Source organism: Ornithorhynchus anatinus, chromosome 5 (genome assembly GCF_004115215.2).
Source record: "Ornithorhynchus anatinus isolate Pmale09 chromosome 5, mOrnAna1.pri.v4, whole genome shotgun sequence".
NCBI lineage: Eukaryota > Metazoa > Chordata > Mammalia > Monotremata > Ornithorhynchidae > Ornithorhynchus > Ornithorhynchus anatinus.
Window position 1 is genome coordinate 44,734,599 of NC_041732.1, and position 142,423 is coordinate 44,877,021.

Below are 142,423 nucleotides of genomic sequence, written 5' to 3' on the forward strand. Positions count from 1 at the left end.
TTTTCCCCACCCCTCCCCCCATCCTCACTCAATTCTGCAAATGTTTTGAAAGGGTAGGAGTTTTCAGAGAGGCTTGGAGGGACCCTCCCACTCTCCAGCTCCCAAAGAGCAGGGTTGGAATGATCTTGGAATTCCTTGGGGCTAAATCTGCCAAATTCATTTCATTCCATTTATGCATAAGAAAAATCCCAATTCACCTGTCAAATAATTAAAGTGGCTCTGAGCTGCTTCATTCATTGTCTGTTCCATTAGGAAAACTTTATAGTTTCTATATTTGTCACCCGTGGTATAATTTTCTCTCTCACACGACTTCTTTCTAAAAGGAAAGCTATTTTCCTCTCTCTTGAAAGCCATTTTCTTGTCTTCCCTGAAGTCGACATTTGACACGTTAAGAGAGATCGCAGAGGGGAGATGATGGCTTTAAATCCTAGAAATTAGTGCTGGTAAAGTCCTAACAAGCCATCTCATGGGTCTCCAGGGGCTCAGCATGGAGCGCTCAACCCCTTCACTACCCTCTGCAGCCTTGTCAAGAGCTGCTGGCCTTCAGTCTCCTCATCCCCCCTCAGTGTGGTTGGAAAATTGGTCCCCTAGATTGGTCTGTCAGGTTGATGTTCCAGCTGTTGAGGGGACAGGGAGTGAACAAGCTCTGTGGGGCCTCTGTGATTTCTTCCTTCCCTATATGCCTTTATTGAAGGTGGGATGAAGGGGGAGGTGTGTGGACAATCTGTAGATCAATCAATCATATTTATTGAGCAGTTACTATGTGCAGAGCATGGTACTAAGCACTTGGGAGAGTACAGTATAACAGACACATTCCCTGCCTACAGTGAACTTACAGTTTAGAGGGGAAGACAAACATTAAATTGTGGATATGTGCATAAGTGCCGTGGGCCTGAGAGGGAGGTGAATAAAAGGAGCAAATCAGGCAACGCAAATGAAAGTGGGAGAAAAAGAAATGAAGCTTAGACAAGGAAGGTCTCTTGGCGATGTGCCTTCAATAAGGTTTCCAAGGTGGGGCAAAGAAGTGTCTGTAGGATATGAATAGGGAGGGCATTCCAGGCCAGAGGCAGGACATGGTTGAAAGGTCACCAGCAAGGTAGATGAGACTGAGGCACAGTGAGTAACGGTTATGGTATTTAAGTGCTTACTATATGCCACGCACTGTACTAAGCACAGAAGTAGGCTGGTGTTATAGGAGCGAAGTGTGCAGTCAGCACTATAGTAGAGTAGCAAGGTGAGGTAGGAGGGAGCAAGGTGATTAAGTGTTTTAAATCCAATAATAAGGAGTTTCGGTTTGATGTGGAGGTGGACTGTAGATTGTTAGCTCATTGTGGACAGGGATTGTGTCTACCAATTACACTGTACTGTACTTTCCCAAGTGCTTAGTACAATGCTCTGCACACAGTCAATGCTCAATTGATTGAATGACTGATTGAAAATCCCACAAAAATGTGTGTTCAAGTCCCCACTGCAAGACCTCAGCTAATAAGATGGCCCTCATCACTTCTCTTGTCAGGGGTTGAGACAGGGATACCCATTCTCCAAAGTATCCCTGGCAACTCTAGAAAGCCAGGCCAGCTGAGCTATTTGACTCACTGGTCCGGGAGACTCTCAAGCTATTCTCACACCAGCACCCCACTCCCCACTAGTGTTCTGTAGTGTCAGTTGTCTTAGGGCTACACTTTCAAGGCAAGGTGTGGGTGCGGGGTAAGCTGGGGCCTACAGTGGTGGGGTACTGACTGCAGCCTGGGGGCTCAGGGCCCCTCCCAACCCTGATCCATTCCTGCCTTCAGTACCCGCAAAGCTGAAAGGGCAGAGCTAGAAGCCTCTGGAAGGGCCATTAGCCTAAGTAGAAAAACTTCGAATCTTGGAGTCAAAAGATTCCCTGACACCCTCTTCATCTTATTCTACTAATTCAGGCTGGGAGTCGGAGTCCTCTAAGCAGGCTGTCCTGCCCTGTTCTTTATCTCTCCAGTTTCAGAGATTCCATCTGGCCTCATCCCAGGATCTATTGGGAAGAGGCTCCTACATCGTGCAGCCTGGGCTCTTCTCATCCAGGATGACCAATAAATATGTCAGGGTCTCTGCCCCAAATGACAGCAGTTTAGGCCTGGACAAATTGATGGCAGCACACTCCAGCAAGCAGCACTTATTCACCCCGCTAGCACCCAGATCCCGGGCTGGGTGGGTTCACCTGGGGAAGTTGGTTTTTCAGCCTCATTGGGCTTCATGATGAATTGATCCATCCCTCTCTCTCTCTCTCTGCCCCCATTTCTCTCTTTCTCTTACACACACACACACACACACACACACACACACACGCTCTTTCTCTTTCTCTCTCTCTCTCTCCACCTTCTCCCCATTCAGTGCTTGACAAGCCACCTGCCAGGCGAGGGCCTGGGCTGGTTCCAGCTCCCACTGTCGCCGCCTTCATTAGGCTGCGAGAACAAGGTCGCTTACAAATGATAGACACAGAATCTACAGGGAAACCTGTCACCAACCACACAGCACAGGGAGCTGAAACAGGAAGATCCCATCCATCAACCACTAATAGAGAATCTGCTCTCGGCTGCCAGGATCCCCGGGACAGACCATGGACTGGGCCACCCTCCATAGCCAGTTTCAAGCTGAGTCAATGGTCAATCATCAATCAAGCAATCATATATATTGAGCACTTACTATGTGCAGAGCACTGAACAAAGCACTTGGGAGAGTACAGTATAACAGAGCTGATAGATATGTTTCCTGCCCACCATGAGCTTAGCTTGGTTCCCTAGTCTCAAGCACTTAGTATAATGCTCTGCACATTATCGAATGCTCAATAAAGAGGATTGACTGACTGATCTTTATACTCTGCTGCTTCCCTTAGTTTAGTGTCTGTCTCCCACAGTAGACTGTAAACTTCTTAAGGGAAAGGATCATACCTATTTACTCCATTGTCCTCTCCCAGCTCTTAATATAGAGCTCTGCACACTATAAGTGCTTAATAAATACCACTGGTGATTATGATGACAATAATGTCAGCTCATCTTTCATTTGTCCTAAAAATCTGGGCTTTGAGCTGTGCCCAGGAAGGGACTGATACAATCCTTCAGGACATCTTTTCACCCTTATCCTCTTTGCACAAAGGGAACCAGCCCTCACCCCTTAGGAAGGGACATGGCCTACTGGAAAGAGCATGGGTGTAGGAGTCAGAAGACCTGCATTCTAATCCCAGCTCTGACACTTGTCTGTTGTATGACCTTGGATACAACAGACAGAACTTGTCTGTTGTATGACCTTGGACTTGACTTCTCTGTGCCTCAGTTACCTCATCTGTAAAATGGCCAATCTAGACTAGGAGCCCCTGTGAGACAGGGACTGTATATCTATCCCAATGCTTAGTACAGTGCTTGGTACATAGGTGATGAACAAGTACCATAAAAAGGTGTAAGTGTTGGAGGGGGTGATTGAGGCGGAAGCCTCAATTTCCTTTAAATCAGTAGTCCCAGCTGGTCATGGTCTGTTGTGCCCCCACCCCCTCCTCCTTCATCCCCCAAAGTTGGATTAGAAACGAATCCAGGTTGGGGCAGGATCCACCTCCAAGGCACAAGATATCTGAACTGAATGGCCTCATATCCCTTGAGCATCCACTCCCAGGATTTCAAATTAATACAAAATCTTGGCAACGATATTGAAATCTGTTCCCTGTAAGCAGGAAGGAAGGAGGTTGAATAACTAGCAGTGTCTTCTTACCCATAGGGGGAGATCTGATAACGTCATCAAGATCCACTGGAAGCAGAGGAGCTGTTTTCCTGGGCAGAGCTCTCTGGGGAAAGTTTTTTTGCTAAGAATTCCACGACACCTTGTGATGAGCAAAGCCCTAACTCAGCTGCTTGGGTGTCTGTGCAAATGTCTCGAGTCATCCTTCCCCATTTATCTGCTCCCCCCATGAACATCCCACTTCTCACTAATGAGAAACAAGCCTCTGCCATGAGCCCAGGGCAGCTGGAAGGTCTATAGAGATGTCTCCTGGCAGCTGAGACCCCAGAGAGAGAGATGGCTCATCTACTGGAGGAAGCAGACAGCCGGGGAGGAAGAGATGCCTAGAGTCACGGATCGGGCATGTTAATCAAAAGTCAGGATGATGGGAAATCGTTCTCCAGCCTGACACTGCTCTAGCTGCTCATAGCCGCCCATAAATCCATTGACCCGGCCACCTCTTGTTTGACCCTCCCATGTGTCGTTCAGACATTAGTTGATTGCTGGCTGAACCACTCCCCCAAACCATCCATCAATCTTTCTTGGGGACTGCTCCTCTGAGTTTCTTCCACCCAAGCTTTACTCCAGACATTTGGAGCACTCAAGAGAGGACAGTAGAATTAATAGATGTGATCCCTGCCCTCCAGGAGTTTACAATCTATTGATTGTTCCAGATTCCCTTGAACCCTCAACAGTATTTATTGAACACCTATTGTGGTATATTTAAAATGCTTTCCATGTGACAAGCACTGTACTGGACACTAGGGTAGATACAAGATAATCAGGTCAGACATAGTCTACGTCCCACATGGGTCTCAGAGAGTAGGGGAGAGAGGACAGGTGTTTAATCCCTATTTTTCAGATGAGGTAACTGAGGCATGTTCAGGGGAGTGAAGTGTCTTGCCTAAGGTCATGTAGCAGGCAAGAGGCACAGCTGGGATTAGAACCCAGGTCCTCTGCCTCTCAGGCCTAGCCTTTTACCACTGGGCCAAGCTGTTACCCCACCATACTTGTTTCTGAGAGCTAAAATCGATGTTAAAGAAATTGTCTCTGCCCTTGAGTTCTGAGAAGGGAAGGGGGATGGGCTGAAAGTTAGCCAACCTCTGAGATAACCAGGCCCAAGCACTTTAAGGATCCTGGCCAGATAGGAAAGGAAGCCAAGCCTCATCTCTCCTCTGCTTCTTTCCTTTGTTACACAGCCCTGCTCTCAGTCCTTCAGTTTGGGTTTCCCAGCTCCTCCATTACCACGTCTCCCTCATCTCACTGCTGTTCCTGCCTTAAGGGTCTAAGGAACAGTGCAGGCTGTATGGGGACTTGAAGGCCAAAATCTTTCATTCCACCTGTGAAATGGAAATCATAGTTTGAACTCAGCCTCCATGGTGTCAGAGGCAAAGAGGCTGATGATGTGGGAACCCAAAGCTCATCACAAGCAGGGAATGTATCTATTATTTAATGTACTCTCTCAAGCTCTTATTACAGTGCTCTGCACACAGTAAGCACTCAATAGATATGATTGACTGACTAGAGGAAGTCCTTAACTTTCTGTAACCAAACAGAATTCCTGTGCCGGGTCTCTACTACTGCCCCTTCCCCACCCCTGCCTTCAAACCAGGAATGAATAGGATCCGGGGAAGCAGCATAGCTCAGTGGAAAGAGCCCAGGCTTGGGAGTCAGAAGTCATGGGTTCAAATCCCAGCTCCACCACTTGTCAGCTGTGTGACTGGGCAAGTCACTTAACTTCTCTGTGCCTCAGTTCCCTCATCTGTAAAATGGGGATTAAGACTGTGAGCCCCATGTGGGACAACCTGATCACCTTGTATCCCCCCAGCTCTTAGAACAGTGCTTTGCACATAGTAAGCGCTTAGCAAATGCCATAATTATTAATATTATTATTATTATCCGCTAAGCCTGACCAGCCTAGATTACAGTCCTGGGAGTCCTCTGGAGTTGAACTTGTCTCTGGAGCTGGAGCAAATGGGGCAAGGGGGTGGAAATTGGGGCCCAGGGGGCATGGCATAATATCTTCATGGCTGGCGGTGAGGTCAGCTGGTACAAGGTCCCTGACCTTCATACTGCTTCTCAATTTGCCCAAGTACTCTGATCACTTTAAAGGGCAGGAAGAGAGGCAGAAAGGGGCTCAAGGGACAAAAAGATGGGAGAAAACACATAACTTGATCTACTAAATCCCTAGAAGTCTTAAGTTCACATCTCGGTCCTGATCATTGAAGGAATTTGAAGAGAGATTTAATGTTGGTATTTGTTAAGCGCTTACTATGTGCCAAGCACTGTTCTAAGCACTGGGGTAGACACAAGGGAGTCAGGTTGTCCCACGTGGGGCTCACAGTCTTAATCCCCATTTTACAGATGAGGTATCTGAGGCACCGAGAAGTTAAGTGACTTGCCCAAAGTCACACAGCTGACAAATGGCCGAGCCGGGATTTGAACCCATACCTTTGACTCCAAAGCCCGGGCTCTTTCCACTGAGCCACGCTGCTTCTCTAGATTTCCCCAAGTCACCTCTAGATTTCTGGCCTCCATGATCTCTGGCCCTGACATATTTAAAGTGAAAGCTCAGGCCTTGGCTTGGAATCACAACCTGCCACCGTCCCACCTTCTGTCTATCCTCAAAAACCAGAGGCCACTGTTGCCTGCTAGGCCGCATCCCCCAGGGATGTAGGTTACCCCAGGTCCAGTTAGAGTGCACTGGACTAGGATGACCTTGGGTGGCCAATCTGGGACAGGGTTTCCTGAGTCTGGGAAAACTGTTAAAGTAGTGGAGAAAAGTGGGTGGGGGTAGGGAGGGATCCTTTAGGAAGAAGAGCCTCAGAACCCGCTTTCCAGCTCCCCCAGCCCAACATATCATTGTTCAGCATTCTGCATGTGCCCCACCCCCACCAGCATCCTCTTTATGGGGCAGGGAATGAGGGCAGAAGCCTGGAGCTACTCTTCTGGGCTCCAGGATAAGTCATTGGACAAACTTAGCTCCTAGGAGACTGCTGCTTTCCCAGAAGCCTCCTGGAGCTGAGAGCACTAGAGCCGTCTCCAGCCTTTTTCCTCCAGAATGCCCCCCAACCCCTTAGAGGAGTCCTTAAGGATAGTCTTCATTCCACCTCCTTCTCTGAAAGTTACTTGGCTGTCAGCCCTTCTGCACAAAGTGCGAGCCAGAAGCCTAGGATGGGAGATTTGGCTGTACAGTCACTGGCCTTGGAAACAGACAATTGACTTACCTGCTAAGTTATGGTGCCATGAGCCTTTCTTGTTTCTTCAAAGAAGGTCCTAAGGGCTTTAAAACACACTCAATGAGCTCTCCTCATCCCACCTTACCTTGCTGAACTCCTACTATGATCCAGCCCACATACTTCACTGCTCTTACCCCAACCTTCTCACTGTACTTCAATCTCATATATCCTGCCACCGATCCCTTGCCCACATCCTCTCTCTGATTGGGAACTCCCTTCAGATCCAAGAGAGCACCACTCTTCCCATTGACAAAGCCCTCCTAAAATCACATTTCCTCCAAGAAGCCTTCCCTGACTTAAGTCCTCACTTCCCCTATTTGCCCTTCCTCCTTCCTGAAACACCTATGCACTGAGGTCTGTTCCCGTTAAGCACTTTGATACTTTCCCCTTCCCCAGCCCTACTACACTTATGTACAGATCTAGCTGTAATTTATTTTAATGTCCATCTTCCCTGTAGCTCCTTGTGGGCTATGATTGTTTCTATCTACTCAATTGTATTTTACTCTCCCAAGCGCTTTGTACAGTGTTCAGCACATAGTAAGCACTCAAATACCACTGATTGATGGATACAACCTCTTCCAAAGTTGACTGGATTTTATATCATAAATTCTTTATAGAACCAATATATAAGTATTCATTTCCTGAAGGAGATTGCCAATTCTGTTTTTAAAATGTGAATTATTTTCCTTGTCCTCCAGCCCTCTGACTGCTCCATCATTTACAAAGATAAGTCTTTCAAATAGTTTCCTTTTCTGCCCTCTTCTCCTCCATCTCGGAGAGTCAACCATTCCACAGCTCGCTCCAGTGCCTGGGACAGGGAGAACCCAGATGGCCAATCAATTGTATTTAAAGAGCACTTACTATGTGCACAACACTGTACTAAGCACATCAGAGAGTCCAATATAAGAGTTTGTAGACATGCCAACAACGAGATTTGTCAGAGCTGGCTCTAAAATTGTGGGTCGAATCTTCTAAACTGGACTTACTGTAATCGGGTCTTTGTACAGAGTGCGCTCTGCAAACACAGTGTGTCCTTCTGCCTTGTGTTCTTTGAGTTAGTGGCTTCCTATTTGCTCCTCTGACTTTTGGGTCAAACATCACACCTATTCAGTACCTCCTATCTTTATTTTGTAGAGGATTTGACTGAAATGGAAATCACCTAGCCCCTTACTTCTCTGGAGCAAAACCAGTAAATAAATGACATTTTTAAGAGTGGATAACTTTGGGATATCAATTGCTGGTACTGCAATTCCTTTAAATGTGAGCTTCAAAAAAGGATGGATCATGATATAGAAATGTGAGCTGAAATCCTTTGGAACAGTTCCATAAGCCTTTAGGAGCAGTCAAAACCCAGACCCTTCCTCCTGCATATGGCTCCCCTTATTTAAGAAAATCTTCTGTTCCAGGAAATACCAACTAAGTGTCTCCCTTACTCATTAGCATTTAAATAGCCTGGACAATTTTATTTCAGGGGAAGAAGCCAAAATCCCAGGAGTCTGTTATGTAAGATTTTCAAACCCTTCACTACCACCCCCCAGTTCTAAAACACCTTTGTTGCCAATGGTAATAAAATGGGAATACCAAATGCTGGGAGCAGGGTTCCAAGTCTATGGTGTGAGAGAGTGTCTCATCTTGGCAGAATGAGCAATTTCAGTGCTAATTAAGAAGCATAAAAATGAAACCGCTTTTAACAATTTAATGATTTCACTGCCACCTCCTGTCTGGATCCATAGACCAAAGGCTTGTGGAGGACAAGAATCCTCCAGGGATGCATTTGGATTTGCAACCTTTATCCACCCCGTCCCCAGTCCCACAGCACTTACGTACAAATCTGTAATTTATTTTAATGTCTGTCGTTCCTTCTAGACTGTAAGATCCTTGTGAGCAGGGAATGTGCCTATCGTCTCTGTTATATGGTACTCTCCCAGCTGCTTAGTACAGTGCTCTGCACACAGTAAGCACTTAATAAATATGATTGATGTCTAGTGCCATGCATAGTGCATGAACTTATATCTTTAGATATCATCCTGCTGGGAGGCAGAGGGATGGATGTGATGATCTCTCAAAGTTCCTTTCAGCCTGACCAGCCTGTGATTCAATCTGTGATACCCACTGGGGTTCCTCAGATCTGCAAAGAGGGTGTCATCACCCTCATTTCACAGATTTTAAAAATTGTATTTGTTAAGCACTTACTATGTGCCAGGCACTGAACTAATTGCTGTTGTAGTTACAAACTAATCAGGTTAGACACGGTCTATGTCCAACATGGGACTCTCAGTCTTAATCCCCATTTTACAAATGAGGTAACAGAGGCACAGAGAAGTGAAGTAACTTGTCTCAGGTCACACATCAGACAAGTGGCAGAGCAGAGATTAGGACCCAGGTCCTCCTGACTCCCAGCCCCATGCTCTATCCGCTGGGCCATGCTGTTTTCCAGCTTGAGAAGCTGAGACTGAGACTAGCTCAAGTCTCTAGAGAGATTCAGGGGAGCGCCAAGGGAAGTGTCCAAGCCTCAGATTCTAGTTCAGAGTCTGCTTTCTATGCCCTAAATCATGCTCCCTCTCAAGGTGGGCCCCAGTTTATGGCCTGCATTCCTAGGGGTGAGCTGCCTATCTGCACAATTTGATCATAGAAAACTGGCCCTGGGCATCCCTTCTTTGAGATAAGGCAGTTTTACAGGCTTGAGGAAAGCACTCCAAATAACTCACTCAAGTACCCCAAGGGTAATGAATATATTAATCTCCCTCTTAACTCTCTTGTTAGGGACACATCTCCCCCTCATCACCCCAGCTCTACTTTTATAATGTCAGTTCAGCAAATATTTTCAAATGGCTTTGACCAGTCTACAACTGGTCATTTCTTCAGCTCCGATTCACCCTGGGGCCCCTTGGAGTTAAAGTTAAAAATGCATTTGCTAATGCCTCTGTCTCTCCTTCCTCAACCCGGCCCCCAGCAGCTGCTTAAAATTTCTTGCAATAATTCCAACCCAGCACTGATTAATATTGATTTTCTTCCTTTTCACCCGTTTTGAAAGAGGTTTGCTCCATCTAGATGCTCCCTGAGCAAACTCAATCAAGGCGTCAGTAATAACCACCTCCATCAACCGAATTCTCTCCCTTTTAAGGTTTTTTTTTTTCCCTTCACTCTCTTTCTGTTCCCCATTGACAACTGCCTCCAGCTTAAACACATTATGCCCCAGGCTTTCTCAGTGCCTGTAAAAGCAACCTAAGGTTTTCCCTTTGTAGCAACGATTTTCTTTTATTTAAAAACAACAAAGACGCTGTCAAGGTATTTTTCATAGTTTCGCAAGGTTTTGGTATTAAAACCACATGGTGTATATCTGTTTTTTTATCTTCCCCCGTTTCTGCTCCTGCAATCACAGAAACCAACTGTATTCAAAGCCATATGCCTATTTTTTTATTACTTTTACAAAAGGCGATCATCAGAATACACTGTAATTATCAAGCATGTTCCTTCCAAGGCTCGCTCGTTCCCTTGCATTCACCCACCTCCAGGAGAGGAGGGAAAGGTCTCAGCTGTTTCCTTTGTAATTCTGGGGACTTGAGTTAGGAATGTAAGGGGGGTTGCCGTGGGTGACTTAGCCCAGGTCAGAATTATCGTTCGGTTAATTTGGACCTTAAAAATTGCATTCTGACTTCAATTATTCAGGTCAGGAGAAAAAGTGACTAGAATAAGTATACAATAGAATTCAGTCCAAAGCTGGTTTGGGGATCTAAATTACCTGGATAGTGTGCCGTATTATACATCCACTATATAGATCATCATCCTTATCTTTTATATAAGCACTGAGCACTATAAATAAGCACTAAGGTGATTATATATAATCTTTTATATTCCACTGAGCAGCATGGCTCAGTGGAAAGAGCACAGGCTTAGGAGTCAGAGGTCATGGTTTCTAATCCCGGCTCTGCCACCTGTCACTGTGTGACTTTGGGCAAGTCACTTAACTTCTCGGTGCCTCAGTTACCTCATCTGGAAAATGGGGATTAAGACTGTGAGCCTCAAGTGGGACAACTTGATTACCTTGTATCTACCTCAGCGCTTAGAACAGTGCTTGGCACATAGTAAGCGCTTAACAAATACCAACATTATTATTATTATTATATTGGTTTGGTGTTTTTATTGTTTCATCCTTCCTTATGTGTCTGTAGCCCATCCCTTCCCTTATTCTCAGATTGTGAGCCCCTTGCGGGCCAGAGACCATGTCCAGTTTTCACTTGCTTCCAATTCATTCAGTTGTATTTATTGAGCACTTACTGTGTGCAGAGCACTGTACTAAGCACCTGGAAAGTACAATTTAGTAATAGAGACAATCCCTGCCCACGCGGGATCACCTGTGTATTTTTTCCTAGTGCTTAGTATAATGCTCTGCCCAGAGTAAACAGTTATTAGATACCATTATTATTACTATTATAATAATATTAAATATAGTATTCATTAAATACTATATGACAAACACTTACTAAACACTGGGGCAGATACAAGATAACCTGGTCGGACACAGTCCCTGTCCCACAAGGGTCTCAATCTAAGTAGGAGGAAGAACAGGTATTTAATCCCCATTTTACAGACGAGGAAACTGAGGTCCAGAGAAACACAGCCTGAGGGAACAAAGGAGATCACAAGCCAAGAAAACTCTGAACAATTTTCAAGTTTGCCAGCATGAAGAGTTGGAGATGAAAGGAAGGGAAAGGGAGGGAAGGGGCATGAGGAGCGGAAGTTTAGCACAGCCCAGCTCCGGACAGACTGGCTTTGAAGCTGCCCAGAGCCTGCAAGGAACTGTAGCTCAGCTCCCCCAACATGTTCCCCATGGTTGAGGATGCTACCTAGATTGGCCCTCATGGGCACAGATCCGTCGAAATTTTCCTGGCTTCCCAGTGGGCTAGGCTAGCCCCACACAAGCCCCGGCATCAAGTGTTGCACGTTAGAGCCCTCTAAAAGGTGAGAAGGTCCCAGACCAGTCCTGGTCCTGGCCCAACTTGGCCTGAGCAGACACAGCAATTAGATCCCGTGTAGGTTTGAATGGGGCTGGAAGGAGGGTAGGCGTGACTGGAAGGAGGGTGGGCCTTACCTCCAGGGGGAGCTGACAACCCACTTGGAGTTTTGCACATTCATTCATTCAATAGTATTTATTGAGCATTCTGCTGCCCAGCTCATCTTCCTGCAGAAACGCTCTGGGCATGTCACTCCCCTTCTTAAAAACCTCCAGTGGTTGCCTATCAACTTCTGCACGAAACAAAAACTTATCATTCTAGGCTTCAAGGCTCTCCATCACCTTGCCCCCTCCTACCTCTCCTCCCTTCTCTCTTTCTATTGCCAACCCCGTAGGCTCCGCCGCCCACCTCCTCACCATCCCCCGTTCTCGCCTCTCCCGCTGTCGACCCCTGGCCCTCGCCCTCCCGCTGTCCTGGAATACCCTCCCTCCTCACCTCTGCCAAACTAACTCTCTTCCCCTCTTCAAAGCCCTACTGAGTGCTCACCTCCTCCAAGAGGCCTTCCCAGAATGAACTTCCCCTTTTCCCTCTGCTGCCTCTCTGTCCCCTGTCCCCACCTCCCCTCAGCTAAGCTCCCTTTCCCCCTCTTTCCCTCTGCTCCTCCCCCTTTCCCTTCCCCTCCCCTCAGCACTGTGCTCTTCTGCTCATTTGTATATATTTTATTACCCTATTTATTTTGTTAATGAGATGTACATCCCCCTTGATTCTATTTATTGCCAGTGTTTTTGTCTGTCTCTCTCCTCTGATTAGACTGTAAGAACATCAATGGGCAGGGATTGTCTCTATCTGGTACCGAATTGTACATTCCAAATGCTTAGTACAGTGCTCTGCACATAGTAAACGCTCAATAAATACTATTGAATGAATTGAGCGCTTACTATGTGCAGGGCACTGTACTACGCTCTTGGAATGCACAATTCGGCAACAGATAGAGACAATCCCTGCCCAATGATGGGCTCACAGTCTAAATGAGGGAGACAAATGGCAGAGCAAAACAGAACAAAACAAAAACAAGACAACATTATCATGATAAATAGAATCAAGGGGATGTGCACCTCATTAACAAAATAAATAGGGTAATAAATAATATATGCAAATGAGCACAGTGCTGAGGGGAAGGGAAGGGGGAGGAGCAGAGGGTGAAGGGGGAGCAGAGGGAAAAGGAGGGGGCTCAGTCTGGGAAGGCTTCTTGAAGGAGGTAAGCTCTCAGTAGGGCTTTGAAGAGGGGAAAAGAGTTAGTTTGGCAGATGTGAGGAGGAAGGCAATCCAGGACAGCGGTAGAATGTGGGCCAGGGGTTGATGGCGGGAGAGGTGTGAATGGGGGATACTGAGGAGGTGAGCAGCAGAGGAGCGGAGTGTACGGGGTGGGCAGTAGAAAGAGAGAAGGGAGGTGAGGTAGGAGGGGGCAAGGTGATGGAGACCTTTGAAGCCAAGACTGAGGAGTTTTTGTTTCATGTGGAGGTTGATAGGCAACCACTGGAGGTTTTTAAAGAGGGGAGTGACATGCCCAGAGCGTTTCTGTAGGAAGATGGTCCAGGCAGCAGAATGAAGAATAGACTGGAGTGGGGAGAAATAGGAGGAAGGGAGATCAGAGAGAAGGCAGACACCATAATCCAGTCAGGATATTATGAGAGCTTGTACTAGCACGATAGCCGTTTGGATGTAAAGGAATAGGCAGATCTTGGTGATACTGTAAAGATGAGACCTGCGGGTGTTGGTGACGGATTGGATATGTGGAATGAATGAGAGAGCTGAGTCAAGGGTGACACCAAGGTTGTGGGCCTGTGAGACGGGAAGGATGGTCGTGCCATCCACAGTGACAAGGAAGTCATGGAGAAGACAGGGTTTGGGAGAGAAGATAAGTTCAGTTTTGGACATATTGAGTTTTAGGTGGCGGGCAGACATCCAGGTGGAGATGTCCTGGAGGCAGGAGGAGATACGAGCCTGAAGGGAGGAGGAGAGAACAGGGGAGGAGATGTAGATTTGGGTGTCATCTGCATAGAGATGATAGTTGAAGCTGGCAGGAGCGAATGAGTTCACCAAGGGAGTGAGTATAGATGGAGAACAGAAGGGGGCCAAGAACTGACCCTTGAGGAACCCCTACAGTTAGTGGATGGGAGGAGGAGGAGGAGCCCTTGAAGGAGACTATAAATGAATGACCAGAAAGATAAAAGGAGAACCAGGAGAGGACGGAGTCCGTGAAGCCAAGGTGAGATAAGGTGTAGAGGAGAAGGGAATGGTTGACAGTGTCAAAGGCAGCTGAGAGGTCGAGGAGGATTAAGATAGAGTAGGAGTCATTGGATTTGACAAGAAGGAGGTCATGGGTGACCTTTGAGAGAGCAGTCTCGGTAGAGTGGAGGGGACAGAAGCCAGATTGAAGGGGGTCCAGGAGAGAGTTGGAGTTGAGGAATTCAAGGCAGTGAGTGGGTGCCTTCACCCTGTAGGAGGCTGGAATATGTGCCCCTCAAGAGAGCAGACATGGTTGGCAAAGTGACTTGTGTTCCTGGTGGGTGAACATTTGCCCAGTTTTATAGAGGCCAGGCTGGTTTACAGGGGGTCTATTCCCTTTAAATTATATATTATAAATTATAGTAATGTGTGTCTCCCCCTCAATACTGCAAGCTCATAATGGGCAGGGAACGTACCCACTAATTCTGTGGTATTGTACTCTCTGAAGTGCTTAGTACAGTGCTTTACACAGAGTAAGCAATCAACACAGAGTAAGCAATCAATAAATACCATTGATTGATTGTTGGTACTACTTAAGTGTTTAGACTTGTAAGTCTTTACTGATCATTCATGTACATGTTGGCCGGGGCACCCTGATCAACAGAGGTATATCTGCCATTCTTTAGTGTCCACAGTGGCCACCCTATTTGCCTGGCAGGACTAGGTTCAAGACAGAAAGGGAGCCAGAAAGGGCCAGCTCCAGTCCAAACTCAGCCAGGTTTCAGAGAGGTCAGAACCAGCCAGTTTTTCCAGGACTTTTAGCTCACACCAGGCTTCCCTTGAAAAGTACTGGAAGCTCCTATTAAACATTAAAGAAACAAAAAAGCAACATAAGCCAAGAGTATCAGGAAATCTCAGTTCTCAGACCAACATGCTGTGTGACCTGGGGTAAGCTGCTTAACTTTTCTGGCCCTCATGTACATATTCTCAAACTCTGCCATTTCCCCATCTGTAATTTATTTTAATGTTGATCTCCCCCTCTAATCCCTAAGATTCTTTTGGTAAGGGATCCTGTCAACCAACTTGATTGTATTGTATTCTCCCAAGTGCTTAGTACAGTGCTTTGCACAAAGTAAACATTCAATAAAGCACCTGGTGGAAAAAGCATGGGCCTGGGAATCAGAGGACCAGAGTTCTAATCCTGGCTCACCACTTGTCTGCTGGGTGATCTTGGGCAAATCACTTAACTTCGCTGCGCCTCAGTTACCTCATCTGCTAAATGGAGCTTAAGACTGTGAGCCCCATGTGGGATATGGACTGTGTCCAATCTGATTAACTTTTGTCTATCCCAGTGCATACATAGTACAGTGCATGGCACATAGTAAGCGTTTAACAAATACCATAAAAACATTGATTGATTGAAGTATGTCTTATGTCCTAAATATACTACCAACTAACACTACCTGGCTCTCTGGGATTGGGAAGAACACATGTGGTAGAGGATGTGAGAGCTGTCAGAGAGAAGGGGCTCAGCAAATCAAAGAAGTTACCACCATTTAACAATATTCCAGCTGGGTGCCCTTTTGTAACTACAAACTAGACAGAAGAGAGAGCCTAATTCCACTGATTTCCTCCAAGAATGCCCATGGGGCCTCTCTGCTTTGCCAACAAATGAGTGCTGGCTCATCTAGCTGGAGCCAGGTCCCTTCCTTCTCCAGAGCAGAGGTGAGTGAGCCAAAGAGGGATCTGCTGGTGACAACCCCTTAGCTCACCCTGCACCCTTTTCCAACTTCAATTCTGCCCTACCAACAGAGTTGGAAGGAAACCACTTGGGATGGAGAGCCAAACCCTCTTCACTTTGGACCTTTAGCTTTCCCACATTTCCTTTCCACTCTGCCCAGTCCCACTCTTGGGCTGGGGCTCCGTGTGGGAACCACTGGTCCACCCAAGGAGACGTAAATGGATCCCGGGAATATTGAATGCAGCTGAAGATCTAGTGGTTGTTTGAGACATGGATGGACACAGCATAATTTTAACAACAGTCTGTGCACTTGGAGAGTCATGCCAGGTGGCCACTGGGCATCCCCGCTTCTGGTCTCGACACAGTTGCTGCCACCCGGAAGAGGACCTGTGCCATTTGTGTCAATGCTTCTAGATCTGCACAGTTGCTTCTGGAGTCAGGCAGGCTTCCCACACAGCCCTCCCCTGTGGACCTCTGTGCTACCCTCCACCTCTGTCTAGGGGCAGCTCCAAGGGCGATGCTCAGTGACCTGCTCTCCAGATTGGTGTGGACAGTTGACAGCTGAAGGGCCTCCCTTCCTGTCTCCAGGTAGGTGAATGACCCAACCATGCTGGATGGGTGGGGGGTTGTCTACCTTTTCCTTAAACATTTTCTGTTATTCCCCAACCTTCCTAGGTAGGTAGGAATCTGGCTCATTCCATGCTCTCTTCCTCCAGCTTCCTCCTCACATTGACTCAGTGGCTTACAATGCTGCTCAGGCCTGTTCTCTAAGGGTTACTGACCCCTGTCTTAATTTGGTAAAAATGCTAGGCATTTTCATTCTGATGATTGCTACCAACAGGGCAGCACCTGCGGGTAGAGCTCCAACATCTCTGGCAGAGCCCTGGCATCTCTTTCTAGTGCCAATGTTCACTCTAAGTTGAGTAGGAGCACTCCTTAGAAGGAACAGGACCCTATTCATTCAGTTATATTTATTGAGTGCTTACTATGTAGTAAGTGCTTAACAAATACCATCATTATTATTACTGTGTGGAGAGCACTGCACTAAGTGCTTGGGAAAGTACAATACAGCAATAAAGATAGACAATCCCTGCCCACCACAAGTCTAGAGGGCCCTATCTAGCCAGAGACATTCCTTCCAGGATCGAGGGCCATGACTTTTCCTGGAAGACTCAATTCCAAAAGTAGAGTAGTTTCTGCTACTCAGACTCCCTCCTCCCTCATGTCTCCTTCCCCTCACCATCTTCCCCTCACCCATCTGCCCCATTCCAGTTGACAGCAATAGCTTCTCCCAGTAGTTAGAGCCCGGAGACTACTCTCAATGCTAATTAAACACTGCTCATCAGTCATCAGTCACTTGCTTCTCAGATTGGTTTGGTTTTTATGAGGTATTCATTGAGTGCTTATTATGTGCTAAGCACTATACTAAACACTGGGGTAGAATCGAAATTTTCAGGTTGGTCACAGTCCTTGTCCCTCAGGGGGCTCTTAGTATAAGTAAGAGGGAGTATGATTTAATCCCCATTCTACAGATGAGAAAACTAAGACCCAGAGAAGTTAAGCAACTTGCCCATGGTCACCCAGTAGACAAGTGGCAGATAAAAAACCAGATCCTCTGACTCCCAGACCCGTGCTCTATCCACTAGGCCACACTGCTTCCCACTACTGGCCCCTACTTGAAGGAGTCACCCCTGTTTTCCCAATCCTTGTCCCTACCCCTAACCAGTTCCTCCAGGCTTCCCTTCAGTCAAACTATACATCTTCCCTACTCTATGGGCCATTCCACGCTCAGGCTACTCCTTCCCAAGGCACTCCCTCCCCAGCAAGATGCTCCCATTTAGGGACCCTACTAACCCATTACCCATTAGCCTGGGTGATTCATGGGAAGAGAGGCAGGAAGTGGGCCGACAGAAGACACTGAAACCACAGAGTGAGGTAAGGGGTGTTGTGAAACAGACAGTACACAGGGATGAAAAGAACAGTGTACCAAGAAGGTGGGAACTGCCTGAAAACTCTCATTGAAAGCGGCTGGGGAGCTTACATTAAGTTCCTCAAGAATTGGGGGGATTTCCTTGGGTGAATCCACTGGAGGCCGGGACCAAAACATAGGACAGTCTACCTGTGGGATGCAGAGAACTGACCCTGGCAACTGAGGTTCAGTAATGATTACTAATAACTGTGGTATGTGTTAAGTGCTTACTATATGTCAGGCACTGTACTAAGCGCTGGGGTAGATACAAGATAATTGGGTTGGAGACAGTCCCCATTGGGCTCACAGTCTTAAGCCCCATTTTACAGATGAGATAACTGAGATACAGAGAAGTGAAGTGACTTGCCCAGGGTCACACGGCAGACAAGTGGCAGAGCTGGAATTAGAACCCAGGTGTTTCTGTCTCCCAGGTCCGGGCTCTTTCCACTAAGCCACTCTGGCACAGGGCTGCAGATTGTGGCCTTGTAGGGAAGGCATGGCAAACACAAAACGATGACCAATCTACAGTGATATGGATGAGTTCTTTGGGAAGGAGAGTGGAAAGGGAAAATCTGGGAAAGTTTCCTGGAGGAGACAGGCTGTGATTTAAAAGAGAGGGGGGATTATGGCTAGTAGGGAAGTTGTTTTGCCAAGGAAACAGCTGGCTCAAACCCCTGAAGGTGGAAAGAAGGGGCTGGAGAGGGAGGCCACGAACACCTCAGGCTGATTTTCTCGTCTCACTGCATCCCCCTCCCCCGACCTTCCCTCCCGGTTTGCACCTCCCCCACCCACTATTATGGACCTCTCAGCTTTATCTGGGCTCATCTCCTCCTCTCAGCAAGTGTTGGGCCACAGCAAGGCATCAGCAAGATGACAAAGGGGCTGCAGAGACAGTTGATGTATGAGGCGAGATTAGAAAGCTCCACTAGGAGGGCTCCGTTTGGGGATGAGTAATGAAGTGTTTAATGACAGCCTGGACAGAGCTCAGCAGGGTGAATGCTAAATTGAACAGGTTGCAGGGGAGGAGGGGATCCGGACAGGAAGCTGGGCCTGGGTCCCTGGGGCTCTACTAGCTGGGAGATGGCAGGAATTAAGCAGTGTCGCACGGGGCTGTGTGATTGTTCTGTGGCTCTTCCCAATGGGTCTGATGGGCCACCAGGAACTGTCCTCTTTCTCCCCCATCCCACCCCCTTGCCACATAGGAACTAAGGCAAGGTTCATGGGTTGTGTACATCCTCTATAGGGCCAAGCCATCAAGTGGTGTTGTAATGCCTAAACTTCTGGGTCTTTCCCACTTCCAGGTCCCTGGACTTCCTCACCCCCATCATTGACTTGTGCTTGTTCTATAGGGGACTGGGGGTAGTTGCCAGGAAAGCAAAAGTACTCATATTTAACTGGATCAAATGCCCCAGGGACCTAGAAATGTAAACTGGCCTAAAGCCCAAAAATAATTAAATGGAGGAGAGGGTCAAGCAGGGAGCAACTTGAGCAGACAAAGACATTGGAGGACACAACCCCTTGTTTCTACTATGTCCTTTATTCTTCTCCCCGATCAGTGTCTGCCCTGGTTCCTTTCTTCCCACAAGATGGAAGAATCACTCTGGAATCCTTTGGGCCAACTCTGAGAGAGCAGGGCCATGTTTATTGAGTTGGAGTTATCAGCCATCCCTTGCACCTTCTGAAGAGCAGGAACAAGATGGCCAGGCCTAGAGACTGGCTTAGGCCTTGAGCCCAGCTAGTCCAGGGACTGGGCTGTTAGTCTAGGAGAAATGGACTTGGGCCTGGAATTTGCACCTGGATTCTAGCCCCAGCTTTATCCCTTTGGGTCAGTCAATCAAGCAATCAGTTATAGAACACTTACTGAGTGCAGAGCACTGCGATAAGCATTTGGTAGAGTCTGAAACAGTTGGTAGAAATCATCCCTCAGGGAGCTATGGGGACAGTGTTTTGTGGGTCAGTCAGTCAGCCAACCCTTTTGGCCTTGGTTTTCTAATCTGCAAGATGGGGAGAAGAAACCCTGCCCTATCTAATTCACAAGATCACCACATGAAGTGAAGCCCCATGTAAAACTCCATATACAAGCCCAGTCACTCTGGTCAGGCTCGGTTACCAGTCCTCCCAGCCGACACAGACCAAGCCTTACCTGTGTTAGGCAACTCCAGGGGACCTTGATAAGAGCCTGAGCCTTTTGGGGAGGGGGAAACTGGTACCATTGGGCGGCCACGAAACCCTAGCATGTGAGCAGGGGAGAGGGACCACTGCTTGGTCCCTCAGCAGCCCAGAGAACACGCCCCCTTGGCTCTCTCCAGCCCAAAAGGAACCATTTGAGGGCAGGTGGGTGGAAGGGAAGGGGGCAGAGGAGGTGGCAAGTTGAATCAATCCATCAAATCAATCAATCGCACTGTACTAACGACTTGGGAAAGTACAATACAACAGAATTAACAGGTATCTCAGTGCTTAGTAAAGTGCGTGACACTTAATAAACACTTAACAAATACCATAATGATACTAATAATATTAAAGGCACAGGACTGTGGGGAAGTGGTTGTCTCACCTGAAGCCAGCATCTGACCTTGAAGGCCCTATCTGCATGGATCAGGGAGTGAACCCAGAGGGAGGGGTACCCCACAGCTGGAAGGCCCATGGGTGACTCAGTTTGCTCCACTGTCAAAGAGGGACTTGAATCTAAATCACCTGTCCTCTTTCCTAGTGAATGGAGAGGGGAGGGCATTGAGGGCAGCAGCCTGGAAGCAGACACTCCTCTTAACTTGTATGAAAAGATGAGGGCACCCAGTCAACACTAACCTCAGACACAGGGAGTCGAGATCCTGGGCATGGAGGCATCTGCTCCTGCTCTGCTGGCACTGGAGACACAGGGAGGCTCATCTGTGGAGAGTCCGGGAGCTTCCCTGGGCTAAGCCAGGGTCCTGCAGTAGTTGTGGTCTCATCCTGCCCAGAAGGGGAGCAGAGCACAGATGGGTGGGAGGCACCAGGAGTCTGCTGCAAGGTCCGGTGCTCATGGAAGGACACGGTGTAGACCAGCCGACCACAATGCCGGGTCAGCCTGGCACGCTCCACCCTGAGCAGGGCAAGGCTGCTGCTGAAGTGGTATAGGTCCTCGTCCCACTGGGCCCTCGGGTTCATGCGTGGGTGGTTGGGGCGGGGGTAGATGGCAAAGATGGCCTCCCCTGCCCGGTGGGCTTCCTGCAGCGAGACGCCTCCCAGCCTCATGGCCTCAATCCGCAGCTGCACATCATGGTTCACATCATTTTTGCAAAAGCCTGGCCCCAAGAGAACACAGGGTTCAGATTTAGTGGAGCAGAGAAAGAAAGCTGCTTCCTCTCTTTCCCCATCCACCACTCCCATTCTTCCAGGTCTCCAGTTGGGGTCCCCAAACTCCTCCCATCTGGTGTGATATCCTCAAAGTAGGATAGTGGGATTGGAACTTCAGAGTCTCAAAAACCCTACCAGAGGACAGAGGGTAATCATCAAAACATGAAGGTGGCAAGGTCAAAACAGAAAAAGGAATTTTTGCAAAATAAAGTATCACTGGATTCAAGATGGGTATGGATTCATTTATGAGAAACAGTGTGCCTATTGGAAAGAGCATGGGCTTGGGAGTCAGAGGACCTGGGCTCTAATCCCACCTCTACCACTTGCTGTCTGTGTGACCTTGGGAAGCATTTAACTTCTCTTGGTCTCAGTTCACTCATCTTTAAAATGGGGATTCAATATCTGTTCTCCCTCCTACCTACAATATGAGCCCAACGTGGGACCTGTTGATCTTGTATCTACTACAGAACTTAATACAGTGCTTGGCACATAGTACGTGCTTAACAAATACCATAATTATTATGGTCATGAGTTCTGTAATATGTATTAGGGAAAATCCAAAATGTTTGGAAGGAAATAATAATTCCTTATTAGTTGGGATAATAATAGGCTTGAAAAGAGTTAATAGAGGAAAGCCTAGTGGAAAGAACGTGGCACTAGGAGTCAGGACGCTGGGGTTCAAGTCCTAGCTCTGCCAGTGGTCTCTTGGGAGGCCTTGGGCAAAATACTTAACCTCTCTGGAACTCAGTTTCCTCGTCAGTAAAATGCAGATAAGGGAGACTGTGACCGCTCCCCCACCCCCACCCAACACACATGGGGAATGGACTGTTCCCAGTCTGATAACTTGTACCTACCTCAGTAATACTTAAGCACCTGGTGAGTTCTTAAGAAAACCATTATTATGATTTACTGCTGTTATGATACAGGTTACTAGAGAGAAAGGATATTAACAGGTACATTCTTAACCATGAGGCTTGATGTGAAAGTGGCAACCACCACCCACTTGCTCCAAGTTTCCTTTGATGTACTGTTAGAGACAGAACCCTGGGCTGGGTGGACCAGGACTCTGATGTGGGGATGGAATCACTTAGGGATTTTTATTCATGCATAGCTGATGCCCAGAAAGCAGCAATGTCTAGGAGTAGATCTGGGAATCTCTCATCTCTGCTGTCTTGCATTTCCTCCTGCCTTCCGGACATCTCTGCTTGGATGTCCCACCAACATCTCAAACTTAACATGTGCAAAACAACTCTTCATCTTCCCACCCAAACCCTGCCCTCCCCCGTCTTTCCCATCACTGTAAACAACATCACTATCCTCCCTGTCTCACAAGCTCATAATTGAGAAAATTGGAAACATCGGGCATGATCTTCCTAAAATCTCCCATTCTTCTTCAATTACTCCCTCCTTCTACCCCTTCTTCAACTCTCCCATCTTTCCCAGCAATACCTCAAGATTTCCTGCCTTCTCTCCCATCCACATGCAAATTTGACTCCATCCCTTTGCACCTTATCAAAGCCTTCTTCCCTCCCTGACCATCATCTTCAACTGTTTGCTCTCCAGTGGTTTTTTACCCACTGCTTTCAACCATTTTTACTTGCCTGTTTAGTTGTTTTGATATCTGTCTCCCTCCTTCTAGACTGTCTCTCTTTATGGCTGAATTGTGCTTTCCAAATGCTTAGTACAGTGCTCTGTATACAGTAAGCACTCAGTAAATATGAATGAATGACCCATGCTCATATCTCCTCTAGCCTAAAAATCACCTCCCTTGATTCCACGGCTTCCTCCAGGCATCACCCCACATTTTTCCTAACATTTCTGTCCAGAGTCCTTGAGCGAGTTGTCTACACCTGCTGCCTCATGTTCCTCTCTACTGATTCTCTCCTTGACCCATTCAAATATGGCTTCCACCCCCTTCACTCCACAGAAACAGCATTCTCAAAGATCACCTCTCAGCTGCCTTCACACTGTTGACCACCCCTTCCTCTGGAAATATTATACAAACTTGGCTTCACTTCCACTGTCCTCTACTTGTTTTCCTCCTATCTGTCTGGTTATTCATTCTTGGTCTTTTTCATAGGCTTCTAACTGTGGGAGTCCCTCACGATTCAGCTCTGGGTCCTCTTCTTTTCTCCATCTATAACCCACTCTCTTGGATAATTCATTCACTCCTATGGCTTCAGCTACCACCTCTATGAAGATGCATCTCAAATCTATACCTCCAGTCCCGATCTCTCCCCCTCTCTGCAGCCTCACATTTCCTTCTGCCTTCAGGATGTCTCTCTTTGGTTGTCCCATCAACAGCTCAAATCTCACATGTCCAAAACAGAACTCCTTATCTTCCCACCCAAACCTCGTCCTCCTCCTGATTTTTCCATTATTATAGACATCACCACCATCCTTCGTGTCTCACAAACTCATAATCTTGGAGTTAGCCTCGATTTATCTCTGTCATTCAACCCTCATATTCAACCTATCACTAAATCCTGTTGGTTCAACCTTCACAGCATTACTAAAATCTGCCCTGTCCTCTCCATCCAAACTGCTACCACATTAATCCAAGCATTTATCCTAGCCCATCTCAATTACTATATGAGCTTCCTTGCTGATCTCCCTGCCTCCTGCCTCTTCCCACTCCAGTCCATACTTCAATCTGTTACTGGGACCATTTTTCTACAAAAACGTTCAGTTCATGTTTCCCCACTCCTCAAGAACACTACTGGTTGCCCATCCACCCTCACATCAAGCAGAAACCCCTGATCATCAGCTTTAAAGCACTTAGTCACCTTGCCTCCAATTAACTTACTTCATTGCTCTTATTCATTCATTCAGTAATATTTACTGAGTGCTTACTGTGTGCAAAGCACTCAGTTACATTGCCTGCCCACAACTAGCTCACAGTCTAGAGTGGGAGACAGACATTAATATAAATAAATACATTAGTTAAAGATATATACATAAGTGCCGTGGGGCTGGGAGGGGGGATGAATGAAGGGAGCAAGGCAGGGTGATGTACAAGGGAGTAGGAGAAGAAAGCTTAGTCAGGGAAGGTTTCTTGGAGAATATGTGCCTTCAATAAGGCTTTGAAGTGGGGCAGATTAATTGTCCAAAATGAGGAGGGAGGACATTCCAGGTCAGAGGCAGGTTGTGGGCTGAAGGTCTGTGGCGAGATATACGAGATCGAGTTATAGTGAGAAGGTTAGGGTTAGAGGAGTGAAGTGTGTGAGCTGGGTTGTAATAGAAGAATAGCAAGGTGAGGTAGGAGGGTGCAAAGTGATTGAGTGGTTTAAAGCCAATTGTGAGGAGGTTTTGTTTAATGTGGAATTGGATGAACAACCACTGGAGGTACTTGAGGAGTGGCGAAACTTGGTCTGAATGTTTTTGTAAGAAAATGATCTGGTGATCTGGGTAATAGAGTGGAATATGGACTGGAGTGGGGAGAGACAGGAGGCAGGGAGGTCAGCAAGGAGGCTGATTCAAGGTGGGTTACTGATTCAAAGTGGGATAGGATTCATGATTGGATTAATGTGATAGCAGTTCGGATGGTGAGGAAAGGGAGGATTTTAGTGATATTGTGAAGTCAGAACTGAAAAGATTTAGTAATGGCTTGAATATATGTGTTGAATGAGAAAAAGAAGTTAAGGATAACACAAAGGTTATGTTTCTTGTGAGACAGAAAAGACAACGGTGCCATCTAGAGTGATGGGAAAGTGAGCGGGAGGGCAGGGTTTGGGTGGGAAGATAAGAAGTTTAGTTTTAGCCATATTAAGTTTGAGATGATGGGAGGACATCCAAGTAGAGATGTCTTGAAGGCAGGAGGAAATGAGCCACTCCAGAGAGGGAGAGAGATCAGGGCTGGAGATGTAGATTTGGGTATCATCTGCAAGGAGGTGGTAGTTGAAGCCGTGTAAGCAAATGAGTTCTCCAAGGGAGTGAGTGTAGATGGAGAATAGAAGGGGACCCAAAGCTGAACCTCTGAAGGGGCATTTACATGGGTGTTGAGTGATGTGGGCTGACAAAATCCTCCCCAGGTTGACTTTCAGCACACACAAGGGGAGGACCTGGAAGTAGGGTGTGAAGGGAAGAAGAGGTGTCCCACGAGGGAGTGCCTGTGGAAGTGGATCTGGAGGGCTCTTGGCAGTAAGACCTGACCAGCCTTTCAATAGGGTCCTGGAATTCGGATCCACTCAGACTTTGGACCCCCTCTCTGGAACCCCAGACAGCATCGAGATTGATTGCACCAACCCTATTGGGCACCTGCTGAAATAAAGTGAGTGAGATGCCTTATCCTGCTCCCTGGAGTCCGTTTCATTTGTTCTGGAAAGATGCATATCCCCCCACCCCTTGATACACTTTGTTTGCCCTTAGCCCCGCTTCCCTCTCCTCCACCTCCAGTACCTTTTGGCAGAGTGAAGACGAATTTGCGCCGGGCAAAGGTGTGGGTCTGGCCAGGATCCCTCTGTTCGATGATGTCGGTGGTCCCCATGCTAGTGTGGAGCACCTCTCCGTTATCCAATTGGAGTTGAACTCTGGCTCCAGAGTCTTTCAGCAGCGGGTTCTCCACCGTCAGCCGCAGACCATAATGCCCCACTTCATTGAACTGGACACTGACCACCTCAAACTCAAAGTCTAGGGTCTTCTCCTCGGCCTTTAACCATGATTCCTGCAGGGAAGTTGGCACCCAAGGCTCTTCCACCTTGTCTTCCATTATTCCTAACCCAGAGAATACCAGGAGACAATAGGGAATGAGAGAAATTCCACAATTACCAAAATAAGTTCTCCTAGGCCCTCCCCAAAACCTACCCCATTGACCCACCTAACAATGCCCCCACTCCAAATAATGTCCCATTGCTGTGCCACACAACCAGCATGGTTCTGTCACCCAATCCTCAGTGCCTTTCTATGTTGACAATTAAAGGCACAGCAACCTGTAATAGTCCCAGCATCAGCTCTGAGTGGATTTCACCTCTATAATGAGTGAGAGGCTTCCAAACCCAGCCCCTGGTAGGAGGAAGGGAGCAAGGTACCCAGGAGAAGAGGCTCCCTCAGCCAGGTTCACCTGCTTCACAGAACAAGAGGGAGAAGCAGCTCACAGTCCATACCCGTCTGTTTGTTTGAGATAAAACCTGGTAACTAGCGACAGAGCAGCCTCCGCCTGGCAGGGAACCAAGGCTGCTTCGGCCTGGGGTAGGACAGTTTATTCAAGGAGATATCCAGGGTGACACTGACAAATAAACATGTTCCAGGAGGAAGAGGAATCCTGGGGAAACCCCCAGACAAGAGAAAGCTGAAGTCACAGGGCCCAGCCTACTTCACACAAATTTTTGCGATTCATTCAGAGATTGGACAAGACGGTTCCTTTTAGATAAGGGCTTAGAAGGTGCAGTCCATTAGACTGAAAGTCTGTCAAGGTCAGGGCAGGCTCAGTAAATTTACTAAGATGTTTTGCATGTAATAGGAACTTGATAAATACTGTTGATATTATTAACCATCAGGTGACTCCGTCCATTACAATGTTGAAGTGTTTTGTTCTTCACCATACAGGGTTGATTGAAGCAGCATGGTGTAGTGGAAGGAAAATGGGGCTGGGAGTCAGAAGGTCAAGGGTTCTAATCTTGGTTCTGCTACTTGTTTGCTATGTGACCTTAGGCAAGTCACTTCACTAAGCCTTAGTTACCTCATCTGTCAAATGGGGAATGAGACTGTGAGCCCTATGTGGGACACAGACTGTGTCGAACCCAATTTGGTTGTATCCACTCCAGCTCTTAGTAAAGTGCCTGGCACATTGAAAGTGTTTAACAAATACAGTAATTATTATTGTTATGGTTATTATCCCTTGGAACTCCTCTGTCTACAGACCTAATATTATGCTCTACATTGACTAGGTGGTTAAACAGAAGCTCAGAGATGGGGAGGAGTTTGCTCAAGATCACCAGCATACTGGAAGCAGAGCTGGGATTAGACAGATTTTCAGTCCTCATATTATCAGTCCCTTCCACTTCAAGAACCCAAATCCAAGATTTGAGGTCCAGGGCTAGTTGAGGGGCCAAAGTCACCTCTTCATATTCCAGGACCCTGATGCTTCCCAGCCTGGGGATTAGGTTATTGTTTAAGCAGTCCTTTGAGTCCACAGAGAAAGCCAATTGATCTGCTAGGTGTTATTACTGTAGACTGCTAGTGAGCCATGCTCTTAGATTCCCTGCTTACAGGATAATTATGTTAACATCCATGTATAGATGGAGTTTTCTGAGTTCTGTTTTTTATTTTGGTAAACCAGTCTTCCACACCTACAGAATATGCTTACAGATTGTGCTCCTTTAAGGCCTGAAAACATTTAACTGTTTGCGGAATCCTCTCTAAATACCATTGATTCTCCTAGTTTGCTCTCCTCCATAAGGGAAAAGGACTTGAGTGGAAAAGAAGGAAATCAAATGAAAATGTTGGCTTGTCCATTCTGCGGGCAGACATGCAGAGTGGGTCATTACCTACAAATTATCCTGATAACTGCAGCCAAAAGGTGGATAATAACCACCACTTCTCATTACTTGAAATACCTAAAGTTCATTTCCTGTGTTGATCCAGCCCTAGAAAATAGCTGAAAAATGGCAAAGCCAAGCACTTTAACAACACCCATATCTTCCAACCTTGCCCTCTATGTATTTTTCCACCATCTTTGGTCCAAGAAGCTTATAGTATTTGCTGTCTGTTTGCTTGGTTGATTTTCCTTGCAGATCTCTGGACCCATTTCCCAAAAAGTTATATGGTTGTATAGAGGAGGGAAATGACTCTCCCAGGGCCTCCTGTTGTAGCTGGGCAATCAACAGTGGACCTAGATCACTTGCCTCCTGATCCAGGGTCCTTTCCATCATCCACTCTGCCCCCATCAGGCTCTCAACCAAAGGCTATAACCTCTCTGAGTCATGTATTCACCTTCAGATCTCTTGGATCATAAACAGAAGCTGCAGTTGCTGTGGGGGTAGTATGGCAGGTGGAGGGGGTTGGGGAAGGTGCAAGGATTTAAACCCAGTAAAATTTTCAAGGAGCAGTGTAGCCTAGTGGAAAAAGCATGAGCTTTGGAATTAGATGACATGGGTTCTGATTCCGCCTCCATCACTTCTCTCCTATGTGACCTTGGACAAGTCATCTTTAAAAATAGGAATTAAGACTGGGAGCACCATGTGAGATATGGATTGTGTCCATCCAACCTAATTAGCTTATATCTACCCCAGCACTTAGTACAATGCCTGGCACATAGTAAGTGCTTAAATACCATTAAAATAAAAAGAAGAAACTTTCTAAGTTACTCAAGGTCAGCCCAAAGCACTAAATTGCTTGCCACAAGGTCGTGGAACTGAGGCTCTCTCTGAGGCTGGTCTCATCCCAGATGAAGGGAAAGACCGTGTGTGGGGGGGCGGGGGGAGGGGAAGAGTGGAGATGGCCACCACATTCCAGCCCACCCTCTCAGTTTTCTCTGCCAAGTTGAGCCATAACCATGGCCATGCTGAGGCCTGAAGCTGAGACCTGACAACTTGCTGCATCTACTCGGCAACAGCTGTCAGGTGGCAGGCCAGCCTCCATCCTGGGGCAGATTGGAACCTTCAGATACGAGTTATGCCTGTCACTTCCAATTCCTCGGCAGCTGGGTGTGAGGTTAAACAGACCCTTGACCCCACCCAGGCAGGCCCCCTGCCCTTCGCCAAACGGGGGAAAGTCTTTTCATCCTGTGGCTGTTTCATTTACACCCGGCTTCCTCCTGCCACCCCACATCAGCTGCATGAAGCTCTCCTGCTGGCAGAAATGAAATCCCAGATAGGTTTCCTGGCTCACTGACCATTCCTTCCCATCTGGAGTTCTGGCAAAGGGTTAAGTCTGCTGAGGGCTTATTGTTTTTCTATTTTAAAAATTAGTATTTGTTAAGTGCTTACTATGTGTCAAACACTATTCTAAGCACTGGGGAAGGTACAAGTCAGTTTAGAAGTATGGCCTTGCCAGCAGAGAAAAGTTTGGATTGGAGAGAGGAAAGACAGAAGGCAGGGAAGGAAGATAATGCAGTAGTTAAAGCGGGATACGAAAGGTGCTTAGGTCAGTATGGAGACAGTATGGATGATCTAGACAGTAAACTTCTTGTGAGTAGGGAATGTGTCTACTACTTTTTATTATTAATTATAATAATAATAATGGTACTTAAGTGCTTACTATGTTCCAAGCCTGTTCTAAGCGCTGGGGTAGATTCAAGTTAATCAGGTAGGACACAATCACTGTCCCACATGGGGCTCACACTCTTCTTCATTTTACAGATGAGGAAACTGAGGCACAGAGAAGTGAAGTCACTTTCCCAAGGTCACAGAACAGACATATGGTGGAGCTGGGATTAGAACCGAGATCCTTCTGACTCCCAGGCACATGCTCTATCCACTAAGCTACATTGCTTTGAATTGCAGTACTTTTTAAGTGCTTACTATGTGAAAAGCGCAGTACTAAGCAATGGAGTGGATTCACATAATCAGGTTAGACACAGTTCCTGCCCCACATTGGGGTCACAGTTTAACAGGAAGGGAGAACAGGTATTTATCCCCATTTTTACAGATGAGGTAACTGTAGTAGAGAGAAGTTAAGGAATTGCTGCAGGTCACACAATAGGCAAGTGACAGAGTCTGGACTTTTCTGTCTTTTGAGGGGTTGCAGAGGGCAGTGGGTTCTGCTCTTTCCACTGCTAGCTTCTCATCTCTTTAACATCCAAACCCAGGCCCTACAGTGTATTGTTTGGACACTCACAAGTTACTTGCTGGGCTAATGAGGTGATCACCCACTGGGCAGAGGAAGAGTGAGGGGCTCATAGAGGGGGCTGAAGAAACCAGAAAGTCTGTTTACTTGCAAGCCATCGGAACAGTCATCGGTGAGTGTTGGGATTGGCAAATTCAAACATTGATGACTTGGAGAATTGTACTTGCTGACAGAATCTCCATCTCTGATTCCCTCTGTGCCTTTGGCTTAGTTCTTTCCTCATTCAACATTGGGCTGAAACTCATTACAATCCAAACTCGAACTAAGGCAATCTTGGCAGAGCGATGTCTGAGGGATCTAGGTGAGAAACTGGGGATGATAAATCAGGGTTTTGTTAGCATCAAACTTTCTAGGAGAAAAGATTTTGCACTGAAGTTTGGTGAGAGGGAGTTGGAAATTTAATTCGTCTGTGAGTCTGGCTGAGTTATTTTACCTTTTTGAGCCTCAGCTTTTCCAGCTGAAAATTGGGAGTGAGCAACACCCACCTTCATCCACTTCCTGGGCTTGGACCCGGGGCAAGTTATATAATAGACATGAAGCACTTTAAGCCGTTTGGAAGAGGAATTCAAGAAATATAGAATCCTGTATTATTGTTCTATCTTTTGTCTTCCTAGAACTCTGCACATCTTTCTGGCCCTAATGCAGTATTCTGCTGAACACCCCTCCCTCCACCTGAGGTGGAGTTGCCGTTGATAGTGTGTATCCCAATTTGGAGATGGGTAAATTGAGGACAAGAGGAATAAAGGGCTTGTCCAAGGCCTCAGTCTAAAGATGTCAAAAATTGAAATGCAACTTCTAGGAGAAACCAAAAAACGGGAGTTACTAATAACATCATAACCCCTAGGGACAGGTGGGCATTAGGGATGCTTTGCTGATTCCTTCTTGCTCCTTTCAGTCCTGCCCACCTTGCCCTTCCTTTCTCCCTTCCAGGAGGACTAGGCCATAACAGAGATTGCCCAATGGAGCTGGACTGCAGCTCAAATAGCAGGCTTGGTCAATCCTAAAGCAGGGCAACCTCCTTCCCCTGCCTTTTTTTTTTGAATGGTAATTAGTTAGCACTATGTGCCAGGCACTGTACTAAGTGCTGGGGTAGATACAAGATAATCAAGTTGGATACAGTCTCTGTCCTGCATAGGGCTCACAGTCTTAATCCCCATTTTACAGAAGGGGTAACTGAGGCAAAGAGAAGTGAAGTGACTTGCCCAAGGTCACACAGAAGACAAGTGAAGGAGTCAGGTTTAGAACCTAGGTCCTTTTGACTCCCAGGCTCATCTGTATCCATGAGGCCATGCTGGATGAGAGCAGCGATCAGACTCTTCAATCCTCCACCCCCACACATGTTCAGCCTCAGCACTGGAGTCAGCCTGCAGCTGTGTGCCCTTCACCCAACCACTGTTCCATTTTATCATGAATAACATGATTCTTGTCCCTATGATAATAGTCTGGAAGACAATCAAGGGAAAGCACAGGGTGTCCGTCAGCATCTAGTGCTTAGAGAAGCAGTGTGGCTCAGTGGAAAGAGCCCGGGCTTGGGTCCCCCAGTGGCCCCAGAAGCAGCGTGGCTCAGTGGATAGAGCCTGAGCTTGGGAGTCAGAGGTCATGGGTTCTAATCCCGGCTCCGCCACTTGTCAACTGTGAGACTTTGGGCAAGTCACTTAACTTCTCTGTGCCTCAGTTACCACATCTGTAAAATGGGGATTAAGACTGTGAGCCTCACGGGAGACAACCTGATGACCCTGTATCTACCCCAGCGCTTAGAACAGTGCTCTGCACATAGTAAGTGCTTAACAAATACCAACATTATTATTGCCTTGGACCTTTCAGAGATGGACAGCAGAGCCATCGATTGGACAGGATGGGTCACAGCACAGTCCTACCAGCACCCCTAGAGTGTCACAGAGAGCAGTGGCCCTTTGCCAGTGAAGCAGGCAAGCAGTATAGCCTAGGGAAGCAGTGTGGACTAGTGGATAGAGCATGGGCCTGGGAGTCAGAAGGACCTGGGTTCTAATCCCAGCTCCACAACTTGTCTGCTGTGTGACTCTGGGCCAGTCACTTAACTTCTCTGTGCCTCAGTTACCCCATCAGTAAAATGGGGATAAAGATTGTGAGGCCCTTGTGGGACGTGGACTGATTACCTTGTATCTAACCCACCGCTTAGAACAGTGCCAGGCACATGGTAAGCATTTAACAAATACCAATTTAAAAAAATGTCAAACATAAGGGCCAGTGTTTGATCAGCTGTGCAAGGTGAGAGTGGTTGTGGGAGGGATTAAGGAAACTTCTCCAGCTACTCCTCATCCTCCTCCCAATCCAATATAAACTTTTAGTGTGGCCTCATGTTGACCAAGCCCACCTGCTTGTCTCATCTCACTGAATGAACCCTTCACCTCAGTCAAGTTGTTCTCCTTATGGTTCCTCCCTTCAGGCCTCCTACCCGAATCCCAAAGTATTCCTCAGGCAATGAGAATTTATCTGCTCTCTCCACCACTCCACCTCCTTCCCTTCCCTCTCGTCTTCAAACTCAGCCCTCAGCATACCTCCCTTAGGAAGTTCTCGCAGATTAAGCCCAGCCATATTCCTTCTCAACCTGCACCGTACCCTCCCCCCACTGTGGAAATTATTGTATCTCACTGGATATGCAGTTGTATGCACATCTGCTTTCTCTATTAGGTTATAGCCTCCTTGGGGAAAGGTCAAATCTATCCTTTGCCCTGTGCTTAGTAAAGTCCCAGGCATCCACTAAAGACTTGTTGGTAGTTCCCCTGTCCATTTTTTTCTTGAGCCTCTGTCCTGCCCCTGTCCTTCAACTTCTGTTAGTACCTACCATCAGATAACAGAGCATGCCACCTTCTAGGTTTCCCTACCATCTATCCTTCCACAGTCACTTTACCCAAGTCACCTTTCTTCCAGCCAACCTTGGCTGGGCAATTTTAGGACACCCAGATTATTCCCTGCTGCTAGCCTCCCACCCCTCTCCTTGAACATCCTCCATCTCAGAGGTGCAGGCAGGCCTCTCTCTAACACATACACAGATAGTGTTATCTTTTTCCCTTAAATAGTACAAACTTCCCCTTGTGACTCAGCCACCCAGGATCCAGCATTAAAATGTGATATGGAGACCCTGGTGAAGGCCAAGGGGAGGAAAAGCTTTGAAGAAAGGTTTGGAAAATGTGTGAAGGCAGCCTATTTCAAGGAAAAGGAACTGGTAGTTGTTTAACCAGAATCAATCAGTGGTGGTTATTGAGGAATGACTGTGCAGAGTACTGTACTAGGCATTTGGGAGAGTACAATTCAGTAGAGTTTGTTGCCTGTAACCCTTGCCCACAAGAAGCTTACAGTCTAGAGGGACAGAGAGACATTAAAATAGATTATGGATATGGGAAATAGAGTGTAATGATATTTACATAAGTGCTGTGGGGCTGAGGGTGGGGTGACTACCAAGAACTTAGGAGGTACAGATCCATGGGCATAAAGAGCTGAGTAAATCTTTCCATCTCTGCAGGGATTTTGTGTGATTGGCTGGAAGCAATGGTCTGTCAAAAAATAGGAAGATACCCCTAACTATTATCATCATTATTACTATTTTAATAGTGGTAGAAATAGTAGTAATATTTTATTACATTTTTACTCTGTATCAATTCTTCTAAAGGATCCTTTGATGATCCAGACTACGGTGAGCCAGCCATGCCCCGTCCTATCCCGGAGTCCCACGGAGCCTTGGGTTTGTCCAGGGAGCAGCCAATGAGCGTTCACTTCTGCCACACAAAATTTTGCAGGCCTTTCCTTTGCTCCTTCTACTCTCCTTAACTCCACATGGAACTGACCCGCATAATGGCAGCCATTTATGGCCCATGTCTGTTCCAAGGAATCCAGGAAGTACCCTGTTGGTGGTCTCTCCCAACCAATGGAAAGACGGGGCCTCACAGCTACTCAGCCTTGCCACATCGCTGTATTATCTGGCCAAACATTGAAATACAGTGGTATTATCTCTTTGAAGGAGAAATTGTTGTTCACATTGTGAAAATGAACAAAGTGCCCTTTTTTTACTGGGAAGAAATTAGACTAAGCATTTACTTAAAAATTATCTAGTCCCAGACTGTTTAAAATCTTTCCTGAAAAAAACAAGAGTTGTCCACCAACTTTAGTATTTTGTCCTCTCCCAAGCACTTAGTAACAGTGCTCTGCACATAGTAACCACTAAATAAATACCATTGATCGATTGATGGAAAACCCTCATTTCTAGCTGTGTATGGCACATCAATAATAAGATATGGGTTTTTAAAACAAAATTAATCATATGTTTGGGACAAACAAATGTTAGAGTTGCTCCAAGTTGTCCCAGATTTCCCTTGCAGTTTTTGGGAGAGATTTTGTAGATTCAATTGAAGACAACATTTTGAGTCATATGTTGAATTATGACAAAAATACTTGTTAAAAATCTCATTAGTTGGTTTACATTTAAGATAGTGAGGGGGGCTATTCAAACACAAGTGGATTCTGGGATTTTTTTTCCACCTCTGCTATTTTTGCCCTACACCAACACAAGCTTTGAGAGTAATTGAACAGCCACACAAATCCAATCCTTTAGGCAAGGATCTGGTATATCACTTTGTACAATAACACTGACCTCAGGATGCACTTTCTGAATTTGTTTAGGAATCTCAGAAGCTAAAAGTTACTTCAAAAGCCTCACTATGCAAACTTCTTTAATATCCACCAATGAATTACCACTTGTTCATGTGAGTTTTTCCATCAGGCACCTCCTTCAGCCATTCCCCATTTCCTCCCTCCTCTCCTTTCAACAGGAAAACCCAGCAGTAGGATAGACTATGGGTTCTGGACAGCCACCTCAGTCTGGTCTAAGACAATCAGATTCAGCCTTCTGTTAGCACAACAGAGCCTCACAACATCAGTCTTCCAGATCGGGCTGCTGAAACAGGGCCAGTTCAGGATGCACCAGGGGAACAAGACTAAAAGAACTGGATTTCCCTCACAGCAGGACTAATTTAAGGCTAGACATTTGTGGCTTTTGGAGCTGTGACTAGCGACCTACCCTGGGGCCTATTCCCTCTAAAAATGACCCCATTGGGGTGAGATTCCCGGAGTCAGAGCCTAAGCTTTGTTTACTTATCAGTTAAGTGTAGTTGCAGGCTAGTGGTGAGGGCAGGCTAACATCAGACAGTATACAGAAAAAAGGACCAATACTGGCCTGGCCCTCAGAGTATATGGTGGGCTAGCAAAGAGATTACTAGAATGGAATACAGGATTCCTTGGCTCTAAGGACCCACTCTGCTCTTGGAGACAGAATAGGTCAACTCTTGGTCTGACTGCTCTTCTAATGCTGCCCCAGGGTACAAGCTGGCAGCAGAGGGAGCCAAGGGGTTTTGAAGAGTCCCCGAGAAAAAAGGGTGAGCGAGTGGAGAGAGAGGGCTTGACGTCACCATTCTGAGAAGTTCTGAAAGGACCTGAATGGAGCCCTTCAGCCATTTCCTTGGAAGAACAGCAGTTTTTGTCTGCAGTTTTGTCCAGAGACATGCTCTGTCCTGCAATCAACCTGACCTGCAGGTCCTGTAGAACTCTTTTCCCATGCCCCTGTTCACCATCCTGACCCAGCCTCCCAAAGTGAAGCCTTGCCACCCACCCTTCTTTCTCCCCCTTTAATGGGAAATGTCCAGTTTCTGAACAGGCCTACGTCTGGTGTTCATCTCTGAGACTGGGACTCCTCTGTCAGGGACTCCTGCCTCTGCCATTGCCCTGGAGATCCTACCCTCTGGCAGGACTAGAAATCAGGACTAATGGACTGGCCCCCTCAAACTAACATAACACAAGCTGTTCCACCTCTTAAAATACATCAGGGTTTACTGAGTGCCTACTATTTTCAGAACACTGCACTAGGCACTTAGGAGAGTACAGTTGAATAAGAGACATCTTCCTCGCTCTTAAAGGAGTTTACAGCTGAAGAGGGGAGACCTAGCGACCCAAACCAGGCTATAAGATGTTGTGGGAAGGGAATATATCTGTTTATTGTTATACTGTACTCTCCAAAGCACTTAGTACAGTGCCCTGCATACAGTAAGTGCTAAATAAACATGAATGACAAATAGTTGAAGGTGAAAGAAAAAATCCAACAGCTATTAATAGCAGGTGTATGGAAGGATAAATAAGTGCTAAGGGTAGGAAATTAGTGCTAAGGGTGGCTATTGGACTTAGGTGGACCATAATTTGGATAAACCTCAGGTAAGATTTCAAGAAGACAATAAGGATTGGGAAAGCTATGGTCCAGTGGATTTGAAAGAGGAAGGAGTCTCATGCAAGGGGAAGGGGAAGGGGAAGTAATTGGAGATGGAGAATCAAGAACCAGGCACAATGAACAGATGAGCTTCCGAGAAACAGAGTGTGAGCTAGAGAGTTGTGGGAGGAGAGAGTGGATAAGTAGGAGGGAGACTGTCAAATAACATCTCCAACCTAGAAATAATAAGTATCACGCTACACACTCTTTGCAGCACAGAAAATCTTGGGGGCTAGTGGAGAAGCTGAGAATACTCAAAGATTGGGGTTCGTTGTATTTTGTCAATTGCCCTATCCCACTTACTATGGATGGGGATTTCAACACCAAGCATTCACTGCCACAGTGTTTTCTGGAGAACTGGTTGAGGTGGGAAGGGAGAGTATTAATGATGTGTCCGGGCCTGAGAAGCAGGGCTAAGATAGAGAAGGGCTGCAGCAGAGAAGCAACATAGCCTAGTGGCAAGAGCACGGGCTTGGGAGTCAGAGGATGTGGGTTCTAATCCCAACTCTGAAACTTGTATTCTGTGTGACCTGGGGTAAATCACTTAACTTCTCTATACCTCAGTCACCTCATCTGTAAGATGGGGATAAAGACTGTGAGCCCCACGTGGGATATCCTGATTACGTTGTATCTATCCCAGCGCTTAGAACAGTGCTTGGTACATAATAAGTGCTTAACAAATACCATAATTATTATTATTAAGGGGTGCGGGGTAAGTGGGTTTGAATCAGTTGAGAGAATCCTAGTGGAAGGAGTGGCAAGGTCAGCTCATTCATTGCAGTTAATCATTCAGTGGTATTTACTGAGTGCTTGCTGTAGGCAGGACACTGTACTAAGTGCTAGAGATCAATCAATTAATTTACTTACTGAACACTTACTGTGGGCAGAGCATAGTTCTAAGCACTTGGGAGATTACAATAGAGTTGGCAGGCATGATCCCTGCCCCCAAGAAGCTTGAAATCTAATAATAATGATATTTGTTAAGCCTTTACTATGTGCCAGACACTGTACTAAAGTCTAGTCAGGGAGACATTTAAATGAATTACCGCTAGGGGAAGCAAATGAGTATAAGGATAACACTGCTATGGGGAGTGGGTATCAAAGAACTTAGGGGGTAAAGATCCAAATGCATAAGAGATGGAGAAGAGCATGAGACAAAGGTGAAGAGATGAGAGGTTAGTCAGGGAAGGCTTCCAGAGGAGATATTATTTTAGGAGGGTTTTGAAGATGGTGAGAGTCCCAAGCAGGAAGGAGGACTTTAGCATGGGGCTGATGGTGAGAGAGAAGCCCCGTTGGCCCTAGAGGAGTGAAGTGAGTGAGCTGGGTTGGAGGTGGGGCAGGGCAAAAGCTGATTGAGTAATCTGTCTACACTGAAGCCACCTGAAACAGCAGGAGTCTTTCCTCTTATAGAAGCAGCGTGCTTTAGTGTAAAGAGCAGGGGCTTGGGAATCAGAGGACGTGGGTTCTAGCGTGGCTCAGTGGAAAGAGCACGGGCTTTGGAGTCAGAGGTCATGGGTTCGAATCCCCACTTGGCCACTTGTCAGCTGTGTGACTTTGGGCAAGTCACTTAACTTCTCGGTGCCTCAGTGACCTCATCTGTAAAATGGGGATTAAAGATTGTGAGCCCTAAGTGGGACAACCTGATTCCCCTGTGTCTACCCCAGCGCTTAGAACAGTGCTTGGCACATAGTAAGTGCTTAACAAATACCAACATTATTATTATTATAATCTTCACCACTTGTCTGCTGTGTGACCTTGGGCATGCCATTTAACTTTCTGTGCCTGTGACCTCATCTATAAAATGGGGATTAAGACTGTGAGACCCATGTGGGACAGCTTGATTACCTTGTATCTACTCCAGCGCTTAGAATAGTGCTTGGCACATTAAGTGCTTAACACATGCCATTATTATTTTTATTATTATTCTGAAAAAAGAAGCGTCTCTGTGTCTTCCCTGCCGCTCTCTCCCCTCCTCCCTCAGGCTGTTCAAAAGTTCAACTCTTAGTCAGAAAGTTCTTTCTGATGCATAACCACAATCTCCCTTGCTGCAAATTAAACTAAACTGCTTTTGATCTGTGTTCAGAACAGACAGACAGTCCCGCCCAGCTGCCTACACCCACTCTCCAATTTCTACCGGCTCCTAGTGGGGAGGGGGAAACGGGCGGCCGCTTTCTGGAGAAGGCTCGGTTCAGGGGAGACGCCCCTTCCACCCCCCGGCGAGGAGCCGACGACCCACCTGAGTGCCCCATTGGCTGCCGCTGCTGCAAATCAATCAGTCAATCAATCAATCACCTCTCCGGAGGCCGGGCTGGCCCGGGACCAACCCGCTTGGAGGCATGGAAGGGATAAAGTTCCCTCCTTGCGCAGGGCAGCGGCTGGCGCTCGGGGGTTGAACTTTTGTCTGCGAGTTTTGTGGGCTGGAGTGGGGCAGCAGCTGAGATCCTTCCTGGCGGGCAGGCCAAGCCAGGGTAGAGGCTGCACTTGAGGAGCTTGGTCATCTCTCCGGGTTGGCCGGGCGCGTAGAGGAAGAATTGACGCAGGTAAGTCACCGTGTGGGAAGGGATTTGGGGTCATAATAATAATAATAATAATATAATGTTGCTATTTGTTAAGTGCTTACTATGTGCAGAGCACTGTTCTAAGCGCTGGGGTAGATACAAGGTAATCAGGTTGTCCCACGTGAAGCTCACAGTTAATCCCCATTCTACAGATGAGGTAACTGAGACACAGAGAAGTTAAGTGACTTGCCCACAGTCACATAGCTGACAAGTGGCAGATCTGGGATTCGAACCCATGACCTCTGACTCCCAAGCCCAGGCTCTATCCACTGAGCCACGCTGCTTCTGGGGTCACTGGGGGACCCAAGCCTAGAGGGGGGTACTCTTTGGGGCTCTCTCCCACCACCCATAGGAACCCCAGGCTCACCCCGCCTTCGCCCACGGCCTCACGGATAGTGGAGCGCCCGGGAATCTGCCAATCACTCTTCCCACCCCTTCAAAGTCCTACTGAAGACGCACCTCCTCCAGGAGGCCTTCCCAAGCTAAGCCTCACTTTTAATAATAATGATAATAATAATGGTATTTAAGTGCTTATTATGTACCAAGTACTGTTCTAAGCTCTGGGCTAGATACAAGCTAATTAGGTTGTCCCATGTGGGGCTCCCAGTCTTAATCCCCATTTTACAGATGAGGGAATTGAGGCACAGAGAAGTTAAGTGACTTGCCCAAAGTCACACAGCTGATTAGCGAAGGAGCTGGGATTTGAACCCATGATCTCTGACTCCCTAGCCCGTGTTCTATCCACTGAGCCATGCTGCTTCTCTGCAGTGTACAGCGTGGGATTCGAACCCATGTCCTCTGACTCCCAAGCCTCTGCTCTTGCCACTAAACCACTCTGCTTCTCTCCCCCTCCCTTCTGCGTCACCCTTACTCGCTCTCTTTGCTCTTTTCCTTCCTCTCTCCCCTCAGCCCTTATGTATATATGTATTTATCTGTAATTCTATTTATATTGATGCTTGCTTATTTGTATTGATGTCCGTCTCCCACCTCTAGACTGTGAGCCCGTTGTGGGCAGAGGACTGTCTCTCTCTATTTTGCCGTATTATACTTTCCTAGAGTTTAGTACAGTACTCCGCACATAGTATGTGCTCAATAAATATGAATTAATGAGTCGATATGCAGGTGATCCTTCCCCGTCCATCCCCGCTGAATGCAGTCTAGCCCCAGACACTCATGAGATAGTCCGATCCTTTCCTGGGGCCTTGTTTGGCTTCTGAGAGGGGTTCGGGGGGCTCCTGGCTCAGGATTGGCAAATGACCATGATGGCTGAGGGGATGCATGTGGCTTGTCACATCTCTTCCACCTTGCAACTCTGTGGCCTCCCCCTGCCAGTGACCTTCCTGCAGGTCTTCACGCCACCCCCCCTCTCCCCCTCTCCCCCTCTCCCCCAGCCAGGTCGGTTTGAAAGTGCTGCACCAACAAGATGCTAGAGGAAACCAGGATTTGGGGGGTCATGGTCCATGAGCTTGGCCTCCGCTTTTGAAAAGGCTGCCTGCACTCTGGAAAACTCATATTAACCAGCCCATTCACTCATTCACTGAGTTGTGCTAGGTTCCCTCAGTGGAAAGGGCTCAGTGTTTAGTACTGGGACAGGGTCCCTGACTCACACTCAGCCAGTCCATCAACCAATTCCACTTACCGATGCTGGTCTCTGAACTAAGAGGTTGAAGAGGGTGCAGTACAGTAGAAGTGGTAGACGCCATCCCTGCCCACAAGAAGTTTACAATCTGGAAGGAGAGGTAGATATTAAAAGGTATTACAGGCAGAGGAAGCAACTGAATGTAGAATATGCCCATAAGTGCTGTGGGGTTAAGTACCTGAGGAACTATTGCCTGAACACTGAAGAGCTGAGGTGATCAATCATATTGAGTGTGTACTGTGTACAAAGCATTGTACTAAGTGCTTGGGAAAGTACAGTATACATAGTTGGTGCAATAAGAAGGGAAATGAAGTGGGGAGATGAGGGATTAGGCACGGAAATCTTCCTGAAGGGTTTTTTTTTTTTAGTATTTTTGAAGATAGGGAGCATGGTGATCTGTGGAGTGTTAAATTACTTAATTTACTCAATCATTTATTGAGCCCTTACTGTGTGCAGAACACCATACTAAGCACTTGGGATGGTACAGCAATAAAGAGACAATCCCTGCCCACAATGAGCTCATAGTCAAGTGGTATGACCACAGAGGATCACAGGCTTAGAATAGAGGGATGGGGTGCTGGTGACAAGGAGCAGCTGTGCCTTCTGCATAATTTGGTCCATTGGGACTCCCAGATGTTATTGGGGTGGGGGGCAGAAGCAGAATGGCAACATCTCCCACAGGCCTCAATGTTCAGGAGGAAAACATAAAGAACTAGCTGTGACTTGGGGTGAAGAGGGGGCAATGGTCAAACTAAATCTCTAGGCAACCAAACCCCATGGTCAAGGATGGAAAAATCAATACAGCATCGAAACACATTTTTAATCTCTGGATCTTGGGTGATAAGAACATGGATACTGCTTTCCCTCTTGCTTAGGGGTGGTTTCTCCTCTTCTGTTTTCATTCAATTCCATCTCCAGCTGGGTTTTGAAAAGTCACCTGAGTAGTGTTAAATGTTTGCTCTGTGGTCTACCAAGTAGCTTAGTCATAAGCTGCCCTCCCTCACCTCTGGGTCATGCTGCTGGCAAGGCTTTTATTAACTCTTACAAGCAAGGAGGTCTGGCAGCCCACCAGCAGAGCTGGGCAAAAGAACTGGATCCCGATCTGGAAAGGGGTGGGCTCTTCCCACTGAAAGCAAAGTTCTGACTCTGGTTGGGTCAGGACCCAGGCTCCATCATCAGCCAACCCCCTGATTCTTTGGGTCTGAGGGCAGCACCCAGTCATTAGCCATGAGGGCACGACCCATCAGGACCAAGACCTACAGGAAAGAAATATAGTGCTAGTGACTTGCACAAGCCCACTCACACTTTCTTGTCCCTGTTGGTTGTGTTCTTGGTAGGGCTCAGCTGCAGTGAGTCAAGCAGGGGTGTAGCACGTTGCAAAATGGATGCAAATTTTTTTTTAATTTTTTTTGGGTTTTAATGTGTGGGTCCCATTTGTAGCCAAAGTGTCCACAACATGAAACCAACGCTCTTCCTGTAGGGCACAGTCTTTGTAGGACTGTGGCCTTTGCTTCCCTCATCAGCCATGTCATTTTCAAGATTGCTGCTGGGTATGTCCACCTTATGGAATGTTCTAGGCTATTCTTCAGTCAGAAAGGTTCATTTCTGATAGCCTAGTCCCAGCAGGCAGAACCTAGACTGAGACCCACCAGGACTCCTGACTTGCAGAGCTGAGTTCTTTCTGCTTTGGGATGATGAGAGTCTTGCGTGGAATTGATGTTGAGACCAAGCCTGGTAGACAAAAGAAACCTCAATTGAGTAAAACTGAGTTGAAGTCATAATGCTTGGGACCACTGCCCTTTTCCACTTAAAGAGCATCTGTAAAAGGAAACTTAGAACCTGATTCTCTGATCTCTTGAGTCTGGTGGGATGGGGAAGAGAAGTTGGTATACTGAAGGATAAGATCCCAAACCACAGAGCTAGGTCCTCTCCATGCAATAAAGCTGAGTGAAAAGCTTGCTCAGGATGGAACTTGTATTCCTCAGCTTAAAGTCACTGGACTGGTGTTTGTATTCTGATTTTGGGTTTACCTTGCAAAAGTGAGCTGTTTAGAGGAAATCAGGCTTCTCCACCTGAGTTTTCTAGGTTTGCCTGAGCCCTGGGGCAGGACCACAGCTGCGAAATGTTTAGGGAAGTAGTGTGGCTCAGTGGAAAGAGCATGGGCTTGGGGGTCAGAGGGCATGGGTTCAAATCCCGGTTCATCCACTTGTCAGCTGGGTGACTTTGGGCAAGTAACTTAACTTCTCTGTGCCTCAGTTACCTCATCTGTAAAATGGGGATTAAAACGCTGAGCCCCACGTGGGACAACCTGATCACCTTGCATCCTCCCCAGCACTTAAAACAGTGCTTTGTGCATAGTAAGCACTTAACAAATGCCATTATTATTATTCTGGCTAAAAGCAAAAAGACTCCCACCCCACCGTGGCTCTCGATCTCCGAACCAAATTCAGAGGGTCTTTCCTGCCTCTTGAGGATACTGAGCAAGGGTGTTTGGTATGATCTGTTCGAAAGGAGCAGCCAGGGTGATGTATTTCAACCAGAGCTTGGCTGTTGCCCCCAACTTGAACTACAGTCTGGACCAGATCTGTCTGTGTGCAAGTCCCAGACTGCACAGGTCTGTGCACATTCAGAAATCCCACTAGAGAAAAACACCCTCTTCAGTCATATTTTTTTGAGTGCTTACTGTGTGCAGAGCACTGAATTGCTTGGGAACACAGTGTACTCAAAAATGCTTTGTATAGTGTTCTGCACACAGTAAGGACTCAATAAGTACAATTGTCACAATATATAACAGAGTTGGTAGACATGTTCCCTGCCCAAAATGAGTTTACAGTTTAGAAGGGTTGTTGTTCGGTAGCCAGGCTTGTGCTCCTGGGTGATCTTTCCCTGATTATCTATGCCTTTTACCTCATCTGTAAAATGGGAATTAAGACTGTTGGCCCCATGTGAGACATGAACAGTTTATGGGTTTACCCCAATGCTTAGAACAGTGCTTGTCACATATTTGAGCACTTAACAAATACTATTATTGTTGTTGTTGTTTCCCTCTTTACCCACCCAGGCTAAACCACCCATTCAGATCTGCCTGATTTTTTTTTTTGTTTGTTTAATCTCATCCTCAGGAGCATCAAGGCTCCAGAGGATCAAGCTGAGAAGATCCCAAGTTGCTGGGGGACTGGCAAAGAGCCTCCTCTGTCTCTGCCTCTTTGAGATGATCTCACCCCTTGCCCCTGGGAGGATCCCAGTGGGCCCCTGTTTAACCTGTCCTCTCTGCCAGGGTCATAATCTGGAAGCAATATGCTCAGCCACAGTTGTGACCAGTGGCTATCTTCCCAAGCCTATCTGGTATCTGTAGAGATAAGCCACAACTGACACCTCTGGTGTCTTGAGAAGATGTGACCCACTCTTTGTCATTTATCAAGCCCCAGAGACCCCCTCCCTCTCTCACTCATCCTTCTCCAGTGTGAATGATATGGGAGTTGGCATCTCTCTGGGCTCCATTTCTTAGAGCCTTGTGTGCTCCTGATGAAACTCTGCAAATCAGGTGTGCAGACTGGACTGAAACTCCTGCAGGATAAGAGGGGAGTTGTGTCTGGAGTAACCCAGACCAGGGAGGGAGCCAGCCTTGATACAGAGCTGAGAAGTAAAGAGAAAAACCCCACAAAGTCTAGGCCCCAGGGTGGTTACCCTACCTCTGGCTTGGTTCAACTTGCCTGTATTGGCAGCACCTGGGGGTGGGGCATTAGTCACCATTCATATGTCTGCCAGCCACCTCTGGGCACCTGTCCCACATTCCAGCTCTTTGCCATGGTCCTTGGCCCTTCAGTCACCTTGCCCCTTCCATCTCACTACTCTCCTACTACAATCCAGCCTGCATATTTCATTCGTCTAATGCCAATCTTCTCACTGTAGCTCGATCTCATTTATCTCGCTGCCGACCCTTTGACCATGTCCTGCCTCTGGCCTGAAACATCCTCCCTCTTTGTATCCAACCATCACAATTCCCACCTTCAGGCCCTTATTGAAGGCACATCTCTAAGAGACCTTGCCAGACTAAGTCCTCCTTCTTCTTCTTCTTCCACTCCGTTCTGTGTCACCCTGACTTGCTCCCTTTATTCATCCCCTCTGTATCCCAGCCCCACAGCCCTTACATACATATCTATAATTGTATTTATATTAATGTCTGTCTGCTCTCTCTAGACTGAAAGCTCACTGTGGGCAGGGAATGTACCTGTTATATTGTTGCTGTGTACTCTCCCACACACTTAGTACAGTGCTCTGCACATAGTAAGTGCTCAAATATGATGGAGTGACTTACTGACACCTGGAACTGGCTCCCTGCCTCCTCAAGGTTCCCATGGGCTGTGTTTGGGACAGGGAGGGAAAGTGGAACAATGTGAAGGAATCTCCCCATAGGTTTTTCCTCTAGCAGATTGCTGGCTCCACAAGAAACTGGGCACTTTGAGCATATTGCCTTAGCCTCTCAAGTGCTCAGTACAGTGCTCTGCCATCCATCAATCAGTGGTATTTATTGTGTCCACAGCAATGTACTAAGCACTTCAGAGAGTACAATGCCCCAGAGTTGATAGATTTCCTGCCCACAGTCTCAAGGGGGAGACAGACAATATAAGTAAAATTACAATTAAGAGCTATGTATGTAAAGTGCTGTGGGGATGAGGGTGGGATGAATACCAAATTCACTTAGATCTGTGACTGTTGAGCACAGATGATGCAGAAGAGCAAGGGAGCTGGGGAAAAGAGGGGATGTAATCGGAGAAGGTCTCTTGGAGGAGGTGTGACCTTAGAAGTTCACACAGTAAGTCTTAATAAATGCCATCTTTTGATTGTTTATGGGTATCATTGGGGTAGGAAATGGCCTGCAGACTTGGGGCACAAAACATTATGGGTGAGGACTCTAATCCCGACTCTGTCACTTGTCTGCTGGGTGGCCTTGGGCAAGTCACTTAAATTCTTTGTGCTTTAGTTCCCTCATCTGTAAAATGGGGATTAAAACTGTGAGCCCCATGTGGGACATAGACTGTATCCAATCTGATTCCTTTTATTTACTCCAGTGCGTAGTATAGTGCCAGGAACATAGTAAGCACTTAACAAATTCCATTAAAAAAAAAGAGCAATTTATCTTATCAGATGCAGATTTCATTGTGCCATTCTAGCCACATCAGCTAAGTATCCCCCACTTAGGGACTGACAGTGGGACAGTCTGTTCTCTCATGTAAGTTCTAGCACCATTCAAAAAAAAATCTTTGCTGCCAATGGAGAAAGTTAGAAGCCCCCTGCCACCAGCTTCTTCCAGACATAAGGTAGCACAGGGCAACTCTCACCCCTTACTGAATCTACCGGGACATCAAAGAAGATCTGCAATGGGTCTTGGCCAGGTGGTTACTCTGGCCAGTTTCTTTTTCAAACCCAGTGTCTTGTCCAAAGCTAAATTGGATTTAAATTAAATGCTCAAAATCAAAAGCTCACAGAATAGTTCTGCACCGAGATTTTTATCATCTTTATTAAATGGTGCACTCCAGCCGCTGTCACTTCCCTTGACCAAAGGAAGCGTCCCCCCTTACCGAAATTCCCCTCGTCGGGCAATTCATATTGGTGAGATGGTAAACGGTCCCCCGGGAGTGATGGATTGAGGGAAATGAAGGCTATGAAGGGGCTTTATTGAGACCATCAATCTCTGGCTTATAGTGCTGGGATCAAAGCGTCAATCCTCTCTTAGAGAGGTTAGATTGAGGACCAAAAGGCTCAGGTTTCCTGTAAATGTGAGTGGGGAGGGGCCCTCTGCCTCTAGGTGGTACAACAAACCCTCTGTGCTTCATGGGGGAAGGGGCCCTGGGGGTGAGGGGTGGTGATGGATGAGCCTCCTGTGGCAGCAGCAGCCAGGAAGAGAAGAGCTAGGTCTCCTTCAGGATCTAGCTGCTGTGGCAGTCCACTGTCAGAGATTAGACACCTCTTCTTCATTCAGGAACAGCTAGCTAGAACTGTTTATCTCTCAGTGGGATGCCAGCAGCCAGCAAGGAGAAACTGAGGCCCAGAAGTGAGGGAAACAGGTTTAAGAAGGCAAGCAATGACTGAACAAGAATCCTTCCTGCCCATACTCAGTTTGAATCCACTTGAGCTGGCTGTCTTCCAAGTAACAGTAGAATGGGTCAATCCTGGTATTATTACTATTATTACTATTGTGCATTTACGATGTGTCAAGCACTGTTCCTATGCACTGGGGTAGATACAAAATTTATCAGGTTGGACAAGGTCCCTGCCCTTCATCAGGCTAACAATCTGCGGGAGTACAGACACTGAATCCCCATTTTACAGATGAGAAAACTGAGACACAGAAGTTACATGATTTGGCAAAGTCCTACAGCAAGCAATTGGCAGAGTTGGGATTAGAATAATAAGAATAGTAATAATAATGTTGGTGTCTGTTAAGCACTTACTACGTGCTGAGCACTGTTCTAAGCGCTGGGGTAGATACAGGGTACTCAGGTTGCCCCACGTGAGGCTCACAGTCTTCATCCCCATTTTACAGATGAGGTAACCGAGGCACCGAGAAGTTGTGATTTGTCCAAAGTCACACAGCTGCCAAGTGGTGGAGCTGGGATTAGAACCCATGACCTCTGACTCCTAAGCCCGGGCGCTTTCCACTGAGCCATGCTGCTTCTCCAACCTGACCTTCCTCCCAGACCTGTGGTCTTTCCATTAGGCCATGCTGTTTCCCTGCTATCTAGGGAGGCTATCAGTTTCCCCCTCCCCACCCCCACCTCTTGATAGGTGGCACCATACCTCCCCAATTAGTGTTAAGTCTGTGTGTACGTGTATGAGCTATGCTTAGGTTGTGTGTTCCTAAGCATTGCCCCAGTGGGAGTTTAATTACAATTGGCCACACTGTAATGTCATTAAGGGCTATTACCTGTCATTACAGGTGACAAGACCAGCACAGAAGAAGCTGCATTCTCCAGCAGACAGTAGTTTGTGTCTAACAACCCTCCCTGTTATGCTTGAGTTAATATTGAAATAATCCATCCAGCTTTTGGTGTGATCAGCACTGAATAAATCTCTTCTGTCTCTTATTTCTACAAAATTGTTCTCTGAACAGTGGATCTATTTTTAGTTCTCTTCTACTCTGCCTTTTGTAGTTTTGATTAAACAAACGTTGTCTATCACACAGTATGGAACCACAGGGCAAATGTTTCTTGTTTTTCTGACAGACAAATTCCTCAGGCTCAATCAACTTGAAACAAAACAGCAGGAGGAAGGACTCTGGGCTTTGGTGATTGTGTATTCTCCTTGGCCCAGATGGGGAGATGCTGAGAGGCAGCCCTGCCCTCCCCAACCCCTGCAGTGAGGGCTGGGGTGCGTTCTGCTCTGACCAGGACCTGTAATGGGTCTCCTCCTGAAGCTGAGGTGGGTATGGAACTGGATCCCACACCCACCCTATGAGAACCTCACTTTCCACAGTCATCTAGGGGTGAGGTATGAGAGAGTGTTTGACCCCCCACCCCGTCCCCATGGGGATCTGGGCCTTACCCCCTTCGCCCCAGGACTCAGCCCAGGTGAGCAATCATCTGTTCTTTGGGCTTGTTAGCACCTTTAGAGTGAGGAGTTCTTGGCATTGACAGTCTTTAAAACTTCTGAGGACCACTGCCCCCTCCTTCTGCCTTTGAGCAAAGACCGCCCCATAACCATGCCAAGCAGAGCATCCCATGGCTTATTTGGCTGACTTTCTTGGGGATTTAATGACTCTCCTAGTTAAGATCTTGCTTATTCATTCATTCCATTGCATTTATTGAGCACTTACTGTTGTATAGAGCACTGTATTTTATTCCAATCTAGTTCCTTCTTGCTGGAGTTCAAACCTAAGTCATTGTTCTGTTGTCCTTCAGAATGGAGTACCTTCTACACAATATTCCTTTAGAGTCTGGAAGATTCTAACACTTATTCATTCTCTCCCTCCCACCTTCTATAACTTGTTGGATCTGTCCTATGTCCTGGAAAGATCTGCTCAAAGAAGCTTTACTTCTTGCCCCAACTTCTTGCCATTACGGGAAGGACTTTGAACTGGAATTTAACCCTGCATTTTCCCATATGACAAGGGGCATTAAAGCTCTGAAGGGAGCAACAGTTCCCTTGCTCTCTGGGCAAAGGTCAGCGTGGTTACAGCATGAGTCCAGGGGTTTTCCCCTCTGGCTTCAAGAGCATGGTTTGCACTCATGACCCACTCTGAATAACCTGCATGCACCCCCTCTGTTCAGCAGGCACCCATGCCTGAAATGCCCTGGTCTCTGACTGGAGCTGTTTCTCAGAGGGTTGGCCCAGGTTTGGGGCCCTGGACTAGAAGGAATCCTTAGAATTTATCTTTTGTCTGGTCCTCTGCCTCCAGCCAATTGTGCATCTAAATAATCTCCCACAGATGGCTAATCCTCCTCATTGAAAGATATATCCTAACTGCTTGTGGCAGCTCATTCCATGGTCTGGTGGGAGCTTGACCTTACATTCTGTGGTCCAGTCGCCCTCAGCCATACCCTACCAACCCCACACTGTAAGGATCAAATTTTTTCTTTGCATTTCCTGCTTTAGTGGATAAAGCACGGGTCTGGGAGTCAGAAGGATCTGGATTCTAATTCTGGCTCCACCACTTGTCTCTGTGACCCTGGGCAAGTCAGTTCAGTTCTCTGTGTCTCGATTTCCTTATCTTTAAAATGGGGACTGTGAGCCTTATGAGGGACAGGGATTGTATCCAATCCCATTTGCTTGTTTCCACCCCACTTCTTAGTACCGTACCTGGCACACAGTAAGTGCTTAACAAATCCCAGAATTATTATTACTATTATTATTATTAATACAGTGCTCCATCAAATCTTCAACCCTGCAGGAAGCACCTACTATAGTTTCAGCAATGAGATTTTTTTTTTCCATCCTGCAGCATTGTTGTGTGGTTTACGGGTTCCTTTTGATTGAATGCCACATTCTCTGAGAATGAACTCACAGCTGGTGGAGGCTGTTTAAGAGCAGGTTGAGCCAAGCACTGCCTGGAAACCTGACATCTCTTCTCCAATTGTTCCCTGTCTCTCTACGTTCCTCCCCCATGCTGCCTCCCGCTCTTGAGGTAACTGGACTGGTGCCACAGGGGAACTTGTTCTTGGGTGGTGATTGAGATCTAGAGGTCTGAGATGATCCATTACCTGGGATTCCACTTTGTGTTTGGAATGTGGTGATTTCACAGCATCCCACACTGAGGAAGATTGTTGGGATGGCCACTGGGGTCAGTTAGAGACTCTTAGGAGGCTGAACTTGGAGGCAACACTCCAGAGACAGTGGCCACTGACACACTGTGGCAGATGTTTCAATTAGTGGCATTTTATCCAGTGCCTTCTGAGAAAATTAATTCAATCATATTTTTAAGTGCTCACTGTGTGCAGAGCACTATTGTACCAAGCTCATGGGAGAGTACAATAGAAATTACAGCCTGATGGCAGAGTTCTTGGAATCTTTTAGCATGGAATGTTTGGGGCGACACCTATCTGGGCAAAAGATAATCTGTGTTTGAGTCACTTCTCAGTAGGTGAATGCCAGTTAAGCTGACCACCTGAAAGCTGCCCCCCTCTAGACTGTAAGCTCCTTGTGGGGAGGGAGCATGTCTAACAACTCTGTTGATCAATTGTATTTATTGAGCACTTAGTACAATACTTTCCATGCAGTGAGTGCTCAAGAAGAAGCATGGCATAGTGGATAGAGCATGGGTCTGGGAGTCAGATAGTCATGGGTTCTAATCCTGGCTCTGCCACTTGTCTGATGTGGGATCTTGGGCAAGTCACTTCATTTCTCTGTGCCTGTTACCTCATCAGTAAAATGGATCTTGAGATGGTGAGTCCCATGTGGTATAAGGGACTGTGTCCAACTTGATTTACTTGTATCCACCTCAGTGCTTAGTACAGTAACTTCTCTGTGCCTGTTACCTCATCTGTAAAATGGGGATTAACTGTGAGCCTCATGTGGGACAATCTGATTATCCTGTATCTACCCCAGCATTTACAACAGTGCTCTGCACATAGTTAACGCTTAACAAATACCAACATTATTATTATTACAGTGCCTGGCACATAGTAAGCACTTAACAAATACTATTATTATTATTAACACCATTGATTGCAGATAGCCTGGATCCTGATGTCCTCTGTCCCTCCAAATCCTTTACCCCAGTGCCTGGCTCAGTGGAGAGGGTTCATTCACCCTAGGGACCTGAAGTCCCCAAGAATAATGAAAAATGGAAGACAGGGACACACTTAGGTGAGGGTGGCAGAGAGGAAGCTGGAGCAAGGGAGCTCAGGAAGGTGGTTTGTTTTTTATTGTTTTTTTTTTAATTTATGAATCAGATAATGCATGGAGTTAAAAGAACTACTTCTGACTTCCTTTCCTGATTTTTCAGACTGGGAGTTGTTAAGGCTGTCCCCTTAACCCTGATGGGGTGATTTCCTTGTTGATTGTGAGTGCCCTTACTTCTCTTCAGAAAATCTTCCAAGAATTCTCTCTGTTTCTGGCCCAATTCCCCCATCTGCTTGCAAAATTGTCACGCAGATCCTGTGATGTGCAGAGTGGAGGTTCATGGTGTGAAAACCAGGAGGAGCAAATACACTTTTTATTTCACAAAGCTGTCCATTTCCGACAGTGGCAAATGTGAACAAACCTGACAACATGACTGCAAAATCCTCTGAGCCCAGATTACTCAGCCCTAGAAAACTGCCTTCTGGAGGCTGGATGCAAAAAAAGTTGACTTCTCATCACCAGAGTGTTCTTTCCTCATGAAAGTTGTCGAAGAAGCAGGTAGAGTATTTGATGAAAGCCCCTCTGCCTAGAGTAGGTTGCTTGGATTTCTGAAGATGCTCGGACCATACGGGTTTGAGTTTCAGGGTCTTTCTTTGTTGGTGATTTTCAGACTTCCATTTTAAATTCCACATAATTCAAGCCGCTCAGTAAAAATGATCGTTTCAATGTGTCTTGCCAATTTACCGTGGCATTTCCTCTGCAAGCATATTATTTTAACACCTAAAAGAAACATTCGGGGGGAGCAGGGTCTGGAATTAATTCTCCTCAGCAATCAAACATATCTTTAGTGTGGGGGTGTGTCTTTGTCTCTCTCATATGTTGGTGGGTTGATTAGCTAGTTTTAAGGGTTTGCAGTATCTTAGGGATGGAAAAATTAGTCCAAGTTTCAGAGTCTGTCTGACTGAAGGAGGGGCTGTGAGTAAGGAAGCAGAAGCCTCTTAATACAGCTTATGGGCAGTCAGGAAATAGTTCAACTGTGGTTCTGGGCAATGCCAACTCACACACATACAGACTCCTTCCAACCATCTTGTTACCTTGGCAACCTGGCTTCCCCCCCCCCAGGTTGCGCCTCATCTTTAGGTGAAACAGTCGTGACCTCTTGCCTTTGTGTGTTGGAAGAGAGGGTGTTGTCCCCCAAACAAAAGCCCAATTTCTCCCTAGTCTCTGTTGTGGAGGTGGGGATTGGGAAAATGAAAGTTGGGCTCAAGTTAACCTTGTCTTTTTCAAATCGTTTTGGCTTCAATTCATATTGACTTTTTCTGGTGAAGTGTGTGTGTGTGTGTGTGTGTGTGTTTATGAGAGAGAGGGAGGGTTTCAACCCCTTTCTTTGTTTCATCTGCTGCTGAATTGACAAACTCCCTATGACACCAAGCCTAAAGAGAGTGACGAAACAGGGGAGATACGGACAAGTTTGCAAGGTATTTTTTCTCCTAGTAAGGATAGAGAAGTACATTTTCCTAATTCACTCAGACTGCACTCTCCCAGAGAGATGCACAAAAAATGACCTCATAGGAGTTCTGCATTTGCACCAGAGAGAGGCAAGGAAGTGAATTTCATGTTTTTAAAGCCTCAATTGATCACTGATCTTTCTTCTCCACTGGGGACAAAGAGGAACAGGAAGAAGACCAGAAAGGATGTCGTCCTCAGCCCTAGGAAACGAGAGCTCCGAAGGCTTTGAGGATAACCTCTATACCAGCTGGTATATTGACGAACCAGCAGGCGAAGAGACGTCCCCACCAGATGAGTAAGTTCAAAAAAATCAGTCAATAATTCATTAATGATGATGATATTAAGCATTTTGTGTCAAGTACTGTTCTAATTGCTGTAGATATAAGCTAATCAAGTTGGAAACAGTCCATCCCACATGGGGCTCACAGTCTTAATCCCTATTTTATAGGTGAGGAAATTGAGGTTCAGTGAAGTGACTTGCCCAAGGTCACACTGCAGACAGGTGGAGGAGCTGGAATTATAACCCATATCCTTTTGACTCCCAGGCCCGTGCTGTACCCACAAGGCCATGCCGCTGAGTGCTTACTATGTTCAGAGCACTGTACTAAGTGTTTGGGAGAGAGCAATATAACAGAGTTGGTATACCATGTTCCCTGCCCACAGGGAGCTTACAGTCTAGAAACTCTCCTAAGGGTTATCTTCCTCATTTGATATTATTAATAACTTGCATCACTTGGACTTTCCCATGGAGGGCTAGGGGCTGGAGAGCATCTGTTTGCCTACTATACCCTTTGTGTTTAAAGATGACACTATGACCAGGGACGACCTACCCATGAGTGTGAGTGTGGGCAAAATGACTAATGCACAACTGATAATCCAATTTCTGTAGGTAGGTAGCTCTTTGCCATGCTGGTGACTATTGACCCTTGGATCATGTCTCTTGGATTCCCAGTCTTCCCTAAATCACAACTCACAGAACAGTCCCTCTTCTGATTGCTGCTCTGTCTGCTGCTGTGGTTTTCCACCAGTCCTCTGCTACACTCTAGGGTGTTAGACTATGTTTCACTGTGGGAATGTCTTTTCAAATTCTGGTCTTGTCCTCTTTATTTACAAATGTCTCTTCAAGCCAAAATACAGCTGCTTCTGTTATTAACCATTCATCCATGTCCCACCCTGCAAGAGAAAAGATCCGATCTCTTCCCTCAAGTAGCTCCTGTTCTTCATCATAAAGATAAGTGTTGCTTTTAGAGCATTTGTTTTTTGCTACCTTGTATGGAGTAAGGAGATGGCATGATTATTTCTAGAAACTGTCTCTCCTAAATCTGGCACCCATGTTTACATGATCCACCATTTTTAGCTTGTTCTGGTGCTCATGCAGTCACTTTTCCTGCCCTTAACAAGAGAGAAGGGCTCTGAGTGAGGACAAGTAGTAGCATTGGTCAGAGATACCACTGTCCACTCACTCCTTGAAATGATGATTTTGCCATCTTTTTAGGTCAAAGATCAGGCAGATGCATTTACCACAAGCAAATGATTGGCATTCTGGAGGGAGAAAGGAGCAGTCTTCTCCCACTTTTCTCTCCTCTCCCTTGTCTCCACACTAATCAGTGGCTTTAGAATCTGTGCCATCAGGGTCCTAGTTGGGCACATATCTGATTCTCACATGTCAGAATCCTAGAAACTGGAAGAGGGGAGTTAGTCTGGGCACATTTTTCCTCAGTCAGAGCTGTAGTAACCAAACAGAAGGCAGCACCATCTTGATGCATGGGCTGAAGGACTGCCATTCATTGTGTTGGGGAAAGAGAGGGGAATGGCAAGGTCCTGGGGAAACTTCTATAGGAAAGGATCTACAGTTGGTAGTATGGTTCCCTATTCAGGACACAACTGGATCGGTGTCTGGTAGTCTCCCAGAGGGTCACGAAGAGCAAGTGCTGATGGCACAGGAGGTGTAAGAGATTAGGGTGGATGTTCTTCAGGAGTTGGAGCTCGGTCATAGGGGGAAGAGCAGAGCCTGGAGGCCGAGGCAGTCAAAGGATCTTAGGTGTTGCCAGGTGGAAGGTGGAGAGGGATGGACAAATGTCAAAAGTGGATCCCTATGAAACTTAATTGCATGCCAAAACCTTCTTTCTCAGGAAGTGAGAACCACTGGGTAAGAGGATAGGATCAAAGGACTAGAAGTAGGAGAATTGGGGGTCTGTTTCCAACTCTTCTGCTATATAATCTTTGTTCACTTCCATTTTCCCTGTTTCCATCCCTCTACTGTCTATGAGTAACTGGTCTACTCCCTATTGTGAGTGAGTATTTATGCCAGTTGAGTGGAAAAGGAAAATTGATCAGTATTTTCTTTGTTTTAACCCATTCTTCCCATGCCCTTTTTCCACCCTATTATTATGAGAAAACATAGGCTTGTCAGTGTGAGGGACTGTTTAGGGAAGGAAGCATCTGGAAAGTACTAGGAACTTGTGGTACATCCTGACTTCAGAAGATTGAGAGGCTTCTGCCCTGGAGGCTATTAAGGATGGACAATTGGAATAGCAGCTCTTCCAAATTTTACTTTCTTCTCCTGACAACCAGATGTCATGTGAAGACAGTTTTCAGCAAGGCCAAAATATGCAGTGCTTCTTGGGGCCAGTGGAGAGAGGGTGTTCTCGGAAAAGCGATCTCGGAAAAACCCTCAGTGCTCCTCAAATTTCTGGGTAGGATACTTATAAAGAAGCCCATTCTTCCTGGTGAGATCATATTTGGGTCCCAGTGGGAATAGAGGGTGCCCTGTCTTAAGACTAATCGACACCTAAGGAGCGTCTTAAGTCTTTCGTGCCCTTTGAGTGAAATATGTAGGCATCATAGGTGGAAATGTGAAGATTGCATCTTCTCTTGGCTGCAGGGATCTGGTTTTCCTGAAACTATTCCCTGGCTGACTGTTCCAAATCAAGGGTCTCAGACTAGGCATCCCAGATAAATTCCAAAGGGGTGGCAGAGAAGAGGCTGCCTTTGGGGTTGGGGTAGGAGCAAGCTTGGCTGCCTGAATGGCATGAGCCCAGCTCTTCCATCTCCTGGACCCTCTGCCTGGTCTCTCTCTTCCCTCTGTAAGCACGGCTGGGTTGTTGTGAAGATAAACTAGAATCTCTTTTGGTGGTGGGGGGCTGGTCTAAACATAGCCTTAGAGCCACCTGAACAGCTGGATGCTTCATCCCTCTGATGTCAACAGTAGTGTGGGGCAGAGCCTTGAACAAGATCAAGAACATACACTAGAAATGAAAGGGGCACATCCTTGCCCTTGAAGAGCTTCCAATTGAACGGGTTGTGTATGGTGTCCCTAAGTGAGGCTGAGGTGCAAGGACGGGTGGTGGTAGAACCCTTCCAGAGTCAGAGAACCCAAGACACTGACTTCCAGTGAGGGCTTTGAAATCCTCAAAATGATGGCACCGGTACCCAAAAGTGAAAGTGTCTGGCAGTGACCTACTGCTAAAAGAAGAGTACATTTTAGAGGTGTTTAGTTTTCCACAGAGCAATTATCGTGCAACATCCCATCTCTTCCCAACTGCCCACTGGACCTAACCCTTAAGTGTAATGACAGTATTGTTGCTGCCACCATTTGAAGAGCAGTGTGGCCTAGTGCAAAGAGCAAAGGGCTGGGAGGTGAGACCTGGGTTCTAATTCCAGTTTCAGCATTTATCTGGGTGACTGAAGGCCTGTCACTTGTTCTTCCCTTCACCCTTCAATTGTGAGCCCTGTGTGTGATGGGGACTGTCTGCGCTGATTATCTTGTCTCTTACCCAGTGCTTAATACAGTGCTTGGCACAAAATAGGCACTTATAATAAAATAAATAGCCTATATCATTATTACTATTTAATACTACTCCCGATTGCCTAGGAGAGACAAGGTTTGTTCTTAGTGGACATATGCTGGAAAGGGAGCATCAAAAATATGTCTATAGTTCTATTGTACCCTCCCAAGCACCCAGTACAGTGCTCTGCACACAGTAAGTACTTAATGAATAGGAATGATTGACCGACTGTTGGAGCCTGTGCCCCTTCCTGGGGAATTGGTGAAGGTTAGTGATTAGCCTCTGAAAAGGAACTGGTACATTGTAAGTGGCATTCCACCAATGATAAGACACATGATGGAGTTGTCTTTCAGTAGTAGAGGTAACTGAGCCATCCACATTCTGTCTAGCCTCTTTATAGCCAACAATATGTATCACAGGACAATAGGGGATCATTGCAAGTCTGTGGCCATAGGACAACATATCTCCATGCACCTGCTTGGCAGCAGATTCTCCTATGCCCTCAGCTGACTTATACTCAGGGAAGTGAGGGACCCTTGTATCTGCTGTAACAGTTAGCAGGGTCTTCATTGGGAGGCACATATTGTAGAAACTTTGAACACAAAATCATCTCCTCCAAACCCCTTCCCTAATACAGAATGGAAAATGTCCCAGCCCTGACTGGGCAGAACCTAGCTTTATTTCCAGATCTCCCCATTACTTTCTCCAGGCCTCTTCCTTCTCTTGGGGTAAATGGGACCACACTGTCCTGTATCCTGCCTGCATTCCCAGGAGCTGGTAAGGATGAGTATGCTGCTGCTCAAGAACTCAAAGCTCCTTGGAGGCCAGACTAGAGAGATGTGGGCCCGCAGCATCTCCCTGACTGTGTGTGGGAAAACCCTGAGTATGGAAGAGTCTCACCAGAATCTGTTCTCTACAAGAGTTTTCATTCAGAGAAGGGTCAGAGGGATTGGGAAGCACAATGAGAAGTTGGCTGTTTATGGCAAGGGGGAATGAGGTGGAAGGTTTGATGGTGAGAAGTAGCAGAATTAACTTCTTTACCCTTACCAGGGCTGGCTTCAGACATTTGGTAGCTTTGGAATGGGAGAAACAAGTGCCCCTGTCTCCCCTATCCCACCCAACTCCAGCTTGAGCAGCTTCCTGATCCATAAGTGCACACAATGCTGCCTGTGCAACATAACTATGTCATATGGGAGTCTGCCCAAAGTGAGGGTGTTCCTCCAGAAGAACTTTACCACAGACTCTGCGTCCAAGCTGTGGGACTCAGCATCAGGTGCCTGGGTAGAAAGAGATTGGCAGCAGTCAAGTTTCCAACCACTGTGCCCACTTTGTTGGATGCTCCAAGACAGCTGCTCCTTTTGCTTACTCTCTGAAGCCGACCCTGCCCCTCCTCTCCCCTTCCCAATCCCAGCTGCCTGAATCATACCAGACTGGATCCCTCTCCCTGCTTCACCTTCACTGAACTAGAATAAGACTCCCGCCCCTACACTGGATTAACTCTGAGGCCTGGCAGCTGGACATTGGTTCCATCCTGGAAAGAGTGACCCTGACAGTCTGTCCCAGACTGCTGGGAATGGACCTGTTCCTCTGCAGCTCATTAAAACCACTGGGAACTCTTCATTTGTTAAATAGTATTTATTGAGCACTTACTATGTGCAGAGCACTGTACTAAGCGTTTGAAACCTCCTGAAAGTGGTGACTACTTTGACCTCCATCCAGGACTGGTTGAGAGCAGCAGGAACCTTGGCCTTCTCACTGCTCAGAAATCTTTTCCCAGGGCTTGGGTGCAATATGGAAACAAGCTGGCATTCAGGGAGGCCTTGGTTTTTCATACCACTGGGGGCTCAACCTGTAACAGGGTGTGACTGGACCTGAATCAAGAGGTGGGATGGAGGATAACTGTGAGCTGTTCTACAGAAAGGGAAGGATCAGATTCTATCATTATAAGGCCCTCTGTTTTAGGATCATTGGATGCATTTAGATCTTCCTCTTTGGTCTGGAGATCTCAGTTTTCATTGTGGTCTGTTTGACGGGGATAGAATAGATGCTGTCTCAAGAGTCCTTCCAGATTGGCCTAGAATCCTCTAATGTGATTCTCTCCACTTAGGAGAGGGGTAAGCTGAGACCCAGAGAAGACACATGAGCCTCTAGCAGGGCTGGGAGGGGAACACATCCTGTCTGTCTTCTGTATTCTGTCAGTCTGTCCACACTTCTTTTTGTGGGTAGCAGCAATGATTCACTCTCTAAGGGGATTTCTGTTCTCTTTCAAGTTCTGATTAAAATGTGAAAGGGAGTGGGAGAGTGAATGTCTTACATGTAGGCTGAAACCATCCAGGGCAGAAACAGCAACTGTCAGTTTTTCCCCTTCCTCCCCAAGCCATGAGTGAGTAGAATTAGTCCATCCAGCTCCCTCACCTGCAGCCAATTATTCCTAGGGGGTGTATAGATTTGTTATGTGGAGGTGGCATTATGACTATTCTTGATGATATCCTAGCAAGATGGCTAGGATCCTTCTCTTTCCCCTTGCAGACCTCCTCTTCCCCCACCTGAACAACCTAACCTTCAGCCCTCACCTGCAGCAGGAACCAGGAGGTAGTAGGTTCAGAGACCCATGGATATTCAGGATCCGCATGTTTTGAGCCCCTGGTGGTCCCTTCCCACCTTTTCCCCCACCCCACAACTACCTCACACACACCACTCCATTCCAACTTGGAACATTCTTACTGTAAGATCTGGAAGCCACCCCTGTGATCTTTCCCTGAAGTGCTTAATATGGTGTTTTGCACAGAGTAAGTGCTCAATCAGTACTATTGATTGACATGGCATCTTCCTTCAAAATGTCTCCCAGTGTCAGATGTCTATTAAGCCAGGATATGCCAGGGAGCCAGCTACTTAGTGGGATTTATTGAGTGCTTACTATGTGCAGAGCACTATACTAAGCCCTTCAGGGTGTAAATTAGAGTTGGTAGATGCACTCCCTACTCCCAGAGAGCAAGACCAGATCAAGGGTGTTGAGAGAGTGGGAGGTGACTCTACTAGACTGAAAAAGTGGCTGACAAATCCTTTAATAATAACAATAATAATAATTGTGGTATTTAAGTGTTTACTGTGTGCCAAGCACTGGGTTGGATAGGAGCAAATTGGGTTAGACACAGTCCTCGTTCTGCCTGGGGTTCAGAGTTTTAACCCCTATTTTACAGATGAGGTAACTGAGGCACAGAGAAGCCTGTGTGACCTTGGGCAAGGCACCTCACAAGTGGTGGAGCCATAAGTAGAACCTGTGCCCTTCTGACTCCTAGGCCTGTGCTCTATTCACTATGCCATGCTGCTTGGCTCTGTCAATGAATTCACCACTTGTCACACCTGTGATCACTTCCTGACTTATCTCTGCTGAGCCTCCCAGACTCTTTTCTGGGCTGCTGCACCCTCAGCAGCCTCCTGCTCCAGTGTACTGACCCTGGGCTTCACTCTCTTTAAAGCACTTGTTCTGTTCTTTCTGCATGTGGGTGTCCACTCTGTTCCAGAAGCCAATTGACAGGTAGGATCAAGTTGACCAACTCTTCTCTCCTCTTGGGTGTCTTGCATCAACTATGAGCAGGTGTGGAGTGGGAAACTGAGGCCCAAAGTAAATAACAGACTCTTTCTAAGACTGGGGTGAGAACTTGGACACCCCTATCACAACAAAACTCCTGAATCACTTGTTTATCTTCGAGTCCTAAATCTTCTTTTTCCCCGATACTTTCTCATACTAGATAGACTGTCAGGTCACTGGATCCAAGAGAAACAAAGCTCTGTGATCCAGGAGAGACATACAAGAGGCCTTTACATTTTCCACCAATTGTGTTTATTCTCTCTGGATATATTGGCTGGGTCTGCGCACATCTATTTTAGAGGAATTTACATGCCTGGCTTCCTTCCTGCTGGGTTAGTTATAGAATCAATATTTTTTGCCTATAATAAACCTAATCTTGCTAAATGTTTGGCAATATCATCTATATTAATAGATGGAAGATTGAGCTCCAGTCTAGAAGCCATATATTTTAACCTCCAAGAAAGCTTGACACAGAGGAATGCTATATATTTTATATGGAGTCATGGGCGGTTTGCATAGCACACTAGAAGTGGTTGGAGCAATTTACGTGAATCAAATTCCTTTTCCCTCTGGGGATATGCTCTGCATTAATAATGCTTCATTATTTCCATAGTACCTGCCCCCCTTCTGCAGCACTCCCTGTGGATTCTCAGCTTTAACTCTTTGGTGGCATGAGAGGGCAGGATAATAATGATGATTATGGTATTTAGGTGCTCACAATGTGCTCAGAACTGGGGTAGGTACAAGATAATCAGGTTAGACATATCCTGTCCCACATGGGCTCGTCTTCTAAGGAGAAAAGAAACTGGAGTACAGAGAAATGAAGTGACCTGCTCAAGGTCATACACACGCAAGTAGATCTGGGAATAGAACCCAGGTCCCCAGACTCCTTGGCCTGTGCTCTTTTCACTAGGCCACCCTGCATAAAAGGACTTCTCCTTCTGAGACAAGTTGAAACTGAGGTGGAGAGGGGAATCAACTGGCCTCTGAGTAGAACAGCAATTAAAGGTGTGCCATTCATTCTCCCTGAGACATTTGCTACTCCCACTGAGGCAAACTTGCCAACTTTTTTGGTAGATCAAATCTTCCCCCATGTTCCTCCTTTTCCTGTCTTACAACTCTCAAAAGACTTTAGAGCACATAAGCATTTTTTGAGTAACACACTTATATCTGTATGGGGCATCATAACCTGTTGTCATACTGGATTTCTCTGCAGACTTTTATTCTGAATATGAGTTCTGAAGCTACATAACCACTGTGCCCCACAGCACTATAACCAGGTTATCCTTTTGCAAGATTCAAATGGTTGTTAGCTCCAGGGGGCTAGGTTAAGTGTGTTTGTGGGTGGGGTAACTTTTTTTGGTTTTTTTTATTTTAATCACCAGGCTTGGTTGTGGTTGGGAAGGCACGATCAGAGCTGTGCTCTGTCATGTCTCTCTCTGAACCAAAAGTTCATGCCAGGGACAACCTCCCTACCCTCCCTTCCCACCCAGATACTTAAAGAGAAGCCAAGTTCATTTTGAGTGTGCTGCCTGTTTTCTTCTAGTTTAAGTGTGAATTCACTGGCCTAGTAGGGTTCTAGTAGGTGGCGAGGAGACTGCCCGGGTACAGGGCAAAGGAGGGTCTGGATAGCTCAGAAATGCCAGTGCAGAAGAGTGAGTCCTCTATCCCAGTCAGCAGGGGGCTGAGTGTGGTGGAAACCCTCCTCATGGCTCTTCTGCTCCTGCTGCTGCCAGAGTTCACTTCCTCTTCCCTCTGACTCCTTCTCTCACCTGCCTTCTGCCTCTGTTCTTGGGGTAAGGAAGCCAGTATTATCTCAGGAAGCCCAATGATCTAGTCTAGAGTCAAATTTTGGATGACAGTCTGGTGTCCCTTTCTTCAAATGCTCTTTGGGCTGGATCCCATGTCCAGATCATCTTCCTTTTGACAGACCTTGTCTAGTCAGAGATGAGCATTCTCCAAGGCCACAAACTCCCCAACATTATACAGAGGAAGGAGCATGGCAGCTGAGGTGGAGCACAGAGAAGGAGCAGTTTGGGGTGCTACACGATGGAGGCCAGGGTGAGGGGGGTGTGAACCAGCCTGGCCTTGCCAGGGGGGTTTGGACAGCCTGTTTGAGAGCACTTTTACAGGGTCCTGCCTAATTGGAAGCCTTAAGGCCAGTATCTGGACCCGTAGAACCTGTCAAGATGATCACAGAGGGCTGAACAGCCCTTTCTGAGCCAGATTTCCATGTACATATTTCTTCCCAACTAGGTCTGGCACCTTTAGAAACTGTACAAATCTATCAGTCATATTGAGCACTTACAATAAGTTCTTGGAAAAGTACACTGTAGCAGAGTTGGGAGATACTCTTGAGGGGCTAGGTAGGAGAGCAAGTAAGCTCATTTCAGGCAAAGAACATGTCTGCTAATTCTGTTGTACAGTGCTCTGCTCATAGTAAGTACTCAAATATTTATTGATCAAAGTGCTTACCAGGGAGCGTACAGCCTGAACCCTATTGCCGGGTGGCAGCAGAACCGGGCCTTGATTCTAGCCAGGAAATCCCTGAGAAGTCACTTGCAAACTTGTGTGGTGGTCTTCTAAATCTCAATTTCTACATCCCCCCCATCATCGCAAAGACTGCAATTGCACTCATAATTAGCTAGAGACAGAAAGTAACTGATAATCCTAAACCTTCACTTTTATCCAGTAATTCTGACCCTTCCTTCTCCCTTACCTAGATCACTTAAACAGAGTGGGAAAAGAATCCATTTCTAATCTTATCATTCTCTTATCCAGCCACCGCTGATAGGGCTCAGGAGTGGCAAAATGGCCAAGAGCCAGGCCGCAGGAGGCAATGGAGCAGAAGGTGAGGGCCTGGCAATCCCCAGAATAGATGCCCAACCCCTGGCCTGGTTCTGGAAAATGATTGCATCAAGACATGAAATTGGACTCTGGTAGTGGCTTCCACCAGGGCTGAACTCATTCCCAGGACAGGGCATAAGTGTTGGGATACTCTTTTTCAGTAAGAACTCTCTGGGTGTGGCAAAGTCCATACTGCTTGAGGACAGGAACTGTCTACTCTGGACCTAGGACTGTGCTATGCCCCCTGTAGTGACTCAAATACCTAATGAAGGTCAGCAGAAGGATTAGGGGCTTTAGTTTCTCCAGAGATACAAGACTTGGAGACATACACCTCCTGGGAAGAAGACCCTGGGATGGGAGGAGTATACTGCAGAACAGAAGGCCAGAAGGGAACCAGGGTGGGCAGAGTGGATTTACTTAAAGCAGGGGAGGTAAGGTAAGCTGTCCCTGGGAGCTGGGCAGGGAGAAGTTGTTCACCAAGAGCCTTGCTGATGCTCACCAGAACCTCCACAAAGCCACTAGGGTGGGAAGGAAAGAAGGAAAGGGCAAAGGGAGAGGACATTCAGACAGAAGCTACATCTGGAACATAAGTAGGGTCAGGAGCAGCAACTGGAACACCGGTAAGAGGTCTGGAGGACTGCTCCCTAGTCAACTACCAAAAAGAGCCAAAGGGCCTGAAAATGGGCAGTGGAGAGGAGATCAGAGAGGTGAAGGGGACCAAAGCTCCAGAAATGTCAAGCCATCACATTGTGAGGAGAGCAAAGCCTAAGAGGCCATGAGAAGCCCAGTATTATTGAGAGAGCAAGAGGGCACAGCAGCATGCTCCTTGTTAGTATGGTGGTGAGTATCTCTGCTTGTGATATAGGAGACAGGGGTTCAAATCCCCAATGGGGAGTGAGATGTTTTCTCCAGACTATAAGCTCCTTTTGGGCAGGGAATTTGTTTATTGTTATATTGCATTCTCCCAGTTGCTTAGTACAGTGCTCTGCACACAGTAACCACTCAATAAATATGACTGAATGAATGAACATGAGTAACTCCTCAGAATCTCCCTGCTAGTGCTGCCATGCAGATGGTGCAGTTGTCTCCAGAGAGGATTAGTGGAATGCCCTCCCTTGAGTCACTTGAAGTTGCATCAAGCTCATCTCTATGGAAGAGACACAGAGACCAATCCGGTTGTAACCCCTCGGGACAGATAGGATAGCTTTCTAGGTTTGCTTCCATCTGTCATGCCTCAAGTATTTCCTCAAGAGGGTATGATGGGAAGTTTCTTCTTTGATGCTGGTTGGTCCAGGCAGCCTGTAGGAGCTCTCTGTTCTTAAAGTGCCAGACATGGAAGGGTGAGTTGAGGGGCCAGTGTACTGCTTTTCAGGAAGCTCATTTCAACCATTGGCTCCCTGTGACCCTAGATCAGTACTTTCTCCAAGAAGTGGGTCTGGAATCTGTGAGATGGAAATGGTCCTCTCAGAGGGAACCCATAACAATTCCCACTGGGAAACATGCAAGCTCAAGGGACTGAGGAATACAAAAAATGGGTAGCAGGGGAAGGAGTTAATGTAAGAAAAAATTGAATAATTGTGGCATTTAAGCACTTACTATATGCTAGAAACCAATCTAAGCGAGGGGTAGAAACAAGCAAAGCAGGTTGAACACAATCCCTGTCCCATGTGGGGCTCACAATCTCAATCCCCATTTTACAGGTGAGGCAACAGAAGCCTAGAGAAGTAAAGTGAACTTGCTCAAGATCACACAGCAGACAAGTGGCAGAGCCAAGATTAGAACCCATAATCTTCTGACTCCCAGGCCAGTGCTTTGGAGAAATGTGGAGCAGGGTTCCTGTTGGAGGTTGCTCATATTTGCTTATAGGATAAATCTTTCATTCATTCATTCAATAGTATTTATTGAGCGCTTACTATGTGCAGAGCACTGTACTAAGCGCTTGGGATGAACAAGTCGGCAACAGATAGAGACAGTCCCTGCCGTTTGACGGGCTTACAGTCTAATCTTAGAAGAGGAATCTGGTGGCCTCAGGCAGTGAGCATCATGCCTGATATGCCAGGGCTCCACATGCTTGGATCCCTTAGTAGGATGACAAAATCTACATCATTCATTCAATTGTATTTATTGAGCGCTTACTGTGTGCAGAGCACTGTATATCAACACAACCTAAGCAAACAGTCCACCTTGGGCATCTGTCCGCTTGATCAGGGGTCTTGCATGCTGCCCCAGGTGATGGGAACAGGCAAGGTAAGGTAAATCTGACTGGAAGCAAACAATAATAATTGTGGCATTTGTAAAGCGCTATGTGTCAAGTGCTCGGTTAAGCACTGGAGAAAAGACAGTGCAAAGAGATCAGACCCAGTCCTTGTTCCTCAAGGGAGTCATAATTTAAGGGGGAGAGAGAACAGGCATTTAATTCCCATTTTTATAGATGAGGATACTAAGGCACGGAGATCTGAAGCAACTTGCCCAAGGTCACACAATAGGCAAGCGGTGGAACTGGGATCAGAACACAGGTCTTCTGACTCCCAGTTTTGTGCTCTTTCCCCTAGTCCATGCTGCTTTTCTCCTGCCCTGATAGTCTGTGTGACAAATCAGCTCTCCATTCTTGTGGAGGGAGGGTTATTAACAACAAGCAGGCTGGAGGGTTCTGGGATGCAGCTGAGCCCCTGCTGATCTACAAATGTCAAATCCCGCTGGGTCATTTGTGGGAAACCTCTAAGAGCGAAAGTCAATATTGGTACTGGGGAATGAGAAAAGCAACTAAAATAATAGAACCCCTCCACTCTCCCCACTCTCTAACCTACTCTACTCTCCCTTTCTCCCCCCCCTCCACCACTCCCCCCGTCTTAAACTGCCCCATCGTCTTCCCCATGAGATCGCTAAAGAATGCTTCAGGCCCTGGCCTCTATGGGTCTGGGTTTCCAGTGAGATCTGTGGCTTTGATGTGAGGAGGAAGAATGCTGGTTGGAGGTGGTCTGAGAGAGACCTGTGAGAAGCTTGGTCCCTTAAACTCTCAGGTGCCCATTTCTTGGGTCATCCCACATCAGGAAAGCAACTGGAATTTGAACCCTGACCAAGTCACCCTTGGGAGGTCAGTCTTAAAAAAAAAAAAGCCTGATCTTGGCTTTGGCCTAACTAGGGCAAACACAGGTTCACATCTCAACTGGTTGTCTCGTCACTGTAGGAATGGTTGTCTAGTTTGGAGCTCAGGAGTGCCAGCCTAGACTTGTGTCCCCTTGCCTAGTGAGTTGGGATCAGGGAGGTCTGGTAGTGAGGAAGGTGGAGAGGGAAGGGGTATGGCCAGTGAGGATTTAGGGGACTGGTGATAGCATGCAGGGGCCTGGAGATTTCTAGGATTGAGCCACAGGGAAGATGGATGGTGATGAGGCAGGAGGTGGTCAGATGCAACATCCAGAGTGGGAGATGTAGCAAACCCAAGTAGGAGAGAGGTGGCACCAGATGTTGAGTGCTCCCCTTGCTCATCATGTGGGTATTGGAGGACACTTCACCCCCTTTCTGCTTTCAAATGTCTGTTTCCTGGTGATCTAGGTTCATTCCCAACTGCCAACCCACAATCCCGCTCAGCCTGTTCCACACCTGCATGGCGCCCTTGTCGGTAAGTTTGATCACTGCTTCACCTTCTTTGGGTTTGGCTTGTCCAGCCTGCCTTTCCCTCATGAGGGTCTTCCTGTCTATCTCCAAGGCAGATAGGATGGCTCCTCTGACCTTTACTGTGGATTCCTCTCTCTCTCTCTCTCTCTCTCTCATTTGCTGTCCTCTTTCCCACTGAGAGTGAGAATCTACCTACATTTGCCAGTACCACCGAAAAAGCTGATGTATGAAGCCAAGTAGCTTGTCCATGGACATGTAGCAGGCAAGTGCCAAAGAAGGATTAGAATCCAGGTCTTCTGACTTCCAGTATTGTTCTCTTTCCAGTGGCCGTTATGCAAGTAAGTTTGACAACTGATAACTTTGTCATTTTGACTTAGCACAGCAGGCCTGAAAAATATTAGGATATTTGCAGGGCTTTGCAAGGGGACAGGAGGGGATTGCTTTCTCCTGATTGGCTCCTCCTCTGGCGGCCTATCTTTCCTCCTAAATGTTCTTAGGCTCTGGGGACTCCAGGAGGGCTCACAAGCAGCAGAAGGATGGAGGGATAGGATTAGTGGTGGAATGTTGTTTGTCAGTCAAAACGACCTCAGGGTTCCCAAAGCAATATCCCTTTTGGTACATTTAAGTACAAGGCTTGCCCAACTTGGGAACTTGGAAAAAGTGAAATTTTCTTTCATGAGGGTCCCTTGCCCTAAGTAGACTCACTGTCTGTTTCAGCTGACATTCTCTTGGGAGGGCCCATTCTCCACCAGCCTCAGTGGGCTTAGTCCTGAAGGAAGACTGAGATCTATCTGCACATCTCTAGAGCAAGGGGATTCCCATCAAACCCATACCCTGCATCTGTCTCTCCCTCCCTCCTTCCCTCCCTGGTCTGACTCATTCTCTGCATTTGCAGCTGGCCACGATGCTCACACTGACTCTGCTGGTGAAGCGCCGGCGGCTATCCAGAGAGTGCTGGACTGGGGTGCCTGGGCTGTTAAGGTATGCAGCGGGACCGACAGGTCTGAAGATTCCCTTTTCCCTTCCCCACCCTCCTGCCCCCTTCTCCTCCTGCATGCCCCACCTAACTCTACCAAATCACCCAGAATTCCAGGACCAGAAATCACTACTCCCAGAGCTCTGGTTGAGGTCCAGCCTTTGCCTATATGGGCAGAGTGGAATCCCCCACAGGTCAGAGTATCGTGAGAAACTGCAGGACTTAATGGAAAGAGCAAGGAGTTATAGGACTTGGGTTATAATCCCAGCTCTGCCGATTTCTTGCTGTGACCTTGTGCTAGCCAGTTCACTTCTCTGTGCCTCACTTTCCTCATCTGGAAAACAGAGATTCAATACCTGTCCTCCCTTGTACTTAGACTGTGAGCCCTATATGGGACAGGGACTGTGTCCAACCTGATAAACTTGTATCTACCCCAGTGCTTAGAACAATCCTTGACACCTAATAAGCACTTAACAAATAGTGGATTTTTTTTTTAAAAAAAAAGCTTCTACAGTTCTAATCTCCTGTCCCAAAGTTACCCTCCTGCTCCCTGCTTCTCTTCTGATGTCCATCACTCTCTTTGCCCTCTGGGTTACAGCCCTGTGAATTTTCTAGAAGAGGAAGGGCCCCGGGGCCCAGCTGCTGCGGTGTTTGGGATCCTCTTCAGTTCGCTGTGTGTGCTGGTCCTGGCCGAGAACCCCATGCCAATGTTGACTCACACCTCTGCTGCTGGACGAGGTAACAAGACCCTTACAGGGAGCAAGTGGTGATGGTCTCTGTTAGTTGAGACTGAGGGGTCCCCTGGAAGCTGAGCTTGAGCCACAGAAGGACGACGCCTCCTTCTCTGACATGTCCTCTTTCAGTTTGCCTGGCTTAAGCTGTTTTACACACAAGAAGATGTGGAGTTCTGTATTTGTTTTCTCCTGAGAGCCGTTTCATTGCCCATTATTTCTAAAGGGGCCTAGGAACCTTATAACAGACCATCTCTGTCATCCCTTAGGGAAATTTCTTCTAAAAAACAATACCGTTAAATCAGATTCAGTCCCTGTGCCCCTGGAGTTCACATTGTAAGTAGGAGGGAGAATAAGTATTTTAGCCAATATTACAAAACCTCAGGCATAGAGAACTTAAATGATGTGCCTAAGTCCAGGTAGCAGGCAAGTGGTAGAGCCAGGACAAGAACCTAGATCTCCTGCTTCCAAATCTTATGCTCTTTCCACTAGGCCAACATTGCTTCTGAGTTTGTGGACACTATTTGTGGATTATCCATGCCTTTCATTAAGCAGACCTTCTCCTCCCTAGGAAAGGTTGATGGGAGGGGAACTAGTAGCTAGTGGGAAGCAGTATGGCCTAGTGGAAAGAGCATGGGCCTGGGAGTTGGAAGGACCTGGGTTCTAATCCTGGTTTTATCACTTTTCTGTGTGACATTAAGCTAGTCACTTTCATTCAATTGCATTTATTAAGCACTTACTGCATGCAGAGCACTGAACTAAGCACTTGGGAGAGTACAAAATGTCTCCCCACAGTCAGCTCACAGTTTAGATGTGGGGAGACATATATTTAAAAAATGAATAACAGATATATACACAAATACTGTGGAACTGGGAGGGGGATGAATAAAGGGAGCAAGTAAGGGTGACCCAGAAGAGAGTGGGAGAAGAGGAAAGGAGGGCTTAATCAGGGAAGGCCTCTTGGAGATGTACCTTCAATAAGACTTTGAAGCAGGGAGAGTAATTGTCAGATTTGAAGAGGGAGGGTATTCCAGACCAGAAGAAGGATGTGGGCGAGAAATTTGGTGGCAATGAGATCGAGGTACTGTGAGGTTAGCATTAGAGGAGCAAAGTGTGCAGACTGAGTTGTAGTAGAGTAGTAAGGTGAGGTAGGAAGGGGCCAGGTGACTGAGTGCTTTAAAGCCAGTGGGAGGAGCTTTTGTTTTATGCAGAGGTTGTTGGGCAACCACTGGAGTTTGCTAAGGAGTGGGAATAAATGTCTTAAACGCTTTTGTAGAAAATTATCTGGACAGCAGAATGAAGTATTTACCTGAGTGGGGAGAGACAGGAGGCTGGGAGGTCAATTAAGGAGGCTGATACAGTAATCGAGGCAGGATAGGATAAGTGCATTAATGTGGCAGCAGTTTGGATGGAGAGGAAAGGGCAGATTTTATCAGTGTTGTGAAGGCTTTAATGACAGATAGAATATGTAGGTTGAATGAGAGGGACTTAACTTCTCTATGCCTCAGTTTCCTCATCTGTAAAATGGGGATTGACTGTGAATCCCATGTGAGACAAGGGACTGTGTTCAATCCAATTATTTTGTATCTACTCCAGCATTTATTTTAGTACAGTGCTTGGCACATAGTAAGTGCTTAACAAATGCCATTGTTATCATCATCATTACTATTATTTAAATGAGTTTGTGCACAGTCTGTGAATTCCAATTATTCAGGACCTCCCTGGGCCGTAAAACTTGGGCTGCAGCTGGTGTCAGTTAAGGGAAAGGAAAAGCGGTAGACAGTCCTCCAGCTTGGAAATTCTCCCCACTAACTTTAAACCTGTGGATTGTCAGAATTTTCCCATTTCCTCCCAGCAGCCCATCTCATTCTCCTGAAGTCAGATGGGAAAGATCTGTAAGTGCAACCCCCCAGAGGGTAAAATATGTCCTAAACTGTCACCTGTTGGTCACATTTTTTTGGTTCATTTTTAAACCGAGCAGGGCTGTGAAGCGCAAACTCACAGCTTTTTCCAGCTTGCTTTGGTTCAGCAGAGAGCAGGCCCAAGAGAAAAAAAACCCTTTGGGAAAGAGCCCAACACTATGGGGCCATGGCCAGATGGGATGTTGAGGAAAAAATTGATCTGACTGGGGAATGGGAGAATTGACCAAAATTTGCCAACATCAAAAAAAATTCTGAGTTATAAAGATTTTCCTATTGGGGGGAAATGTAGCCTATTTTCCCTGTAAAATACATCCTAATTTCTCCTCTCAGGCTTGAAGGAACAGAAGTTAGAGGCTTTAAGCCAATATAGGCTGGTAGGCAGAAAAGTAATTATATAATTGACCTCCTGGAGTTCTATTTTTGTTCCTTATCAGAAGTTGCAACTCAGATGTGCTCAGATCATAAGAATAAGATGATTTTATTTGGTTTCCCAGGCTGCCCTATCAACCTCTCTCTCCTCTGACTCCAGCCACCAGTTGTTCAGGGCAGAGCTGGGAGCATGTAAAAAGCTGTAAAAATGGGAATTAATCCTTAAACCCCATATGGGACATGGACTGTGTCCAGCCTGATTAGCTTGTATCTTCCCCAGCACTTAGTACAGCACCTGGCACAAAGTGAGTGCTTAACAAATGCCATTAAAAAAACGAGCACCTCACTAGGGGATCAGGAGTTCTAATCCTAGCCCCACTACTTACTTGGCTGCTGGGTGAACTTGAGAAAGTCACAACTTCTCCGTCCCTGTTTGCTCACTTAAGATATCTTAAGTGATCTCTCATCTTATCCCCATCTTAAGAGATGGGGATAAGATGCCTGTTCTCCCTCACATTTCGACTGTGAGGTCTGGGTTGAACAGGCACTGTATATAACCAATCAGTCTCATTTATTGAACACTTACTGTTTGCAGAGCACTGTACTAAGCACTTGGGAGAGTACCTTTTAACAGAATTTGTAGGCATATTCCCAGCCCACCAAGAGCTTACAGTCTAGAGGGGAGATAGACATTAATATGAAAAGGTAATAAGTAAAGTTATTTTGTATCTGCCTCAATGCTTAGAACAGTTTTTTGCACATAGTAAGCACTTAAATAGCATTATTAGTATTATTATTCTAAGTGCTTAGCATACCACAGTTATTTGCTATTAATTACCGTTCGGGGGTTCTACCAGTTTGCAGGGAGGGGTAGAGCCTGGAAAGAGTCAACCTGCTTTAAGTGAAAGGACCAATTTGGTGAAACGTGGTTACAAAGGGCTCTTCGTATACAAACCAATCGACTGGCAGGATGCAGAAATGTCTTCATAGCCATGAAGTACATTATAAAGACATTTTTATTAGATTCAGAGTAAACTTAAAGTATCTAGGAGTTCAGGATTACACTGTCAACTCTTTGAGGGGAGAGATCAGGTCTCTTACCCCTTGTTATACTCTTCCAAGGCACTTAGCAGAGTGTTCTGTACATAGTTGGTACTCAATAAATACCCATGATTGCAACATGCTGAATTAAGCAGTGTGAAAACTCACCATATGCCTAGGGCAGCCTCACTTAGTCATGTCCAAATAAATTTCTGGATGACTGAATTGTTGGCAGTGTGGGAGTATAAACGAAGCACTGTCTGCACAAAAGGTCTTTGAGCACCGGCAAGACAAACGCTTGGGATATCGGTATGGTCTCGGTCACTGATCAGTCTCCCTGGAGTCTCAGCTCTGAAGAGCCAGAGAGGATGTGTTCTGGGGTATTTTCCAGGGTGATGGCAGATTGATATCCCTGAGCTTTAGGAGGAAGGGCCAGAGAACCGTGTCCTGTTAAGTGGATCAGCCTCATCCAGCACCATGGGTAGCAGAGGAGAAGCACTGCTGTGCTGCTAATCTTCAGTGGGCTGAAAGAGCTCTGTCTCTTACCTCTGTCTGTCCATCCATCTCTAGAGTTTTGGAAGATTATTGCTTTGCTGTATTATCCTGCCTACTACTATCCTCTAATTGCCTGTGCCACAGTCAGACACAGAGTTGGTTACATCCTTGGCTGCTTGCTGTCCTGGACCCACTGTGGGGTTCTTATCTGGCAGAAAGTGGAGTGCCCACAGTCCCCAGAGGTAAGAACCGGCTCTATGTGAGGGCCCATTCTGCTGTTTTCTAGACTGTAAGGTCGTTGTGGGCAGTGATTGTGTCTGTTGTTAAATTGTGCTTAATACAGTGCTCTGCACACAGTATAGCCTCAAAAATGAATGAATAAATGATTTTGGTTGCAAGAGGCTCCAACCAGGAGCCTGCACAGTGAAGCGTGGCCCAGAAAGGATCTCCCAGGAATGCGTGATTGGGACCCCACCCCTCTTTTGATTCACAACTCCCCATCCCTCTCCTCTCCACCCCAGTCATTGGTCAAAGCGCTCATTAAACCCAAATTTCCCTGGAAAGAAAGGGAGGAAGAGGATGACTTTATGAGCAGGACTATGATTTCAAGCCATTCAATCAATGGTATTTACAGAACACTTACTCTGTATAGGGCACTCTACTAAGTGCTTGGGAGAGTACAATACAACAGAGTAGCTCATCACACCCTCACCCTCTTCACTCCAGTGCCTGGAAATGTAGCTTTGCCTGGAGTCACCAAAGGACTATTCCTAGCTCTCTGAACAATAAAGAGGGGTGGGAAATGGTCATCCCCAAGCTGATGGATGCAGAGATGACAGCATCTGGCCACACATTGTGGTGAAATTATGCATTTCCCATTGCAGGTGGCATGTGCAGACTGCCTTGGACTCTCTCCAGGTTGTAAAATCCTGCCACAGACTCTTGAGAGTAGGCTTCCCAAAGACATTTCTGGCAGTCAGCCAGGGACCCAGTGACAGAGAATACAATATTTTTCCCTGAGTAAAGTAGAAGGTATGCAATGATCTGCACCCCAGATCCTGTGGCTGGCTATCTCAGCCCTCCATTCCCTTATCAGGAAGCTGTGGTCTGGAGGAAGCTGACCTCTCCCACCTGGCACCAGAGAGCTTCTGTCTCACCAGCAAGTGTGGTTCCATTGTCTGAAAATCAGAGAAGCTTGACTTTGAGAGTCGGGGTGGAGAGTAAAGGGAAGAAAATCTACATTTTCTGCCTCCCAGACCCCTTTAGTCTGATCTGTTTCTGATCAGCTTCCTTGGCCATCTTGAACAAGACTGGGGCTCATGACCTGAAGGAAAAGGAGGAAGTGAAAAGAGGCCCTGATTTAGACTGATGGTTGGATCTAGTGAGGGTTGAAGAATGAGGAGTGATAAAATCTGTTTAATAACCCTGGAAAGTGCCCAGTGGGGTCCAAGCTGAGACATCTGCATCTACATCCCTTGACCAAGATTGGTTATGCCAGTAATGGCTTTAGGCTTGTTCATATGCCACTTACTTTCCTACTAGATAAGACAGAGCCCCAGGAAGAGACTTAGGCTTGGTACCATGGAGAGGAATATTGCGTATTGGTTAGCTTAGTTCCATGCATTCACTGTAGTAGCTTCTTGACCCCATCCACATTAGAGGAAAAAGGAGGGTAAACTTTAGCACTGTAGACATTCAACTGCCACATGTGGAAGCGGGGTACTTCCATTTTCTATCACGCCTCAACTCCATTGAGCGCCACCCCACCTCTCCCACTCCCCAACTTGGACACACACTCTGTCTCATCATCTCAAGTCACTGTACAATCTCTACCCTCACCAATCCTGAAATTCCTCCATCTGACCTCAACCTCCTCACCTGCCTTTTCCCCCACATAACAATATCACTAAAATCCACCCTTTCCTCTCCATCACAACTTCTACCATGGTAATCAAGCCCTTATCCTATCTCTCCTTGATTACTGTATCAGCCTTCTTGCTGACCTCCCTGCCTCCTGTCTCTCACTATTCCAGTCCATACTTCTATCTGTTGCCCCGGTCAATTTTCACCAAACACATTCATTCCGTTTCCCCACTCCTCAAGAACTTCCAGTGGTTGCCCATCCAAATCCATATCACACAATCTCCTTACCATCGCTTTGAAAGCACTCAATCATCTTGCCCCCTCATACCTTACCTCCCTACTCTCGTACTGTAACCCAGCCCACATACTTCACTCCTCTAATGCTAATTCACTCACTGTACCTCAGTCTTGTCTATCATGCTGCTGAAGTCTTACCACATCCTCTGTCTGGCCTTAAACATCCTCCCTCTTTAAATCCAACAGATAATTACTCTCCCTGCCTTCAAAGCCTTATTGAAGGCACAACTCCTCCAAGATATTTTCCCTGACTAAGCCCTCATTTCCCCTTCTCCCATTCCCTTCTACGACACCCTTGCACTTAGATTTGCTTCCTTTATACACCCCTCCCTCAGTCCCATAGCACATATGTACATTTCTGTAACTTATGTGTGTCTCCCCATCTAGACTGTAAGGTCGTGGACAAGGAGCATATCTACCCTCACTGTTATAATGTACTCTCCCAAGCACTTACTGCAATGCTCTACACAGAGTAAGCACTCAATAAATATGACTAATTAGGGGGCAAGTGGAAAACTTGTCAAGTCCTGCATTTTCTCTGCCTCTTCTTGGGAGCAGGGAAACAGAGAGAATGATGATGTTGACATGTTTGTATTCAGATCTACAGGTATTACTCTCTTCTATCCCATCTTCCTATCATCTTGTTCCTCCTCTTCCTGAGTTTCTGGTACCCAAAACTTCTGCTGAAGAGCTTTACTCAGAAGAGAACATCGGCTGGTTTGGAGGTAATGGGCTGAGGGCTGGTTTGGTCTTTGTGTGGCTCTCACAGGGAGGCAGAGGCCTGGGCCAGGGGTCATTCATTCATTCAATAGTATTTATTGAGCGCTTACTATGTGCAGAGCACTTTACTAAGCACTTGGAATGTACAAATCGGCAACAGATACAGTCCCTACCCTTTGACGGGCTTACAGTTTAATCGGGGGAGTCAGGCAGACAAGAACAATGGCAATAAATAGAGTCAAGGGGAAGAACATCTCACAAAAACAATGGCAAATAAATAGAATCAGGGTGATGTACATCTCATTAAACAAAATAAATAGGGTGATGAAGATGTATACAGTTGAGCGGATGAGTACAGTGCTGAGGGGGTGGGACGGGAGAGGGGGAGGAGGAGAGGGAAAGGGGGGAGAAGAGGGTTTAGCTGCGGAGAGGCAAAGGGGGGGTAGAGGGAGCAGAGGGTAAAAAAGGGGGGACTTCAGTTTGGGAAGGCCTCTTGAAGGAGGTGAGCTTTAAGTAGGGATTTGAAGAGGGGAAGAGAATTAGATTGTTGGAGGTGAGGAGGGAGGGCATTCCAGGACCACGGGAGGACATGGCCCAGGGGTCGACGGCGGGATAGGCGAGACCGAGGGACGGTGAGGAGGTGGGCAGCAGAGGAGCGGAGCGTGCGGGGTGGGCAATAGAGAGAGAGAAGGGAGGAGAGGTAGGAAGGGGCAAGGTGATGGAGAGCCTTGAAGCCTAGAGTGAGGAGTTTTTGTTTTGAGTGGAGGTTGACAGGCAACCACTGGAGGTTTTTAAGAAGGGGAGTGACATGCCCAGAACGTTTCTGCAGGAAGATGAGCCGGGCAGTGGAGTGAAGAATAGACTGGAGCGGGGAGAGAGAAGAGGAAGGGAGATCAGAGAGAAGGCTGACACAGTAGTCTAGCCGGGATATTACGAGAGTCTGTAGCAGTAAGGTAGCCGTTTGGGTGGAGAGGAAAGGGCAGATCTTGGCGATATTAAGATTATTGGGTCGGTCAGCCTGCTGGGAAATAGTGCCCGGGCCCAAATGAAAGAGGAACAGAGGGTACAAGATGCTATTGGTGGTGGCCTCCCTTTCCTCTGTGTACTGACTACACTGCTACTGTTCAGCTGGGCTGTGGGCTTGACAAATATGAGAAGAGAGAGTGGAGAGAAGTGGGAGTTAATGCCCAGTCCTCACAGTACTCAGCTGCAATCCAGCTGGGAAGTTTGCCACTCCTAAAGCCGAGCATCGGGGACTCCCAAAGATGAACTTTCGTCTGGAAAGGGTATGCTGAATCATTCCTTGTTGAGGGCTTTTTGGCTCTGAGGCAACCTGACTCTGCTGAGGTGAAGAGGAAGGTGGCAGGTAACATTCCCCATATTTTGGCCCTGGAAGAGATCTGATCATGCTCCAGATCCCAGAGTAAGCCTGGGGCCAAGCCTGGACTAGAACTAGTCCCTGTGCCTGTGTCACCAACAGTGGGAGCCCCTCTGACTGGAAACCCCCTTTGCTGCGAATTTTCGGGGAGTGACCGAGGTTGCAATTGACTGAGAATGATGGATTGGTATTAGCAGTAAGTCATTTTTATGTCATCAGACCTTTTTGCAAACAGATTCATGGAGGTGGAGAGCTGGCTTTCCAGAGACGGGGAGAGGCGGAAGAGGGAGCAAGGGATAAGGATGATGGTAGCCAGATGCACAGCACCGCATCCTAGACCTGCCACTTGAACACTTCGAATGGGGAAATGATGGTGGCAGCAGTGGCAGGGTCTACAGTTGTCAGGATTCCCCCTGCTGCTGCCCCAGTGTGGTGGCTGCCCATATTTATGAACTTCCAGTTTTGGGGGGGCTTTATGGGAATGACCAAATGGAACTTGTGTGTTCCATTGTCAACTGAAGGCTGGTCTCTACAGCAATCACCCTGAGGCCCCCAGGTCATCAACCAACCACCCTGGGAATTGCTTCTCCTTCCTGTAACCTGTAGGGAAGACTTTTTGTGGAGGACCACAACACCCTCTAGAAACCCAAAAGTGTCAAAACCCCAAAGAGACACTGGCCCTGTCCTGGGGTCTCAAGTTTATCGAGGTTCTTCCTGGCTCCATCTCCCTCGTGTTTCTTCCCAGAGGCACTTGGCTGGACTTGGGGTGCCTGAGAAGAACAGTTCTCATTGGTCCTTCCCCCCTACCATGTGCCTCTGTCCTCCTTTGCGTGGTCAGTAGGAAAATCCTCGTGCTGGGTAAACCCCTTAGTGCAAGAGGATTAGGCCTCAATGGGCCCTTTTAAGGCACTAATCTGATTCATTTTCTGGGTTCCCATGGTGATAACCTCTGAATTTTCCCTCTGATTTCAAGGATGATGGGTCAGAAGAGGCCCTTTCCTCTCAAAAAGTGTGTCTGGCTATGTTTAGTGCAGTCCTTTTTGTCCTAATGGTCTCCCTCATTGAAAGTCAAAGAGGCAGGAGGAATTGGGAATGTGGAATTGGGCCTGGTCTGCCTCTCAGAGGCCTTTCCTTCTCACTTCAGTCCCAAACTGAAAGTTTCAGGGAGAGCAGAGAGCTCTCTCTGCGAGAAGAATCTGAGAAATAACTGAACTTCTCAGCTTTAACAGTGGAAGGTGATGGAAGTTGTTAAATAGGGGACTGGGCTCCTGAGTAAAGATACAACCCCACAGAAGATGGGGAATGATAATAATGGTCTTACTATGTACTAAGAACTTACCATGTACTAAGCACTGGAGCAGATACATGGTAAGTGGATGGGACTTGGACTGGACTCTGTTCCAGTCCCCCACGGAGCTCAAGAAACAGCTTCCCTTTCGGGTCTGTCTGAGGAGTTCATAGACTAGTCCAGTTTATGGTCCTTTCCAGCCCAAAAGTCTTCAATTAAACTCCTGGCTTTGAAAAGACGGCTGGCTGGCTTTGAAAAGCTTATTATGTTTTGATTCATTTATTAGGAAGATATCATGGCCTCATGGAGTTGGAAAACCTTGGTTCTAATATCAGATCTGTCCCTGACCTGCTGAGTGACCTTGGGCAAATCACAGCATCTCTGGATCTCTGTTTACTCATCTGTAAAATAGGGATACTGTCTACCAATAAGACTGTGAGCCCTGGTTGGGCCAGGAGTCATGTCTGATCTGATTATCTTGTAGCTATCCCAGGGCTTAGCACACAGTAAGGTTTAATACACACCATAACAGTAATTTAATTCTCTTCTAACCGAAGGGGAATCAGTAAGTGTGATCCCCATGCTGCCACCAGCAGAACTCTATGGAGCATCTACTGGGACACAGAGCTCTGTACTAGGGTTTAGAGAACACAGAGCAGAAGTACAAGACCCAGTCCCTTCCTCTAGGAACATAAGAGCCTCGTGAGGACAGTAAGTTGATGGTCAAATCACATCTGGCTTCTCGGTTTTTCTTGTAGATGCCTGGAAACCATTATTACCAAGAATACCTCAAACATGTCCTTGATCCCAGAAAGCAGAGGGGCAGGTAAGATCCCCAAATATGTGCACTGATGGTCTTAGTTGGTTTGTTCAGGACCTTGTATGGGGGTAAACTGGGTCTTGGGTGGGGGGGGGCACTAAAGGAGGATGAGACCTCTCTGGAAGACCCCCACCTCGGGTAATTCCAAGAGCCAAAAAGGAGGAGCTGCAAGAGAGGGGCTGGGACTCTTGAGCATGTGCAGGCCATCTATCCACCTTCACAATCCCTGGCTTTTCTAGCCATGTGGGGCAGGGTGTTGGTGTGTGTGTTGGGGCAGTGGGAAGGGGGAAGGGCAAGAAACTGATCCACATCCACCACCAAGGCCAGGCTGCCAGGAGAGAGCTCCAGAGTGGGACACTCTATCTTGCTCCTGAAATGTCTTTTCTCTGGCAATTCTGGAAGCAGTGTGTCCTAGGGGGTAGAACACAGGCCTAGAAATAAGCAGTTGGGTTCTAATCCCAGCTCTGCCACTTGTCTGCTAAATGGCCTTGAGCAAGCTACTTCACTTATCTATGCCTCAGTTACCTCATCCTTATAATGGGGATTAAGACTGTGAGCCTCCTTTGGGACATGAACCGTGTCCAACCTGATTAATTTATGTCTACCCTAGTGCTCCTGGCACATAGGAAGTGCTTAACAAATGCCATAAAGAACCAAAGAAACAAAAAACTGTCTTGCCTTCCAGTTCCAGCCTCACCAAGCAGACCCTTGCCTCCAGGCTCATCGCCTTCCTAGGCTCTTACCTCTACGCCCCCCAGCAAGGTATTGTGAGTGGGAGTCGTCTGACGTGGGAATTTGCTTCCAGACTCTCTGCCTCGAGGGAGAACTGTGCCTCTTGGCTTTCACAGTGGAGCCTCTGCCTGGGTGGCGGCACCTGTGGTATGAGACATGGGAGAACCCCTAGTCCCCACAGACATTGTCGTTTCTGCCGCGGGGAAGCGCAGACTAGGAGCAGGTGAGGTGGGTGACCAGCTGGGTTCAGCTCTTGCCTCTGCAGCCGATGGTCTGATTGGATGCCCATTTGCTGCCAAAGAGGCGAGACTCTGCCCTGTGTCCTTGAGGGCCAGGGCAGGAAATGTTTCCTATCTCTAAGCTTCAGTTTGTCTATCGTCTGGAAGGAGTTGACTGAGAAAGGGAGAAGAGCCCCAGTGTGTAGCCACTGTACATTTTAACAGGGCAAGAGACATGATCCTGAAGTAGTCTGGGAAGGTGGAGATAGCTGTGCCCACATTTCCACCTAGAGGCCAGTCAAACCTGGGTTGGGGGCTGGAGGGTTATGCTTGGCTCTCTCCTGATTGTATCAGTATCTCCCTCCCTCCCTCAAAACCCTTTGCACTCTGGCCACTCCAGTAGCCATCTGTGGTGAGAGGGACCCTGAGGGTCCCTGCACCTCACCCCCCACCAGCCAGGAACACTCCTCCATTTAACCAGAGGCTCCTAGTTGTGCTCACCTGGGTGGACAAACTGTTGTCACTTAACCACTAGTTTTGAGCCGCCAGGTTTCTTGGGCCAGTGCCTAAGGCAGGGGGTGATGGTGGGGGCAGAAGAGTAGTGGGTTGGGGGAGGAAGCCATTCCTTACAGTTTTCTCTCTTGGCATTACAGGTTTCCGACTTCCTTTGCAGCTGATCATCTCAGCTACCTTGGTTGTCGTGGCTATTTATCAGGTATCGAATCAGGCTGGGAGGGTGATTTTGCCATTTTTGTTGCTTGATGCACTCCTCCACCTCCGTAGCACTGGCTCTTTGCATAGATTAGGGATAAGATTAGATGGTGGCCAGGAATAAAAATGTATGGCATACAATACTGGGACCAATAGTCCTTCCAGTTCAGGATTTGGTACCCAGTAGCAATAACAAAAGATGTTTAGAGCAGCAGAATATGTGCCCTCTGGACATCCATCTTCATGTCTATGGAGAGACCATCATTCAACCAATCCATGGCATTTATTGAGTGCCCACTGTGTACTGTAATAAGTGTTTAGGGGAGTACATTAGAATGAGTAGACTTGGTTCCTGCAGCTTCCCAGAGCTAGTTCTTCTAGCTCCCTTATCTCCCATTGTGATCATTTGTATGAATTTATTCTAGCACTCATTAAATCTATTTTCCACCTGCTCAGCTTCTTGGGATAATGAATTCTTTACGTTTTCCCCTTGCTGAATGGAAAGGAGGCTTTCCTTTGGTTACTTTTGAACTTCCCACCTTTACATTTCAATGGGTGTTCCCTTGCCCTGGTCTTATGGGATTGATTCCTAGCCCAACTCTGCTACTGACCTCTAAGGTGACCTTGGGCTCATCACTTAACCTCGCTGAGCCTCGCTTTCCCAATCACTAAAATAGAGCTGCCTCTTTGTGTCTCACAGGCTGTGGATATTTCAATGAAGAGATGACTTATGGGGAAGCCCTTTTGGAAAAGATTTAAAAAGTGCAAATTAAAATTCAATCATTTCCTGGTTGCACTTGATATTCACCCCACCTGCAGCTTGACACTCATGTACATATCTGTAACTTATTTATTTATGTTTGTGCCTGTCTCCCCTTTTACATTGTGAGATCACGGAGGGCAGAGAACAAGTCTAACAACTCTGTTGTATTATACTCTCCCAAAGTCCTTAGTACAGTGCTCTGCACACAGTAAATGCTCAATAAATGCAATCAATTGATGTATTTCCAAAAGGACTTCCAATTTAAATTCAGGGTGGAATGGATGAAATAATTTTATCTTGGCCCCAACACTAGCCTCACTTCATTGTTAGGTGACCCAGTCTGCTGGGTCATTACACTGGAAAAGAAATTTTTGCCCCAGTGTATTTCAGTCTGTCCTGTTGTCCTGACTTTCATCATTGGTTCCCAGGTAGCCCTGCTTCTCTTGGTGGTTTTCATCCCTACCATGCAGAAGGTGAGGGCAGGGATCACGGAAGACATTGCCTTCCTGTTGGCAGGGTTTGGTGTCATCCTTTCAGAAGACAAGCAGGAGGTGATGGAGTTAGTGAAGCATTACCTGTGGGCTCTGGAAGGTAAGCAGCCCCACTTAGCCCTTTTAGAGTTCGTAACCTTGGGAGCTGGCATGGGGCTCTGCAAGAGGTTGTCTTGTCCAATCCCCTGCCTCCAGGCAGGAACAGTTCCACATCACCTCCACGGGTGAACCTCTCTTCTGTTTACACCCTCCAGAGAGGGAAACTCGACATTATCTCTTAGTCATGTCTTCCCCAAACCCTCCGCCTGGCTTGGCCATGTTTTGTGCCTGTTGAAGGGCTGTCGTTTTTCCCCATCAGGAAAGCAAGAAGCTTCCTCTGCCTGAGCAGGTGTTCATATAGAACCCCTTTCCATGGACACAGCTTGGATTTTGAGACCTATTGGGCCCCCATCTGCCCTCCCTTACCATGCCCAGCTCTTCTGTTCTGCCAGCCAGATTGATCCCCCAGACTCCACTCTAGAAATGATGGAATTGGAGTTTTTCTTCTGGTTGGAAAGCAGATTCCTCCTTTTTATGGCCAAGGGCCAACACTGAACCCAGGTCCCACTTAAACCTCTTTCCTCCATTAATTTAGCAATATTATTCTTATCTCTAATTACGAAGACAATCCAGGTTCAGGAACTAACCCTCTGCTTATAACATTCGTTCTATGACAAAATTGTTTCCTCCTCTTAGAAGCCTCTGAGCTCCAGTCAGTCACTTCCAGCTGTATTTGTATTTTTGGGGAAGAGGGGCTTGAGCCAGGAGGATGAAGAGCCAGAGAGAAGTGAAGACATGATCTCTACAACTGTGGAGCTTTCAGTATAGTGGATGAGGCAGTGCAGATACATAAGCCAAATCTGAATTGATACATGCATCTTAAGTTTGGGTGTTTCAGGTTAAAATGAGCAGAGCTTACAACCTTTCTAATTTTGTACCTGTTACAGCTTCAAACACGTTGGTTTTGGCTTTGCAGCACTAACTTATTTTATAACACTAGCTCCTGGAGCATAAAAGGTGTAAAGGAGCCTCAGGGAAATGAGGAAGTAATTTGAAAGGTTGTAATAATAATAATAATAATAATGTTGGTATTTGTTAAGCGCTTACTATTTGCAGTGCACTGTTCTAAGCGCTGGGGTAGACACAGGGGAATCAGGTTGTCCCACGTGGGGCTCACAGTCTTCATCCCCATTTTACAGATGAGGTAACTGAGGCCCAGAGAAGTGAAGTGACTTGCCCACAGTCACACAGCTGACAAGTGGCAGACCTGAGATTCGAACTCATGACCTATGACTCCAAAGCCCATGCTCTTTCCACTGAGCCACGCTGCTTCTATAATGTGGGTGGGGATTAGGAAGAAAGTTTTAAGTAGATGGGAGGAGCTGAGAGGTATTGGTGGGGGAGGGGAGGGATTCATTTGGTGGAGTTCAGTCAGTCAATGGTATTTGAGTACTTGAGAAGCAGAGTGGTCTAGTGGAGAGAGCACAGGCCTGGAAATCAAAAGTACTTGGGTTCCAATCTCAGTTCTGCCATTTGCTGTGTTGCTTTGAAGCACAGAGAAGTCAAGTGATTTGCCTAATTATCTGTAAAATGGGGACTAATACTTTGAGCCCCTTGTGGGCCATGGATTGTATCCACTCTAATTAGCTTGTATCTACCCCAGTGCTTAGTACAGTGCTTGGCACAGTAAGCACTTAATGCCATTAAAGGGGAAAAAAACACTTTACCACTTACAGAGCACTGTAGAAAGGGCTTGGGAGAGTACAGTAGAGTTGATAGGCATTTTCTCTCCACTCAGTGAGCTTAAAATCTAGTGGGGGAAACAGACAAAATAAATTACAAATAGGGGAAGTGGAAGAATATGCAGATACATAAGTGCTTTGGGGGTGGGGTGTTAAAGTTAAACAAGGAGGATTGACACATTCATTTTAACTCTGTTGAAGTAGGTCACCTACCCTGTCATGGAACCTCTCCAAATTGATGTAAATCCATTCATGTAGCAATATTATTTTTATCTCTAATTGAGAAAACAATCCAGGTTCAGGAACCAAGCCTCCACTTATAACATTCATTCCTATGGCACAATTGTTTCCAATTTATGACATTTGGATTTAACACACATTTTCAAGAATCAATTGTATTGTATACCTGAGGACAGCCTGAAAAAGATAGGTAAGATCCTACACAGAAGCATATAAACAAATGTTTTAGAAACAAATGAGTGTAAGATACCTAGTGAATGGTGACAAGTGGGGTTAATCTGGGAAGACTTCCTGGAGGAGGTGAATTTAAGGAAGGTTATTTTAAGGCTCTAGATTCTCATCCTCCCCAAAACTGACCTGCAAGGTGATAAGTGAGATGTTTTATGTGAGGGAGCAGACTGGCAGGGATGGGAAAACGAAGCCTAAGCACCCCTAGTTTTGTGTCCCCAAGTAGAGATCATGGCTAAGTGTCCAGAAGAAGGGAGGGACTGCATCAGACCTGGCACTGCCTCACCACAGATGCTATTGTTCCCTGGAACGCTGATGTGTGAAGAAAGAGCAGATGGCCCTCCATCTGAGAAACTGTAAAGGCTTATGACGTATGGAGAATCAGAACGGAGATCCTGGACATTTGACAGGCAGCCAAAGGGTCTCTAGTCGCGTGGCTTTTGTTTTGTTCTTGACAATGTGGAATATTTTAATATGAGTAGGGATTTAGTGGACTGCAGGTCCCAAGACCTGTCTCTCTCTTGTCCTCCCCTGTTCTGTCTGCCTTCTCCCTTTCCATTTCTTTTCCCTTTCTTTTGGACTTATCCCCTTTTATTCTCTGACTGGGTCAGAGAGACTGGTAATGCAAACCCACTATGTAGGCAGCTTTACCTTTTATGAATTGGAAAAAAAATGACATTTTTAGGCCAGAGCTAGTGTTATCAGTCAGTTCTGATTTCTTTTTCCTTACTAAAGAGTCCCAAGACTATTTCCATATGAGCCTGACTTCAGCAGCAACAGATCTTATTGACAGAGCACTAAATTAGACCTTCAGAACATCTGATAAAAGCAAAAGATACCGACCCTGCCCTCAAGGTGTTTACAATCTAATGGCTGAGAGCCTAGTATAAGGGCCAAGTTAAGATCTTCAAGAAGTGTGCTCCTCAATCCATCCGTTCATTCAATTGTATTTTTTGAGCACTTACTATGTGCAGAGCACTGTACTAAGCGCTTAGAATGTACAATTCAGCAACAGATACAGTCCCTTCCCAACAATGGGCTCACAGTCTAAACAGGGGAGACAGACAACAAAACAAAACAAGTAGGCCTCAATACCATAACCTGGGAAAATTTTATTTAGCTGTCCAGTTACTGAGTACCTATTACGAGGTGTTCAATCTTGCATTTCTTTTTGCCTGAAAGACATCTCCATCACTGTCAGTATTCATTGAGTGCTTACTCTTGACTGGGCACTGTACTAAGCACTTAGGAGAGTTAGTAGACATGATTCTGTCCTCAGTGAATTTACAGTCTAGTGGGGGAGACAGACACTAAATTACAATAAGGGGAAACAGTAACCTATAAAGTCATGTTCATAAGTATGAGGAGATATGTAAGTGCTGTGGAGGTAGGGGATGGGGTGAATACCTGTTTAGGGAGTAAGGACATAGATTATGTAGGAGGGAGAGAAATAGGTGGAGTGATGAGGCTACTCAGGGAAGGCTTCCTGGAGGAGATGCAACTTTGGAGATGGGGAGAGTAGTGGTCTGCCAATTGTGAAGGGAGAGGGAGTTCCAGGCAATATGTTCCACCAGCTCTTGAAGCTCAATATGTTGAAAACTGAACTTTTTGTCTTGCCCACCTAGATCCTCTCCTTCACCTTCCTTTCCCCATCACAGTTGCCAGCACCACCATCCACCTTGACACTATCCCCGATTCCTCTCTCTTTAAACTCTTACATTCAGTCTATTGCTAAATGATGGATTTTCCTCCACAGCATTTCCTGATTCTCTCCTTTCCTCACCATCCAAATGATCACAAACCTGGTCCAGGGTGCTGGTCATAACCCAGCCTGGCTCCCGTATCCATCTCCTCACTGGTCCCCCTGCCTCCAGCATGTCCTATCTAATATTTTGCTCTGGACAATGTGGAATCTTGTTTTAAATATGAGTAGGAATTTAGTGGACTGCAGGTCCCAAGACCAGTCTCTCTCTCTCTCTCTCTCTCTCTCTCTCTCTCTCTCTCTCTCTCTCTCTCTCTCTGTGTCTTATCCTCCCCTGTTTGTCTTTCTCCCTTTCCATTTCTCTTCCCTTCTTTTTTGACATCCCCTTTATTCTCTGTCTGGGTCAGAAAGAATCCTAATACAAACCCACTCTGTAGGCAGCTCAAATTATCTTATTAAAATACTATTCCGCACATGTCTCTCAATGTCTCTATCAAAAGCCTCAGTGGTTTACCCATCCAACTTCACAGCTAACAAACTCCTGTCCATTAGTTGGTTTTATGCCAACAGCTCTCTCCCTCTTTTTTTCTTCTATAACCCAGCTTGCACCCTTTGTTCCTTCCAAGCTCACCCTCTCACCATTCCTTTGTCTCATCTCTACCACCTCTGACCCCTTGCTTATGCCCTTTTTTCTGACTTTGAAACCACCAGACCAAAGCTCTCCCCATATTCATATTCCTTTTGAAATTCCACTACTCCAGGAGGTGTTCCCCAATTACATTTTTCCTTCTCTCTAGGTTACATCCTTCCTTGTATCCTACCAGCACTTTCACTTTCAGTACTTCCTGTAGTCTTTCTTTATCCTTTTACACACTCTACTCCTTGAGCTCTTATTTCTCCTATTTTAGATTATTTTAAATCTGTCTCCTCCACTAGTTTGTAAGCACCCCAAGAGCAAGGATCACATCGTTTTTTTTCTATTGTACAAGTTTGGGAGAGTGCAGTGGTATACACTCATGAGTATAGCTCAATGAATGCTATTGATTTATTATTTTAATGGCATTTAATGAACACTACAAGTCAAGCATTGTACTAAACACTGGGGTAGATACAAGATAAGCAGATTGGATGCAGATTCTGAGCCCCTTGTTGGGACAAGGACTAAGTAGGAGAGAATAGGATTTAATCCCCATTTTACAGATGGGGTATCTACAGCACAGAACTTATTTGGCAGAGGTCACCCAGCAGACAAGTGGCGGAGGCAAAACTAGAACCTTGGTCCTTTGACTCCCAGGCCTGTGCTTTTTCTATTAGACCATGCTGCTTCCCTAGATTATCTCCATTCGCTTATATGTCCACATTGAAAAGTCCTGATCATTATACTAGTTTTAATCAATCTTCTTTATTAAGAAATCTCTTGTTCATGTCTGTACTTTCTGCTCTGGGGAACATCCATTGGTAGCAGCCTGGGATGCCACCAGCATCTCCATCCCTCCCCCGGCTTTCTCTCTCTCCCTTCTCCCAGGCCCTTCAGGTTCCAGCTCCTGACTCCCTTCCTACTCTCTTCCAGTGTGTTATGTCTCAGCTCTGGTTCTCTCCTGCTTGGTGACCTTCTTCATGCTGATGAGCTCTCTTGTGGCACACAGGTAAACACCATCCGAAGGTCACTGCAGAACTGGTCGGGGGAGGGAAAGAAGACCTCTCGGAGGGTAGGGTCCAATAGACCCCTGAACAAAATGGCCCTTACATGGGGTGGGTTTGGGGGAGGCTAGTAGATGGTGACTCTTTTGCGGCCTAGGAATCTGGAAGCTGGGGTCTTCCCTCTGTGTGGGAGGGTGTCAAGCCTGAGGCTACTGCTTGCTCATATCTCCCTAGAGCTAATCTGAAAGCGTTGTACCGAGGGGCCAAGCTAAGCGTGTTCTGCCGTCCCCGGAATGTGCGTCCATCCCGAATGGCTCTCTTCTGCTGGATGAGCTTCACCAGCTACCAGACAGCGTTTGCCTGCCTAGGTGAGTCTCCGCTGCCACCAGAACATGAACTGAATGGCAGAGGGGTGGCCATACTGAGCTGAGGGGTGTCTGTTGCTGAGCCGCAGGAATGGAGGGAACCTGAGGAACAGAGGCCAGGTTTGGGCGTTGCCATTTGGAACAGATGGGGAGCAGGTTTGGAGGGTGGGAAGTGTGGAGTTTAGAGGTGGATAGAGGTAACTGGTAGGCATGGGAAGGGGAATCACTGTACTCCTGCACTTCAGCTCCATTTTCTATCCCTGCCCTCCTCCTCTGTGTCCTTCCCCAGTCTCCTCCTTCCACCCCACACCCACTCCTTCCTGCCAACAGCTGAACAGCATGGGAAAAGTGCTGGGGATGCTAAGAGTCCTGGGTGTATGTGTGCCCACTAAGGGGAGGGGAAGGAGGGCTGGGGGCTTGGTTGGGGCCGGGGGTGGGAGGTGCTCAGGGGTTCATTTTTCCCAGTGATATCCTTTTTTTCTGGACATCTTTAGTTTGAACACTTCTCAATCATCTGATTGTGCTGGTTTCACCAAAGCCTTCATTAACCCTCTCTGTGGCTGGGTGACATTTAAAAAAAAAATTGAAGACCCCATTGGTAATTCAAGACCACTCATCTGGCCGCTCGATTAGTCTGATGAGATGCATGGCCACAAAACTGTGCATTAGTAATTAAGTCCAGCGGAGTCCACCTGTATCTGACTCTCCCTAAGCTCTCATTTTTGTGTTGAGCCCTTTGGATCAATGAACATGCAGCATGGGGAGGGAGTCTGGTGGGTTGCTCTTGGGTTCAGAACAGCCCAAGAAGCAGTATGGCTTAGTGGGAAGAGCACGGACTTAGGTTGTGGCTTCCAATCCTGGCTCTGCCACTTGTCAGCTGTGTGACTTTGGGCAAGTCACTTAACTTCTCTATGCCTCAGTTACCTCATCTGTAAAATGAAGATTAAGACTGCTAACCCCCTGTGGGTCAACCTGATAACCTTATACCCTCCCAGTGCTTAGAGTGCTGGGCACATAGTAAGCGTTTAACAAATACCGTCATCATTATCATCACCACCTGTGTGCTGCCAGCATTGTACAGTCAGACCACTCCAGCAGCAGACTGGCAGAAGTCAGGACTCTGCTCTGGGGGAGCCTGGGGACCCAGCTACAGCCCCAGGGGATCCCCAGGGTTTTCCTTCCCACTCTCCTCTCACATCAATCCCCCAAAAGCCACCAATCTATCAATCAACGGTATTTATTGAGCCCTTTGTTTACAGTACTGTACTTAGCACTTGAGACTACAATACAATTTGTAGGCATGTCTCTGCCCTCAAGGATCTTACAGTTTAATAGGGGAGAAAAAAATAAGCACTACATGCTAGGAGAGGCTGTGGGTTGTGTCCCTCAACATCCCACCCATCAGTTGTGGCCTCAGAAACCTCCCTGCACTTCTGCTGGTCATGGTGGTAGGAGGTTGATTGACTAATCAGCCTCTCACCATTGCTGGGACCCTGTAAGCTCGACTTTAGACGGTAAGCTCGTTGTGGGCAGGGAATGTCTGTCTTGTTATATTGTACTCTCGCAAGCGCTTAGTACAGTGCTCTGCACACAAAGGATCAATAATTATGAATGCTAGGCAGCCCCAAACCTGAAGAAAGGCCCATTACCCCCTGACCCACCATAATTCCCCTCCACACTCCCTCCCACTGCTCCTGGGAGGCAGGAGGGGTGTGGGTCACTCAGACCTAGTGGCTCCAAGCCAGTTATGGCTGCCGTGCAGGGTGAGGACTGCAGCTCCCATGTGGCTGACTCTGCCCTGCCCCTTCCTTTGCCCCCTGGGTCCCCAGCAGGTCTTCTCGTGCCAGGATGGATTGCAGAGGAGACAGTGTTTCAGCGTTGTAGTAAACAAACTGCAGCATCATGGCATTGGCCAGCTAGACAGAGAGAAGCAGGGCATGGTCTGCTTTCAGGGATAGATGCCACGGCTCCAGTTAGGGCAGTGAATGGCCATAGTGGCCAGGCTTCCCATAACTTCTGCCCCTGGTGTTCCTCCACATGGGGCAGTAACACATGACCTGTTGACAGACATGCCTTGACGCATCTTCCTGGGAAGATGGGACAAGGCAGTGAAATAAGGGACATTCAAATATTAGGGAGATGTCACGTGACACTAGTCTTGGGGTTGAAAAGCACTGGACTAGCAGCACTAAATCCCCAAACTCCTCTAGAACTTTAGAGGAGTCCACAGCATTCATGTGTCCTGTGTCCATCCTGCTGACCCTTAGAGGAGGCAGAGGTGTGCCCCTTTCCCCTCCTAGCTGACCCCCTCAACTTAAGGGCAATGTGGCCCAGAGATATTATAGGTATGATGTAGTGGATAGACCATGGGCCTGGGAGCCAGAGGGTCATGGGTTCTAATTCCAGCTCCACCACTTGTCTGCTGTGTGACCTTGGGCATGTCACTTCACTTCTCTGTGCCTCAGTTCCCTCACCTGTAAAATGGGGATGGAGACTGAGCCCCTCATGGGACAAGGACTGTGTCCAACCCGATTTGTTTGTACTCACCCCAACGCTTAGTACAGTGCCTGGCACATAGCTTTTAATAAATACCATAATTATTAAGATAGTGCTCGATGTCACACAGCAAGTTGATAATAATTATAATGATATTTAAGTGCTTACTATGTACAAAGTACTGTTCTAAATGCTGATGATGTTTGACCTGGCTCAAAGACCCAGGGATCCTGATTTTCAGGCCTCTAACCACTGGACAACAGGTAGGATGGCCACTCAGGGAGGGGAATTGAGATGCCACCTGGAGTCTCTCCCAATTGGGTGTTCACTGACCATAAATCCCCTTCCTCAACTGGAGAAAACTGAAGTTGAGAAGTAGATTGTGACACTCCTGGCTTTTGTTCTCATTTCCCACCTGATCTCAGTCTTTATCCATTAATTTGCCCCATTCTTTTAAATGGTGATGTAAAGAGAGAATTAGAGTTGTGTTCTTCACTGTAGCTCGGACACTATTGTTGAGAAACTCAGTATCTTCTCCTCGCTTCCAGCCTTCAGGCAAAGGAAACTGATTGGGGAACTCACAGCCTGTCAACTCTCCCTAGGGCTCCTCATTCAGCAGCTGATCTTTTTCCACTGCATCGTGGCCTTCGCCTTCCTGGTAGCAGTCCCCATCCTGTATGGCAGGAACCTGCTTCTCTTCCAAGTCTTGAAGATGATGTGGTGAGTTCTGTGCAGTCTTGCAGGGGCTGGGCTGCTTTGAATTTCCAGAGAACTTCCAGTCATATTTATTGAGTGCTTACTGTGTGCAAATCACTGTACGAAGCACTTGGGAGAGTACATTATAACAGAGTCGGTGGACACTGTCCCTGCCCATAATGAGTTTACAGTCCAAAGAAGCTTGAGAAGAAGTGGAGTCTAGTACTGGACTCTGTCATGGACTCAGAAGTAAATCCCTGCAGGGGCTCTAGAAGCTAAGGGCTCCATGGCCAGTGAATCATGGAGAGCAAACCTGCAGTCCTTCAAAAGGTACAACAATGGCCTGGGAAAAGGTTCCACTAGACAGGAAGGCAAAAATTGGAGTGGGGCTGATTAACTTTTTCACTTATTTTGCAAGGCTAGGGTAGGTTGTCTCCCTATCCCCACCAAGGAGACCACCCAGTGCATCCAGATGAGATTTCCCAAGCTGTAGAGGAATTGAACTTGGAGAGTGAGAGGTAGCAGACCTCTGGGGGTGGTCAGGCTGGCTGCAATTGCAGTCAATTCAGTTGTATCCAGAACACCCACCAGGCATCAGGCTAAGAGTAGAGAACAATTGCCACCCATCAGACAATCCCCATTTAGTTTGCCTATTAAGCGTTCACAATGTTCTAAGCCCTGTGCTAAGAGCCGGGGTAGATAGAAACTAATCAGATGTGTGAAACAATTAGGAGGGACACAAGGATATTTGCATGATATCTTGCATTATTTTGGAAGTTTGCTTACCCAGACTGTAGCTGGTTCAAGAGCTTTGAAACTAAAATATTATTCCTCCCTTGAATTGTCACTTTCTAATTTTTTTTCCTTCTTTATACACAGCATGTACTTAATAAATACAATTGAATGAATCCCCCCTCATTTACTGGCACTGTTCCTAGCCCAGAAAGGTTGAGCAGTGCTGGGGGAGAAGTGTAGTGCTAATACTATTGGCTAAATCAATAAATCCATGAAGGGAAGGGGCCTGACTGGGGCCCCAAGCAGCTGTTGCCAAGCCACAGATGACCCCATCTCCGGGTTGGGTTTCACCACTTTCCAATCATGGCTTGTCTGGACAGTGTCCTTTCTCTCCACTCCTCTAGGCCATTTTGGTTGACCCTGGTGCTGGCGGTACTCCTGCAGAACCTGGCCGCTCGCTGCCTCTTCCTCAAAGACCACCTTGGACACCAAGAGCTGACCAACAGGTGATAGTCACATGTCCTGACCTTCACCTCTGTCCTGTTCCAGAATGACTCTAGAGATGGGGGACTTAAAAGGTGGAGGGAGGCAGGATGGGGGTGAGGCTCCTTTAAAGGCTGGGGCAGAGAGTGGATGGTGGTGGCAGGGTTTGCTCTCTCAGGTGCCTCCTTTTGGGATGTCTTTGCTCCAGCCTTCTCAAAGGTGGCATAACACCATCCATCTCAAGGGGCTGTGTGAGATGGGGGTGGCAGCTGCCCACTCTGCAGGATGCAGTTCAAGCCAGAAGGCCTTCTTGACCTTGCAGAGCCTGCCTGTCAGCTCTGATTAGCCCCTTGGCTGGGACAAGTGACTTGCAGGGTTGGGAGATGAGGGGGCGATGAAGCCTGCTTTAGTGTTGTGCCCAGGGGGTGGGGGCAGGTTTTATCAGAGCAGCTGGGGCACTGTCTTCACCCTCTTCCTGCCCCCTCCAAGGCCTGAGGTGGAATCCAGAGGTTTGGGTATAGCCAATTGATATCTGGCTTTCTAGCTTTGGAGAACAGGGTCAGGACCCTTCTTTGTTGGGGCAAATGATCTCGTCTGGCTTAAACCATGGCTCATTTGCTTACAAGATGATCCTGGCAAGGAGAATTCGTGTTAAGAACCACCACAGGAAGTTTGTACTGCTGGTGAACCCTCGGTAGACTTCTGGTACCACCTCTTATTGATCCAGATCTTCCCTTGAAGGAGTGCACAGCATTCCTTTGTTGGCTCCTTCAGCCTCCCAGTAGAGGGTTAAGGGAGGGCAGGGAAGGAAAGTGAGACCAGAGAGGGTGCATGCTCCGCCAACATCATACAGCAAGCTGAGGGCGGAGATAGAGTAAGAACCTGCTGACGCCCAATCTTGACATTCCAATATACATCACTCTGCCGCTTGAATAAATGGGCATAAAGACTTCCTTGGGGATTAGAGGGAGAGCAATCAATGGCATTTATTGAGCACTGTACTACACACTTGGGAGAGAGCAATATAACAGAGTTGGTAGACACATTCCCTGCCCACAAAGAGAAACAGCATGGGCTAGAGGAGAGAGCACGGGCTTGAGAGTTAGAAGGACTTGAGTTCTAATCACAGCTGCCAGTTGCTTGCCATGTGAACTTGGGCAAATCATTTAATTTTTCTGCACCTCAGTTTCCTCAACTGTAAAATGGGGATACTTGTTCTCCCTTCTAGTTAGATTGTGAGTTCCATGGGGGACAGGGACAGTGTCCAATTTAACTTGTACCTATCCCAGTGCTGAGAACAGCATTTGACACATAGTAAACACTTGAATACCATAAAAAAAAACCCAATTCTCATTGAGAGAATTTTAAGTTTAGAGGCCAGGGAAATGTTGGATTTAGGGCTAGTGGTCCCCTACCCAGAGAGGGTACTGGGCTCTGTAATTAGCCAGAACCATAAGAACCACCATCTCCTAGGTGGCTGAGCCTCTAAGATGGACTGTGCCTAAGCACTTTGTACAGTGATGCAGTCCCACTTGGGAGCCTTCCTACTACAGCTAGGTAGAAGCACACAGGATTGAGAGGGTTGGGATACTCAAGGTAGCAGGTGCTTTTTTATGGTATCTGTTATGTGCTTCTTATGTGCCAGACATTGTACTAAGCACTCAGGTAGATAAAGTTAATCAGGTTGGGCTCACAGGGCTCACAGTCTTAAATCCCATTTTACAGATGAGGTAAGAAACACAAATGAAGTGACTTGCCCAAGGTCACACAGGAGATGTCAGACCCAGAATTAGAAGCCAGGTCCTTCTGACTCCCAGACCTATGGTCTATCCACTAGAGCACACTGTTTTTCTATGCCCCCATCCCTCTATAGGTGGGTTACCCACAGTAAAGGGTTGCCCCCTACCCCGAGACATGGCAAGATGTGGTTCTCGTGTCCTGGGTGTGGCCAAGTCTCTAGGGCACACATGCTGCCCCCTAGTGGATCTCCATCTAAGCTGTTTTTCCTTGGCTTAGTCCAGAGAAGGCCCGCAGGAGCCTGGAGGTTGACTCTGAGACCCGCAAGACCCCTTGCCCTTCCTCTTTCTCCCCTCTCAGTCCCCCTTGAGCTGTCTTTTCCCTTTTTGCTCTACAGGAGAGCCTTTTACATAGTGACCTTCCTGCTCTTCCCCATTAATGTGCTGGTGGGAGTCCTGGCAGGTGTCTGGAGGATTGTCCTCTCCGCCCTCTACAACATCGTCCACCTGTGCCTGCTGCACCTCAGTTTGCTGAATCGAGGAGTGGAGACTCTTGACCCAGGTACAGGTGACCCTTGGCCCCACACTCCTCACTGGTCCTCTCTCCCCTCAGATTTGGAGTCTATGGTTGCTCCTGCCCCAGTGTGAGCCTCCTAGATGCTGGCTGCTTGCCCTGTGGGCTCAGAGCACAGTTCTTCTGCCCCTTGTGGTCTGGCTTGAGGTAGTGGCTGTCTTAGGGGTGCTGGTGTCAGGGGAACTAGGGCTGCGGCCCAGCTCCACTCTCCCCTGCCACTGAACTTCCCTGGTCCTCCGTGGCTCTTTGTTCATTCAATCATATTTACTGAGCACTTACTGTGTGCAGAGCACTGTACTGAGTGCCTGGGAGAGTAAAGTCCAACAATAAGCAGACGTATTCCCTGCATACAAGCTTACAGTCTTGAAGAGGGGGATTCAGACATTTATATAAAAAATAGTACAGATATGTACATAAGTGCTGTGGAGCTGGGAGGGCTGAAGAACAGAGCAAGCAAGTCAGGATGACGCAGAAGGGAGTGAGAGAGAAGGAAGGAGGGGTTTAGTCAGGGAAGGACTCCTGGAGGAGATGTCTTTTCAATAAAGCTCTGAAGGAGGGAGAGTAATTGTCAGATTTGAGGAGGGATGGTGTTCCAAGGCAGGAGTAGGCAAGAAGTCAGCAGCGGCAAGAAAAGTGAGATCAAGGCATAGTGAGAAGGTTAGCATTAGAAGAGTGAAGTGTGTGGACTGGATTGTAGTAGGAGAGTAGCGAGGTGAGGTAGGAGGGGGCAAGGTGATAGAGTTCTTTAAAGCCAATGGTGAGTTTTTGTTTGATGTGGAGGTGCATGGCAACCACAGGAGTTTTTTGAGTAGGGTGACATGTCCGGAATGGTTTTGTAGAAAAATGATCTGGGCAGCAGAGTGAAGTATGGACTGGAGGGGAGAGGCAGGAGACTGGGAGATCAGCTGATGCAATAATCCAGGAGAGATAGGATGAGTGATTCTATTAACATGGTAGCTGTTTCGATGAAGAGGAAAAGGTGGATTTTAGCAATGTTATGAAGGTGGGACATACAGGATTTAGTGATGGTTTGAATATGGGTTGAATGAGAGAGAGGAGTCAAGGATAACACCAAGGTTATGGGCTTGTGAGACAGGAAAGATGGTGGTGCTGTCTACAGTGATAGGAATGTCAGCGGGAGGACAGGGTTTGGGAGGAAAGATAAGAAATTCTGTTTTGGACATATTAAGCTTGAGGTGCCAGAGCATCCTAGTAGAGATCCCGGCTCCATCACTTGTCAGCTGTGTGGCTGTGGGCAAGTCACTTAACTTCTCTGTGCCTCAGTTACCTCATCTGTAAAATGGGGATTAAGACTGAGCCCCACGGGGACAACCTGATTCCCTTGTGTCTACCCCAGCGCTTAGAACAGTGCTCTGCACATAGTAAGCGCTTAACAAATACCAACATTATTATTATTATTATTAGAGATGTCTTGAAGGAAAGAGGAAATGTGAGACTCCAGAGAGGGAGAGAGATCAAGGTTGGAGATGTAAATTTGGATATCATCCACATAGAAGTGGTAGTTGAAGTCTTGGGAGCAAATGAGTTCTCCAAGAGAATGGGTGTAGATGGAGAATAGAAGACAGACCCATAACTGAACCTTGTGGGACCTCCACAGTTAGGGGGTGGGAGTCAGAGGACAAGCCCTCAAAAGTGACTGAGAATGAATGGTCAGAGAGAGGCGAGGGAGGTTGGTTTTGTGTGTGTGTGTGTGTGTGTGTTTTTAAATGAGTTATTGCAATGTTCAAGTAGTGGGATGGGGGCAGGCACCATGGCTCTGCATATTCCTGAACACAGGGATGAGCAGGTGGGAAGCATGGGGCACTGAAGGACACTAGTTAGAAACCATTAGAGCATTGACCATTAAGAGAGTGTCCCCTTCCAGAGCTGTTGTGCCAAGAACATTGTATCACATGTAGAGTGAAGCCCCCAACTCAGCAAGGCTGCCTTGGTGGGCTGAACCCTGTGCAGCCCACTTCCCTGAAAACAGACGTCTGTTGGCCTGAGCTGCCTTGTCTCGGGCTCTGCCCAGGGCTTCCAGTTTCTCCTGGGGCTCCTGACCTCTACCCAGGAAGAGTACATGGTTGCATCCCCCGATGCCTTCCTTGTGTTTTGCCCTCATTCAGACAGAGGGGGAGAAGGAGCAGGGATGGAAGGAAGGGAAGCAGGAGGTCAGGTCTGATCTGCATATAATAGGCATGGCTTTTACCTGACTTCTGTGTTTTCATCCTCCCCTCCCGCCCAGGTTACCGCACTTACTGCTATTTCTTGAAAATTGAGGTCAGCCAGTCACACCCAGTGATGAAAGCCTTTTGTTCCTTGCTTCTCCAATTATCCTGCTCAAAGCCACTGATGGGTCTGAAGTCCTGTGATGTGGAAGAAGGTGAGAAGGAATGCTGCGTGTCCACCTCCAACCCTTTTCCTGCCCCCCACCTGCCCCATGCAGCTAGCACTGAGGAGGGGGAATTTCCTGGACTGGGATTCTCCTTCCCTAACCCTGGTACCTAGGGGAAGGGCCAGGCCAAGTCAGTGGCAGCCCCAGATGGCCTGCCTTCCTCTCTTTGTTCATTCATTCATTCAATAGCATTTATTGAGCGCTTACTGTGTGCAGAGCACTGTACTAAGCTCTTGGAATGGTCAAATCGGCAACAGATAGAGACAGTCCCTGCCCATTGATGGGCTTACAGTCTAATCGGGGGAGACAGACAAAAGCAATAGCAATAAATAGAATCAAGGGGATGTGCATCAAAATATGAGCCAGGCAGCGGGAACCCGGATGGCCTTTGTCCATCATTTGGTACAGAAGAGCACATTTCCTTTTGTGGGGTGGGAAAATGGCATCTTGCTGTGACTGCTGATCCATTTCCTGCCAACAAGTCCCCAGCTGGACCAGCCCACTCCTCCTTAGGAGGGACAGGGAATAAAAAACAAAATCCTCACCTGGAATAAAGAGATGGCTGCTGACCTGACATGTCCTGTGTCAGCCCTCAGCTTCTGAGGAGATTGCCAGCGTTCCTCTCTGGACTCCCGAAGATTCACCCTGGTGAAGTCCCCCGGGTAGGTGGGGGTCATGAGGGATCTAAAATGATCAAGGGGTGGAGGGTCTGAGGGGATGTTTTGGTGGTATTCTCTCTCTCAGGGATCCAACTGATGCACACCAAGAATCCAACAGTCAGCAGGGCCAGATCAAGGCAAGCCCGAGCCAGATGGTGGCTAACTTACACCCTCCTCCACAATCCAGCCCTCCTGGCCTTCCGCAAGACTGTTCTCACTGACTCCCAGGCCAATGGGAAGCAATCCAGCCCCACACAGCCCTGAGGAAGGAGAGAGACACTCTGGTCTATAACTCTAGCCAGGGATGCCCCCTGGGCCCTTTCCTCTACCCTGTCAGAAAGTTCAGATTACTCCTGCATTGCTGCTCTGTTTCCTTCTCCAAGAGATGCTGAAGGGCTTCTGACCCATGGAGCATCTGGCTGGCTGCCCTGGGCAGTAGGCTCTTACTGTGTGGACATTACTTGCCATGTTCCCAGGGAAAAGCTTGGTTGACCAGGTCTGGAATCCCTCACTTCATTTGGTGTTGCTTTGGATTTTCAAATTAGGAGACCCAGGCTGGCATTTTAATTCCTGGGTGGTTTGGATCCTGCTGCCTACAGCTGAAATGAGTTGGGTGAGCCCTGTTGTGGATGCCTCTTCCAAGGGGAGACCCAAAGCTAGGAGTGAGGGCAGCTGGAGGCATATGTGGGGTTTTTTTTGGGGGGTGGGGGTTACGGAGGGGACTTCACGCTACAAGAGATGTGGCATTCTCAGCACAGCAGTTCTGAAAGGGGAACCTCTCTTAATGGCCACTGCTCAAATTGTTTCTAACTCTCATCCTTTCAATGTTCCTTTGGCTTTCATGGATTCCCAGAGGCCTTACCAAAACCTTCTGAGGATGCTTCAGGTTCATGTCTATTCCAGGAACTAGTGCCACATTCTGACCAGGGCATCTCACCCAGTACAGAAGGGGCAGTCTTCTAGACCATGGGCCCCTTATGCCACCCAATGATTTGGGTGTTGTCACGAGCCTCAGAGGGCCCATCCTGAGTCCGAACTACTTGGGTGACTCACCCCTCCCTCCTTCTCCTCCTCCTCCTCCCTCTCCTCCTCCTCCTCCCTCTTTTCCCTTTCCTCCTCACTTCACTTTTCAAAAGAAAACCATGGCAAGTGGTGAAGTCTTGGCTATTGTGCTGCTGCCTTCAAGTTTCATAAGATTTGTTGGATAGATTCCTGATGGGGGAGGTTTAGGTAAATTCTGTTCAGGGGGTATAAGTGAGAGTAAATGATTTAGTTGGCAGCCATATCTGCCCTGAGACAGTTTTTTATATAGTTACTACTCAGTCTGGGCTGCCTCATCCAAACATGTAAACTTGATATCCTGATAGTTTTTGTAGTTTTGTATGTGTGTATATTACCAAAGAAGAAAAACTGTATTTCCTCAAATAAACAAATCCAAAGGAGACTGTCTACTGGTTTGAACAGGGGGTGGAGTTGGAGCAGGGCTGGTTCTCCCAAAGGATATTGGGGTATTTGACTGTTAGTAACTCACCCTTTCTTGAGGGATAGAAGAAGCAGCTACTGCTGTCAACTTCTCTGCTTCATTTCCATCCCATCCCACACTGACCTCACATAGGGGTTTCTAATCACCACAAGCCTCTCCCTGGCCCCTCTAAAAGCCTGTCCAATCCCCACGAGAATTTCTGCTTCCTGATCCTGCAGGCAGGACTGTGGGATCTTTTGGACAGAATTGGCAATGAGTCACTTTCACAGCTCAAGGAATGGGGTCCCACAAGATGGGGCCCTGAGAAGGGATCCAGTTCCCTGAATTAGAAATAGGGCAATACCCAGAGAAAGTTGGGAGGGGTGAACAAGGGCATGTGCTCAGAGTACCAATAGGATTGAACCAGGATGAGAGGTGGGGCTAAGTGGGGCAAGAGAACAGACTTCCCCTCTCCTCTGAGGTTTTGGATCCTGGGCTGCTTCCTTTTCCAAGCCCTCAGGCCCCCTCTCTATCCAGAGGAGAGGAGATTCTCCTTATCTACTTGATCACAGCCCTCTCCCGGGGCCAAAGGCAGGATGGATGGGGAAAGGATAGGAGCCAGACCCTATGGGGTGACTGAGGTGGGCTGCAGGTGTCAGCAGAGTTTCCATGGACTTGATGTAGTAAAGGGAGGAAGTTTTATGTAATGGAGGTTACTGCTGAGAGGGCATGAGTATGAGGAGCATTGGCAGCATTCCTGGGTGGATAGGGAAAGCTGCCCAGGTTTTGAAAGGATGTTCTCATCCGTGCTGAACGACCTCCATCCAAATGGCAGTGATTCTTTCCTCATGGTTTCCATCAGGGTGAAGTTGCGTTGACTCCTCTCTTCCTGTAGACTACATATTGGGTGATGTATCTGTCTGTCAAAGGGCACTGTTTTGGGGCTAGTTAGTTGCCTTTTCCAGGACTCCTAATGATTCCAGTGCAATCTCAAAATAATGTAGGTCCTATATAAACAGGGACTGTTATTTGAGTAGTGTGTGGGGTTTGGCTATTAATAATAATCGTGGTACTCAAGCAGTATACTGTTGGGGTATCAGGTCTCACATGGGGGTCACAATCTAAGTAGGAGGGAGAACAGGTTTTGATTCTCCATTTTGCCGATTAGGAAACTGCGGCACAGGGAAATGAAGTGACTTTGTCATGTACATGTTGTGTGGCCTTAGACGAGTTGAAATTTGAACCCAGGGCCTCTGACTCCCAGGCTCAAAATAATATTTGTTCATCCTGCATTTCATCTCTGATTTTTTTTTCTCTACCTCTTCCCTCTCGCTATGGAAAGTAGTATTCTCATTTAGTTGCTCATTGAAACAAGCCTAATTTGGAAAGAGAAACAGTGACTTTAACTCCTAGAGAGGAAGGCATGGTTCTTTCCTTCCCAACCTCTTCTCTCTGAATTTATCTAGGACCAGAAGCATCATGACCTAGAGGAAAGAGCACAGGCCTTGGAGTCAGAGGACCTGAGTTCTATTTCTGGCTTGGCCATTTGGCCAAGTGTGACCTTGGGAAAATCACTTAACTTCTCTGCACTTCAGCTGCTTCATCTGTAAAATGGGGATTACATGCCTGTTCTCCCTTCTACTTAGACTGTGAGATCTATGCAAGACAGGGACTGTGAGTACCATGTAGGATAGGGACTATGTCCAACCTAACTAGCTTATATCTACCCCAGAGCTTAAAACAGTGTTTGACACATAGTAAGAGCTTAACAAATATCATAGTAGTAATAGTAATAAGTATAATAATGACTTAATTGATTAACTTACCCAGCCCTAGGAATGTAACAGCCTTTCAGAGTTCTGCCGAAATTCATTCTTACAAGTTCTTTGAAATCTGGGTTGGGGTGTCTATACATGATTGATATGGAAGAGGAAATCACCAGTCAGTGGATCAGAGCACATATTTATTGAGCACCTATGGTATGTGAGCTCCTTAGGCTGTGTGGCTGGAAACAAAGTTAGAACTCAGAGCTTTACTGCTCTGATTCCTCTATAATCCTACCTTATTTCATCAGCAGAACAGCCTCTTTCTTGATCTTCATTTTCATTATCCCTACAATTAAACCTGATCACACTTTTCATTTCCAACCTGCATTTAGGAGTTGATAACTTCGTTTGGTGTTTTCTCAATTTTTTTCCCTTTAAACCGTCACCCAAATGGCTGTTAATGAGGCTGAGCAATGCACTAGTCAGAAAAGCAATTAAAGCTGAGCCACTGGGATTTACAAAAGGCAACAATTTAGCCCAACTAGGTGACCCTCGGGGCTTTGATTCTGAGCTGGGAAGACAGGAGGCTGACAGTGAAAGAGCCATGTGTTGAAATAATGTTAGTTCAGACCAACAGAAACCCAGTCACACCACTCACATGGAAACACTTGTAATCAGCACTTGGCAGTGCACAGAAACCACCCAGAACTAAATTGTCGTGGCAGAGACGGGAGTCAGGAGAGCTCTGGGGCAGAGCCTGAGCATTTGATAAGGGAAAGGTTAGTTCTTCCAGATGTTCTTCAACCTTCTGCTTTCCCAGGGCCCAGGTCAGCTCAACTGAACTGAGAGCATGACCAGGGTAACATTTGTCAGGAGGCTTTCTCTCTGAGGTATTGGAGTCCTGGCACCTCCAACCCCTTGGCTTCAAGGGGCCAGGAGGTGGGAGGAGTGGAAGAGGTAAGTAAGAGGGAACAAGCCCCCCCTTTCTTCAAGCTGTCCCACATCCCCGGAATAACGACGACTCCTTCATCCACCAGGACTCATCCCTTTTCATCCATTAAAATGCACCCCTCTCCTCCAATGTTCTCCTCCACCAAGAAGCCTTCCCTGTTTAACTCAATCATTGCAAATCTGTATTACTCCCCCACAGAGACCTCTGCTGTCTTGATCCCATCTGTCTCTCCCAAAGCATCTCACCCCACCTTGCCTCCCTATCCTCTCTTCCCACTCTCGATGATCAGGTTACAGCTCTCAATTCCACCCTCTCTACTCATCTCAACTCTCTTGCCCTGGATCTCACCGCAGCCCTGGATCTCTGCCTCTGTCCGCCTCCTTCGCTCTTATGCTCGAGCTGCTGAACACTGCTGGAGAAGGTCCAAGCACTAAGCCAACCTCATTCACTTCAAATTTATCCTTTCCTGCCTTAACTCTTCCCTCTCCTCTGCCAGGGGACACTACTTTTCTTCCCTCATTAACACCCATGCACATCACCCCCGCCAATTGTTCCGGACTTTTAATTCTCTCCTCAGGCCCCTGTTCCTCCCCCTCCCCCATCCCTTACCCCCAACAATTTGGCCACCTACTTCAACACAAAAATTAACACAATCAGGTCTGAGCTCCCCAAAGTCACTCCTCCCCCTTCTCCTTCCCCCTGGCTCCCAACCCTCTCCCCTACTTTCCCATCCTTCCCTACAGTATCCTCAGAGGAGGTCTCCTCCCTCCTCTCAAGTGCCACCCCCTCCACCTGTGCTTCGGACCCCATTCCCTCTCACCTTATAAAAACCATCGCCCCTTCCCTCCTCCCTTCCTTAACTTCTATCTTTAACCACTCACTCTCCAATGGCTTCTTCCCCTCTGCCTTCAAACATGCCCTTGTCTCCCCCATCCTAAAAAAAACCTTCTCTCGATCCCACTTCCCCTTCCAGTAATCACCATATCTCCCTCCTACCCTTCCTTTCCAAACTCCTAGAACGAGTCGTCTACACTAGCTGCCTTGAATTCCTCAACTCCAACTCTCTCCTGGACCCCCTCCAATCTGGCTTCCGTCCCCTCCACTCCACCGAGACTGCTCTCTCAAAGGTCACCCATGACCTCCTTCTTGCCAAATCCAATCACCCCTACTCTATCCTAATCCTCTTTGAACTCTCAGCTGCCTTTGACACTTTCAACCATCCCTTTCTCCTCTGTACCTTATCTCACCTTGGCTTCATGGTCTCCATCCTCTCCTGGTTCTTCTCTTATCTTCCTCTCCTGGTTTTCCTCATCTTTCTGGCCGTTCATTCTTGGTCTCCTTTGTGGGCTCCTTCTCACCCTCCCATCCACTAACTGTAGGGGTTCCTCAAGGGCCAGTTCTTGGCCCTCTTCTGTTCTCCATCTATACTCACTCCTTTGGTGAACTCATTTGCTCCCATGGCTTCAACTACCATCTCTATGCAGATGACACCAAATCTGTATCTCCTCCCCTGTTCTCTCCTCCTTCCTTCAGGCTCGTATCTCCTCCTGCCTCCAGGACGTCTCCACCTGGATTTCTGCCCACCACCTAAAACTCGACATGTCCAAAACTGAGCTCCATATCTTCCCTCCGAAACCCTGTCCTCTCTCTGACTTCCCTGTCACTGTGGACAGCACGACCATCCTTCCCGTCTAACAGGCCCGCAACCTTGGTGTCATCCTTGACTCAGCTCTCTCATTCACTCCACATATCCAATCTGTCACCAATGCCTGCCGGTCTCACCTTTACAATATCGACAAGATCTGCCCATTCCTCTCCATCCAAACTGCTATCGTGCTGGTACAAGCTCTCATAATAGCCCAACTGGATTATTGTGTCAGCCTTCTCTCATCTCCCTTCCTCCTGCCTCTCCCCACTCCCGTCTATTCTTCATTCCGCTGCCCAGATCATCTTCCTACAGAAATGCTCTGGGCATGTCACTCCCCTCCTTAAAAACCTCCAGTGGTTGCCTATCAGCCTCTGCATGAAACAAAAACTCCTCACTCTTGGCTTCAAAGCTCTCCATCACCTTGCCCCCTCCTAACTCACCTCCCTTCTCTTTCTACTGCCCACCCCGTACACTCCGCTCCTCTGCCACTCACCTCCTCACTCTCCCCTGTTCACGCCTATCCTGCTGTCGACCTCTGGCCCACAGCCTACCACTGTCCTGGAATGCCCTCCCTCCTCACATCTGCCAAACTAACTCTCTTCCCCTCTTCAAAGCCCTACTGAGAGCTCACATCCTCCAAGAGGCCTTCCCAGACTGAGCTCCCCCTCTGCTCCCCCTCCACCCTCTGCTCCTCCTTTCCCCCTTCACCTCCCCTAAACTGAGCCCCCTTCCCCTCTGCTACCCGTCCCCTCCGCACCCCACCCTCTGCTCCTCCCCCTTCCCCCTTCTCCTCAGCCCTTTGCTCATTTGTATATATTATTTATTACCCTATTTATTCTGTTAGTGAGATGTATATCCCCTTGTTTCTATTTATCATGATAATGTTGTCTTGTTTTTGTTTTGTTCTGTTTTGCCTTGTTGTCTGTCTCCCCCGATTAGACTGCGAGCCCATCACTGGGCAGAGATTGTCTCTCTAAGTTGCTGAATTGTACATTCCAAGTGCTTAGTACAGTGCTCTGCATATAGTAAACACTCAGTAAATACTATTGAATGAATGAATTGGGTGAGTCTGCTTGCCTATTAGTGAGTTTTATCACTGCATTTCCATCTTACTAGCCCTGAAACATGAGTATATTTTTTATGGTACTTACTAAGTGTTAAGCATTTCCCAAGCACTGTATTAAGCACTGAGGTAGATACAGGATAATCAAGTTGGGCACAGGCCTTTTCCAACATGGGGCTGCCACCTAAGTCAGAGGAAGTAGAATTTAGACCCATTTTTCAGATGAGGAAAGTGAAGCAAAGAGGAAATGAAGTGACTTGCCCAAGGTCACACAACAGACAAGTAGCAAAGTTGGGAGTGGAACTTAAGTCCTCTTAACTCCCAGTTCTGTGCCCTTTCCACTAAACCATGCCACTTCCCCATTTGAAGTACAAGCTAAGTGGGAATAAGACTAGCTCAGACCACAGGAAGGGCCAATCTAATTTTGATTTTATAATGTCCCAGATGGGTCTAGGCCCAATTGTGTTCAGTTATCCAAACTCAGAGAGGTAACGTGGCCTAGGAGAAAGCACACAGGGCTGGGAAGCAGGAATCCCGGGTGTGTGTCCCAGATCTGCTACTTGACCTGCTGTGTGACTTTGGGCAAGCCATTTAACCTCTCAGGGCCTAAATTTCTCCATCTATAAAATGGGGCTGAGATCACCGGTGAGCCTCATGTGAGATGGGGCTTAAAGCAGGGTGGCCTAGTGGCAATAGCACAGGCTTGGCAGTCAGAGGACATGGGTTCTAATCCCAGCTCTGCTACTTGTCTGCTCTTTGATGTTGGGCAAGTCACTTAACTTCTCTGTGCCTCAGTTACCTCATCTGTAAAATGGGGATTAAGAACTGTGAGCCCCATGTGGGTGACAACCTGATTTCCTTGTATTTACCCCAGTGCTTGGCACATAGTAAGTGCTTAACAAATATCATTATTATCATTATTATTATTGAATCAACCCCTGTGTTTAAATGCAATTCATGGCACAGAGCATGTGCTCAATAAATGCCATAACTGTCATTCTTATTTTTTAAAAAATCTTGACTAAGGTAAGCAATGCCCAGCTCAACAACTGTCTAGTGTATGTGTGGTGTGTGTGTGCATGCGTGTGTGTGTGCGCACATGCATGCACGTGCTCTTAAGCTCATCTCTGCCAGCTCTGCCTCCCCCACTAGGTACAAATCCCTTGGGGCAGAGAATGACCATGTGGGTCCCCCAGGCTCCAGACTGCGTTGGGTTCCCGTAAATGTTGGGGCATTTGAGTCTGAAGGTGAAATGGGGGAAGAACTGCAACCCTTTCCAAACTGCTAAAACTCTCAATGGAAAGTCATTTGGGAGACGGCATGGTGTTTGAGCTTCTTTTATTACTCAGAGCCCTTTTCCCACTTTTCCTACCCCCAAATGCCCAGCGCAGGGGTAGTTTTTATACAAGAAGAATATATAATGAGCAACAGGATGACCAGTAGGGATATTGGGCAGCGCGAGGTGAACTGGGGCAGACAGCATCTCTGCTGGGACATCTGAAAGGGTGTGAGACACCAGTCCCCTGATGCTGGTACAGTCCAGTTCAAAGTGTTTCTCTCTTGCTCTTTCAAATCCATTTCCTGACACATACACACACTTTCACTCTCTCTCTGCCTCTGTCTCTCGTCTCTCTCCACTTTTTTCTCTCCACTTCTCCCCAGAAAATCTGCTTCAGGGGTTCTATCTCCTCAGAGAGAATGTGAGTACCTCCCCAGGGCTCAGGAGTCAGTCAGGCACTTCCTGAGAAGTCCAGCCAATTGTTGGTGACCCCAGAGCTGAGAATCTTTTCATTCAAAGCATGTGGCCAGCAGCTCATAGGAGACATTAGATGGGCTGGTCCTCCTCTCCAAGAATGGGAGTTGAGTACTGGGTATCTTAGCAGGTATAGCACCCACTTGGGCCTACATGGGACACTCAAACTTCCCTGTGGTGGTTCAGTCAACCCTGGTGAGGTGAGTCAGTACATGCCAGGTCGTGTGCAGCAACAGCAACAATTTCCATCTTCCTACCTCCACCAACCACACCCCCATCCCCCTGTGGCTCTGGCCTCTGGTCAGTGGGGCAGGTAACTCAGCTCAGTAGATTTAGCTCATTTGAACTCTCTGACCTCTGAGCAGTATCCCCTCAGGATGCTTTGGGTGGTTTGGGGCAAGATAGCAATGGTCAGCAAGGTGAGCACTAGGTGTGTTTCCCCAAAGCATCCCTATTTTGCCACGAGACTGTGACTTCCCAGGTCCTGCCAGCTGTTTCTTGTTACCTCAGGTCTAGTGAAGGCCTGCTGTGCCCTCTGACCCGTTCCCTCTTTAACTTGGGGGGCTCTGTATGGTGGGGGGAGAGGGGACAGGGGGCAGTGAAGCATGGAGAGGCATGGAGGTAGGGGCAGCTCCATTTCAGGGGTGGTTAGTGGGCCCTGCACTCATCTTTCCAGTGGGGCCTCCTGCTTACACATAACATACACAAGCCACTCTGCCTCACTTGAAATGAGGGAGAAAAGACACAGGCCTCTTGCAGGGGGCAGAAGCTACATTTGGGTACAGAGCATTAAACTGTGCCTCAGGGATCCCTGTGCCAAAAACCTGGCAGGTAGCAGAACCATGGGCTTCCCCAGGAAAGGAAGAGCAGTGACATTTAATTCTTGGCCTCAGGGAGAGTCTTACTCAAGGAGGAGAGGGAGGGAGAAGCTGGAGTTGGCTCTTCACTTCTGTGCACCATCCTCTCTAGCTAACTCAGGAAAGGCAGAGCCATTTGGCGGCTACTGGCTCCCAAACTCACAATGGGTCAGTTACTAAGTGACAAGCTGACTCGACCCTAGCCTTGGTGTTCTCGAGCTGCAGGAAAAGGATCCTGGAGAGCGGAGAGTGTGTGTTCACTGTTCTTCTAAAGTATAAGGGTCAGGGTGACTAAAGGAAAATTCCTAGTGGCCCTGGAAGGCATGAGGTTTATAGATATCTGTAGTCTGCAGATCTCCTCTGGTCAATCTCCCAGACAAATCCCTAAATTCCCTAGACAAATCAACAGACAGACTCATCCCTATCACCTCCAGACTGCCTGGAATAACAGGGATTCTTCTGGGGACCCCCAACTACCTCAGGATGCTCCTCAAACTTTCCTTGGGAGTTCCCAAGCTCCCTATGCTTCCATCCCCGCTTCACCAACTGAAGTCTAGTTTGCCTCCCTCCCATCTGGCTGCATAACATAAAAGCTGTACAGGAGATGGAGGAGCCAGGCTCTCCTCATTTGTCTGCCAAAAAATGCCCGGTTGCTGTTCCCACCAAGCAGCTGTTGAGAGCTCTATGACCCCTCTGGGGCTTTCCCGTGACCCTTGTGGGAGACATGCCAGGCTGTGCTTCAGTGGCTTGGTTTGGATCTGAGCAAAGAGTAGAGGCTCCAGGACTAGGCTCAAAAGAGATCTTGTCTTAAAGGAAGAGTTGGTCCAAACCCCAAATGGTGCCTTCCATTCCCCAGAGGAATCCAAACCTAAAAGATTCAACTTTTGGGGTGACCAAGAGTCTTTCCATACCCTCTCCAAGCTGTTTCATTAGCTCAGAGAATGCAGAACAGTGGCCAGGGAAAACCACAGTTGGCTCTCGGGCCTCTATCTAGGCAACCTCTAGTGCTGCCCACTCCTTTCCCAGGAACCCCTGTATCCTGGTCACAAGGATGTACCCACTGACCTAACTGGAGGCCTGGGCTTTGATGCTAGTTCACTGTCCCTAGCTGGAGGTGGCTCAACATGGTACATAACTAGGAAACATGGGATGATTTAACAAGAGTGGCTGAATTCAGGTTCCAGCCCTTGAGTGACCCATTGAATGAATGCCAAAGATGGAGATTGATCTGCTTATAGACAGTTTTCTTGTTACCCACCATATTTGCTGGTGTATGAGATTTATTTCTTGTGGGAAATCTGACTTTAAGAATATGTGTCTTATTCCCAGGCATGGTGCTTATGGCAAAGATAAATGCTGCTGGGAGTATGTCCCTGAGTCCTATACTCCAGTGCATCTGATACACTAGCAAAAATGGTAGGTTATCCACTCATTCCCATCCCTCCAATTCTAGGAACTGAGGCACCTGGATCACATCACCTTCAACAAGGTTCCCAAGCCATCACATCTGACAAGGAGGCTAACTGCCCCCCCCCCCAGGTTCAGGGCCTTCCCTTTCCAAAAGAGGCATGGGCACAATATGGACAAATAATAGTAGTGAGCAGCCCCCACGGGGCACATACAAGAGGTTACTAAGGCTGAGCGGCAGCGAGGAGAATCCAGGTGGGGAAAGGAGCATCTAGCCGGGGAGAGATCAGCTCCTTCAGACACTTCCTTGACTGAAAGCCTGGTCTTAGCCAAACATGCCTGGCAATGGCCCGGGCAGCCAGAATCTCACTGGCTCATTGGGGGCCAAGATTAAATGCTCTCCCGCCCCCGGCTCCTCCAGGGGCAGCTGCTTGACCCAGCCAGCCAGCCAGCCAGCCAGACAGCCTGCCAGCCAGTCAGACAGCCTGCCAGCCAGCCAACCGGAGCTGAGATCTCTCTTTGGCAGAGCTGGGTTCTCTCTCTGAGGCACCTTTCACACTCAGCCTGGCACTTCTCAGGAGCTAGGTCTTGAAGAGGCTGGTGGAGCCTTCTAGCAGCTGTGCAACATTCCTGTTGATAGCTGGATCGCCAATAGGGGAGGGGTGAAAGAGCGCAGCAGCTTTGCAGCCTTGTAGCTCCGGGGAGAGGAACAAGATGGCAACTGGGAGGTGGGGGATGGGGCAGGTGCCATTCAGCTAGATGGTCAGAAGGGCCAAGCAGAGCAAGGGGAGCCAGAGGCCTAGCTCTAGTGACCCCCCCGCCTTGCCTTTCTGGGGTCCCCTTCCGGACAGGTAAATGATGACGATGTTGTCTTCGGCACCTGAGGGCACCACCTCATTGTCCATGGTGGAGCAGCCCTTCCCGCCCCCCCTCTTAGCCTGAAACTTCCGGACAAGCAGATCTTCCAGGGGGCTCTCTGCTGTCGCCAGGGTCACGTTGACTGAGCCCTCAGCGTGCCCCAGCTCATTCTTTGCATGGCACGTGTAGGTGCCCTCCTCCAGCCGGCTGAACTGGGGGACAACCAGACTGCCATTCCCAAAGGCAAGGAAACGGGGGTGCTTGGGGCCTCCGGCCAAGGCCTGCCCATCTCTCTGGACATTGGGACTGCGCAGCTCCACTGTTCCCCCGGGGGTCTGGATCCGCCACTGCAGCTGGGGCTGAGGGTGCCCGCTGGCGGCACAGTGCAGTGCTAGGGCCCAGCCCTCCTGGACCTCAGCACTGTCCAGGCTGGGATGGTGAGAGACCCGTGCTGTCGGAGGGGTGCACCTCTGTGGGGGCAGGCGTGCCAGGGGGACCCCCTGAAGAGAGGGTGGAGAAGCACACGTGATGGAGTTGCGCTCGGGGATAGAGACATGGGTGTCCTCAGCCCAGGCCTTGAGCCAAAGGAGGCGACAGGAGCAGTTGAACGGGTTGTTGTTGATCTGCAGGTGGGACAGTGAGGTCAGTGCGTCAAACGTGCCCTCGGCGATGGTGAGGAACTGGTTGTGATTGAGCTGGAGTGACCTCAGTGCTTGCAGGGACAGGAAGGCATCTTGGGGCAGTGCCACCAGGTGGTTATTGTCCATCTTGAGCAGCTGCAGGGCAGTCAGGTTGTGCAGGTCTCCCCAGGGGAAGTCGGCGAGCCGGTTGTGGCTCACATCGATGCTCTTTACTTGGCTTAAAACAGCCAGGGCCCCCGGCTCCACGCTGCTGATCTCATTGTACGCCAGCCACAGAGACTGCAACAAAGGGACCTCCACAAAGGCGGCCACCCCCAGGCCTGTCAGCTTGTTGGCGGAGAGACTCAGTGTGGTGACATTGGGGAGGAAGCCAGAGGGAACGGCCTCCAGGTCTCTATAGGCACAGTCAGCGATCTGGAAGCTGAATTTCCGGTGACAGTCACAATCTGCGGGGCAGCCAGAGGTCAGGCCAAGGCAGACTCCCAGCCAAAGCAGACCGAGGGGATTCATGGCTCCTCCTGGGGAAATCAGATTTGGGGAGGGCGTAAGGGAGAGAGTACGGAACTGCCTGGATTGGAGGAAAGGCTACCCACTTTGGATCTGCAATCACCTTATATTTACCCCAGCACTTGGTACAGTCCCTGGCACATATGTAAGAGCTGAAAAAATACTACATTTATTATTTTATGGCATTTTTAAGCACTTACTATATACCAGGTACTGTTCTAAGCACTGGGTGGATGCAAGATAATCAGATTGGACACGGTCCATGTCGCACATGGGGCTCACAGTCTTAATCCCCATTTTACAGGTGAGGTAACTGAGGCATAGAGAAGTAAAGTGACTTGCCCCAGATCACACAACAGGCAAGAGTTGGATCTGGGATTAGAACCCATGTCCTTCTGACTCCCAGCTCTGCTCTGCTAGACCACGCTATTTCTCATTATAATTATTATTATTGATCCCAACCCTAGATGGTAGGCAAAACTGACTTGGGTTTAAGAACTCCTGGGTCCAGTTGGGCAACCCTCTGGAACTTTGGGAATAACTCTGAGCACTCTGAGGACATGTGACTGCTTCACCCCTCCTTCCCTGCACTTTCCCTCAGACTCCATCCCTAAGGTTGGGTCTCCTTGGGGCCAGGCTAGTCAGAGGCTGGGTCAGATGTGGGTCCCACTGGCTTTCACCTGTGCGTTCGTGATAGGTCAGGGATGAAAGGTCAGCGACCAACCCAACAGGATGAGGGGAATGAACAGGATGGGTGGGACCTCGGGGCAGAGAGGGAAGCAGGGTTCTCAGGAAGATGGGGGGGATCTCAGGGTGAGGCGGCAATCTTGGGAGAGGGAGGAATCTCAGGGGCAAACAGGGTTCTCAGGTGGCAGGTGGGAAAGGGGAGAAACCTCAGAGGAAGCAGGAGTATTGGGAAGGGCCCTCCCAAATGCCCAGAATCCGCTTGGGTCTGCATGGTTTGTTTGCCTAGTTAATCAATCAATGGTATTTATTGAGCACTTACTGTGTGCAGAGCACTGTCCTAAGTGCTTTGGAGAGCATAATACAACTGCGTTGGTAGACATGTTCCCCGCTTACCAGAAGCTTATAGTCTCCTCCCAGACATTATCTTCCTCTGAGCATCAGTTCCTTTCCCACCCCATTGCTCTCTGGCAGTGGCTGAGGGCCTCAGGGGCTGGTTGCTGGTGGGAAGAAAGCTTGGCTGGGAACCCGAAGGCCCTTGGAGCCAGAGGAGAATCTAGTTCCTCTTGGGCTTGGGGAGCAGCAAGTTTTTCTGTTGATCCTCTCGCTGCAACCACTGTACCATAGGGTGGAAGAGGAGCCTGAAACCAGGCCTACAGGCCTGGCTCCCCTCTAAACTGTTCTTGTTTCCAAAAGCTCCAGGACCAGAAGGAAGGGACCCAACCCTACTGAAGTAATCACAAGGCTTTCTGGCCAGTGTTCCTTCTGCTGCCCTCCAGCCTGCCTGCCTCCCAGGCAGAAACTCCCCCACTGGAAAGATAAAGCCACAAACACATCCAACCCCAGAATTTTCCTGACCAGGAATTTTTCTCTGGCTCTGAGAAAAAGTCTCTGCCACAAAGTTTCCCCTGAACTCCTCAGTGTGGATTGCCAGGTCTCTGGGAGATTCTGCAAACCACTTAAGAGGGAAAGAAATGTTTTCTATGGAGATGCTTGCTTGATTTTTTTTGCAACTGGCCAGGGTGGCTGCTTCCTCTCCTCCCTCCTGTTGGAGCCCAAAGCTCTCCCCTATCTCCCTGTTAGGCTCCTGGTTATTTCCCACTTTAGGTCCTCCAAGGGAAGAGTCCAGAAGCACCCTCAGGAGCAGGTAGCTGGGTCCTTGAACTTCCCCTATTGGTTGTTGTGAGTCTTTCTCTTTGTTCCTGCCTTTCCCTTGTGTTTCTCATCTCATCCTTCTCTCCCCCCAATCAGCTCTGCTCCATTGCCCCTTGGGTCCTGCCCAGCTCTGTACATGGGCCTCTTTGGAAGAATACGGATCCATGATCCTGAAAATCCACCCTAGTGGATTGGAGATGTCTTTCTCCCACGAGGGAACCAGCTACCGTCTGATGGTTTTTACCCCACCGCCAATCCCACTTCACCCTCTTTCCCAGGATTGCAGTTCTCTTCCCTTTCCCATTACTCTTAATGAGCTCTAGGAGACCTCCTTGCCTGACATGCCCATTCTGTTTAGCTTAATGGTCTCAGCTTGCCAGAATTTAATACAAAGATAACATATAGTTTTAGTTTAAATAACAATCCCCATTTCTGTCTCTGGGGGAAACATGGCTACCTTGTAGCAGACACCCATGGCTTTTCCCACTGAGAGCTCTTTCTTTACCAGAATTCCACTGCAAATGGGTTTTTAGTACCCCAAAGTGACAAATTTCAGGGAGGTTTGCTCTTCTGAGCTCATACAACAGCCTCCTCAGCCTCTGTGAGGCTGCACTCATAAACACCAGGTGAGCAAAGCTGCAGACACCACAGCTCCATCACCTCCTCCATTCTCACTCCTCCAACTTTCTTGGGAAAGTGGTTTCAGTCCCTAGATAGGAAGAGTCCCTGATCTGGAGTCCCTGTCCATCCACTCCTCCCACAAACATAGTCCTGGGCAAATGCCTTGGGCTTTTCTTTTTCCAAATTCCCTAACCCCACCATCTTCTCCACCAAGGCCAAATTTTAAGAAATCAAAGCAGTACCTCTTTTGCTCTCCTCTTGGTCTTTCTGAGCTAGTTAGTTGGGACGCTCTATGTAAACACATCTTGAGGTCCTGACAGCTCCATGCTCTCAAAAGGTCTGATTTGAGAAAGAAAAACAAAAGTACTTACTCAGATATGGCAGCGTCCCCTTAGAGAATGGCTTAAAGGCAAAAGCTTGCTGCCGATGTCAGTTCTGTGTCCAGAGAGTCCCTGAATCACAGCTTAGTTAGGCACTTGGCTGTTAAGTGAGGGCTAACCCCGACCTTCCAGTTCTTTAACTGCTTCTGCCTTCTGCCCCAGAGACTTGGGCTCTTTTCATTCCTGAGGTCCCACAAGTAGGGCAAGATTGAAATAGCCTCATCACTTCTTTCTGCAAGCAAAACAAACATTTTCTTTTTAGCGGCAAGGACCTGTGTTTCATAAGTGACACCAGAAACGAGGGGGGAAAATTGCCAAAAACTTTTTGGGCTGTGTTTTTCCTTTTACTTTTTTTTCCTCCCCTCTCATTCAGCTGAAAGTTTTTTAAAGACACAGTACAGGCCAAAGCAAACCCTGGGAGGATTGGCTATGAGCCTCCCATAACCTCTGTCTCTGCTGCAGACTCCAGGGTGGGTCCAATGTCACCCTGCTTAGAGTGGGAAAACCCACACAAAAACAAATCCCACTTCACTGGTCAGAGACACTGCAATTTGTGGGAGAAGAAATGCAATGAATAACTGATGAACAAAACCTAATTAAATCCCAACTTCCCTGGTCTGGACAAGATGGCTAATGGGTTGAGCCTATTTTTTTGTTCTCCTCCTCCTAAAACATTCAAACCACCTCACCATCCTTATCATAGCATGAGCTGGTGTTCCTGCCCAACTCTTCTGAATGTTAGGAGCGAAGATCGGCCTTGTTAAGGAGCCAGCCTCCAGAGTTGCCTTGATAAACTTTCCAGCCTGTGAAATATCTGGGCCCGGCTCCTCCTGGGGGAGATCAATCAATCAGTGGTATTTATTGAGCACTTACTATGTGCGGAGCACTTTTCTAAGCACTTGGGAGAGTACAATACAGCAGAATTAGCAGACCCATTCCCTGCCAATAATGAGCTTATAGTCTGGATATGGGTCTGCTTGCCTGAGTGAACTCCTAGGGACCCATAAGTGCCAAGCTGCTTCCTATCACCCTCTTCCATCAGAAAAATAATTTTGGGTTGGAGCCCATCCCCTCCTCTTGAGGGATGCTGGTGAGCTTTGAGTGGATGATAAACCCAAGCCTAACTTCATCTGAGCAAATATCTTCATGAAAATTGGCATCACATCCTAACCGGAAAGTGTCAGGCAAGAAACCCTAGTCTTACTCTGTGTCTCCGTGCCTACACCGTATCTATGCCTCTATGCAATTCCACACCTGTTATTCAAGAACTGGAAAAATGGAAGCCCAGTGAGGGTCAAGGCCCAGTGAGGGTCACTGATCAAGGAGGTTCCAGCTTGTGCCTTACTCCCTGGTCCACCCAGCTCACTTCTACTCCAGGGCCCAGAGCAGACAGATCATTCTTCCAACCCCCAGTATTTCCATTTTTCCGCTTGTCAATCCTGGGAGAGAAGAGAGGGGAGAGAGCTGCCTTCTCTCTTGAAGGAGAGGAACTGAATCGCAAGAAGAAAGTTCCTTTCTTCACTTAATCAATCAATCAATCAATGATATTTATTGAGTGCATACTGTATAAAGAGCATTGTGCTTAGTGCTTAGAAGAGTACAGTACAACAGTTGATAGATCTGTTCCCTGCCCATAAGACACTTACAGTCTAGATGGGGAGACTCTAGACTCTCCATAGTGCTGGGGAAAAGTCTTCCTTTCCAAAAAGGTTTCCATTCTCTGAAACTGTGGACAGGAACTGTGTCTACCAATTCTGTTGTAGAGTTCTCCTAAGTGCTTAGTGCAGTGTAGTTCTATCAATTGACTGACTGAAGCAAGAAGCTTTCCCAGGACAGCTGGGAGCATGTGCTTCTGGCTAGAAGGTGGCAATCATAAGTTTTTCTGCAAAATGGTGCTCCTGGGTCAAGTTCTACCCAAGACCTTTATTGATTATCTGCCTAAAGGAATCACGCTTGTTCACGTACATATCTACAGGACTTATGTTCATATCTTCAAATTATGTATTATAAATTATTTATTTATATTAATGTCTGTCTTCACCCTTGGACTGTAAGCAGAAAAGCAGTGTTGCCTAGTGGAAGGAACTTGGGACTGGGAGCAAGAAGAACCTGGGTTCTAATCTTGGCTCCTCCACTTGTCTGCTGTGTGACCTTGGGCAAGTCACTTAACTTCTCTGTGCCTCAGTTATCTCATCTGGAAAATTGGGGTTAAGACTGTGAGCCCCATGTGGGACAAAGACTGTGTCCAACCTGATTAGATTGAATCTATCCCGGCTCTCAGAACAGTGCTAAAAACAAAGTAAGCACTTAACAAATGCCATCATTGTTAATACTGTTATTAAGCTCATTATGGGCACGGACTGTGTCTGCTAAATCTGTTTATTGTACTTTACCAAGCACTTAGTAGAGTGCTCTGCTCATATTCAGTGTTCGATAAATACCACTGATTGATTAGTTAAATTTGCAGATGAAACTAACAGTGGGTGGGGTACTAACACTTTGGAATTGAGAATGAAACTCAAAGGGATAGACTGGAGAAGCGGGTGAGAGTCAGTTGCAGACAAAACAAAACAAGACAGAATAACACAGACTGGGGAAAAGATGACTAGGTCCCTTCCAGCAGAAAATGTCTTTGAGGTCATAGTCAACAACCGACTGAATGTGAGTCTGTCATATAGTACTGTTAGGAAAGAAGCTCAAGTGCAGCACAGAAATATTGAATGCAAGACCTGAGGTGTAACCTTCCTGTTATTGTGCATGTTGGTTAGACCTTATTAGAGTAGTGCAGTCTTCCTCAACCAACCAGTAATATTTATTGAACACTAACGGGTTGCAGAGCACTGTACTAAACTTCTGGGAGAGTACATCTCCTTTATTTCCTGTTTTCTATCACTATACATCCTAATGCAGCCCTCTCATCAATCAGTGCTATTTATTGAACACTTTCTATGTGCAGAACACTGTGCTAAGCTCTTGGGGCAGTAGACATGTTCCCTGTCCACAAGGAGCTTACAGTGCTTCACTGGGGCAGACAGACAAAGCAAATTAAGGATATGTACATAAATGCTCTGGGCCTGAAGGTGGAGTGAATATCAATTGCTTAAAGAGTACAGATCCAAGTGCATAGGTGATTTAGAAGGGAGTAGGGGAAATGGAGGCTTAATTAGAGATGTTGTTTAAATAAGGCTTTGAAGGTGGGGAGAGTGTGGTTTCTTGCCTTTCTTGCCATAGCCCTGCCCTCTTGCACAGTTTCTCTGCCCATATTTTCCCTGACTGTGGAGATTTTTCCCTTGCCTGCTTTTCCTCTGCTTATCCCCTCCCTCTGACCTGCCCCTTCCTCTACAGTGCTTCACCACAGGTCTTTTTTCTCTTCCTCTGCCATTACTTGAAAATTGAGGTCAGCCAATCACACCAGGCCATAAAAGCCTCTTGTTTCTTGCTCCAATTATCCAACCCAAGGGACGGTTTAGGACTCAATCCCTGCGTTCTGGGCAAAGACTTGTTATCCCTCTTCCTCCAGTGACTGGAAATGAATCTCCCTCAGAAAAGATAAAAGAATCACTTCTGGTGGGGGCAGGGGGTGTGCAGTCAAGAAGGGAGATGATATATATTTACATATATACATTTATGTACATATATTTGTATTTAATCCATCAATCAATCAATGAATGGTATTTATTGAACACACTGTGTGCACAGCAGTTTACTAAGCTCCTCAGAGAGTACAATACAACAGAGTTGGTAAAGATTTTCCCTTCCCTTCCACAATAAGCTTATAGTCTAGAAGGGGAGACAGACATAAATATAAATAAATGTGACTATATAGACTGCAAGCTTGGTGGCGGAAGGAAACATGTCTCCCAACTCTGTTGTATGCTCCCAAGAGCTTAGTACAGTGCTGTACACACAATAAGTGCTCAGTAAATACTATTTATTGATTATACATTCAGTTTTGCCAATTTGTGTATTTTCGCTTCATGTTTCAGCTAGGGTTTAGAGAATTTGGGAAGATTCTTCTGATAATTTAAACCTGTTTGGATTCACTGCAACAAGGCAACATAGAATTGAAAGAAATGGTAACGCTCATATAGACCCTGGAACATTCCTGAGGTCTTGGCCAAGGATGTGTACTATAAAGTGAGTTTTCTTTAATGTGGAGTTTTGCAAAAACATAACCCTGGCATTATCAAAGAGTGGGGTGCTTGTATGAGTATCTGTACATATTTACGACTGTATATTGTTGCATATATGTGTGCATATATGAATATGTTTTGGGGTATGTGTCCATATATATTTATGGTTTTGTATATTTGTGAGCTTGTACATGATCTTTGCATATGTACAAGTATACCTGGATGATGGTATAGATCATCTTCTGTGAATGGTTTAACAATTTCTCTGTGCCTCAATTACCTCATCTGTAAAATGGGGATTAAGACTATGAGCCCCATGTGGGACAGAGACTTAGTCCAATTTTATTAGATTGTATCTACTCCAGCATTTAGAACAGTGCTTAACACATAGTAAACATTTAGCAAATACCATCATTGTTGTTAATGTCATTAAGCTTGTTATGGGCAGGGAATGTGCCTGTTAATTCTGTTTATTTTACTCTGTTTACTGTATTGCTTTCTGTTTACTGTTTATTGTACATGTAAGTTTAGGGGAATGTAAGTGCATGGCTGAGGGCTGGGGCCCTGAGTCACTCTCCCAGAAAATTAAGAAGGCTTACTTGGGAAGAAGGATGAGAATTTAAAATCATGCTTTCTCCCAAAGCAATGGTGACTCTTAAGGAGGAAGCTATTCATTGAGTTACATTGTCTCACTGTTATATGAAATTACTTTCCTCCCCATGTTGACATCTGCTTCCTGTTTGCAGGCCCTGAGCCATGTGACTGGGTGATGGGGCCCAGATCCTGACTCTATCTGAAACCCACCTGAAAGTTGGTATCATCACCTGAAGTTGCTGAGGCCCAGAAAACATGCCTGAGAAGATCCCTCAGCTTCAATCAGCATGCCTCTCCTTGGGTCGAGAGACCTCTGAGAAGTTTGCCATCTCTCCCATTGCCCCCCAAAGCTTAAAGAGGAGGTACAGGGAACCCCCAGATGATCTATGTGGGGATCTCATTTCAGCTACCAATGCTTTAATGGTCATTCCTTTCCCTCTGGGGCATGCAAAACATCAGTGGCTGTAAATCAAGGTAGCCAGGCAGAATGCCCCTGACCTGGACTCCTGAGGCCTCAGGCAGCTCCAGGGACTTTGGTCCAGGAAGGGAGAAGGCAAGGGGCTCCTCCCCGCCGTGCCCCCCACCCCCCCACAGCATCCCCAGAGAACCTCTTTGAGCCCTGCCCAACCACACACATCCTGGTTAGCAGAGAACTCAGTACGTTTCAAAGGAATGCTCTCTCTGGTGGTCAATATTTGCCCCAGAAATACACAAAATAGAAGCTTGCATGATACAAAGGACTGAAGAAAGCAAGTCTCTTTGATGGGTAAAGGGGAGAGAGAGTTGCTGAAGCCAAGGCAAACATCAGCACATGGCTGAGAGCCATGGGGGAAAGGGGTCTGGGAATAAGTCCCGGGGCAGACCCACAGGTCATTGCTGAAGAAAGTAAGTTTTGACCTTGGTCCTTCCTGTCATCCAAACACACTAGCAGAGGCCGTGTTTCTTAATCCAGTGGTGCATTTTCAATGAATACCAACATATCCTCTAAGCAAGTAGCTTCTCGGTGCTAATAGACTCAGTGGAGAGAGGAGGGATGGAATAGAATCATTGGGAAAATGTACCAAGATCCCTCTTCCTTCTTCATGAATTAAGATCCCTTAATTTAAGTGGAAGCCCCTTCCCCTCACCTCCTCACTGTCTTGCCCTGAAAAAGGAGGCTCACCGGGCATATGGCCCTTAGAGAAGCAGCGTGGCTCAGTGGAAAGAGCATGGGCTTGTAAGTCAGAGGTCATGGGTTCAAATCCCGGCTCTGCCACTTGTCAGCTGTGTGACTGTGGGCAAGTCACTTCACTTCTCTGTGCCTCAGTTCCCTCATCTGTCAAATGGGGTTGAAAACTGTGAGCCTCATGAGGGACAATCTGATCACGCTGTATCTACCCCAGCACTTAGAGCAATGCTCTGCACATAGTAAGCACTTAACAAATACCAACATTATTATTATTATTTGAACTATTGGGTCATCTAAGCCTCAGAGGGCCTGAGGTTTGGGGTAGGTTGAAGGGAGGATGAGTATGGGATTTTATTTTAAAGAATCTGATGCAGCCATGTGAGTTCATTGCCTCACTGCTATATGAAATTACTTTCCTCCCAATGTTGACATCTGCTTCTTATTTGCAGGCCCTGAGCTGTGTAACTGGGTGGTGGAGCCCGGATCTTGACGTCACCTGAAACCCGCCTAAGCCCTTGGGGCCCTGACAACTTTGGCACAGAGCAGGGCAGCCAGGAGCCCATTGGGCGGGAACCCTGGGGATGGGGTCCGGGGGGAAAAGTAAAATGCCTCAGCCCAGCACTCTTCTCCTCAGTGTATGTGCCTCTTCCAGGCCTCCTTCTGGCCTCGAGGCTCCGTGCACAAGCCAAGGAACACACACCGTGTGCCAAAGCACGATCTAACCCCAATCTCATTCTCTCTGACTCTCCAAATCCTGCGATCCTTCGGCATTTCAAACACCCCACCCTAGTTTGATCTGCAGCACACTAGCCCCCATGGGACACAAGTAAGGAGGCCAGCTGCCAGGGGGCGCTCAACAAGTACAAACGCTTGGCTGGCTGACTGCCACTGAAAGACCCTGTGGAACACTGATACAGGTTCTCCCTGGATGCTAACCAGCCATCTCCCCAGTCCCTTCTTATCTTCCCCTCCCTGGGTTTTCATAGAGATCAAGGTTCAGAATGAAGGGAGGGATAGGAGAAAGGATTCCGAGTCGGATATATGTGTACTAATCAGGCAAATACCCTAAGCAGCAGCAAGTGAAAGTGAGGGTATATGTGGAAAGTTGTGGGGAATTGTTAAATCATGAGGCCAGACTCAATTTTTCACCCAAACTCTTGGCAAACCTGCCTCTCCCTCTCCAAACAACTCAGTTGATGTAATATAATCATATCACTTAATCACGTTTAAGGGACATTTGAGAAACAGTGTTACCTAGTGGAATAAGGGGACAGATCTGTGTGTTAGAGGGCCTGGGTTCTAATCTTAGTTCCCACCACTTCTCTGCTGTGTGGGCTTGGGCAAATCACTTAACTTCTATCTGCCTCAGTTACTTCATCTGTAAAACAGGGACCAAGACTGTGAGCCCTATTTGGGATGGGGACTGTGTCTAACCTCATTATCTTATATCTGATTATCTTCATTTCTTAGTACAGTGTACTAAGTAAACACTTAACAAGTACCATTAAAAGTGTGTGTGGGGAGGAAGCATATTGTATCCATGTTTGTATGTGGTTCTCTATGGCAGGGGGATGTTTCAAATAACTAATGTCATGAGCCTAGGAGACAGGTACTGCTTTAGGCAGCTAATGAGTAGAGGAGAGAGAGAAAATCCAGGATATCTGCCTCCTGACCCTAAAAGTCCCTCAAAAGCAACAACCCTGAAATGGGGGAAGTAAGGAAAGGCATAGAGTGATTTAATAAATATTTCTTGACTTAATGTCTTGGCTACTTTATTCTTATGCCGTATTTTTATCTAAAAATGTGTTATACTGAAACTTGAATGAGATTCCTTTAGAAACACAAGCAAACACAGGAGTTTTTTTTAATGTTCTTAAAGCTAAAATTTTTGTTCTTGGGTGCTAATTATGACAGGACAACAGATTGAAAGCTCCTTGAGGGCAGGGATCATATTTATGAACTTCATTGTATCATTTGCTACTAAGTCCTTACTACCACATTTTACATACAGTAAGTGCTCAGTAAGTACCACTAATTGATTGACATTCAGAAGAGGGTAAAACCTAAATTCTAGTCCAGGTTTTCCTTCCTTGATGCTCATTTGGCTCAGACAATGGTTACCACCAGCACCTGATTGGCTTCCTCTTCTCCTCTTGGGAAGGCCTCTGGATCCAGTCACTCCCACTTCACTTTCTTAGTCCGTCTTCAAGCTGAGAATCTGTTTAAACAAGGCTACTCTTCTCTCTCCCTAGGTAAAATCAGTCTTCCTCTCTCCCTTCTTCTCTCTCTCTCTCTCTCTCTCTCTCTCTCTCTCTCTCTCTCTCTCACACACACACACACACACACACACACACACAGACCCTCTTGCTACCTTTGACATTTTAAGCTGAGTTTAAGAAACACATAGAGTCTCTGAGTTCAGAGCCTTTGCAGTCCCATCCAAAGTAGGAGAAATGAATCTTGGAAGTGGAGTAGGTGAGTGGCAGTTTTCTGAGATGCTGGGCTGGATTAACCCCAAATTATTAATCTGTAGGGAATGGTAGATCAGTGATCGGTTTTCTACTGATCCCCAGATTCCATGCTGATGACTCACTCCATTTTTTTTTTAATTTCATCTTCTATTTTCCTGGTTGAGGTAAAAAAAAAATTCCCCTGAGATCATGCCCTTTTCTCTGGGCCCTGTGTCTTGACAGAGGGGGATTTGTGCCTAAATAAGTATTCTTCCTCAAAGGGGCAAACTCAGCAAATTCTATCTTTGCTGTTTCAGCATATTCATGGAGCTCTAGGTACCTTAGCCAGACTTCCAAGGGCTATACTACCAAGAAATAAGCTTTGCACACACATTATCCCTCAGCCTAATAAATGATCAGTGCAATATATTTGTGTAGCCTTGCAAATAAGAGCACAGATGTTACCAGCCCAAATGTCTTTTATGTCAGTCCACCCCCACCCTCCCCTTGGAGACACACTGGAAGGAAGATGATTGCCCTTGGCATCTTTTTTCACTGTCTGAGCATTAATGTTTACTCCCCTGGGAGGAGGGTGATTTCTAAGGCTGCTGTGTGGCCAGGCATTCAAGCAACATTTAGCTAAGCCATCCACCTGAGGAATTGGGAAAAAAGTCACCTCATCCTGAGAACACAGAGAAACAGGCTGGCTACCTCTCTTTAGGGTGACCTTCGGCACTCATTTTCTCTTAGCCTTTCTTCTTTTCTTTGCTTTTCTAAAATTACCTTTTAAGTGCAGGGAAACAGAGGGCCTGATCCAGCTGAGACCCCACACAATGGATGGTGCTTTTAGAAAATCTCCAGTAGAATGGAGAATTTGGTTTTCCCTGGTGGGCTGTCTGCTGAGCTTGGGCCACTGCTCAGGGGCAGAACTGGTGTTTCCTAGGCTTTATAAAAATAAGGAGGTTCTCCATTCCACAGTCTCATGCTGCACTGTACTAACAATGATCCCTTCTTTATATGCACATATCAAGTTAGCCATCTGGTTGCTTTTGCTGAGCTTTGTTCCTTCCTGTACCTGACTGCATACATGGAATGGGCAGGGACAGACATCCGGAGGTGAAAGCAATGAATATTGCTTTTGGATAAAATAATCTGGTGGGAGAATAATTCATTTGGAATGATCTAGAATGAAGGGCACGCCCCAAAGCGAAGGCAGGTGATGAGAGTGAGAAAGGAGAGACAGACACTGAGAGAGAGAATATTTTGTCCTTGATGGAAGGTGATTCTCAGTTTTTCCCTGGGTGAGCAGTAGAAAGGAATGATTCAAAGGAGCCAGGGGCTGAAATCATTTCATCTTTTGTTCTCCTGGTTTTCATGGAAGATGCCAGATACTTTGCAGGTGGAAACTCTCAGGGGGCTTCTGCCCCTGTGGCGCCCACTGCTCCCAAGAAAATAGAGGAATTGGTGTGTGGGAGACTCTGACTCCCACCTGACACCTCCCTCCCCCGTGGGGGTGGACACACTAGGATCGAGGAACGGCAGACAAGTCCCGGGGAAACAGTTCTCTGTAGGGTAGCGGGAGTCTGGGCTGGGAGGAGTGGGGAACGGGAGCTGTTTGAGGTTCTAGAAGAACTTTTTTCAGGGGCCCAAATATCAGGATAGGTTCAAGGGCTATCCCACGCATACGCCTATCCAGGGAATATGTGATTCCTGGGATCGATAGAGATGCCACCAACAGTGAGATTGCATCCATGAGAGAGTGTCTTTGGGAGAAAAATCTCTTCCCCGCGTCACGCAGTAACCGCTCAGTAGATAAAATTGATTGTACACGTTGTCCCTGAAAATGCAGCTGCCAGCGGTGAAATTGTATCCATGACTGTGCGCGACTTCGGGCCCACTTGTGCACATCGAAAATACAGGATGGCACGTTTCTGGTCCCTCGCCATTCCGGGAAGAGTCGGTGGTACGGATCTACTCGGACTCCACGTCCACTCCACTGGGGAGTCTTGGATATTTCAGACATTCACACGCTCCAACCTAACGGTCCTAGGTTCCCGTAGGCGGCCTGTGCACATGCCATGTGCGGCTCCCAGGAGAAGCATGTTCCCCACTCTGGACTCCCCTCTTTGACCTCTCTTTCCCCTGGCCCCCCTCTTCTGCCTCTCTCTCCTCTGGACCCCCTCTTCTGCCTCTTCCTTCCTCTGGACCCTCGGTTTTACAGGTTTTATAGGAAAGGGAGCAGGCGGAGCTGAGATTATAGGACAGAACCTGAAACTCTGAAACAATTGCTGCCAGCTGCCAGCAAGCCAGCGGTCCATGCTGAAGGCGGCACTGTTTCTTGTCTATCTGTCTCTGTCTGCCTCTTTCCAGCTCTCTTCAAGCCCCATTTAAAATCGCACCGCCCCTTAAAGCGGCATTGCATCCCTGGGATCGCTTTCATCAACCGAACCCCGGTTTGAGAGTGGGCCGGCGGAGGCGTGCGTGCTATCTCGAGTCCCTCAGATCTGGACTTAATTCGGCGGTACCCGCAGATCGCGAGTGGAGAGTCTCCTTTCTCATATGCAGAATGACGGAGGGACAGTCCACGCTCCGGGGGAGTGACTTCCCCCTCCTCTGCAGGCTCTGTTCGCCTAGCCCCATCTTCGCCCTCTGGCCATTTAGTCATTCGTTCATTCATTCAATCGTATTTATTGAGCTCTTACTGTGTGCAGAGCACTGTACTAAGCGCTTGGAAAGTACAATTCGGCCACAGAGAGAGACAATCCCTACCGAACACAGGCTCACAATCTGGAGGATGCCCCGATTAAGGGGTCGTGGGGCTGCGGGGGAGACAGCTCTCTCCTCTCTCTGCCCTTCTTCCTCCCTATCTCGGATCGCCCTCCTCCAGGCTCCTCCCCTCTCCGTGCCAGGCTCCACCCTGAGTCTCCTGGGGGGTCTTTACCAGAAGAGCGTTTTGGGGTGCGGGGAAACCTGTCACCTCGGGTGAGCGCCCTGCTTCTGAATCGGGGGGCCGGAGGAAGAGAGGGGAGGGCCCCTCCAGCTCGGAGAAGCAGCGTGGCTTGGAAGTTAGAGCACGGGCCTGGGAGTCAGAAGGACCTGGGTTCTAATTCCGCTCCGCCACTAGTCTTCTGTGTGACCTTGAGCAAGTCACTTCCCTTCTATGTTGCCTCAGTTATCTCATCTGTAAAATGGGGATTAAGACTGTCAGCCCCATGTGGGACATGGACTGTGTCCAACCTAATTATCTTGTATCTACCCCACCGCTTAGTGCAGTGCCTGACACATAGTAAACGCTTAACAAATACTATTTTAAAAAAAGAACAGCAACACAACAACAAGAAAACCCTCACCGGGAAAACTCAGCAGCGCCTAGCCACTGGGAAGGGAGAGGGTGCCACTGCTCAGAGGAAAACAACTGGGGCTCAGTTACACACGCACTTGCTCACATACACACACACACACACACACACACACACACATTCCAGGGCATTTTCCCCCTTTTCACTCCCCGTACACCTTTGAAAATGATCGCGACAGTTCTCTTTTCATCTATTTTTTTATTGACATACAGATGCGTTTAAAAAAAGGTGGTATCGTCAGTTTTGGTTCTTCTCGGCGATAGTTCTGAGTTTGACTCTCTCCCAGGGAGAATCCCCGGAAACCGGGGTTGTGCTGCTTTCCGCCGAGGTGGGTGGTTGGTCGCGCTTTGTACGGAGGCGAAAAAGTACAATATAAAAATCAAATATTTCATTAAAACCAAGGAGAAAGGGAAGAAAAATCACGGAGGTGTCCGCTGTCCCAAGTCCGTATTGGATGGAGGCAGTGTGACCCCCGTGGGCCCCGGGTCTCCTCCCCACCCGCCCCGTTAACACCACAATGTACACCAAGAATTACACACGCCTTCTAAAGCACACTACTCTAGGGATACACATTGAGGAAAGACGGTCCTAGGTGAGGGACATATCTGGAGGAGGGGTAGAGTCAACAAAGAACAGAGATTCCTTCCTTGATCTGTAACCTCTCTCTCTCCCTCTCTCTTTTATTTGTGCCAAACAGGGAGGAAAAAATTTAAAGCACTCACGGTTGAAGTGAAGTCCACACGCACACAAATATACACCTTAAACCTCTACAGTACAGCTTCCGAGACGCGGGCTAGGGCCAGGAGACCTAATCGGTTTCACATCTAGTTGATTTCAGGAGCGGCGGGAGGACGAGAGGACCCTGCAAAACCCTCCCCATCCCGTCCCACCGCTCTCCCGCACCCCGATCAAATTGCGGGAGCGCGGGGGAGAGCTGTCCAGCGCCACCGCTTTCTGAAATCCAAACACAATAGCAACGAAACACGCGAGGCAGCACCCACACCCTCCCGGAGAGAGCTGGGTTTTCTGCTTTTAACCCCCATCCCCACCCCTCCCCCCGCCAAGGGAGGGAGGGAAAAAAACCCGCCCCCGCCCCAGGAGCCTGGAGTAGGGGCCGTCAGCACCATATTCCTAGTCTCTTTAGGAAATCAAAATCGAAATTGGTGGGCAGCTGGAGCCCGCCCCAGCCCCAGCACCTTGCTTTTCGTTTGTGGGTCAAGCGGGTCCGAGAGACAGCTGGCCGTTTGCTTGATTTGGTTCAGTCGCCGCCTGGTTTCGTTGGTCTCGAGACCGGAGTGGAGAAGGGGGCAGTCCCTCGGAGGCCGGGAAGGGAGAAAACGGAGGGAAAGAGGGCCGTGACTCCGTTTATAGGAATGCTGAAGCCCCCCGTGGATCGGGGAGAGGGGACGATGGAGGAAGGGAAGGGAGGCGAAATTCCTGGGCCACGTGGAGTGACCTCCTTCTGTCGTCTCGGTGGGCGGCGCCCGGAGGGACCGAGGTCCGTCCTAGACGGTTGTTTTTTTTTTTTTTTAATTATTATGATCGTTTGGGGTTTTTATTTTTGTAACACTTTTTTTTTCCTTTTTCCTTTTCAGCGTTGAGAGTTTGGTCCCGGGATCCGAAGCCGGGAGGGAGGGTGGAAGGGGAGGGCGGGACAGGGCGGCGGGGGAAGGGAGTCAGCGAGGCGTCTGCCGATAGTTGCCGTTGATTTCCTGGGCGATGCTGACCGCCTCGGCCCCCAGCGGGAGCCGATCGCTGTACTCGGAACTGGCCTCGAACTCCTCCTGATTAGCCTTGGACTGGGAGTCGGGGAGAGAGCCGGCTACCGGGCTCTCGTCCCGCTCCGGCCCGCCGCCCCCCTCTTCTTCCTCTTCCTCCTCCTCCTCCTCCTCCTCGGCCCCGGTCCGGAGCCCGGGCCCGGTCCCTGCCCCGGTCCCGACCCCGGTCCCGGCCTCACAGGGCCCGAAGTTCTTCTCCGACTCCAGGTAGGACGCGCGGGGGTCGAAGTCGGCGGCGATGTGCTTCTCCATCTGGTCGGGGTTCTGGGTCTTCATGATGAGGCGGTAGGTTTTCCCGTGGTACTTGGAGAGCAGGTGGCAGCAGGTAGCCCCGAGGAGGGGCACGGTGGCCAGGGCCAGCAGGAACACACTGACCACCACAATGACGATGAGCGAAGGGATCTCCTTCTTGGTGGTGAAGACGACCTGGACCTGGCAGTCCTCCCCGACGTAGGCCAGGCACACGGAATAGTTGGTGCCCGGTGCCAGGCCGCGGAACCAGTACGAGTTCACCCCGTCCTCGATCCGAGACCACTGCAGCACGGAGGGCCGCCGGCCCTCGGCGCACAGGTAGAGGACGCGCAGGTGTCGCTTGTCCGGCCGGGAGGCGAAGGGGGTCAGCTGGACCTTGGCCTCGCGCTCGGCCACGTCGAGGGCGATGACCCCCAGGTCGAAGGCGTGGGGCTTGAGATCGGCGCTGCGGTTGAAGGCGTGGTTGGACACGTAGAGGGTGGGGTCGCCGCGGCCGCAGCGAGGCTCGAAGGGCAGCGGCTGGAGCGGGTCCTCCTCTCCGCCCTCCCCGACCCCCTCGTCCCCGTCCCCGGCCCCCGCAGGGCCTCTCCCCGCCGGCCCCGAGCCGGGGCCCCGGGCCGGTCCCGCGCCCCACGTCTTGGTCCTCTCCTCGGATTTGCTGGTCAGGACGCTGTTCCCGTAGCCCCGGCTCGCCACTTTCCCCTCCCCGCCTTGCCCCTTTCCCCCCGGGCCCGGGAGCTCCCCGAGGGGGCCGGCCGGGTACTTGTGCGGCCCGGCCACGACCACGCTGATGGACGACTCGTTGCTGCCCAGCTCGTTGTCCGCCCGGCAGGTGTACGTTCCCTCCTCCTTCTTGCTCAGGCGCGGGATGAGCAGGGTGCCGTTGCCCAGGGCCAGGAAGCGGGACGGGGGTCTTCGGGGGGGCTCGGCGGGCAGGTCCTTGCCATCCCCGTCGTCGGCGTCGGGACCCTCGATGAGGACGGCGCCCCCGGCCGTCTGCAGCCGCCACTGGAGCCGGGGCGGCGGGTGCCCGCTGGCCGCGCAGTGCAGCGCCAGGGCCCAGCCGTCCTGCAGCTCGGCGCCGGCCAGGTCGGGCTGGGTGGTCAGCCGCACCCCCGGGGGCGAGCACCGCAGGTCGGGCAGGCGTGCCAGGGGCACCCCTTGCAGCGAGGGCGGCGAGGCGCAGGCGATGGAGTCGCGCTCGGGGATGGAGATGAGCGTGCGCTCCGCCCAGGCCTTGAGCCAGAGGAGGCGGCAGGAGCAGTCGAAGGGGTTGTTGTAGATCTGCAGGTGGGACAGCGAGGTCAGCGCGTCGAAAGTGCCCTCGGCGATGCCGCTGAAGCGGTTGTTGTTGATGCGGAGGGAGCGCAGGTCCCGCAGCGTGAGGAAGGCGTCCCGCGGCAGGGCCGCCAGGCGGTTGTTGTTCATCTTCAGCAGCTGCAGGGCGCTCAGGTTGTGCAGGTCGCCCCAGGGGAAGTCGACGATCTGGTTGTGGCTCACGTCCAGGTTCTTCAGCTGGCTCAGGACGGCCAGGGCCCCCGGCTCGATGGCCCCGATCTCGTTGTGCGCCAGCCACAGGGAGGTGACCTGGGGCACCTCGGCGAAGGCGCTGCGCGGCAGGGCCGCGATCTTGTTGGCCGATAGGCTCAGGGTGGTCACGTTGGCGGGCAGCCCCGACGGCACCGTCTGCAGGTCCTTGTAGGCGCAGTCGGCGAACTGGTGAGCGTACTTGTCCACGCAGGCACAGGGCTCCGGGCACCCCCGGGCCGTCCCCAGCAGCGCCCAGGCCAGCCACAGGCCCCGCACGGGCGCCATCCTCTCTCCTGCAAAGGGCCGGAAAGAGAGGGGACCCAGAGAGAGAGAGACAGAGAGAGACAAGCGCGCTCACCCTCCCCCGACAGCTGCGCCCCCGCTCCCCGCCGAGGTTTCCAGGAGCCTCCGAACGAGAGAGCGGCAGCGGCAACTCAGAAGCGTCCAAGAGACCCACCTCCCGGAGGACCTGGGAGAAGTCCCGCAATCCAAAAGGGAGTCATCCCTCCCATTCCGCCCCGTTCCCGCCCTGTCTCCATCCGGCCTCCCATCCCATCCTATCCCAGCCCACTCGCCCCTCTGTCGCTCGGCTCTCTCTAACGCCTACGTGTGTGCTGGGGACACGCAGAACCAAGATCATAGTGGGTTCGCTTGGTGCGTCTAAATCAATCAATACCGATGCAGCCCCACCGCGTGTGCATAGGAAAAAAAACAAAAGCAACCCTATCAATGAAGGCGGACACGCGTGCGTGCAGAAAAGCACGTTCCAGCCTGGCGGTCGCGTACTATCAGATCTCCCCGCGCGAAATGCTCTATAAGGCTTGGGGAGGGTGGGTGCGCGTAATCGGGAGCTCTGCCCAGTGGACTACTTTGAATGGTGCTTCTCTGGCTGGACACGAGCATTCCGGTGAACGAAGATCCCGTTTACCTTAGATGTTACCGTCTCCGCCCGCGACCTCCCATCGAAAATTTATTCCTTTTGTCGTGGGTGGGGGTGGGGGTGGGTGGATGGGTGGGTGTCCACCCCAGCCAGCGGCCCCCACCTCCCGTATCTCCCCAGGACCGCAGCCTGGTCACCCTCTAGTGCGAAGCCAAACCCGAATGAAGCCCTCTCCCCTCCCCTCCCCGACCTCCACCCCAGGCCACCCCAAGACGGATGGGGCGTCTAGGTCCGCTCTTGGGAAGCAACGTGGCTTAGTAGAAAGAGCACGGGTTTGGGAGTCAGAGGACATAGGGTCTAATCCCGGCCACTTGTCTGCTGTGTGGCCTCGGGCAAGCTGCTTAACTTCTCTGGGTCTCCGTTACCTCATCTGTAAAATGGGGATTAAAACGGGGAGTCCCCCGTCGGACAACCTGATGACCTTGTATATATCCAGCGCTCAGAACAGTGGCCGGCACATAGTCAGTGCTTTACAAATACTATAATAATAATTATTATCAGGTGTTTGGGGATCCCTTCTCCACGCGATCCCGTGCGCAGCCAGCCCCCCAGGCTGAGCGGAGCGTTTTCCCCGACTCCGGTGCCCCTTCCTTCTCCGTACCCTTTTTTTGGGAGGGACGGGGGATCGAGCTGGTCTTCCAAGACCAACTTTCTCCGCCCCGACCGAACGGGGCAGGGGTGGTAGGGATTGTCTCTATCTGTTGCTGAACGGTACTTTCCAAGGGCTCAGTACAGTGCTCTGCACACAGTCAGCGCTCAATGAATGAATGAATGAATGGATGAGCCCCACCGAGTGCCCCGAGGCGACTCCCCCACACCTCTTCTGCCTCCCTTTAGAGACGCGGGCTACCTGCCTGCGCCCCAGGAGACTGTCCTCCTCGATGGAGACTCCCCACCACCCGCTCCCCCCAGCTCCTGCGCTCCGGAAAGGGACCCCCAACCCGAATCTCGGGGCTCCCTGGGGACCCCGGGGGGCGGTAGCCTCGAACCCCCTCCTGCGCGCCCGCCTGGCACAAAGACCCTTCGGACGGCAGCGCCGGGGACCGTCCCGGGTCCCCTCTCCTCCCCGCATCCCCCGCACCCCCGCAGCCCCCGCACCCCAGGAGAAAGCGCCTTACCTTGACCGCTTCGACTCCTCGAGAGCCGAACAGGGCGGGAGGATGGGGAGGGACGGCTGCCAGGGACCCTCCCACCCCCAACTCTAGGCTCGGAGTTGCAAAGTGCAGGCGCCGGCGGAGAGTCCATCTCTGCATCCCTTCCCACCGCTGCCCGGCCTCTGCACCCGAGAGGCAAGAGCCATTTGGGGGGCCTGGGGAGGTTTAGGGGGTCCCCCGCCCTCCACTCCCGACGACCGGCGATTTTTCCTCTCGCCCCCCACCTTTCGGCAGGCTGCAGGTCGGCGGGGGAGTCGGAGCGCGCTCCCGACGTCGGCGGGGGCGCGCCCAGCCTCTCCCACCTCCTGCATATTCTGCGTGTGTTAACGCAGCAGGCACCTTCCCCTGAGCCAATGCAATATTTATCGCATCGATAGGCTGCCGCGCACATTCCCCACTGGTCCGCGCCCTCGCACCCAGAACCGCCTCGCCCAGCCCGCCCGACCCTGCGGAGCCCCGTCTACATGCGAAGGGCTTTCGGGCTCTTGATCAAGTAAGCCTCCCTCTGGAGCGGAGGATGTTCGAGGACTTGGAGAGAGGGGGCGGGGGAAGGAGACCAGTTGGTACTTTTTCCTCTCTTCCCCCCAAAAACGATTGATTCAGGGTCAGCAGAGTGAGTCAAGATCTCTTTTAACTCAACAAGCTCGTTCTCTGCGTCCTCGCGTGTTCTCGCTGATTTTTCCCTCCCCCTCTCTCCCTCCCTTCTTCTTTCCTTCCCTCCCTGCCTCCCTCCCCTCCCACTCTTTCTGGAGCCGCCGCGTTCAACACCAGGCATCCCTGATTTGATTCCATTTCATATTTCTCCCCCCACCCTCGCTCCAAATGATCTCCCAGACTGGGGGTGGGAGCAGCCGGGGGCTTTGGGACGAAAAGGAGGGGGCCGAATGGCCTCCTCCACCCCCTCTACCCTCTCTTTCCAAGTTGAACCCCTTCGACCGGTCCTTTGTTTCCAAACAACAGCAAAACCTCATTTTCAACGTCCCCCGTCATAATCCCATTATTGTCCGGCAGAAGGAGCATTTAGGGGTGGGAAGGAGAGGGAGCTGAGGGTCGGCAGACCCCTGTCGAGGAGAGGGGCACCGCGAAATCGCTTCCAGAGCCAGTCAGAGCCCATTCAAGGATCATTCTAGCCAAGCCTCTCCAATTATGGGCTAATTGGATGGGTGGGTTCCAAGATTCGAAGCCTGTTCTCTGCCCTTCTTGGGGGAGGGGAGGGTTGGTATGGTGTTCTTAGATGTAAAGTTGATGTGGTGAAATTTATCTGCCTCCGCCCATGTACTGTTAGTCTCCGACATCGAGTCTCTACTTATTTTATACATTCTAGTATATCTAGGCATATATGTATTCCTTTGGGTGCACGTGCGACATCTCTCTCTCGCACACACAAAAATGTATTCCTGTGCAATCTCTCTCTCTCTCTCTCTCTCTCTCTCTCTCTCTCTCTCTCTCTCTCTCTCTCACACACACACACACATACACACACACACACACTCGCACACCCTTGTCACGACTCCGGCAAATGTCGTACATGCCTTTAAAGAGATAGAGGAAAAGGGGCACACGGGTCTGTAGCCCCATCAGTAGCTATACTTCGAAATGTACCGGTCCACCATACAGCATAAACCGAGAGATAAATCTCCATCTTCCTCCTATTTCTAATTTACATAAGAATGCATACTATATAAGAATATCAGCGTGGATGTCAATATCAGCGTGGATGTCAACCTGCAAGCATAGATTCCACGTGCCTGTGTCTTCGAGAAGCCGACACACAAACCCAGATACCCAATCCACACTAACAGGTGCCCGTGTAGTTATAGTACGTTCACACAATGTTTTCATTCGAAGATAATATGCATTCACTAGATAATCTCAACACAACACACGCGCACCCGATTTGAATATATTGCAAAGATCCAATTCTAATCAATAGGGGCTTGGACACATTTGTTTGGCGTCTCCAATAAGATCAATACTCCGGGCGATGCTCCCTCATATTTGAATGCCCAGCATTTTAATGAGGGGTTTGGTGCGGGAGGGTGGATTTTATCTAGACGACCACCCGGGCCCTGGATTTCTGGAGAATCTTATTAAATGAAATATGAATGGTCATGCGCGCGCAAGCACACACACACATATCCACACGCGCGCACGCACACACACATACACACATACTCTGCGCGCAGTTCCCACCAGGGGCAGCTCGCCCCGGGACAGTCCTCCCTTGCTGGTTAAGAAGCCCTCGCCCCTCGCCCTTCGCCCTTCGCCCCTCGCCCCTCGCCTCTCTCCCTTTTCCCCTCGCCCCTCATTTCCCTCCCTTCCTCGTCCCCGATTCCCCGCGCCGGTCCTGCTGGGCCCGGTCCAGGGGGTTAAGGGTTTCCTAACCGTGGACCGAGCCGGGAGCCCCAGGACCAAGCCTGGTGATAAGGGGCAATGCAAGACCCTGGCATCCCCCCTCCTCCAACTCTGTCCATCCCCTCCCCCCAATCTGTCCTTCCAGAGGGACCCCTCCCCCGCGGTCAGCTGGGAAGGGACGGGGGCTTCTGGGCGAGGTTCAGGGGCTGGTCAGGGCCAGGTCGGGGACGCCCAGCCCGGAGCTGAACCTTCCTTGGAGAAAAGGTCTTAGGGGGCTCAACGAGTCGCCAACAGGGAAGGGAGGGGACGAAGTAGGGCGGGAGGAGGCGGGAGGGTGGGGGGCAGTTGCCTGGGTCTGGGGTCTCCTAAGCCAGCCCCTGCTGGCCCCTCCGGGGAGCAGGGCGGTATTGGTTTTGCAAAATGTCTCTTAAAAGGAGCCGTTCTGCATGCCCAGGGGCTCGTCTCTGCTCTGAGCCACTTCCCTCCCCTGCGGGAGTCAGGGAGCCGGGGTCCGGAGGGCACAACGCACCGAGGAGAGGGAGGGAGCGAGGGAGGAGGGAAGGAGGGAAAGGAAGGAGGGAAGGGGAGAGGGGAGGCAGAAAGGCAGGGAAGGAAGAAAGAGAGAGAACAGAGTCGGAGAGAGTGAATAGAAATGCAGTAGAGCAGGTGTTAGTTGACAATGCTGCTCTCGGCTCTGCTTTATTCCCCCGCCAATTTCCCATTTCAGGACGCCCTCCACCCGACTCATTCCCAGGGCGAGTAGCTAAAGCCACTTCTCCCCTCCCTCCGAGGTCAAGGATCTTCCCTCCAGGTGGGGTCCGATGTGTCAGGAGATTAGAGTCTGCGTGAGAGTAAAATGGAATGGAACAGGTTGTGGGGGCGGGGAGTCCTCCTCTCCTCTTCTCCACTCCCTTCTGCGTCACCCTGATTTGCTCCCTTTGTTCATCCCCCCTCCCAGCCCCACCGCACTTATGTACATATCTGTAATTTATTTATATCGATGTCTGTCCCCACATCTAGTCTGTAAACTCTTGTGGGCAGGGGATGTATCTATTGTTATAGTGTTTCCCAAGCACTAAGTACAGTGTTCATCACACAATAAGCACTCAATAAATACGATTGAATGAATGAATGAATGAAACGAAATGTGAGCATGAGTTGGAGAAGAAGGAGCAGGAGGGTTCAAGCTTATAGGAAGAAGGGCTAGGGTAACCAAGGATGGATACATGTGGACAGTGGCCACCTTCTCTACTGGGAGGCAAGGATGCTGGATGATTAGTAGAAACCCCAGAACAAGCAACAGGCATTTTAACCAACCATTCAGCAACCCTTGGGCCTAGGTCCTGGGAGCCAGTCTGAGGGCCTTCGTGGAGGAACAGCAGTATGGGACTGGGAAGAGACCTGGCCAAGGGATTTGAGAAGAAAGCTGGACTCCCACTCCCTTCTGCATCTCCTCTACATTTGGATTCACATCCTTAATTCACCCCTTCCTCAGCCTTATAGTTCTTACGTACTACCTTTAATTTATTTATTTATATTAATGTCAGTCTTCCCCTCTAGACTGTAAGCTTTACTGAGGGCAGGAAACGTCTACCAACTCTGTTGCATTGTACTCTCTCAAGCACTTAGTACAGTGCTTTGCATAAGTAAAGCTCTCAGTATATACCCTTGATTGATTGATTGATTGATTGACTCCCCCTCACTGGCACTCTGTCTAATCTTCCAGGCATTTCTCCTCTAAGCTCCCCAGGCTGCTTCTCTTTAGCCATACTTCCCCTGCTGCTGCTTTCTCCCCAGCTTTCCACTAGGCCATGTCTAATTTTTTCTCATTTGAGAGCTGGCCTGAAGAGACCACCTGCCTGACTCATAGAAAGCACTCTCCAAATACTGTAAGAAGAAAAACCAACCTGGTTCTTCACTATCCCCAAATTGCATCTAGCCTAGGTTCAGGCACCTGGATCTGTCCATTTCCTAAAGATCTCCATTGAATGGGATTCTTCAACCCCCTATTCCAGAGTCTATAACCACAGCATTCTACTTTTATGGCTTCAACCACTGATATATTTTAAGCCCATCCTCAGTACTTTTGTAGGCATGTGTTTTCAAATGTACAATCGATTGATTTATTTTGCTATTTCATCCTGACATTTTCATACGGTGGTCAATGTGGTCCCCTGCTGTCGTTCCGTGGGAAAGAACACAGCTCTGGCAATCGGGAGATGGAGTCTAAGTCCTGGCTCGGCTGGGGCTGTACCTTCAGTGGTGAATGTTCCTGACTAAAAAAACACCTTGGGCATTCTGCTAGAAGGACAAACCCAACAAGAATCCTCAAAATTAGATAGCTTACTTAGGTGATGGAAAGAGTACAGGCCTAGAAGTCAGAGGATCTGAGTTCTAATCCCAGCTCTGTCACTTCTCTGCTTTGTGACATTGGGTAAGTCCCTTAACTTCTCTGTGCCTCAGTTATCTCATCTGTAAAATGGGGATTAAGACTGAATCCCATGCGGGACATAGACTGTGTCCTACCTGATCATCTAGAATCTACCCCAGTGCTTAGTACAGTAGCTGGAACATTGTAAGTGCTTAATAAATACCACTAAAAGAAGGGTTGTGGCACTCTTGCAGAACACTGGCATTCTTTTGCTGTAATTTCAGCTGAAAATACTTCCTGCATGTTAAGAAAAATACCCTTTTAATTGCAATTAACAATGTGCTGCATCTCTACCTGCCTATTCTCTTACTACTCTCTGTGCCCTAGCAGGAACATGACCTACACAGATGAGATGATGCCTAGTGCTGCTGTGCACATCTTTAGAGCTAAAGTCAATTTCATCACACAGGTTCCCAGTCCTGAACTCTCAGTAGTTAAGCTGGTCTGTCATTCTGATGATGCTACCACTTTTATGGCTCATTTACTTATGACCCTACTGAATCAATCCATCAGTGGTATTTATGATTGCTCATTGTGTGATGAACACTGTAATAACCACTTGGGAGAGCATAATACAACAAAATTGATAGATATGTTCCCTGCCAGCAAGGATCTTACAGTCTGCATAAGGAAAAGCAAATGGACTAACACCAATCTGGAACTGCTTTAGTAATAATTGTGGTATTTGTTAAGCAGTTACTATGTACCAAGTAGATGAAATAATCAGATCCCACATGGGGCTCACAGTCTAAATAAGGGGGAGTAGGACTTAATCCCCATTTTGCAAAGAACTGAGACCCAGAGAAGTTAAATAACTTGCCCAAAGCCTCACAGGAGATAAGTATGAGAAGCAGCATGGCCTAATGGCTATAACAAGGGCCTGGGAGTCAGAAGGACCTGGATTCTAATCCCAGCTCAGCCACTTCGTCTGCTGTGTGCCCTGGGGTAAATCACTTCACTTCTGGGTGCCTCAGTTACCTCATCTGTAAAATGGGGATTAAGACTGTGAGCCCCATGTAGGACATGGACTGTACCCAACCTGTCTAGCTTATATCTACTCCAGTGCTTAGTAAAGTACCTGGCACAGAGTAAGATTTTAACAAATATCATAAAAAAAAGGCAGATCTGGGATTAGAACCCAGGTCTTCTGACTCCCAGTCCCATGCTCTTTCCATTAGAATACACTACTTCTCTAGTAGTAGCAATAGTATTTTTTTAGTGCTTACTGTGTAAACAGCACTGTGCTAAGTATTGGGAAAGAATACAGAGGTGGGAATTAGAGCCTTTGATATTTTGCCCTATCTGCACTTTGTCTTTCTTCCTTATTCAGGGAATCCTGGGTTCTCTGGGTTTTATGGCCTCCTGCAGAAGGGGAAGTTATGCCTCCAGAAGAGATTGTATCTATATCCCGCTTGGATGCTTAAAGTTATTTTGATTTTTTAATTTAATCGTTTTATATGGCTTAAGGTCATGACTAGAATAAAGGCAGTATCTGAAGTAAATGGCCTAGAACCCCATTCCTGCTACCTCCCCCTCCTCCGCCCCCATCTACTTCCTCCTGACTACTCAGTTTAGTCATTATTATAGCTCTAAGACTTTGAGATGTAGAAAGAGATAGAAAGGAATAAAAACCAGCTGCTGGGTTTCTTTAGAGTAGAACAGAATTTGCCGCTGTTTTGTCTTTCAGAGGTGTCGGGAAGGCAGGGGGAGGAAGGCGGTCTGGAGAGGTACTAAATATAAAACTGGGTCACACAAATGTCTCCTGGAGCCGAGATTCCTGGGAGGGAAGTGCCGGCGTGTCTGCCCTTATTTTCCCTTTGCTCATCCAAGTGACTTGTCTGCTCTGTTTTTTCACTGGGTCCTGCTCCGGACAATGCACCCCCTGGTGGTTAAACCACCCCACCTAATCTGGTCAAGGAGCACAGCAAGGCAGTCTAGGGTTTGGAGGGGAGAGAATAACAACAACAATAATAATAAAAATAATAATACTTGTTAAGTGCTTACTATGTGCCAAGCACTATTCTAAGCACTGAGATAGATACAAGTTAATTAGGTTGGACACAGTCCCTGTCCCAGATGGGGCTCACACTCTTACTCCCCATTTTACGGATTAGACCCAGATAAGTTAAATGACTTGCCCAAGATCACACAGCAAATATGTGGTGGAGCTGAGATTAGACACCAGGTCCTTCTGACTTCCAGGCCTGTGCTCTATCCATTAAGCCAAGCTGCTTCTCTCACAGAAGCATGGGACAGGGCAGGGAGGGAAAAAATTTGGCCTGAAAGTTTCCATGCATTTCACCCACTTTCACTGCAGGTGAAGCCTAGTTTTTGATGGGTTTTCCAGTAGAAGATTCCCTCCTTGCCCAAATCTGCACTGGGGAAATCTTATAGCAAACCTCAACTTAATTCTAATGAAAACCGACCCCACAGAAAGGACATCAGATACCTCTACAGCAACCTCCAAACCCAGGAGAAACCCAGTTCACCTAACAGGTTAACAGACTAGTCTAACTCCTAGCCCTGCTCTCCTCTGGTTAATAATCAGTCTATCCATCAATAGTATTTATTGAGTGCTTACTGTGAGCAGAGCACTGTACTAAGCACTTGGGAAAGTATAAACACTGTAAGCCCATCACTGGGCAGAGATTGTCTCCATCTGTTGCCGAATTGTACATTCCAAGCGCTTAGTACAGTGCTCTGCACATAGTAAGCACTCAATAAATACTGTTGAATGAATGAATGAATATAAACCAAGAAGTGGGCAGCTTCCAGAGTCCTGGCACAAAAGCAAGTGGGTGTTTTGGGAATGTGTAGTCAATATTGGATGGAAGCAGCATGGTGTAGTGGACAGAAGATGGGTCTGGTAGTCTAATCCCAACTCTGTCACTTGTCTGATGTGTGACCTTGGGCAAATCACTTCATTTCTCTGGGCTTAAGTTCCCTCATCTGTAAAATGGGGATTAAGACTGTGAGCCCCATGTGGGACAGGGACTGTGTCCAACCAGATTTGTTTGCATTCCCCCACAGCATATAGTACAGTGCCTGGCACAGTGCTTAACAAATACCACAATTTTTATTATTATTATTATTAACACTGTTTATTCAGCAGACTCCTGAGCCAATCCAAAGAATAGTTGAGGCTGCAATCTCATGGATGAATAAGCAATTGCACCTCCTTGAATGAATGCTCAAGAGCCAAACTGCTACAGAAAATGTTTTATCAGTGCCCCCTAACAAGCTGGACCGATGAGTTAGTTTGATGTCAAGAAATGCTTTCAGTGTGCCTATGCACACACCCCCACTCTGAGACCAGGCCTTCCTGGCCAGAACCAAAGTGGTGTTTAAAAAAGGACTTGATAGCCACCAGGACTGTGCAGCCAGAAATCCTAAAAGTAGGAAAGTCAGAGTGGGGTCAGGCCCACAACCATATATGAACACTTTGGACTCCTGCTTCTGGACATTTTTAGAACTCTGGAACATAGAATTTGGAACCTTTGAAACTTTCCATGGAGAGAAGCAGTGCGATTTAATGAGAGAGCATGGGCCTGGGAGTCAGAGGACCTGGGTTCTAATCCCAGTTCTGCCAATTGCTTGCTGAGTGAACTTGGGCAAGCCACTTAAATTCTCTGTGCTTCAGTTTCCTCAACTGCAAAATGGGCCTTAAATCCTGCTCCCACCTACTTAGACTGTGAGCCCCATGTGGAACAGGGACTGTGTCCAAACTCATTAGCTTAATACAGTCAGTCAAATGTATTTCTTGTCTTTTCTTTTCTTTCTTCCTTTTTTCTTTAATGGCATTTGCTAAGTGCTTACTATGTGCCAGACACTGTTCTTAGCACTGGGAATACAAGATAATCAGGTCGGACACAGTCCCTGTCCCAAGTTGGCCTCATAATCTTAATCCCCATTTTACAGATGAGATAACTGAGGTCCAGAGAAGTGAAATGACTTGCCCAAGATCACACAGCCAACAAGTGGCAGAGCTGGGATTAGAATCCCAGGTCCTCCTGACTCCCAGGCCCATGCTCTATCGACTAGGCCTTGCTGCTTCTGTATTGAGTACTGTATTAATCATTGGGAGAGTACAAAAAGTCACATTCCCTGTCCACAGTGAGTTTATAATCTAGAATTTAGAGTCTAATACAGTTCCTGGAACCTAGTAGGTACTTAACAAATACCCCCAAAAAAGACTGGGCTGGAAGTGGACCTAGGCTAATCTGGAGGATTCAGATATGACTTCCAAGGAGAGCTATTGGGCTGTAAAATGCTGGTAATAATAATGGCATTTGTTAAGCGCTTACTCTGTTCCCAGCACTGTTCTAAGTGCTGGGGTAGATGCAAGGTAATCAGGTTGTCCCACATGGGGCTCACAGTCTTAATCCCCATTTTACAGATGAGGTAACTGAGGCACAGGGAAGTTAAATGACTTGCTTATAGTCACACAGCTGACAAGTGGCAGAGCCGGGATGAGAACCCATGACCTCTGACTCCCAAGTCCCTGCTTTTTCCACTAAACCACACTGCTTCCCTGGGTAGTAACAAGTCCCACAGTCTAGGGATCAAGCTTGTCCAAGTATCACTATGGAGTGTGCACAGCCTGAAGTCACCAAGCCAGGGCCATGGAGAGCAGGACTGAGGGAGCCCAGCGTTGTCAGAAAATGATTCAAATCAACATAGTTTGGCCATGGGCTCACCCAATCCACCTCCACACTCTTGGAACCTGCAGCGTCAGTCAGCTGCACCTGACCTCATTGGTGCCCTGCTTCCCTGGGAGCGCCCTCCCTGCTCATCCAGTGATCTCGAACCTGAGAGATTGTTACTTTGTAATTCTCTGGGAAAACTATAGCATTGAGAAAGAAAATTCAAGCCAACTCATTCAATCAATTACTCATCAATCAGTCAGTGGAATTTACAGCGCAGAGCTCTGAACTAAGCTAAAACTAATTGCATTTGGGAGAATACAATACCATTGGTTGACACAATTCCTGCCCTCAATCAATCAGTTTATCAGTTACATTTATTGAGTGCTACCATGTGCAGAGCACTGTACTAAGCACTTGGAAGAGTAATAATAATAATAATTATAGTATTAGTTAAGCATTTATTATGTGCCAGGCACTGTACTCAACATAGGGATGAATACAAGCAAGTTGGGTTGGACACAGACTCTGTCCCACATTGAGCTCACAGTCTCAATCCCTGTTTTACAGATGAGGTAGCTGAGGCACAGAGAAGTGAAATAATTTACCCAAAGCCACACAACAGACAAGTGGCGGAGCCGGAATTAGAACCCATGACCTCCTGAGTCCCAGGCCTGTGCTCTTCTGCTTCTCATGTATGTATGTATTGTATGGTACATTGGTACACATGATTCTTGCCCTCAATCAATCAATTAATCAATTGTAATTATTGAGCACTTACTGTGTGCAAAGCACCGTACTAAGCCCTTGGAAGAATACATTACAACTGTGTTGGTAAACATGATACCTGCTGTCAATCAATTAATCAATCAGTGGTATTTACTGGGTGCTTACAGTGTGCACAACACTGTAATAAGTGCTTAGGAAAGTACAATGTGGTAGAGTACTGTACAGTCTAGTGGACATTCTCTGAAAGCATGCTAGAGTGTATTCTTTGGAGAGTTAGACCTGATTCTGATTCCAAATGTGTTCACCAATTCTCTGTTGTGGGTCACTACATAAACATCGGGGCCCTGGACCCTCCAAACATTTCAGTCTTTTCCCTCTGAGCTCAAAGAAACACACTTGAAGTCTTAGCAGAAAGATTTTAATTTGAACCATAATTTAGTTAAATATTTATTGAATTCTGTGGCTCTAATTATTTTGGGGGAAAATCCATTTTAATAAATCAAGACTGGAAACTTGGCAGGAAGGCAGCAACCTGTAGCTGTTTGCTGGGGGCAATTCCAGAGAAATTTCCTGAATGGTCTAATTGAGCTAGACATTATTAATAACTCCCAATCAGGCCTATTACATAGTCTCTACATTTTCCTTGGCTTAATTTGATGTGCTTAATATGACAGCAAGACTATTTTCATAAAAATCAGGGATGGCACCTTTTGTTATTATGCTCTAGGGAAGCAGCATGGCCTAGTGGGTAGAGCGTGGGCCTGGGAGTGAGAAGGACCTGCATTCAAATCCTGTCTCTGACACTTGTCTACTGTGTGACTTTTGGTCATTTCACTTCTCTGTGCCTCCCTTACCTCATCTGTAAAATGAGGACTGTGAGCCCCATCTAGGACAGAGACTGTGTCGAACCTGATTAGCTCTTATCTACCCCAGCACTTAATACTGTGTCTGGCACATAGTAAGTGCTTAACAAATACCATAAAAAATGGGAATTGCAGAAATTTTCAATCAATCCATCAATTGATTGTACTTATTGAGTACTTATTGTGTGTAGAACACTGCTCTAAGCGCTTGGGAGAGTACAAGAAAGCAAAATTGATAGACATGCTCCTGCCCACAGTGAGCTTTTCATTGAAGAAATATCGCTCTTATTTAGCCTTTTGTCTAACTACATTTATCAACAATTACTCCCTACCGGGCATAGTTTTGTATTGGGGCAAGTTTCTCCATTTTATGTTCAGGGGCCTGACTTTGTTTTAGGCAAAGTATGGTTATTTACACACACTATAAGTAGAACCAGTTTTAAGCCCACAGAGCACAACGTTCAGACCCCATTCTATGATGTAAATGTTCTCAACAATCCCCAATCCACATGCTGTTTCCTCTCAAAAGCAGTGGTATTTAAATCTTCTCTTGTATGTGCAGATTATTCACACTCCCTCCAATGCAGCACCACCTTCATAAAATCCTTCTGGGGAAGCCAGCTCAATTCACTAGGGATTTTCATTCCATTATGAGCATGTATCTACGCAAGCTAATTATCTGGATAAATGAAGCCTAAAAATATACTTGGCCGTGTCTCCTCTGGGCAGAATGAAATGAAACACAGGTAGCTCTGCACTGGAATTTACATCAAGGGCAGTGAGCCCCAGCCAGGATGACTGTAAATTATGATCATGTGATCAGATCCACCAATAAATTCGATCACAGCTTGCTTTTTCTGGCTGTCAATTACTGGCTAGGGTGAGTGGCACCAAGACCTATGAAGGCAGAGAGGAGGCATGTTGTCCAGATAATCCAGGCTTCTAAGTCTACACTTTGGCTTCTCTACGTGGCTCTTTCAGGTAGGTGAGTTTGTCCTGAGGCCGTGGCCTCCTGTTGAACCTCTGCACCCTGCAATCCTGACGATGTCAGTTTGGAAGCTGCTTTTCATAAGCGGTGTAGAACACAGATCTTGCCACCACTTCAGACTGCCTTTTTTGCTCCAGATGTTGGGTTCATTTGCTTTTGTGATTGGATTCAGTTTTGTGATTATCCCAACTGATGGCCATGGCCCAAACTCACTGATCTGAACGTCAGTTAGGGTATGGGACAGTGGCACAGTGTGAGAGCTAAGTTAGATTCCTCCTGGCATCTCATCTAAATAAATCCTTCCGGTCACATCAGTCAATCAATCAATGGTATTTGTTGAGTGTTTATTAGGGACAGGGCACTGTACTGAAGTTCACCCCATTTCCTCTTCTTCTGCCCTGAAGAATTCATAATTCAACAAAATGACCTTCGGGTTTCAAAAGGAAACCCCGCACAAGGCTATAAAATAAATGTGCTGTATGCAACAGACAGAAATAAGCAGGCTTCAGAGTTATTTTGGAAGTGACGGAAGCTAATTAGTTTGTTATTTATTAACATACACTCCAAAAGAGGCCCAAAACCATCACAGCAAATCCATAATCCTTCACACTTTTCACTGGCAAGAAAGTATGATGGATATCTTCAGT

The 142,423-nt window shown here is 47.9% G+C and overlaps 3 protein-coding genes across 9 annotated transcripts; 1 reads left to right on the plus strand and 2 right to left on the minus strand.

The window, feature by feature from the left end:
* The first annotated feature begins 38,466 nt into the window (after positions 1–38,466).
* On the plus strand, positions 38,467–98,099 carry STRA6 (signaling receptor and transporter of retinol STRA6). Of its 5 annotated transcripts, XM_029066540.2 has the most exons (19): positions 38,469–38,820; positions 47,704–47,899; positions 52,428–52,562; positions 66,047–66,113; positions 67,005–67,090; positions 67,684–67,823; positions 71,719–71,885; positions 74,403–74,528; positions 77,948–78,015; positions 78,695–78,771; positions 79,613–79,674; positions 80,862–81,024; positions 86,446–86,521; positions 86,751–86,884; positions 89,980–90,097; positions 91,213–91,314; positions 93,426–93,589; positions 95,847–95,984; positions 96,741–98,099. In XM_029066540.2, the coding sequence occupies exons 2-19, from the start codon at positions 47,877–47,879 to the stop codon at positions 96,917–96,919; spliced, it is 2,025 nt and encodes a 674-aa protein (XP_028922373.1). In that variant the 5' UTR covers positions 38,469–38,820; positions 47,704–47,876; the 3' UTR covers positions 96,920–98,099. The 5 variants fall into 5 exon arrangements, with proteins under 5 accessions (XP_028922376.1, XP_028922373.1, XP_028922375.1 ...); XM_029066543.2 differs by lacking the exon at positions 74,403–74,528 and having other exon boundaries at positions 38,467–38,820; XM_029066542.2 differs by lacking the exon at positions 47,704–47,899 and having other exon boundaries at positions 38,470–38,820; positions 52,430–52,562.
* Positions 98,100–104,867: 6,768 nt separating this feature from the next.
* Positions 104,868–112,654, minus strand: ISLR (immunoglobulin superfamily containing leucine rich repeat). 2 transcript variants are annotated; one of them, XM_007665099.3, is made up of 2 exons: positions 112,401–112,654; positions 104,868–109,580 (listed from the first exon to the last, which is right to left on the minus strand). In XM_007665099.3, exon 2 carries the CDS (start codon positions 109,570–109,572, stop codon positions 108,319–108,321), a length of 1,254 nt encoding a protein of 417 aa, XP_007663289.2. In that variant the 5' UTR covers positions 109,573–109,580; positions 112,401–112,654; the 3' UTR covers positions 104,868–108,318. The 2 variants fall into 2 exon arrangements, with proteins under 2 accessions (XP_007663289.2, XP_007663288.2); XM_007665098.3 differs by lacking the exon at positions 112,401–112,654 and adding an exon at positions 112,272–112,379.
* An 11,637-nt stretch (positions 112,655–124,291) lies between these two features.
* Positions 124,292–130,369, minus strand: LOC103169555 (immunoglobulin superfamily containing leucine-rich repeat protein 2). 2 transcript variants are annotated; one of them, XR_003759913.2, is made up of 3 exons: positions 129,732–130,369; positions 124,836–127,966; positions 124,292–124,458 (listed from the first exon to the last, which is right to left on the minus strand). XR_003759913.2 is itself a non-coding variant. In XM_029066468.2 (2 exons), exons 1-2 carry the CDS (start codon positions 130,156–130,158, stop codon positions 125,790–125,792), a joined length of 2,604 nt encoding a protein of 867 aa, XP_028922301.1. In that variant the 5' UTR covers positions 130,159–130,369; the 3' UTR covers positions 124,292–125,789. The 2 variants fall into 2 exon arrangements, 1 of the variants encoding a protein (XP_028922301.1); XM_029066468.2 differs by having other exon boundaries at positions 124,292–127,966.
* Positions 130,370–142,423: the final 12,054 nt, after the last annotated feature.

Excerpts from the sequence above, each read along its gene's own strand:
- STRA6 (XM_029066540.2), top strand. The coding sequence starts at position 47,877 with ATGGGTCTCCTCCTGAAGCTGAG. Across the intron at positions 79,675-80,861 it reads TTGTCGTGGCTATTTATCAG|GTAGCCCTGCTTCTCTTGGT; the intron begins GTATCGAATCAG and ends ATTGGTTCCCAG. Across the intron at positions 86,885-89,979 it reads GACAGCGTTTGCCTGCCTAG|GGCTCCTCATTCAGCAGCTG; the intron begins GTGAGTCTCCGC and ends AACTCTCCCTAG.
- ISLR (XM_007665099.3), bottom strand. The coding sequence starts at position 109,572 with ATGAATCCCCTCGGTCTGCTTTGGCTGGGAGTCTGCCTTGGCCTGACC.
- LOC103169555 (XM_029066468.2), bottom strand. The coding sequence starts at position 130,158 with ATGTGCGCGGCAGCCTATCGATGCGATAAATATTGCATTGGCTCAGGG. Across the intron at positions 127,967-129,731 it reads GAGGAGTCGAAGCGGTCAAG|GAGAGAGGATGGCGCCCGTG; the intron begins GTAAGGCGCTTT and ends GGCCCTTTGCAG.